The 104,541-nt window shown below is 42.8% G+C and overlaps 1 protein-coding gene across 5 annotated transcripts; it reads right to left on the bottom strand.

Annotated features, from left to right (window-relative positions):
- Window positions 1–24,648: 24,648 nt before the first annotated feature.
- SLC30A9 (solute carrier family 30 member 9) lies at window positions 24,649–101,412 on the bottom strand. 5 transcript variants are annotated; one of them, XM_090035848.1, is made up of 20 exons: window positions 101,392–101,412; window positions 98,576–98,868; window positions 96,792–96,895; window positions 96,448–96,624; window positions 86,750–86,812; window positions 76,171–76,270; window positions 73,133–73,225; window positions 72,588–72,670; window positions 67,676–67,734; window positions 65,520–65,587; window positions 59,034–59,136; window positions 55,470–55,525; window positions 53,117–53,252; window positions 52,561–52,600; window positions 51,685–51,756; window positions 51,166–51,273; window positions 49,097–49,262; window positions 38,538–38,667; window positions 36,679–36,792; window positions 24,649–28,953 (listed from the first exon to the last, which is right to left on the bottom strand). In XM_090035848.1, exons 3-20 carry the CDS (start codon window positions 96,868–96,870, stop codon window positions 28,909–28,911), a joined length of 1,692 nt encoding a protein of 563 aa, XP_089891974.1. In that variant the 5' UTR covers window positions 96,871–96,895; window positions 98,576–98,868; window positions 101,392–101,412; the 3' UTR covers window positions 24,649–28,908. The 5 variants fall into 5 exon arrangements, with proteins under 5 accessions (XP_089891974.1, XP_089891972.1, XP_089891973.1 ...); XM_090035846.1 differs by lacking the exon at window positions 101,392–101,412 and adding an exon at window positions 101,087–101,225; XM_090035847.1 differs by lacking the exon at window positions 101,392–101,412 and adding an exon at window positions 101,087–101,225 and having other exon boundaries at window positions 98,733–98,868.
- Between the last annotated feature and the right edge of the window lie 3,129 nt (window positions 101,413–104,541).

Below are 104,541 nucleotides of genomic sequence, written 5' to 3'. Positions count from 1 at the left end.
CTGGATGCAAACTCATTCTCAAATTAAGTCTGGGATTTTCACAGGGAAGATGGACTTAAATTCAGAGGCAGCAGTTGGGTGTCTCACTCCCTTAAATTTCTTTGAAGATACCAACCAAGTTACTTTACTATCAGTGGGGGAGGGGAGGGGAGTATGGCTGCTACATGGACAAACAATCATGCCTCCAAAAACTTTTATCTTGAGTTTGGGGCCAGAATAGACTTATCCCTCTTCATATGCAGGGCTGGTAAAGGTCAGCCAACACTTCCATTGTAAACTTTTTTTTTAATTAGATTGCTTGTGAGCTTGCCAAATTTAATGGTCTGTGAAATCTGTGGGTGTCAGTATGATATTGTAAGAAGGAATTTGATTTTTCAGTTTGCTTAACTAAAAAAGGAAGTTACGTACACACAAACTGTACATTTAAAAAAAAGTCATAAAGTTGCACGTTCAAACCCTCAGAAAAGCTAAAAAATTCCAGATACAAGGGTGTCTATGCAATAGTAATTCAGCTTCCTTCCTACATGCATTATGATATAGCCTGTTATATGGGTGCTTACTATTGCCCCCCCACCAACATTAGTCATCTTAATCAGCACATAAGATTACCCGCTCCAAGATGAATGGGGAAGTGTAGCAAAGGACACACTTTTTAATAGGACTTCTGCTTTGTTGTGCAATCTGAAGATGTGCAATAAACGAGAGAGGTGGTTGCAGTAGAGAAAGGCCAGTCTCATGGTTAAGGTAAATGAAGGCTGCCTTAGAGAATTGGGTTGCATGCCTTTCACTGTCCTACATTAATGCTGGGGCAGTCACTTCAGCTAAACCTTTCCCAGATGGTCACCACATGTTCTCACTTTTTGAGTGCCTGATTTGAGTCCTTTGGTATGATCTGCAGAAGTCTGAGCACTCATAGCTGCAAACCAAGTCAATGAGAGCTGTGCTTTTAATATGTTAAGTGCTTTACAGTGCTAAGTGAACTGAAAAAAAATGGATGCCAAGCCTGAAAATTAGTGGATCATTTTTTATCTTAATTTTTTGGTGAAAGGATTGTGCAAAAGAGGAGGTGTGAGAGGACCTAGCTCTCCTCACCCATGGAGCACATGTAAAGATGTTTTGTTGGCAGGCCAGCCCAGAGCCTCAGATTCTGTTCCATTTGCCTAAATCTAAAAATCTGGGTTCTTTTCTCAAAAGGGAAAATATAGTCTAAATTATAATATTGTTTGCATATGGATATTATTAGCTCTATTTTCATAGCATCTGATGCCCCACTACCCAAATATTGCTCTAAGACCAATTACCGTGTCAAAGAACCTATAGTTCAGAGAGGAGCACAACACAAAAGTGAGTAAAAATAAGAAGTGTAGAAAGAAGCATGGAACAGTACAGGGAAGATTAAGTATGCTGATCATGAACCTCTATCACCTAGCCACTCCCAAACTAGAAATTTAGCCTGTTTTATTTTACTTCTGAGAACCTTAAAAATGCCCATGTCAAAAACTTGAAAGAAACAGGCAAATGACTGTGAGCACTAGAGGACATTCCACTCTGGAACTTGAAGTGCAACAAAAAATCCTGTTCATTTCTTAGGTATCAGCAAGTTTATGTAAATTCCACTGGTAAAATATATATTTCATCCCCTGCTATTGCTAGTCATATGGAGGATAGCAGCTTGTAACTGCCATTAGTAACTCCATTAGCTCAAGTGCCAGAGATGAAAAAACCCATGGGCAACTGGTGCCACCTTAGTCGGGGGGCATGTGCCCCCCCCCCCACAGCGACCAGTCAGTGACTGGGATGAGGTGTCCCCTATGGCCAGTCTCACTGATGATTGGCTGTAGGGCCCTCCCCCCATCTCACTGACAGGGGGAGGGGTTCCCATGCAGCCGATCCTGTCAACTGGGTGGCCAATCACAAGACAGCTGATTGCTGCAGCTGATCACTGTGACCACTTCCAGAAGTGGCTGCAGCTGCTTCTGGGAGTGCCAAGGCACTCCACTCCCTGGCCAGCACTTGCAGGGGGGCACCAGCACTCCTACGTGCCCTCCCACCCATCACCTAAGCAGCAAGCGCCACTGGTGAGGAGGTGCACCGGCACTCTCACGGGGTGAACATGCACCCCTCTGCACCTTTTACGTGTCGCCACTGAAAAAAACTACCAAAAAGTGAAAGTAAAAAAGACTAATTCACAAAATAGGAGCTTCTTCATGGCCCACAGACCTGATCAACAGAAGCCCGGAAGCTCCCAGGCATCTTCTATCTGGGGGTCAAGCTGCCCATCAACTGTCTCCTGAGAATATCAAATGCTCAAAACTATACACCACATGTGCTGATTAGTACTCCAAGAACACCCCTCTCCTGTCATTCTGTTCATTCTACAAACTTACCAAATTCCATTTTGAAGACATTCTGGTTCCTTGCCCCTGCTACTTTCGTCAGAAGTACTAACCCAAAACTTCCAAACATTTTCCAAACTTTGCAAACATTTCAAAAATTTAACTCATCTTGTGGACAGACACCTTCTTCTAATTTTGAATCTAAGTGTGTTTGTGGTTGGTTTGGATCTATTTGATCCTGTCCAAATATTGTTCTAAGGCAAAGAGCTCTGCTCCCTCCCTGTATTCACCCCACATATTTATTTATAAATGAGTAATCACATCCCCATCTCAACCTTTCCTTAGTCAAGGTAAACAAGCCAAGCTCTTTTAATAATTTTTCATAAGCAGTTCTCCATTTCTCCTAACCATTCACTGCCCCTTCTCCATACCTGTTCCAATTAATTTTCTCTTGACCATAGGTGATCTGAACCTTACCAGTGTCCATGTGATACTAATGCCTCTCTCTATTAAAAATACATCACATAACATGCCCTGGAATTAGCCATTTCATGGCCTCATCACACCTGCAGCTCATGAACACTGTGATTGATCAGTACTGCTGTATCCTTCTCTTTCTGCATTTCCTCTAGACTGAGTCCCTATCTTAGAGCAAAATTTATTGACATTAATTCCCATATGCATGAGTTCTGTGCTGTACTATTAACCTTTCCGTTGCTCCACACCACAATATTACCTGTCCTTCCAGTAAAATAATCCTTCTCCATATTGACATTACCCCAACCAAGTTGTACACCATCTGCCAGTTCCATAAACTTATATGTTAGACCCCAACTCCATGCGGCGTCTAACAAGTAGGGAGGCAATGATCCAATTGCTCAGGGAGCAAACACCAGCACACATTGCTAGGATCAGCTTTATTCAAAATGGAGACAGCTTCCGGCAAAGGTCCAACAAACCAGGGACCTACAGTGAACATTAGTTTTTTTCCATATTTATACATCTTGGTTTATGCTCACTGACATTTACCCTTTTCCCTCCTTTGTTCCACCCATAATCCATCCCATTTTAAGCTCCGCCCCTGTTTACTGTTTGTTTCAATAGCATGGAATTACCTATGTATTTAACTTATTTATATGTCTTTTTGCTGTGAGTGCATGTCTGAGACCTTGACTCCACTTCTTCAGTCACTGGGCGGACTTCGACCAAAACCTGGAAGCTTTTGGAGGCCTCTTCACCAATCACTGTTCACTTTTTTGCATATGTTTATCTCAGATTCTGTTACCAGTTAAGTGATGTCTTTCACATTCCAGTCTGTTTTTCGGTCTTAAGTTGTACCATCTTTACATTCCTATGACTTCACCTCATTCGCAGCACACAGACTTACACTGACTCACTTGAAAATGATTGATACAGTTAAGATGGTTATTTATCATAAGCAAATGGCTGGCTTAGCATAAGCAGTCATAAGCAAAATCTGCTTTATTTTCTAAATATCGCCGGTGGTTTGCATCCTGTTTCTTTTACACAATGAGCTATATATCTTACAGCAATACTATATGGTTAGAAAAAATACTTGCCTAAGCATCTTGCAGTATTACTTTTAACATATCATTCTGCCTTATGGTTAGCAGCTTTTGCTAGGCCACAGGTTATATAGCCTTTTCTTCAGTTGCAAATCCAATGCTGCCCAATATCCAAATACTGTCACCCTAACTATCTAGTTCTTGCATCAAAATGAATGAGAATGTTAAACAGAATGGGCTCCAAGGATGATCCCAGTGAAACATGCCTAGAAACTGTTTTCCAATCTAACTCACTCCCCTTTCCACATAACCCAGCATACACTTTAGCCACCTTGTGATTATAGTATTAATCCCCATTTTTTTCAGTTTAGCTAATAATTTGCTTGGAGGCAGTGACCGATGCTTTTCTTAAATCTAGCTAGATTAGGTTTACTGCTTTGCCTTTATCTAAGGAGTCAGTTATCCTGCCATAGAATGATATTAAAATCACTCTGACACAAATCACCCTTGGATAAACCCACATCACTTTTTGTCACATTGTCTGTTTAGCTTCATATCCTTCATTCTTCTTCCCTTCACTATCTGTTCTGTGACCTAGCAAAATAATGAAGTAAAGGGTCACTCCCCCAACCTTTTTTTTAAACCAAACTATAGACACTGCATGTGCTTTTCTCAAGCCATAGGTGAGTACTCTTAAATTGACAGATTTGTTGAAGATCCACTATACATTTTATATGCCAGTTCATTAAGCTGGGATAGAGATTTTCTGGGTTCCCACAGTAGGCAATCCAAGTTTTGCCTCCACTTCAGACTTGGTAATGTTGATGGTCATATCCTCATTTGCATTCATTGCCCTTTCACTATCCTTCTTTACATTTCCATCCTCATTTAAGTCACAGGCAAATAATGTATTCATTCAGTGTTTGGACCATACCTAGATATCCTACCACATCTTCAGAGTGCAACTGCTCCAGTTCTTCCCTCGACAATCTCTTTAAAATTTTAAAATTCTTTGCAAAGACCAATTCAGCTAGACCTTTGGCCATTCACACTGTTCCCACACACTTACTTCTGGAAACTCTCTCTTCTAACTGATTGTCTTTTTTTCAATTCCTTGGAGGTGTTATGCCCATTCTTAGTATCTTATTTAAGGTGCTTGTTCATCCAAGTACAGTGAAATCTGATTAATTAGCAAATGGGATGACTCAATGCTACGATCTTATTAGTGAGTGAATCCCTGCCAGAGTCAACACACTTTGACTAATTAGTCATCTGTTAAAGCATAATTAGTAATTCCCAAATGTATATGCATACTAAATCACAATTAAATTTGCTACTCATAATTAGTCAGCTTAAAAGGTGCCCTCCATAGTACTCTTGAGTCAGCCAATGCTCACAAAGCATCGGATACTCTACCTTTTCACATCTTATCAAGATGTAGGTAATTTTGCAAAATGGAATAGTTAATTATCTTCTGTTTCAGCAATGAGTGCATGTAAGAGTGCAAAGCAAAACTCCGACTAATTATTTTATTTCATAATTCTCATATAGTGAGCTGTCTGAAGCTTTGTAGCATGAAATTTTACAGTAAGCATTTTTCTGTTAATCTTATATTTCTCACACAGCAAGCCAGAATATGTCCAATTAGCACCCAGAAATTTTGTAATATATTTTTGTAATAATTTTTCTTCTTCCGTATAAACGTCAAAAATCATTCTTTACTGCATCTCAATATAATGTTCAAATTGCATTTGACTAAGCTGAAAATGGTTCACTACTATCAGTCACTCTTGTTTAGTTAGTCATCATGAACTATCCCCCTGGAGAGACAAATTAACCAGGTCTGTAACTCCCTAGAATCATTTTCCCCTTGTTTGAGATGAAAGTTTCAGACAGCATTTTGCAGGTAATGGGCCTATTATGGATGTGTGTGGGGGGGATACTCAACAGTAAAGGTATTCTTGTTAAAAGACTAGGAAAGCAAGAAAAATATTCTGAGAAAGGGAGGGCCATGCACATAGTATGAAAGGGTCCCTAAAGTATTTGAACATCAAATAAACAAAGCAAAGCCAAGCAAAATAAAAACCCTACAATCCAGCAAAGCCTGTTCACTTTATACAAGTTCCTTAACCAAGGTGTGAAGGAGCAAGCCCTATATATATCTTATTTAATCATTATCATGGTAAGGAAGGGTAAGCAAAAGAGGCCTTTTAAATAATGATTTTGCAAAGTTAGTTCAAAAAGAACATTAAAGAATTCTAAGAGAACTTGTATTTCCGTCTATCATTCCAGAAATGCTGCATGGGATTGAAATTAGTCTCCTCTTTTCTCCTGTCTTTAACAGGAGTATCTGAGTTCAGGTTGAAAAAGAAATAGAAAAAAAAACAAATCTTGACTCCATTTATCAGCACTTAAAGCAGGAGCAGGCAATTATTTTGGGCGGAGGGCCGCTTACTGGGTTTTGGCAAACCATTGACAGCTGCATGACAGGCAGCCCAGGGCAGATCAATATTAATTTTCTAAATTTTTTAGGGGCTCCATGATAGATAGAATGGCCTGGCAGTCCGCATCTGGCCCATGGGCCACATTTTGCCCACCCCTGACTTAAAGTGTTCTAGGTTATTTGGAAAGAATGAGGAAGATGCAAGCCCTTCATAAGAAAGTGAACTTACAACTTCAAGACAGAAAAACAGTTGTATACATAGAACCACAACCCCCTATCCTCCCTCACATCCCCCAAACTCCACACACATACCCTGCCCCACAAGCCCCCACATAATACACTACTCCCCAAGTTAGGATTGAAAGGGACCTCAGGAAGTCCGGCTCCAAAGTGCAGGGCTTCCCTCCTGTGCCGGGAGAATGCAGGGGCTGCATGTGAGTGGTAGGGAGCGCCGGCAATACAGACGGCCCGGCAGAGGACGTGCCCCTCACTGTGATGTGCCGTGCTGACCAGTTGCGCCCCGCATGCTGCTGCTGCGCCATGGGGGGGGCGGTGAGAGGTCCCCACAACCCCTCATCCTCCCTCAGATCCCCAAAACCCCACACACCTACACCCTGCCCCCACAATTCACCACATAATACACAGCTCCCCAACATACCCTATACCCTCCACACAATCACATCCCCTCACAAACCCCCCTACACACCCTCACACCCCACCACACACACAATATACAAGACTACGAATATATTTTTGAATTATAATACAATCACCTCCGTATATACAACACAAACTATGACAAAAATATTCTTTATAATAAAATTAAAATATGTTATTGTAGTGTTTGACTTTTAGTGTATGATTTGGGTTTTTTCTTGTTCTGAGATGGCAAATCCTCCCCCCACCCCCCACAAAGGAGTATTTCCAGGCAGCAAGGGGCAGGACTTCTGGTGGCAAAGCTCAGAGGTTAGGGGGTGGGGCTTCCAGTTCCAAGATGCTAATGAAGGAACAGGACAACTGTGAGGGGAAGGGTCTACCCACGCAGCCCTCAAGAGCTCATCAAAACTCATTAAGAAGCCCTCCACCCGAAATAATTTCCCACCTCTGGAATAATCACTTCCCTTGACCTACTGGCCACACTCCTGCCAAAGTAGCCCAGTACGCCGTTAGCTTTCTTTGCAACAAGGACACACCACTGGCTCATATTCAGCTTATTGTCCACTGTAACCCCCAGATCCTTTTCTGCAGAGCTGTTGCCCAGCCAGTCAGCCCCCAGCCTGTACTGGTCCATGGGATTATTTCATCCAAAGTGCAGGACTTTGGACTTGTCCTCATTGAACCTCATGAAATTACTTTTGGTCCAATTCTCTAATTTGTCAAGGCCGCCGTGACTCCTAGCCCTACCCTCCAGCCTACCTACAACTCCCCCCCAGCCTGGCATCAGCTGCAAACTTGCTGAGTGTGTATTCTATGCCATCTTCCATGTTGCTGAGGAAGACACTGGGCAAAACTGGTCCCAGGACCGACCCCTGGGGCACTCCACTTGATACCAGCTGCCAAATAGACATTGAGCCATTGGTTACTACTCTCTGAGCCCAATGCTCCAGGCCATTTTCTATCCACCTTAGTCCATTCAGCCAGTCTGTACTTCCACAGCTCACCTGTGAGAATGTTGTGGAAAATCATATCAAAAGCCTTGCTAAGGTGCACTACATTCACTGGTCACCCCACATCCACAGAGCCAGTCACTTCATCCTAGAAGGCAACCAGGTTTGTCAGGCATGACTTGCCCTTGGTGAATCCATGCTGACTGTTTCTAATTGCCCTCTTCTCCAAGTGCTTAGAAATGGATCCCTTCAGGATCTGGTACATTTTTCCAGGGACTGAGGTGAGTGAAGCTGAGTTGGTCTGTAATTCCCTGGATCCTCTTTTTTCCCTTTCTTAAATATGGGCACTGTTCCTGCCCTTTTCCAATCACCTGGGACCTCTCCTGATCACCATGAGTTTTCAAAGACGATGGCCAGTGGCTCTGCAATCATATCAGCCAACTCCTTCAGCACCCTCAGTTGCATCCCATCTGGCGCCATGGATTTGTATATATCCAGCTTTTCTAAATAGTCCATAACCTGTTCTTTCAACGAGGGCCCCCCACCTCCTCCCCAAACTGTGCTGCCCAATGCAGTAGTCTGGGACCTGACCTTGCCTATGAAGAATGAGGTGAAGAAGGCATTGAGCACTTCAGTCATTTCTGCATCCTCTGTCACAAGGTTGCCTCACCTATTCAGTAAGGGACCCACACTTTCCCTGATCCTCCTCATACCACCAACATACTTGTAGAAACCCTTCTTGTTACTCTTCACATCCTTGCTAGCTGCAACTCCAATTGCTCTTTGGCCTTCCTGACTTTATCCCTCCATGCCCGAGCAATGCTCTTGTATTCTTCCGTAGTTATTTGTCCAAGTTTCCATTTCTTATAAGCTTCCTTTCTGTGATTTAGTTTATTGAAGAGCTCCCTGCTAAGCCAAGCTGGTCTGCTGCCATATTTGCTAGTCTTCCTGTGCATCAGGATGGTTTGTTCCTGCACTCAGTAAAGCTTTTTAAAGTACAGCCAGCTCTCCTGGACTCCTTTCCCCCCTAGTGTGGCTTCCCAAGGGATCCTGCCCATGACTTCCCTTTGCGAGTTCGTCTGCTTTTCTGAAGCCAGGGTCCTTATTCTGCTGCTCTCCATCCTTCCTTTTCTCAGGATCCTGAACTCAATCATCTCATGGTCACTGCTGCCTAAGTTCCCATCCACTATACATTCCCCACCGATTCATCTGTTTGCAAGCAGCAGGTCAAGAAAAGCATAGCCCCTAGTTGGCCACTCCAGCACTTGCACCAGGAAGTTGTCCCCAACACTCTCCAAAAACCTCCAGGGGCAGGCAATTATTTTGGGCAGAGGGCCACTTACTGAGTTTTGGCAAGGCATTGAGGGCCACATAACAGGCAGCCCAGGGCAGATGAATATTAATTTTCTAAATTTTTTAAGGGCCCTGCAGGCTAGAATGGCCTGGTGGCATTTTGCCCACCCCATCCTAGACTGTCTGCGCACTCCTGTATTGGCCTCCCAGTCAATGTCAGCATGATTGAAGTCGCCAGTGAGAACCAGTGCCTGCGAGGGGGAAAGTTGCATTAGCTGTTTGAAGAAAGCCCATCCACCACATCCTCCTGGTCTGGTTCTCTATAGCAGATCCTCACCATGACATCATGTATTTGTGTGCATAGAAAAATACAATAGAATAAATGTATCTCAATACTTTTGGCTAGGTACAGACATTAAAAAACAGAGGCAGAATCTATTTTATGTTATGTGGTTTTCTGTAAGTGGCATAGTTTAGATCAGTAGTGAATCAAACACATATTCGCCCTATTTGGGGGGTGGAGGGGCAAATCTTAGACCATGTTCCATCATTTTTTAAATCAGTCAGTCTGTGCACCAAACTTCTGTTCTGTTATGGTTATAGACCAGTTTTGTGTACTGAACTTCTATACCATTACAGGTATAGCCTGGCTTCCAATCACTTAAAAGTGTAATATTTGTACCTGGCATTAGAATGCTTTGTTTTAAATATAAATTCTTACCCATGTCTGAGGAACTAAGGGGTGGGGTGAGGGGGGTGTTTCTATACATTTCCCTAAAACTTATTTGAGTCACTAAATGATGACTAACAATAGTTAACTTTCAAAAATGGGAGTTTTAGACTATGTTCTTCCCTCACCAGGTTTTCAACCCAAGAAATTATTTTTATTGACAATCTGCAAACTTTTTACTGACAATTTCACTTTTTCTTGTTAACTGTTATTTATACTTGTGTTATTTAAAACACATGCAATTCATTTGCCCTGGACATGTGCTAGCTTTAAATTTAGGGGTTTAACACTAACTATAGTAAGAAAGTTTGGTTGTCAGTAAATAGCTTGCAGATCAGGTAAAAATAAATAAATAAATAAAAAACTCGGATTGGCACTATCCTCAACTGCAGCAAGTTTTACACTGTGCTGTCCCTATTCCAGACATTTCCCTACTCACCTCACACACTGATATGACCTTATCTGCACTATGTACTATACTGCTCCCCCCCTCACCCCAGCCTTATCCCCACCATCTCTGGTTCTGCATCTCAGCAAAGACCTCCATCCACCACTTCTCCCTTAGGTCTCTTTTGGCCACATCACCACTCCCCCTGTATCTTTGAGGCAAACAGGTGCTGGAGGAAGGGGATGGCTAAAGGCAGGCAGGCAGGCGGCAGCAGAACGTGGCTGAGAAGGGAAGGCACTACCCACTATGAGCCACAAAGCCCTGGCAGGTTCTCCCCTTCAAAATGCAGTGCCCCCATTCAGACACCAGGTGGCACTTTGCTACTGCATCTGTCCAGCAAGCTCTCTGTTCTTTTTTTTTTTTTAAAGTTCTTAAAAAGAAGACATTACAGAGGAGCATTCTGTTTGTCCTTTTATGGGCTGTGTGTAAATTTGCAGTTCCTCACCTCACCCCAGCTCTAGTAAAAGCCTTGATGGAAGTGTAATAGGAACCTGGCCTGGCACCACACATAGTGAGGTGACAACTGCCAGGGTGCTCTGGAATCCACAGGGTCCCAGATCATCCTGGTGGCAGACAACAAGCCGGCAGCATGCTCCCTTCCCCCCCAGGCAGAGCAGGGAAGCAGCAGGTGATGTACTTCCCACATGCCCATCCCTGGGCATGGCTGGGAGCAAGCAGCTGGCTTGCTTGGTGCCACCTAGAGCCTGAAGACCACAGCTGCAGGTAATGATGATCCCCACAGGGTCTTGGTACCTGGTGGCAGCTGCAGGGCATGCAGGGATCTGGGCTGCCCGAGGTGAACCCAGAAATTCCCTTAGAGCAGCGCCAACACCAGCCCCAGGAATGGCAAGTCCCTAGTATAGGTAGTGGAATGTGTCACTTCCCTCTATCAGAGCAGAAGACATCCCACCAGAGACTAGCCCTACCCTGGCTCCCATGACAGGAACCTGACCATGCTGTGGATGCTGGAGGCCAGGTACCTGCAGAGGCCTCACAGGGATTCTTAGTACCTGTGGCCCCAAGTTATCCACAGGAGATAGCCAGATACAGGCCAGCCCTGTGAATCAGACTCATGACTAGTGAGGCAAACCCTCAAGAGCCTTAGCTTTCTGAGAAGGTGGACATACACTCCAAGCCCAAAGCCAAAGCTAGGCCCATGAATAAACAATGGACACAATTTATGTTATATTGCTTTATTAATGCCTATGCAATATGGACATCATTGGTGGTGGATCTTGCCAGAGTAAAAAGGGCTCAGCCAGCTCATGTTGGTCCTCGATCATTGTTTTTCTTCCTGTCTTCCTTCACATGAAGGCAGGCACCTAGAGGACCAAGCATACATTGATCCCATATCGGAATAGCACCAATATTAGGAAAATTGAGCATAGACAGCAATAGGCTTCTTTGTCTAATGTGGCCGATGTGGCCAATAAATGCTGCGTGCATGTGCACAGCCGGCCAGGAGCACAGCCAGTTCTAGTTGGTAAATCTGTTAAGGGAAGGGGAGGGGGGAGGAAAAGTGTATGGAGGGGCAGATAGAAGCATCCATGGTGAGGGAAGAGGTGGGGCAGGTGCCACCCAGCTCAGGTGGGGCATGTGCCCCCAGATCTGCACAGAGTGGGATGGGCTATGCCAGGCTTTTCCTAGCATAGGAGGGCTAGGCCAGGGCTGTGCTTGGGATGGGCCTCAGCCACACTAGGAGGGGAGATTTTGGGAGGGCTGCAGCCACCTCAAAAATTCACTGTAGCCCACCTCCCAGTGCTGCTGCTGTTGCCTGCCCCGAGAACAGCCCAGCCCATCCAGGAAGAGCCTGGTGCAGCTCCAGCCCCAGCCCACCCCACACAGATCCGGAGCACATGACCCCCCCCTTCCCCTCCCTGGGTGTCTGCAGCAGTGGGAGTCACCACCGCCCTCCCCCCCCCCCGGATGAGTTGCAGCTCTGTTCCGTGCTCCACCCCACCCAGGCAGCACCTACTCCAGCCCCACTCCCTCCCTCACCACAGGGGCCTCAATCTCCTCCCCCCCATGCCCCTTCCCCCACAGACTTACCAGCTGGATGTCACACTTCATGCTGTGGGGCTGCATATTGTAATTGGACCAGTATCAGCCAATATGGATCATTAGAAGTCAGCCATTGGTATCTGCCCACAAATTCTCTATTGGTGCACCCCTACCGGGCTCCTACCCTGACACCATCACAGAAACACCAGAGTCAAAAAGGGTGAGGTGTAGGGGAGGCAGAGCCCCACAGAAGATGCCAGGACACTGAGACCTGTGCACATCTCAATGTATTCCACTCCAGTCAGGTACCACCTCCTGATATCATTTTCATTAACAAGTTGTGGCAGGCAGAACATAGATAAAAGGGGACTAAACAGCCATTGAGAATGTGGCACCTGGGCCCCATCCCAGGTGTGACCCTTTGCCCCGGGTCGCACTATAAGAAGATTCTAGGAAACAGGAACCTGCGAGCCACCAGTAAATCTGAGGGAATGTAATTACAAATAGTTTATTACAACTGTTAAGTAAGTATAACTTGATAGGGGCCAGGTTGGCCTGGCTTGTGACAGAACAATACCACCTTTCTAATATAGTTTTCATGAAGTTAAAGTAGAGAAGAAAAAGAGTTTATTTGGATCTTTTGCTAAAATCCCTTATATAGTATTAGGGAAATAGGGCAATAACTGATCCCTGAAAACCATTAGGGAAGAGGAAACAAATCAGCAAGCCCTAAGAAGTAGAGAAAGTACACATCTGTGATATCTCTGACTTCACATGGGACCAGACTATTTTATGAAATCCCATATTTATTCAAACATTAACATGACCCTGAATATAAGACAACCTCACCCTCCATAATTAGATACTATACATGAAAAGTTGTAAGTGTTAGAATTTTCCAGTTGTAGAATCTAATTATTGGAAGGCTGTCTTGAATCCCACCCATCCCCACTGCTACAGCAGGGAACACACCATTACATGCACCTCAGCAGGTAGACAGCATAGTAAGTATAACATGGACAAATCATATAGCAGAGCTTTGAAGCTGTGACAATCTACATGTTAAAACTGAACTATTATCAAACATCCATTAAATGAGTTGTGTTCATACATCAGAAAAGCATGCAATGTATCATCAAAATTATGACCTATATAATCATTACAGGCCTCTGGACTACCTTAAAATCACTTGACTAGCATTTGTTGCATGAGGATGAGAAAGTTGAGAGGCATATGCTTTCTTATGTCTTACATGAGCAAATGCCATAATTCAGTCACGTCTGTGAAAGTTCTGGTCTCCAGCATTCACAAACCTCTCTCTTCTTCAAAAGCTTTATTGCTCAAGCAGAATGTAAACACACAGCCTACAGACAGTTCTGAATATTAGAACAGAGACCGAGTGAGTGCAATTGAGTGACAAACCAGAGCCAAGCACCAAGGCAGTGCTCACTAGGTCTGTGAGAGTAGGCAGCTATTCAATCCAGCTGCTTCGGATGCCAGCAATCCGATCTGGAGCTCTGAACCAGGTTCCCGCTTCCATCTGGCCAAAGTGGCTCTGAAGTGTCACCCATGTCACACACCCGCTCCCATGGATGGGGGGGCCCCAGAACCCCCCTGCACCTCCCTTCTCAACAGCTGGCAGGCTTTGTGGCTGCAGCTTTCACCCTGCTGCAACTTAACACAGTGTAACCCATGTCATGACTTTAGCTTGATTACAGCTTGAGGTGCAGTTTCCCCCAAACCCCTGCACCCATCTCCTTGAAACTTGGCAGGCTTCGTGGCCTCAGCAGGGGCCACTACCCCTGCAGTTTTCACCTACCTGTAGTGTAACACGTACACGTGCCATGAGTTTTGCTTTCACGGATTTGGGGTGCAGTTCCCCCTGAACCCCTGCACCAACCTTCTCGAAACTTAGCAGGCTTCACGCTCTCAGCAGAGGCTACCTCCCCTGCAAGTTTCATCCAAATCAGACAAAAGAACAAAGTTATAGATATTTCACCGATTTCCTATTATACCCTATGACCGGATCTCCGAGGTGGCTCCAAAGCACTTCGGAAAACTTAAAGAAGCCAGCGCTTCGATCCGGACTTGCTGCTTCAGACACTGAAGCATCCAAAGCTTCTCCAGAGATGCTAAGCCTCACACAGCCCTAGTGCTCACAGTGACATAGGCTGCTAAGCATATCCTGCACCATGGAACTTTATCACAATTTTTTGCTTCAATCCTAAGAAAGACTTGCAATAGCTTTGAGGCAAGGATTCTTGTGCATGATATCTTTTATTGGATTATCTGCATAATAACCACAATTAATGGTTATAAATGCATGAATCACCACGCTGAAGAGTAAGTTTGATAGGATGGTGACATTTCAGGTGCTGCTGTAGATGTAGGTAGCCATCTCTTGCCACCATGGAATGAAGCATTTCCTTCAGTAATTTTTTCCCCTCTTGCTTTCTACTACAGAAAACTTATATTTATCAAGCTATTACTCTTACAGGTTGAGATCTAACAAAGATCAAGTATTACAGTTTTTAAATACTGGACATTTTCAGACATTACTATGAGAAACTTACCTAGATGGGCAATAGCAGATTTGTACATCAGTGAGCACGTCTACAGAAGTTGGTACTGCACATTTATTTAGTACTTGTATTTGCAAGTACTAAATAAATGCGCAGTAACCTGAGTAACTGCACAATAGCACTGGAAAACATCTTTTAGGCAATGCTTCTGTGCAGTAGCTTATTAGTACTGTCCATGCTGTAATGTGCTACTGCACAGCATTTTTCGGCTACTGCGCAGTCAGTGTCTTGTGTTGATGTGCCCAGTATGCACTAAAAACTGCACAAATACACCAAATCAGAACTTAATTCCATGAAGGTATCGGGTATCCGACTAATTAATGAAAATATTTTATTTAACAAAAGGTAACTGCAATCCCCTCATCAGAAGCAAACCACAGAGCAAGAAAATGCAGCTATCCACAGCTATCAACATGACTACACAGACATTGGTGATATGCCAATTACCAAGCATCTTTTCTTTAAGATAAATGTTATGGCAGGGTGGGAAGAAACATTGTTTAAAATATTATGTAATTGTGCCTTACACATAGGAAAACAAAAGCTGTTTGATTAAGTAACAACATTTAAATATATTTAATTAAAATAAGAAGTTAGGTCTCTTCTCTGTAGTTCTGACCTGTGAGTTTAAAGACCTCCATCTTGATTGCTATACCTTGTGAAGCCAAACAGGGCACTGCCATGCAGGTGTAAAATCAAATGATTTTGCAGTTGCTTAGCCTGATGTGATAATGCAAGGTGCACAGCACCAGGAATCAGGCAAAAAGACCCAACTACAAATCATTCCCTCTCCATCAGTTGGATGAAACAAGGATTTTAGACTGTCTCCTCAAGACTAGGAAACCAACAGGCTAAGTACAAGACAACACATTCAGGAGGTTAAATTGGGTTAAAAATGGCCACCCCCATTTAAACTTCACTCGTCCTGATGCCAACCTTACACTTGCAGACCCGGTCTCAGTGAATGGCAAATCAGCCTAACCCTGTAACTGTACAGAAGTTCCATGCACATAAGCCTGTCTAGAATTGCAGAACCTGGTTTAAGATGCTACATAGATCCAAGTTTATCAGACTCGTTCAATTTAGGTCAAACTGGTGCACAGAACTTCTGTCCACTTCCCCTGGATGGCCCTGGAGCTGGGAAAATGAGACACCGGCCCTAGCTCCAGGGCTGCTCTTTTCACTCCCCCCTTTCATCGGGCTTTATTTTGCCCCTCACCTCTGGCCCCTTGCTCTCCTCCTCCTCCAGTCAGCACGCTCAATCCCCATCCCACAAGCTGCTCTGGGGGCAGCCACTCTTCTAAGTGCTCACTGCTGCCGGAGCCAAGCAAGTCCTGGTAGGGGGGGAGGTGGGAAGGATGGGGGTGTAGGTAGACCCACCTCACCCGGGGGGGGTCATACCTGCCCCACCCCATTCCACCCACAGGTTGTTCCTGACCCCCACCATCCCCCTGTAGACCCCCAATCCTTTCCAGTCTGCTGGACCTCCAAGCCCTCAGCTAGCTACCTCCCCATCCATCCTAACTTACCTGGTACCAAGCGGCCATTTTAAGCTGATTAAACCTCCCCTTAACACTTACAAATGTCTGTACTTAGCCCCAATTATGAGAATGCTATAGCTTAACACCATACCCATTCTAGCGCTTTCTTGTACTTTTGTCACTTGGCATCTGTGAAAAGCAACTATGAACATGTCACCAAAATGAAAGCTATTCATGGTGTTAAAAGAGGCTAGAAGATAAAGATTCTGGTTGTCCTTTGGTGCTAGTCAAACACCTCAACGTGCTGCCTAAAAACAAAAAAAAAAAAAAATCAAAGATGAAATCTGTCTGCTGGTGCAATCTCAGGGAGACTAACTGTATGCAGGGCCATCCCTGGGCGGGGGTGGGGTGGGGAAGGAGTGAATCAGGGCAACCTCGGGACCTGTGCTTTGGGGACCCAGTGCCGTACAGGCCCCACCACACGCCGCCAAGCACTGCTGGTTCTGGCCAGCAGTGGAAGGAGGGGACTAATGGGGCTCAGCTCCCCTGAAACAGAGGGCAGCAGCAGACATAGCTTCAGGCTGTGTGCAGGCTGCTGCAGCAGGGGGGAGGGGTGGGCACACTGAGCTACCCTGCACTCACAGCCCGCACCGCAGCTGGCCCAGCCACACACAGGCAGGTAGGTTTTTTTTAAATCTTATCACCCTGGGCTAGGGGAGCTGGGGAGGCACAGATCAAGACCACCTCCTCCCCCCCCCCCCCCCGCCACACACACACACACACACACAGAGTGCAGCAGAGAGTGGGGTAGGGAAAGGGCGAATCATCCACCCCTGCCCCCTCCCTGCTACACAATGGGGATTGTCCCATGACCCAGCCTGGCTGGGGCCCGATTCCCCATTACTGGGGCCCCATCCAGACCAGGTCATGGGAGCTGGAGCCTGGTGGCTCCTCTAGGGGTGTGGGCAAGCAGCTCCTGCTGCTGTGCACTCTGCAGGAAACCGGGCGGGGGGGGGGGGGGGGAGTTCTACCCCCCTCCCGGCTGCCCATGCCACACCTTTGAACAAACCAACGGGCTCCGATTGTCCCACAGCTGGCCCGGCCAGGGCCCCAGACATGGGGAAATCAGGCTTCGGCCAGGTCAGGTCGTAAGACAACCAGGGCCCGGTAGCCCCTTCAGAGGTGTGGCGCCGGACAGCCAAGGGGGTGGGGGCAGGAGACAAACCTTTGCATGGGAGATGATCTTTGTACAGGGCAAGCGGTACTCTACTCCTTGCCTCTGCACAGTGTTACCACTCCTTTGAAAGCAGTGTTAGAAATGCGCAGCTTGCATCTTGCACCTGATAAGAAAGAAATACTGCCCAAGGCTCCTTTCTCCCCCGGTCCCGCCTCAGTCTCTCTCATGCTGATTACAGAAGCTGGAATTCAACTATTCATGGCCTTGAGGGGTGAACTTTTGGCGAACTGTTGTAGTTTTGAGCATGCTTAATGAACTGTTGCATAGTCACCTCTCCGCCCCGCATACTTAAGTAGCTAATTATACTATACATGCGATGTATGTAATGATGTAACTACATGTATGCTTGTATGAAACAGAAGTAGCTGTAAGAGTTCCAGTGTCTGCACACGTGCTCAGGAGAGAGAAGATAAATTCCGCTTGCAAACACAATTAGTTTGTCAGAAGCTGATTTGGGCATCAATGCCCCACTCTGACCTTGTTTGCAAACAAATACATCCTTTTGTGCCAGTTTGATGTCTGTGATCTCTGCGCGCCTCCAAGGAAACGAACCGCATTTGTGTATCAGCAGCACGGCATCGCATCATGTGCCTTGCTGCCCAGCAGCAGGATACACATAGTGGCACCTGCTGCTTTTGAAGCAGCAGCAGGGAGGCACTGAGGCAAGCAGCCCTCTGGCCTGGTGGTGCAGCTGAGGCTGGCTCTGCTCTGGCCCCTGGCTCTGGGCCCCCATAGGCAGTACGCAGCTGGGGCTGGGAGGCAGCCAGGGCCAGAAGCCAACTGTTCCCCTCCATGGCGCTTTCCCTCCCCCTGCAGACTTTCCCATGGGGGTGCATATGTGCACATGCACATTCCCCTCCCCGCCATTTTTTTTCCCCTTCTACCTATGCTGCTTGTCACCCCTCCCCTGGGCCCCACACAGGCTGATATGCCCCAGGCCCCGCACACCCCTAGGGATGGCTCTGATTGTCCCAAGACCCAGCCTAGCTGGGGCCCAATTCCCCATGTATAACCTAGTTCTTTGCTATCTCTACATTCTGCAATTCATTTTCAAGTCAAGACTTCTCTTGCCATTAGCACCTATAATTTTCTGCTTTGTCAACTGTTAGCAGTCCTGTCCCTACAGACATTTTAAAATCAACATTTAAAGGATCTTTGGTGTTTAGTTCTATAAAAAACTGCACAAATACAAGTTCAACATCAGATAACATTTTTCACTAAGCACTTGATAGATTTAGTACATATCCTTGCTACCAGACTTGTGATTCAAGGCAAAAGTTCTTTCAGAAGTAAGATGGAAAATATTCATTCTCCTCCTGCTTGAGGCCACTCAGTTCTTTAGATTTTGCTTCCACTCCAAATGATGCTATATCTGTACCTTCAGGCCAAACAGCTATCTGGTGCTGTGCCCATGTTCACCTTCTTCTGGAAAGTGAGGTGTGTGTTAGTTTGAGCCATGCCTTGGATTGCCTTTAAACTGTACACAGTGACCTAACTTTTTTCCTGTTCTACTATTTGTTTTAATTTCCTTTGCAGCTTACAACTCAGCCAGATTTTTGGCAGTCCTTGTGTGGGTTTACCAAGAATGAGACAAGCAGGACTTAAAAATAGAAATGGTTTAGTAGAGCTCAGGTCTTATGTGCATGCATCCTGTGCTCTAGCTGTTGTGTATGGTTTCTCATGACTGACCTGGCCAGGCCAGTTCTCTCAGCAAATCTTGTCAAAGAACTCCTAAATAAACAGGACATAGTAACTGTAAGAAGCATCTCCCCATACTACTTGATGTCTAAGAGAGCTTTCTTTATCACAATCACCCTCTTCTACCACATATCAGGTCTTGTAAGCTCTGTGCTCCCTCCTACTATTCTGAGGTGGATATTCATCCAGTTCAATGAATCCCCTTCCACAGAAAGTTTTCTACTTGTTTAAAAAACAAGCTGCAGATAGTTCTAACATCTTTGACAAAGAAATTCCAGGTCTCCTCTACAAACAGCTCCCAGAAGTGGCTTCTCTATGTAGTTCCTTTATGTTATCCAATATACGATATACAAAAGGTTGCCTTTTGAATATCAGGAAACCTAGCTACAAAGTTGACTTTCTTTATTTTTCCATTTAAATTTTAAAAACTAGAATTAAATTAACTAGTTCTTATTCACTCAATGATTATTTCCTACTAGCAGCTGCATTATGATGCCTTTATTATTTTAGGCCAGATTTTGGTAAACAAGATCCCTTACTCATTCTACAACTGTTTTGCAAACAAAATCTGTTCCCATCACATTCAAGGATAACTAGGCCTACCATTTTTCTCTACTCTGTATCTGTGAAGTTAAAGCTTCTCATAATAGAAATATTATAAGTATTATTTCTCTCTAGCAACATTACAGAGAATGTGATAAGGACAGAGATGACCACTATCAATTTCTGGGGATTATAGCAGAATCCCAGCATTACTCCATCACTTCCTAGCTATTTAAACTCAAAATATATTGGTTGTAACCATGCTGTCATATTTCTTTAGCCCATTCCATCATGAATTTACAAAACTACCTCAATCCTGTTTCTCTCTCATTTGAACAACATATATCCTTCAGTACTTGTGTTTCAGCCACAATTGCTATTCCATCATTTTTATTTTCTCTAGGAAAGAGGTTCCACATTCTGTGTCAATTGTTAAAGTTCTCTGATTTTGTTCCCAAGCCCTTGCTGTAGCCTACAAACATTTTAGTTATTTCTTTACTGATTACACCCAATTACTCTATTGAATCACCTATCTGAATACTGATCTCATCAATGTAAATAGAGAAAGGACCACTATGATGAACAGGTACGTTAACCCTTGATTAACATGCAAATGAAAATTACTTTGTTTTTTCTTCAAGTCTTGGCATAGCTGTGCTGGGAATTATAGCATTTTGTGCCACACGTTAAGATTATGGCCTGGAAACAACTGGACCTAATCTTTGGAAACAACCTTGTACATTTGTTTGTATACTCCAATGCAAACCATTTTCAGGGACCTGTCTTTGAACTGGGATAAGTTCATATTTTGAACTAGGAGTTTGTTAAGGAGGAAGCCACAATGTAGTCAGCATTTACTGATACTTTGATGGTTCTACACTGTGGGAAGAATCTTATTATAACAGGGGAAGGGACAAGGATCAGTGGAGTTCTTGGCATTGAAAAATATCCATTCCATCCACTAAGGATAGCAAAAAGGTATTGTGACCCTCTAGCCACAGGTCTAGAGCAAACCACTTCTCAGATGATGTAATACATTTAACAGACTGGATAATCTGATGGTAAAGTACCTGGGTCTGTGTTTAGCCAATCAAATTCTGAATTCCCAAATTACCATAACATGCAGAAGACTATTTTGTATTCAAAACGGCTGATAGAACTGCCACTCAAAATATTTGCTTCAGGCAACATTCAAAACTGTTTTACTGTTAAAAAGTAAAATGTAAAAGTGCTCAGCTCAAATTAAATCAGAACACTAGAGTCTGTCACCTGCAATTTAATTTTTTTTTACCGAAGAATAAATGACAATTTCCAGACATTTTGCAAGCTACAATATGTACCAGTATTAAATAATTGGAAATATATATCTGTGCATATACATTTTATTTAAGTCTGTCTCTTAATTAGCATGATCCCTCAGTTGAGCAAATGAATAAAGTGAAAAGCAGAGATACACTGGGGATATGCATTTGTTGAACAAACTGTCATGGTTGCATAAAGAAATGGAATTCCAACTGCAGGATACCCTATAGAAAATTCTCTTCATGACAAGTGAAAAAAGTTCCAGCCATGGCTTTCAGATCTCTTGTAGTTTATGAAAATATATTTTTGTTTAATTCTTGCTAATCTATATAGCACTAGAATTTCTTGTATACAACTCCTGGAATAATATAACTATACTTTGAAACAGTAAGAGTATACTTTCCTTCTGCTTTACGTTGAAGTTAAAATCATCGACGGTTTTTAAACTATTTTTTTTTAAAGGAAAAAATCCACTTTAAATCTGGATTCAGGGGTAGGGGTAGATATCAACCTTCTTGCAGATTAGGCTGAGGAACTATATTGCAATTATTTTAATCAAACCCACTCATAACAAAACTGCTTACACTTACAATACAGGAATTTGTGGAGATCTCATCACTACATAACTTAACTTGTAGAATGATGCAAGAACCTACACATCTGAAACAACTGTTTTAAACCGCAAGAAAAAAAAATACCTGCAAATTTTTAGAGTATAGGCTGCAAAAATAAAAGTTGCTCTTCTTGCTAGACACCCCATTTTTATCTCTATATGGTATTTGTAAGTAAACCACAGTAGCAGAAATTTAGGTTGGAGATTAGGAGAAACTTTCTAAACTACAAGTACTGGAACAGACTATGGGATTTCCATCCCTAGAAAATTTTCAAGAGTGGGTTATACAGAAACTTGGCTGGGATGCTTTATTCAGTAATAACCCTACCTTGAGTATGGTGCTGAATTAAGATGATCTTGTGAGATCCCTTCCAGGCCTACCTTCCTATGATCCTAAGTAATTGTGCAGTCTTTTTAATAGGACACTTGTGCAGATTATAACTTTGAGCAGGATCTACAAAGTTGTGTACCCAAATACTTCTAGATAAATACAGTTTGAAAAGTTAAGGACTAATTGTGAAAGTTAAGGACTAGTTAAGGTTTATATTTTCAAAGTTGCTGGTATACTTTTCTCAAACCTTTGGAAACAAAATTATTCTACTTGAAAATAGACAGTCATCTCTTGACTACAGTGAAGCGATTCATTTTCCCCTCCACCTTTTTAAGTACAGGACAACTCAGAGATTTAAATATTTACTTGCCTCACCAAACAGTAGTCATTCAACCCTCCTGGAAAATCTGGCTACATGCTTCAACTGCCTATTTACTAAGCCTGTGCAACGTGGCAAGTATCTGCTTCGGATCCGGATGATTTGGAGGATGGTGATTCAATTCAGAGATTCAAATCACTGTCCCAATTCAATTCGGTTGAGTCAGCTCCAAAAGATTTTGTGCCACTTCAGAGATTCGGCTGTAGACTAAAACAGGCAGTTGACACAGCTGCCTCCAGCTGGTAAGTCTGTTGGGGTTGGGTGACGGGGGAGAGATTGGGGCTGTGGCTGGGACAAGCTGCCCAGCTGGGGCGGGGGGGACACATTACTCAGGGAGGAGTGCAGGAGAGTGCACAATGCGCAGTAGGGTGGGGATGGGGGGGGCGGGGGGGGCACAATGCAGGCACAGCTCACTCTGTGCAGAATGGGGCAAGTGGCAGCAGGGCATAGGCCCTGCTCTCAGCGCTCCCACGCCAGCTGGAAAGTGGAAGTAAGGCAAAGTCCTCACTCTCAGCATTGCAGGTACGGCAGCACTGTTAGCAAGGGTTATGCCCTGCGGCTGCTTGCCCCCTTCTGCCCAGAGTGAGCTGCGCCCACATCACTCCCCCTTCCCTTCCCCCACCCCACCCCACTGTGCCCACATCAGTGCTGGGAATGAGGACTCTGCACTACCACAGTTAGACAGCCAGTGTGTTGGGGGGGGGGGTAGGGGGATCCCCACCAGGGGCAGGCAGTGCCGCTGGTTGCCAGCTGGTGCAAGTACAGGATGCGGGCATGGCAGCGCCGGGAGCAGGGGCTATGCCCTACTGCTGCTTGCCTCCTTCTGCCTGGATCACGCCATGCCCACATCCTGCCCCCCTCCCCCCCCAAGCAAGCGGCAGTAGGGCAGAGTCCCTGCTCCAAGCACTGCCACACCTACATCCTGTGCCCCCATTCCCAAGTCTTGTGCCCTCCAGCCCAACTAGGTAGCTTGTCCCAGCCCCAATCCCTCTCTCCCCCACACCCCTTCCTTCCCCCTAGCCCAACCCCAACAGATTTTCCAGCTGGAAGGAGCTGTGTCAGCTGCCTGTTTAGTCTATGGCTGAATTGCCAAATCTTTTCCAAAACAATTTGGAGCTTTTAATTGGTCTCCTGATTCAATCTGGATTCCAAGATTCAGTCCCTGAATCAGACTGAATCTCCTCCTATTCCAACTGGCTACCGAAGCTTCACACAGCTCTACCATTTACCTTGATTTTATCACTCCAATCTGCTTCTCAGTTAAAATGATGCTGATCACTTGTACTCTGGTGCTATGTATTAAAAAAAGAAAACAAAACAAAGACAGCACAAAAATTACAGAAGGACATTTTCATTTTAAACTCAACCTAATGTAAACTTGGGTAAGCTCACGTGGCCCAAAGGAAAGTTTTTGGTTTAATTACAGAGGTCAATACTTTCCAAAACAAATTATTCTTTCAGCCAGTCCTGTTTTTCAAAAGAATTAATCACCAACCTGTGTGTCATGTGACAAGACTAGTGAGGGAGCAAAGTGGCAGGTATAGTAGGGAGCACAGGGAAAGAAACAAAGTAGAGCAATAGATCAGGCAGAGAACACAGGGCAGGGAGCAGAAAGCAGAATGGCAGCTGAAGCAGGGAAAGAGGATCACAGTGACACGGAGAGGGTGCAAGAATTACCTTATGGCATACCTGAGAAAAGAGGTTGGCCACCACTGATTTGTGGGGTTTGCATGGATATGCTGCAGCCTTAGTGTCTAGGCACACTTCGAACAGCATTCATCATGTATTTTCCCCTTAGTAACCAGAACAAAAATTAGCTAGTAAAATAAAATATCAAAATTACATTAGTTAGTATAAGACTTTGACAAAAGATGCACTCCTAAAATAATCTAGTTTTTGGGTACATGCAAGTAAGCTCAGGTAGACCACTGAGATTGTGTTTTGTGATGTACATGGTGCCAAACAGACTACTGAAGAGCCTATGCTAAACATGTTGAAGTTTCAGCTAATTGAGGTTTTCACTATTCAGGACTTTATAGACACCAACTAGCACATTGAATGTAATTCAGTCATGAACTGGTAGTTACTACAAAATCCGGAGTACATCTATAATATACTTTGGAAATTATCAGTACAGATGGCCATGGCAAGTCTCTCCTATGTAGGGGATAAAGGCAAAATCTTGGTGTTCAGCTTTAACTGTTCAAATATTAAGGCAATTTTCATAAAAATGAAATGAGACCGTAGGACTGATGGAGTGTGAATATAGTTGCTACAGACTTTTACTATATCTTTAACATGCATCTTACTGTCAACTGATGATAGTACCTTAGCTTGATCAGAATCAGCCATGCTTAAACTTCTTTTAATCAAGGTCCCTACCTGTAGCAGACTGGGGGAAGGTCAATAACACCTTACCAATACTTAGTCAATTAGAAGATTTATTAGTATCACATGGTTGATACACAAGTGGACAAAATAAAGCATTAACAGCAAATGTTTTTTCAAATGGTTATTTCCAGTTGCAGTCTCTGATGTACATATATCAAATAGCTTTGGGGAGAGGAAAGAAAAAAATAGCTTTAAGTGCTGGCCTTCAAACTACACAAGGAGACCTAATGATTTACCCTGGTAAAAATTTAATGCATGTAATAGAGAATATTTTATATAAATTCAACAATTTGAATGATAACAGGGAAAAAAAAAAAGTGCCAAGTAGGGGAAGATTTATTACTATCCTCCAATCAACTCAACATTAAAAGAAAATCAAAGTGCAGCAGTCTACCAGTTTTTGTTCCAGTATAAATTCAAAGGATTATGAAATACTATGTATGCAGTAAGTGATGTGTCACCTACAAAGCAAAGCGAGTATAGCAGTCTGAATCCAATTCTGCAAGACAAACTCTGTGAGGAAACACTATATATAAAAATAAATATCTTCTGTGGCTTTAGGAAATGCAAAGACTGACTTGAAAAATAATCCAAGAATAAATGTTTTCATTATAGCCAACGAGTTTCTCCTTTGAGTTTTACCCTTTTTCAAACCACAGATCACATTCAAGAAAAATCTTAAGTAGTCTACCGTAAATACATCTGAAGAACAGAGTCAGTTCCTTTTGTTTCTGCTTTTAAAGTATATACTATATTAAATAGGTAGCATCCCTGCAACCTCCAGCAAACAGTATGGTTGCACAGTCATAACTGGAGATTTAATTTAATTTGCAGAATCCCTACCACTGCTGAAAGACTCAATTCAGGTTTCTTGGGACTTTCCTAGGGCTTGCATAAGATTGGAGTGTTGTAGCTGCAGTGACCCAGGAAAGGGATGCTTTGTGTTAACATCTCCTTTTGATATACAGTTTTTCCAAAAAAAGATATTGCCAACTCCCCTCCCCTTCCCCCTGCCCCACCCCAAACAAAAGCCCCCGAAAACAAACAAACCTTGCCTTTAGGGTTTGGGGGTTTTTTAATTTGTTTTAATTTTAAAATGGGTCTTGCAACCTAACATATACAAACAGGTATATCGTCTGTTCTGTATAAATCCGGCCTAATTTCAAGTGTGTTTTGTCCAACATGCTAAACCATGATGAACTCCAAGAATCATATCCAAAAAGGGAGAGACCCCATGCATCAGCATCATCGTCAGTGAAAGGGATTCTGCATATTCAGTTAGGTCATCCAGTTACGACAGTACAACCAAACTGCTTCTTGGACACTTGCAGGGATGCTACCGATTTAATTTAGTATATCCTTTCATAACAGAAGCAAAGGAAGCCAACTCTTCTTCACAGATGCATTGGCTTTATTGTGCTAACATGAATAAAAAGCAGCAAAAAACTCTTCCTAAAATTAGCAGATAACCACATTTCATACCACCAGGAGGTCTGATAAGAAAGCACCATTTTTACACAGACTCAAGTAGCATATATATTTTAAGAGGAACTTAACATAACTTAACATAAGGAACCATTTCCATACTTTCAAAAAGTTTACTAGTTTTGTGGTATTTCAGGAAGACTTGGTCCTCTACATGATGGTCCAGTATACATGTTAATTTGTGAAGTCACATCCACTACTAAAAAGAGAGACAGACAGAAAACGTTTCAATTCTTGCCTGTCCCTTTCCAGGTTTCTAATATTTTTGGAAGGATTCTCAATATTTCTGTAGAGCAACATAGTTTTCAATATTAAAATTTTATCTGCATTATTTGAGTGGGGAGAAGATGTGGAGGGAGAATAAAAGTAAGACTTTATCATCATAGGTTTCAGTGCTTTTCAAGGAGTATGTCATCAGCAAAATGCAGAAAAGCTGACAGCAGGTGAGGGACACAAAATGTAAATTATTTAGAATGTGCTAAAATGTCCCTTAGTTATTCAGAACATTGAGCATATTATATTTGCAGATTACCTACGAAATAATACTTTTCTTAAACACATCTCTAATGATCAAGCTTATGCTAATATTACAGACCTAACTAAGACTTAGTACAAGGACATGAGATAAGTATTACCATTAATATACTATATTATATCCCATAAAACAACTGCTGAGAAAGGCATAGGATTAGGAATTATGAATAAAGGTGAGAAGCCAACCATTCACTCTCAGCCATGTAAAAAATTAATCCATTAAACAGAGTACATGAAGCCTCTTCTCTAAAAATTAAAAGTGTGGAATGTCATTTTATTTAAAATGCACAATGTGCTTCGCAGTTGTCAAACGGCACGCTATTTTTTAATCATCATAACTGATTGGTAAGTGACATTTTACTTCTTAAAAATACTATTACAAAGCATTTAATCAAATCCTGACATTTTGGTCTCCACTATTATTACTATTTGCTGCAATGCATATGGTTTAATCTTAAATTGATTTTGAGAACTTGCATAACATATTAACATTTTTGTTCTTAGCAAGTCAGTCACTAGATTATTCAGCAACTGAATCACTAGGATGCTTTTACTACCAGCCTCTCTTCCACGACCATTTCCCATGTTGCCAAAACATTTTAAAGTGCATAAAAGATTTTGCTTGTAGACAGATTTATCTGTAGATATTCCATTAATACTTCAATTACAAGATCTGCATGATTTGTACTCACTTAAGCCTTTGGATCACAATGTTTCTTAAAGGCTCTGCTATAACCTGAATGCCTATGCTGAAAGCTTTATTCTAGAAACCCGTTTTACAGAATGCAATAAGCTAACACTTCAAATACATAAACTCTATGTACTTCATTTGGGGATTATTTTCCAAGTTATTACACATATTCAAAACATCTGGTTTGTTTCCCCAGGCAGAGAGTTTATTCTAAAAGACAAAAAAAAGTAAATGAGTAATCTAGAATCAGGATTTATACAAGTAATGCTTGTGTGCAAATAAATAAAAATATATAGTCTTCAATTCTTTTTAATTATAAATATTTTAGTACCTTTCAAAGTATGTTAAAACTTCTATGCACATACATTGCTTCTAGAAAAGACTACTTGTGGTACGTGGTCTCTTAGAAGCATATAAAGCAAAATAAAGAACAGAGGAACTAACAACTACTATTGTACACAGTTCCCATGTTACACCACCAATATTAGCAAATTAAAACAAAAGCATGAAGATGGGCAAAGGAAAAAACAACGGTAGTAAGAGCAAGTTCGCTGAAATTTCTACATCCTTCACAGTAATACAACATACTCTGGAGTAAACCCATAAAACTGATTGCACTGAAAAGTGTAATCTGATCTTCTGAGGTTGTCATGAATTGCAATGCTGGCAGAATCAAGTTTTCAGGTCACAAAACTTGAGTAATGACCAGTTCCTGTTGGCAAAAAAAACGGTGTCTGAGGGAAGAGAGGCTGAAAAGATCATGTAGTTGGGATATAACAATTTAATTCAATACAGGCAGGTTCCAGGGGAATAAAACCTGTTCTAGTATTAACATTTGTGTCTTACAAGAACCTCTCTTGGCTTCTAGTAAGAAGCAATTAAATAAATGCAAACTGATGTACAAGTCGACACAAAATTGAAACAAGGGACCTGAATATATAATTTTCTATTTTCAGGCATTAACATTTGCCTTACTAGATGATCCATGTCCTGGATCCCAAAGGAATTCACCTCCAATAGCTTCTCTTGTAGAAGTTATGCCAAGTAGCTTTTGGGGGGGGGGGGAAATCAGTTCAACACAAATTGCTGCCTTTGAATCTAATCCTTTCCCAGAAACTGAATCTGTTCTAACAGTCCAGGAACCTACAGCATGAAGTGAGGTAAAGTAAAGTACTTAGATGGCTGCAGGTTCAATAGCTGTTCCACCATTTACAATATTCTTTCCAAAAGGGAAAATTTAAAGGACTTCTGTTAAGTCTATAATATTTCCAAATCCACATGACGAACATCAGGATTACGTTGCTGAAAAAGAAAAAGAGAGGAACTCAGTTTATTAATTAGTGCATACAATCACCTGTACAACATGGACAGAAATGTCTAGACATGGTAGTATAGCAACAGTTTTAAAATTTAAAAAACTGCACTTAATCAATATTTTAGGCAGTTCACAATGCCAAGTCATCTTTGTCTCTTAAGAAACATTTTTCAACACCCAAACAAAATTAGTTTGAATGCTTTAAAAAAGTATGAAGGGGCTCTCAGTTTAAACCCAACCCCCCCCCTCCACTCCCCCCCAAAAAACAGGAATCATAGGCAAGGAAAATTTTTAAAGAGAACTTAAATATACAAGCATCACTTTTACAAATACCAGAGGTGCCTGGTACCAACTGACGTATATGCTACTAAAATGAATTTAAAAACTTTTAACAAGGAAATACACATCTCCAGATTTTGTGAAAATACAATAAAGGATATTATGCAGATTCCATGATCCATATATGATCTAAAGCGACTTGTTTCAAAGTCATTCTGCATATGAATTTAACTAGTGTCTTCAGTAATAAAGCAATCATTAAAATGCAAAAACATACGTGTAAAATAGAATTCATTTTTTGAAAAACACTTATTCTTGAGCCTGTTGCTCAAAAGCCATGAAGAGCTGAATCTGCAGATCATAGTCAAGAGTAATTTTCAACTACACAACTCTGGGGAGAGAAAACTAAACTAACTTAAAATGTTTCTCAAAAATCTTACACGTGCTAGGCAAGGATATGCTCTTAAACAGTGCCCTTCTGATCAAGAGAAAAAAGCAGGCACAGAAGCACAAGTGCATGCTTATGCTGATGGCTCAAAGATTTCTTTGGAAAAAAATACTGTTGCCAGCAAAAAATATTACCCAAATGTCTTTCTTGCATCTCCAGAAAGAAGGAAATGCTTATCCATATTCTCCTTTCCTTCCCAGGTCCTGTAACTTAACACCACTAGGGGCCAGTCACGCACTGTAGTCCAGCTCTCCATTGTGCTGTCTTGCAATCAAGTATATAGTGCCTGGATATGTTTTTGTTACCATTCTGCTACGTTATCTCGCCACTTTTTGCCACCTTCTACCAAGCCAAAAACCACGGTCTTTAGCAGGCAGTCATTCTTCATCCAGCACAGACATTTAAAGCAGCTGAAACTTCCTCTACACTGCTGCAGCAACAGCAGTCTTTCATGCCAAATGTTTTTTCTGATTATTTTGTTTCAGATATGGATTCACCAGCTCACCACAAGCAGCTATCTACATTTCAATAGGACAGGAATCTGAGTTCAACCATTTGAAGTACCATGTCTCTACTGCATAGAGTACAACTGTATATTAAGCACTGAATTTTAGGATTATGAGGAGATTCTTCTCTCTCTATATCAGCTTCAGGTCACCTAATGCCACTTGCACCTGTCACATACTCCTCAATTTCCTTGGAGAAATCCATTTCCCATGTAAAAAGGCTTCCCCGGTAGATCAACCTGTCCATGTTGTTGTCCATCTTACTGTCACCCACTTCAATGTATGCATTGTTCTCTCTATTCACACTTACAGGCAGCCAGAATCATTCAGCAGCCTACAAAAAAGACATCTATTTGGCTCTGAAAGCCCATATTCTCAGTACCCAGCAGATCAAGGTTGCCAGGAAAATTCAGGTTGTTCACCTACTTTGCTGTCACCTTTACCAGAGGCCTTTGGCTATCATGACTATCCATCACTATCTCAATACAGATCAGGACTTACTAGGAGCTATATCAGGTCACCCCGTACCTGCTGCTGATTATCATCAAGTCAGTCACTTAGCTGACTTGATTAGGATCACTAACCTCACCTGTCTAAAAGTTTTTAGAAAGCTAGCAGCCTCTTGCCCATGCTATACATCCTCAAAACATCCCATACAGTATGCTGCAATACCAGGTCATGTGTCTTTTTGAAACAGACAAAACAGTTGAGGACTTTCATATCAAACTTCTGATTTCTCTAAAAATCAGTGGATTTCTTGCACCACCCTTCTATTTTTATAGAATCCAGCTGTTTCTCTCATGGGCAATTCTCTATCTGTACTTTGCGTTGTTCAAAGAGCACCACAAGGAGAACTCTACTCTAATGGCAAGGAGAGAAATCATCCTGAATTTCATCCCATTTTGAAGGTCACCTTTGTTGACCCTGGTTACGTTTATCTACTCTTCTTCGCTCTTCAGAATCTTTTCCTTCGTACCCCAAAACTGTTGCATAGCACATAAAATTACTTCCTGTTACAGTCAAGTCTGCTGGTATGTCATAAATTCTGATGTCTGGGCAGAAATTTTTTTTTTGGGGGGGGGGGGGAGGGGGAGAACAGGACACGAGACATTTTGCAATAGTCAGTCACCAAGGGCACAATGGAAATGCTGTTATTAAAAAAAAAAAAGTCTCTCTGGCAGGTTTTCCTGAATTTTATATATAATCATGTTTTCCTTGTGTATAATTCATGAACACCAGTATTAGTTATTTGTATATATTATTCCTCCTATTGGTCAGCCATAAGAGAGCATGAACAAGGTGCACCCTTTATCTTTTCAACAGAGTAGACAAGTTGCTTCTTCCAGTCCCCACTTTTCTCAATTTTTCATCTGACAGACCATAAAACAAGAAAGCCACATGCAAAACTATAATTATTAAGTCTGCTACATCCTTGAGCATTAAAATCCAAATCCATATGTATTTTTACAAATTCCCAGCCTCTACTTACTAAGAATTATATATTGAATCCATGGGGGAGCTGATGTCCCCCTACCTCCCGGCCTGCGGGGGATCCCCAGCAGGGCCGGGGGGGGCAGAGATTGGGAGCCCCCACACCTGTCCGGCAGGTGCCCGGCTTAGGGCTCTGGAGGCACAGGTGAGAGAGCTCCGGGAGGAGGTTAGCAGGCTGAGGGGGATCAGGGAGGCGGAGGAGGAAATTGACAGTTATTTCCTTTCCCTGCAGGACCAGGCACCCAAGGAAGAAGCAGCCCAGGGAAGGACCTCCACAGCAGAGTGGCAGACGGTCACAGCCAGGACCGGAGCGGCTCGCAGCGAGCAGGTACAAGCTTCTCCAGTCCGACTGGAGAACAGGTACGAGGCCTTGGCGACTCTGCAGGAGATGGAAAGGGAGGAGGAAACCCTTGGGCAGGAAGAAATGCCACATTCTTCACACTCCAAACAGATCAAGAGATCTGAGAGGACCCAGAAGAGGAGGAGACGCGTGCTCGTCATAGGCAATTCCATCCTGAGAGGTACGGAAGGGCCCATTTGTCGCCAGGACCCTTCAGCACGAGAGGTCTACTGCCTGCCTGGAGCTAAGATTCAGGATGTGACGGAGGTAATCCAGGCCAGGATCAAGCCCACCGATTACTACCCCATGGTCCTTGTCCATGTGGGTACTAATGATGCGGCCAGGAGAACCCCCGATCACCTGATGGCGGACTACCAGGCTCTGGGCGGCGTGCTGAGGGAATTTGGTGCACAGGTGGTATTCTCTTCCATCCTACCAGTGAACGGACGCGGAAGACGGCATAAGAACTGCATCCGAGAGACCAACTGGCGGCTTCGGAATTGGTGTCTCGAGGCAGGCTTCGGCTTCCTGGACAATGACCCACACATTACAACGAGGGACATGCTCAGCTGGGATGGGCTTCACCTGTCCCCCAAAGGTAAGCATGTGTTTTCTTCCAGGTTGGCGGATCTCCTCCGGCGGGCTTTAAACTAGGCTCGTCGGGGGGAGGGGAAGATGAGGGTGGGGGAGGCTGTGGACCACCAAACCAGGTGGCACCCACAAGGACAGCCCAGCCTGAAGAAAGAGAGCTTTGGGAACGTGAAAGACAGGGGGTGGACAGCAATACGGCACAGGTAAGGAACGGGAAGGTTAGAGACAAAAAGCCCTTTAGGGCTTGGAGCGAGGGGGTAGCAAAAGCACCAGTCACAGGGCTCAAGTGCCTATATACTAATGCTAGGAGCATGGGGAACAAGCAGGATGAACTAGCGCTCCTGGTTGCACTAAATGACTACGACTTAGTGGGGCTGACGGAAACCTGGTGGGATCCATCCCACGACTGGGCGGTACATATTGAGGGCTATAGATTGTACAGAAAGGACAGAGTGGGGAAAAGGGGGGGAGGGGTTGCGCTCTATGTTAAGGAGCAATATACATCAACCCTCATCAAGACAGAATCAAAGGATGAGGAAGTAGAAGGACTGTGGGTTAGGCTACATGGGGGGCAAGGAGAAAAGGATTTGGTGGTAGGGGTCTGCTACAGACCCCCACATCAAGGGGAAGAAATAGATTTGGGGCTCCTGAGGCAACTCTCAGAGACCATAAAAGCTAAAGAGGCGGTGGTCATGGGGGACCTAAACTACCCGGACATCTGCTGGGAGACACAGACAGCAAAGTCCCACCGCTCACGCAGGTTTCTAACCTGCGTACAGGACCTCCACCTGACGCAGGAGGTACATGGTCCCACTAGGGGGAATGCCTTACTGGATCTGGTATTGGCAACGGGGGATGACATAGTAGGGGACCTACAGATCGGTAGCCATCTGGGGGACAGCGATCACCTAAAAGTACAGTTCAACATAAGGCGTCGAGTGGGTAAGGTAACCAGTAGGGTGAACGTGCTGGACTTTAGGAAAGCTGATTTCAGCGAACTCAGGCGATTAGTGAAGGATGCACTGCAGAGTAGTAGTTTTGAAATGATGGGAGCCCAAGAAGGGTGGCTGTGCCTTAAGGAAGCTATCCTTCGAGCACAAAGCGAGACGATCCCCGTGCGAGGTAAAAGAGGGAAAAAGGGGCCAGGAGGCTTCCCTGGCTGACCAGAGAAATCCAGGGCAGACTAAGGGCCAAAAGGGGAGCACATAAAAAGTGGAAACAGGGAGAGATCACCAAAGAGGAATATACCTCTTCTGCTCGTGCTTGTAGGGAGGCAGTTAGACAGGCCAAAGCTACCATGGAGCTGAGGATGGCAACCCAAGTAAAAGACAATAAGAAATTGTTTTTTAGCTATATAGGGAGTAAAAGGAAGGCCCAGGGAGGAATAGGACCCCTGCTAAATGGGCAGAAACAATTGGTGACGGACAGAGGGGACAAGGCTGAACTCCTCAACGAGTTCTTCGCCTCAGTGTTCCTAAGCGAGAGGCATGACAAGTCTCTCACTGGGAGTGTAGGGAGGCAGCAGCAAGGCACCAGACTTCCATGCGTGGACCCTGAGGTGGTGCAGGGTCACTTGGAAGAACTGGATGCCTTTAAGTCGGCAGGCCCGGATGAGCTCCATCCGAGGGTACTGAAGGCACTGGCCGACATCATTGCAGAGCCACTGGCGGGAATATTTGAACGCTCGTGGCGCACGGGTCAAGTCCCGGAGGACTGGAAAAGGGCCAATGTGGTTCCCATTTTCAAGAAGGGGAGGAAGGAGGACCCGGGTAACTATAGGCCAGTCAGTCTCACCTCCATCCTTGGCAAAATCTTTGAGAAAATCATCAAGGCTCACATTTGTGAGAGCCCGGCAGGACAAATTATGCTGAGGGGAAACCAGCACGGGTTCGTGGCAGGTAGATCGTGCCTGACCAATCTAGTCTCTTTTTATGACCAGGTTACAAAACGCCTCGACGCAGGAGGAGGGGTGGATGTCGTATACTTGGACTTCAGGAAGGCCTTTGATACGGTATCCCACCCCATACTGGTGAACAAGTTAAGGAGCTGTGACTTGGATTACTGCACAGTCCGGTGGGTGGAGAATTGGCTGGAGGGTCGCACCCAGAGAGTTGTGGTGGATGGGTCGGTTTCGACCTGGAAGAGTGTGGGCAGTGGGGTCCCGCAGGGCTCGGTGCTTGGACCGATACTCTTTAATGTCTTCATCAGCGACTTGGACGAGGGGGTGAAATGTACTCTGTCCAAGTTTGCAGATGACACTAAGCTATGGGGCGAAGTGGACACGCCGGAGGGCAGGGAGCAGCTGCAAGCAGACCTGGACAGGTTAGACAAGTGGGCAGAAAACAACAGAATGCAGTTCAACAAGGAGAAATGCAAAGTCCTGCATCTAGGGAGGAAAAATGTCCAGCACACCTACAGCCTAGGAAATGACCTGCTGGGTGGCACGGAAGTGGAAAGGGATCTTGGAGTCCTAGTGGACTCCAAGATGAACATGAGTCGGCAGTGTGACGAAACCATCAGAAAAGCCAATGGCACTTTATCGTGCATCAGCAGATGCATGACAAATAGGTCCAAGGAGGTGATACTTCCCCTCTATCGGGCGCTGGTCAGACCGCAGCTGGAGTACTGCGTACAATTCTGGGCGCCGCACTTCAAGAAGGATGCGGATAACCTGGAGAGGGTCCAGAGAAGGGCCACTCGTATGGTTAAGGGCCTGCAGGCCAGGCCCTACGAGGAGAGATTAGAGAAACTGGACCTTTTCAGCCTCCGCAAGAGAAGGTTGAGAGGCGACCTGGTGGCTGCCTATAAGTTCGTCAGGGGGGCACAGAAGGGAATTGGTGAGTATTTATTCACCAAGGCGCCCCCGGGGGTTACAAGAAATAATGGCCACAAGCTAGAGGAGAGCAGATTTAGATTGGATATTAGGAGGAACTTCTTCACAGTTCGAGTGGCCAAGGTCTGGAACGGGCTCCCAAGGGAGGTGGTGCTCTCCCCTACCCTGGGGGTATTCAAGAGAAGGTTGGATGTGTATCTAGCTGGGGTAATGTAGGCCCAGCACTCTTTCCTGCTTATGCAGGGGGTCGGACTCGATGATCTATTGAGGTCCCTTCCGACCCTAGCATCTATGAATCTATGAATCTATGAATTTTCTTTCATCTGTGCACACTATACATACATCCATACACGTGTTATATAACAATTCATATACTAACGTACAAGCTACATACCAGAACGGGACTTAAAATCCCACACAGGAGTGACAATACCAACTGTTATCTCTGCCTAGCTCATTAACCTCACTCTAGAATTCACAAAAATCACAAAGATCAACAGAAATATTTACCTGAAAGACCCCTATAAGACTATGCAAAACCAAATATTTCTGCTTTGTGTCATCCATTATATATACTATGCCAAGTGAAAATGAAAGCATGCCAACATGCCTACCCCACAATGTCACAGGTAAAGAGTTTAATAACCACCTAACCTTCCTTCACTGTTTCAAATCAAAACATTTAAATCCTGACATGAACAACAACATTCTTGTTTAGCAACTATGAGGGAACTAAGAAATATTAAAGCAATAGTGGAAATTAAATGTTCTACTGTTTGCCAAGAGCAGAAGTCTAATAATTAGAGTTCTCATATACAACCAATTAGTTTTGACACAACAGTAAGTGTAGAATTAAAAAACATTTAAAAACTTCCCTTTCATTATAACCAAAGTAGAATTATAAGTTACTTGATGCTGAGACCACTGTGCAAATTTTCAGTGAATGCAAACAGGTAATAAATATTTCATAAAAAATAACTATTAAATAGTAATAATCTTGAAGCAGCAAGCAGTATGAAGAGATAAAACTAAAGAAATCTAAACTTGTCAAACAGGTGAAAAGGATGATAAATGTTTGCTCTGCAAGTCAGATTTGTTTAATGAAACTTTTTTTAAAGTGCCTTTGATTTTATTTAAAAGTCTATTACACAGGGAAGAGCAGTCAGACTGAACATTTCTGCACAGCAGTTCCTAAAAAAAGAAGGCCCACTAGTTGAATCTTACCTTTAGCTCCTTCTCAAGCCGATCTACTTCTGCTCCCAGGGTGTCAATAATATTCTCTCCATGCTTCAGCATAAAAGCTTCTAGTTCCTCAAGTGTCTTCACCTGCTGAATTTCCTAACAAAGAATGAAAGTTGAGAGAATGGAGGAAAAATTGAAAAAGAAACACTGCATTTACATAACTAAATCTGAACATATTTCCATGTTTCTTAATTGGCAGCGTTTTGTCGAGGAAAAGTAGGGCTCATTTTGTATCACAACCACATGTAGTCTGACTTTTCAAGCAGTGAGAATGATCAAAATGGATAAATTTAAAATAAGCAAAGAACATTTTGGCCACAGCAAATCTACACCATGTACAATTATTTCCTTTTATTTCTCAATGATTTTCCTTTGTTCCTCAAAGAAGGCTTACACAGTTGCAGTTTATTTTGCCAAAATTCACATCTACAAAGAGCTACCAAATAATTAATAAATAGTAATAGTCTCAAAGCAAAGCACTTGCTCCCATCCTGCCCTTTTCTCACCCTGTATCTTTTTGCCACTCTACCCACCCCTCCTGCATACTGTGGGCAACATACACTGCAAAGTAAATGTATTTACTTATATACAAAAGTATATACAATTCACAAAATTAACTGCTATGTACAGGACACTGCCGCTCCACCAAAAAAAAAAAAACCCAACAAAAAGAACATAAGGCAAGTAAACTCAGACTGCAGGAAGCCAGTGGTACACCCAATCTAAAAAACAAGATTAACTAAGCAGGGTGGAATGCTTTATGAGTACAAGGCAGATATCCACTGTCAATTTTTCACCAAAGTCCAAGCAAACTGACTGAATATGGACTATGTTATATAGTGCAGCACTAACATGAGTTTTCCTCACATTCAAGTATAACAATATCTGTAGCACTCTCTTAGTCACAGGCAATGTGGCTACAGTATATTTAAGATAAATATGACATCTCTATTATTAGGATTCAAAGTTACCCTGATAAACTGGAATAAGTTAGAAACTTAATAAATGACATTCAATAAGGATAAAGAATGCTCACGTGCAAAAAAATACAAACTGAAAAATGATTTCCTAGGCTGTAGTACTGCAAAGAAGAGGACCTGAGTGTTATTAACTGAATATAAGCAAACAGTATATTCTTGTTGCAAGAAAGGCCAATAGCATACTAGGTTGTATTAACAGGACTGTCATTTCAAGTCAAGGGAAGTGATTCTTCCTCCGTATATACGTAGCACTGAGGCCTTACCTGAACTACTGCATCCAGGTTTGGGCACCATGCTTAAAGAAAGACATGGGCAAGTTAAAACTAACTCCAATGGGTAGCAACAAAAGTGATTAGAGGTCTGAGAACCGTGATTTATGAGGAAAGATTGGAATAACTGTGATTATTTAAATATGGAGAAGACAAGACCAAGGATACTTTTGATAGATGTTCAAATACTGGAAGCATAGTTATAAAGAGAATGGCAAGAGGCTATTCTAATCCTGTCCCCCATAGCCAGGGAGGAGTAACCATCTGGATTTGTCAAATCTGCCAATTTTCAAACAAAAACTTTACTCTAAAAATTCCTGGCTTGCTCAACTGCCACAGACTAAAAATACATACATGTTACACTCCTGCCCATAGATGGTTTTATTTCAGTAGTGGTTTGTCTGATCTTAGGTGTATACTTTACCCGTTTAGTATATAAATCCCTCTGGAATTCTTCAAAAGTGCAAAATAATACAACCCATCTACTTGCAAATTTGGCTTTCAACATATTTGACAATGGGAAGCTCTTAACATATTTGACAAGAACCCCAGGCCCATGCTGGAAACAATACAACTTTATTAAAAAACATACTTGTAGCAGCTGTTCAATGTCTTGTTTTTCCAGGTAAGAACTAGTAACAACCCGTCCATCAAAGTCTACTTCTGCCTTGAATCTCACTTTGCTCATTCCCATGTCTGTGGCTTTAACATCATGAATTCCCCTGAAATACATAATTTTTTTTTTGGAGGGGGGGAAACATGGAATGGTGTAAAACAGTTCTACTATTTTGAATTCTTTGGTTCACAACATTGTCACAGTACAGATTTTGCAAGTACAAAAAAGTTCCCCCTTTAAAAAGTCACAAATATTTTCAGAACTGAGGTTCACTTCTTCAATCCCTTTTCCCACTTATGCTTTAAGCTATTTAAAATGGACCAAATTTCACAAATAATACTGTTGACCTGGCAGCATGGATCATATCATTTGCAAGGGAAAATGGGATAATTGAGTATTTGCAGGAGTATGGCAGATCAGTACTGAGACCCAACTTGCTGACAAATTTATTATTTTGGCTTGAAAAATGTTGCCATCTGTAAATATTATCTGTTAAGATGAAGGAGTTGATTGCCTCTCTAGGCTACCCTCAAATTTAAAGTCTGAGTTATTTGTTATAGCAAGCAAAGGCTGTGCTTGCATCTACCCTAATCACAGTGACGCACTAACTAGTTCCTTTAGAGAAAATTAGAACCTCAAATGATCAGGTATTTTAAAATCATGACAAAATACCCTAACATCCATCTGCTGGTAGGGATCTGTTACAAACTGCATCTCTAGTATGTAACTTCCTTTTCATTGACAACAACCATTTGAAACATCATCTTCAACATGGAAACTAGGGACTTGATTCTCTACTGTGCCAAGCCGATTCGCTGCCAGGGAAGGGATCCCTGCATAACAGGGATCAACAACAGGATCCCCAAATCATCCCATCCTCAGCATAGTTGCTGTATATATATACAAAAGATGACTATGATCACAGAAAACCACATGCCATCTGAAACTTACTGGAGAGCACTGTGCTCGCCACCTAGACAGCCTACATGCTGGATCTGATTGGGAGTTAGTATAAGACCACATTCCAGAGACTTCACAGCAGTTGAGATTTCCCAACTAGATGGGTTTAGTCATTATAAATGCACCAAAACTGAGATGGTCTAAAATTCCAAGGTAGTGCGGATCCAAATATTTAAACGATGTCATTGGATGGTATGCATGACCAAACAAAGACACTGGTAGCCAAATCCGTAAAAGTTGCCTACGTTTGACTTGAGGAAAGTTAAAAACAAGCTTAGTCAGTTCTTACCCACTTCCCTGTTAAGATCATGACACCTAGCTGTGTCACCTAGCTTTTTAGAAACATGGACCGTATCGGGGAAAGCCAGTAGAGGACATAACTGGGGCGGGGAGGAGAGTATACAAAACCTAACATTGCCATGATTTATTCTGTGATGAGATTTCAGAATGGTGAAACTCACATGATACCACAAGATTTGGAAACCACTTTCAGCTGTATTTGCAGTTGTTAATAACTGTTTTAGTCTGCATACCTTGCGACAGTTTCCATGTCTTATTTTAGACTTCTGGAGATATTCTACTTTACTATCAAATTAATTTGCTATAATTTGCTAGACAAATTAAAAACAAGTGACCGTTGCCAATAAAGAAAAAGATTCCTTATCACTTTATTTCTAAAGAAATCATCTCTGAAATAAAGGTTTCAGACATGCTGCTCGATTTCACCATCTTTCTGAAGGAGAACTTTCAGGCACATTTTCTGATTACAGCACCACAAAGTTATTTACTAATTTTAGAGCTGAGTGAAATTTGGATTTCTATCCCATGGGAAATGTCAACAATAAACTTGTCATCTTAAAAACAAGATGATTAGAATTTCAAGATTTTACAGAGTTAAACTTCTAAAAAAAACTGTTACTGAAACATTTCATTTTAATATTTTCATTAAAAAACACTGATATTCCTAAAGCGAAAATGTTTTGGTTTGTTGAAATGACCTCAATGACCGCATATCTCATCTCAACTGTATTTCTTTGTAGGATTGAATTTTCAGGACAAATTCTCCTATAATGTATCATGCATCTCCAACAAGCAAAAGGAAAAGAAAAAAAATCATCTTTCACATTGGGTCAAACTCATTAGAATTAAATCTCTCATTTTGTTTGGTCAAAGCCATTCCAATATAAAATGGTTTTCCACTAAATTTTAAATTTCTCTCAGTTAAGTCACCAAATCCAAATACTCTGAAACTGCAGAAGTCCTACTAACCTAAGTGCTGCTGTTTAAGAAAAATGTAACTGTAGAAGCAGGGAGGGTGGGTTCTTGACTTTATGATGTTACTGGCTGTAAGAAATGCCTATTGTATTGAACAGCAAGATAAGGAGGCCTGTTTAATAGCAAACTGTAGTAGGAAGTTAATAAAATAGGTTCAGATCAAACAACTCATAAGTTGGGTCAGTAACCAAGTTAGAAAAACATGTTCATGTCATGGGGTTTGAAGATAAACCTAGGGTGCATCCAAAGTTACAGGTTAGTTTTATTAAGGCTGGAAACAGATGAAAAGGATATCTACTGAAGCAGCCAGAAACTAGATAAAGCAAGAGGAACTGGATATGCTCACTGATGAGGCAAAATTCATTTCTGAAACCTGATGGGATAACTCACACAACTGGAATGTTAAAATAAAGGGTAAAGCCAAATGTAATCCCTTGCTAAATGGAGACAGTGAAGGGGTTAATAAAATACAAAAAAAAAAAGGCAGTGATATTCAAATTTTTTCTGTTCCACAAAGAGCAAAGGAAAAATATACTAAAATGAAGTACTTCCCAGTGTTGCAATAGCCAAAGAGGCTCCCACCACTGCATGTACTCCTGGGCAAGCATGGTGGGAATATGTGCCCTCTGGATCTCTGTGTGGGACATGGGCAGGCTGCCAAACTTCCTTGCCATGGCACAGTGTGCATACTGCACAGCTGCGCTCATTTGGATATGGACAAAGAGTCCTAATGGTTGGTGAGTTCCACATACTGATCTTAATTTTTATGAAATCTTGTCACACTGGGGAAATTCCACTATTCCATATTGGAAGGAGACTACATTCATAACAGTATTCAAAAACAGACAACTAGGATTATCTGGGAAACCAAAGGCCAGTTACCTTACTTGGCCAGCCCTAATCAGAATCACAGAAAAGCTGATATACCAGAGAGTGGGCAATTATTTGGCCCACACAAGGAGTTCTGCTAAGCTGTTGCAGGCTGTGTCAGCACCCCTCACACAACAGCTCACCAACTCTATGTGGGATGGGGCCATGGGTGTGCGGGCAGTCGTGTTCAGGAGCAGGATGTGCAGGCAAGGCTCGAATCACAGGGCAGTAGACACAATGTGAGGCCAGGGCCTAGGGCACAGCTGCAATCCACTGCCCATACACCCCTGCAAGGGGCACAGGTTCTGTGGGCAGGGGCATGGAAGAAGTGGATCATGGCTGTCCCGGGCCTGGATGCAGCTCCTGGCAAGTCTATGCAGACCCCGAGATCATTGGTCAATAAAAGCCCTGCCAGAAGGAGTGCCAAGCCAGAGCCGGGCAGAGCCATGATGTACTCCCCATATGGCAGAGCCCGAGTTCTGCGGGCTAAGCCCCAGCCCCAGCCACAGCCCTGTGCTGTCAGTGACGTGCAATCCCGGGGTCACTATAGAGACTGGATGGAAGCCACGTGTGGAGTGCACAGACAGGCAAGGAGCTGTGTCTGGAGCTAGGTCCAGGCTTTTGGGGAGTTGACAGGGTGGGGCTAAGGTCAGGGCAGAGATGTCATCCACTCCCTGCATGCCCCTGCCCATGTAACAGGCAACCATGGCAGGGATGTACGGGCAATGGATCACAGCTCTGCCCTGGCCCTGGCTGTCATCACCCCAAGATCCCAGGATCTCTCTGACCCCATCCACCCATCTTGCTCCCAAACACTGCTCCCCATTGGCCCATAGCCCCATCCCAGCTGCCTGGCTGAATGCCCTGCCCACGTGGGTCCTGCCCTCAGTGATGGAAGCAGGGCCAGGTCCAGCAGCTGTCAAAGAGCCACTGCCACTAGTGCTGCTGAGAAATAGAGTTTGGCTTCCAGACCGCCCCAACCCTGCTGCATGCCCAGGGCAGTGGGACCAGCTACACACGCCATGGCCCAGGCTGCCTCTTGAGCCTGGGCTAGGCAGGACCAAGACCTCACCATAAGCCGGACAAAAATATGGCCTGCAGGCTGCCAAGGGATTTTTCTACCCCTGTAATACAAGATTCAATTGACTGAAAATGTGGGGGAATAAAATTAATACAAGTCAGCATGGTATTATGGATTTGGGGTCTTGTCAAACAAACACTGATTTCTTTCTTCAAAGAAATACATTTGTGTGAAAAAGATAATTGAAAACTTTTGTAGGATGTTTGATTTATTACCACACAACACTGATTAGCAGGCTGCATTGCGCAAGGTAGTTCAAATACATACCAAATGAATCAGTAAATGGGTTCTTAATCCACGTAAAAAACAGCTGTCAAGTGGGAATCAATGAAAACATGATACTTCTAGTGGGGGTGCCCAAGGATTGGCGTTAGGCCTGATGATACTCAACATTTCATCAGCAATCAGCAGCAATGTAAAATTACTGCCCTTTAGTCAAAATCAAGAGAAAGGTAAGTAAACAGGACAGACAAATAAGATGGAACAATCCCGACCGACTGAATGGAGCCGTGTGTTTTACATCTGTGAAAAGCAAAATTAGGCATCTATGAACATAGAGTTCAGTTCCATGAAGGGCATGACAAAGTGAATGGGTAACTATTATTCACCAAATCATGGAGCACTACCATTAGGGGGCACCCACATAAATTAGCAGGAGACAGGTTTAAAACTAACAAGAGTCAGTATTTTTCTTTACACAACATGTAAACTGTGGAATTCATTGCCACAGGAGGTGGTAGAAACGGACAGCACAGCCATATTCAAAAACAGGACTAGACAAATGCATGGATGATAGATTACCAATAGCTGCTGAACAGAAGCGTTAGAGATGTTCCCTCTGGCATCTCTAAATGAATAGTAGATGTCAATGAGGATAATAAATAAAGGATAGATCACTCTAAATCAGTGGTGCTCACAGAGTTGGTCTCACTGGTCAGATAAATGCCATGGGGCCAGTCTGCAGCCCAGATCAGGCCCCATGCCATTCTTGCCATCTCAGCACACCAGGATTGGGCTCCACACTGCCTCTGGCCAAGCAGGGGCAGCACAGGATTGCAAAGTCTGACCCCAGCACTTGGGGGGTGAGCAGGGTGGGCATGGGGCCCCAGATTCTGATCCCAGTTGGGTGGAAGAGGTAATACAGGGTCTCGTACCATCTCCACACAGCCTCTGCACCACCCTGTATGCCCAGTGCAGCACACAGGGCCAGTGCCAGCAGGGCTCCTCAAAGGATCTGTGGGGAACAATTACAGAGTTGCAGTTGGGATTAGCTCAGACCAAGAGCTGAGAACCCCTGCTCTACACATGTCCAGTTCAGTGCTATGCCTCTAAAGCAGGGGTGGACAAAATACAGCCCTCAGGCCAGACAGAATGGCCTGGTATGCTGTATCTGGTCTACGGGGCACCTCCAAAAGACAATTATTACCAGCCCGAGGCTGCCACTCTGAAAGCAGGCCAGAGGCACGGGCTTTCAGAGGTGACAGGCAGGCAGTCCGAGCCAGCTCTGTGCCTTCACCTCCATGGGACTCTCAGCATTCCAGGTGGGGGCCACATGTGGAGGCACAGAGCCTCCTTGGCCCAGCCTGAGGGCACACAGCTCTGCCTGCAGTACTGGGAGCCTCACATGCTGGCATGGAGATAGCTTGGTCTGGTTCAAAGGCAGTGGGCCAGCTCTGGGCCACCACGTGCAGCTCCTGGGACTCAGCTAAAACTGCATGGGGCTGCCTGCACCTGCTCCAGACAGCCCCGTGTGGGCTGCAAGCAGCTGCAGTGCAGGGTACCAGACACATGGCAGGCGAGGCGGCACTTTTCCCTGGGCTCCTTCCTTGCCCGGGGTCCCCCACCCGCCCTCCCCCTCCTTTCCCATTACCTGCGGTTCCGACAGGGGGCAGCCACGCAGTCTCAGGCCAGAAGCCCTTGCTGGGCCTTCTACTTAGGGGGTGGGGCCAGGCTGGCCCTGCTGTTGTGGGAGCCCGCCAGGCTTCCCCTGGGCCCTACTGCTCTTGGTTCCTGTCATTTGACAAGAACCAAAGGGCAGATTTAATATTAAATTGTTAATTTTTTACAGGCCCCACAGGCCAGATAGAATGGCCTCATGGGCTGAATGGCCTCGCAGGCTGTATTTTCATAGATTTCATAGACATCAGGGCTGGAAGGGACCTTGGAAGATCATCGAGTCCAACCCCCCCGCCCAAAGAGCAGGAAGCCAGCTGGGGTCATAGGATACCAGCAAGATAAGCAACCAATTTGCTCTTGAAGGTATTCAATGTAGGTGCTTGAACCACCTGCAATGGCAGGCTGTTCCAGAACTTGGGGGCTCGGACAGTAAAGAAATTCTTCCTTATGTCCAGCCTGAATCCGACTTGCAGGAGTTTGTGACCGTTCGACCTCGTCATCCCTTGGGGAGCTCTGGTGAACAAACGTTCCCCCAGACCCTGGTGGTTACCCCGATAAACTTAGAGGTGGCCATCAGATAACCCCTGAGCTTGCGCTTTTCCAGGCTAAAGAGTCCCATGTCTCTCAGCCTATCATCATAAGATCTGTTTTCCTGACCTCTGATCATGCGCGTGGCTCTCCTCTGGACTCTCTCAAGCTTCTCCACATCCTTTTTGAATTGTGGAGCCCAAAACTGAAGGCAGTACTCCAGCTGCGGCCTCACCAAGGCCGAGTACAAGGGGAGAATGACGTCCCGGGATTTGCTCGAGAAGCATCTGTGGATGCAAGCCAGCGTTTTGGTTGCTTTATTAGCCGCAGCATCACATTGCAGGCTCATGTTCATCTTGTGGTCAACGATGACTCACAAGTCTCTTTCTTCCATAGTGCGAGCCAGCGTAGCACTGCCAAGCCTGTAAGGATGCTGCAGGTTTTTTTCCCCCTAGGTGAACCTTGCATTTTTCAGTGTTAAACACCATCAGGTTCTCGTCCTCCCATTTGCTGAGCCTGTCCAGGTCAGCCTGGATCACCTGCCTGTCTTCTGGCGTGGATGCTTTGCCCCAAAGTTTGGTGTCATCGGCCAACTTGGCCAGTCCGCTCCCGACTCCAATGTCCACATCATTAATGAAGAAGATGTTGAACAATATGGGTCTAAGGACAGAGCCTTGGGGGATCCCACTGGTCACAGGACACCATGATGAGTGACTGCCATCAATTACTACCCTCTGGGTCCGACCATGGAGCCAATTTTCCAGCCAGTGGATCATGGTGAAACTGGCCAATTGTGGCCTGGGTCCACCAAGAGGTGATCATGGGATACTAGATGGAAGGCTTTTTTGAAGTCAAGATATGTGACATCAGTCTCTTCTCCCTTGTCCAGGTGATAGGTCACCTGGTCATAGAAGGAAATGAGATTGGTCAAGCAAGACCTACCCGCAACAAGTCCATTAAGGATGGCCTCTTCAATAAACTTTTCTAAGATCTTCCCGGGGATAGAGGTCAGGCTGATGAGCCTATAGTTAGCCGGATCCACTTTCCTCCCTTTCTTGAAGATAGGCACCACAATGGCCTTCTTCCAGTCTTCGGGCACTACACCAGAGCGTGAGGAGTTTTCAAAGATCCATGCCAGGGGCTGGGCTATGATGCTCACCAGCTCTCTGAGTACCCTGGGGTGTAGATTGTCAGAGCCGGCTGACCTGAAGGTATCCAACTTCTCAAAAGGTGTTCCTTCACAAGGTCAGCATTAATGGAGGGCAGGGGATCTCCCTCACCCAGACCTCCCCATCCCATAGCGGCCACGGGCGTCTCATGGGACTGATGAAAGTCCGATGCAAAAGTACCCATTTAATAGGTTGGCTTTTTCCTGGGCGACCGTTGTCCCATCTGGTTCAGCAGGGGCCCAATGTTGCCCTTGCTTTTCCTCCAGCTCCCCACATATCTGAAAAAGGACTTTATTGTCCTTGATGCTCAAAGCTAGTTGGAGTTCAACTGCAGCCTTGGCTTTCCTTGTTTGCTCCCTGCAGGAGCAGACCAGTGCAGAATAATCCTCCTTGGAGGTGAATCCCATCCTCCATGCTTTGTAGGCTTTTTTTAAGCCTCAGGAGGTCTGCTAGGTCCCTGGAGAGCCAGGGGGGCTGCTGTGCCTTCTTGCTGCCTTTCCTCCGGGATGGAATAGACTTAGCTTGTGCACTGAGGATCACTCCCTTGAGGAACAACCACTCTTCTTGAACTCCACTCTCCCTGGGGTCATGGTCCCTTAGGGCCTGACTGACAAGCCTTCTGAGCTTGTCAAAGTCGGCTTTCCTGAAGTCAAGGACTTCCATGTTGCTGACTGACTTGCCAGCTTTACAGCAGATGGTGAAGGTGATCAGCTCATGGTCACTGTCACCCAGCTTTTGCCCACCCCTGTCTCAGACCCTTGCAAAGGAGTAAGGCTTTCTTCTTTACTTTTATTAAAAAAAAAAATCTACTTTAAATTTCCTGCAAATAAAAGTATTGTTTCCAAATCATGAGCCTCATCTAGATACTACCAACAGTTCCCTCCCTGCATTGGGTATAAGATACAGTGCTCAAACCAACTATTGTTATGAGGGTTACTACAGGGCTCTGGCCCCACAAGCAACCATCATCTTGGAAGCTGCACACCATGCAGCTATTCCAGGAGTGCGCCTTTCCCAGTAAAGCAAACAGCTTCCCTGCTTAAAATACGGCAGGCTGATTTTCAGAGGGAAAAGGTGGGTATATGTGGAAAAAAAAAAAAAATACAATACTACATTAAAGCTGAGCAGGATTCATAGGTCTCCAGGGCCACGGCAAAAATTACTTAATTCACAACATACTGCTCAGATATGTTATTTGCAGTCTGAATGATGCAACATTTTGCTAACATAGAAGTATTTTAAAATGAACTCAATGCATCTGCTTTCACTGTCCAAAACAGTAATGCACGGAAAAGTAAAGTACTTAAAAACTTATCCGGCATGGATCCAGAGCTGCTGCTGCATGGCTGGGCAGGGGCCAGAGTGGCCATGTGCTCTGTGCCCAAGCAGGTCTGGAGCTCGAGCTGTGGAAAAATTGGCAACAGCAGCAGGAAAGAGAAAAGAGGGATGACAGGCAGCAAGAAAAAGGAGGGAGGGGGCAGTGGCTGCGGCTGCGGCTGCAATCTCGGGTTGGTGTCAGTGTCAAAGCAGCTGCTTGCTCCTCACCCACCACTTGTACTAAAATATAAAACTATGAGCTTCTACCAGCCCCATTTTAAATGCGGGGAGGGGCACCTCATCTTGGATTTAAATACATATGGTATTCCAGCTATGACTCATCACAGACTAAGAAAATACAGGCATGACTAAGGGCTTTTAGAAGCAAAGGCCAGCTTGCTTTAATATTAATGAAGTTAAAGGACCAGGAACAGCAGCCTCAAGCTTCAGCAGGGGAAATTTAGGTTACAGATCAGGAATACCTTTCTGACTATGAAAGCATTGGAACAGGCTCCCTAGAGAAACAATGGACTCTCCATCCTTGGAAGTTTTCAAGAGCTGGTTAAGCAGACACTTGACTGAACAGTCTTGTCAGGAATGATTCTGCCTTGAACAGGGGGCTGGAATGGATGATTTTGTGAGGTCCTGTCTAGCCCTACGTTCCTATGATCCTCAAGCATTCTAAACAATAAAAAAAATAGAAGTATGGTTTTGTAAAATTTTTCATGACATCACTTTAAATATCCTGCCTGATTTCTTTGGAATCTGTAAATGGTTACCCCTTAATCTAGGTTAATTCTACAAGTAGGTAGTAACATTGCTGCAGAATCAATGCTGTTATAGGATTTTTCTTCTTGTGGCAATTGGCATCAAAGTGTAATAGTACTCCAGGGGCAACAAACAGAGTAATAAGGACAGTGTTTATATATTTTAAATGCTAATATTAAAAACTCTAAAAGCAGCAATGGAAGCTCACTTCTATAACACGCTAATTTCTTTATAGATTTAGCAAGTAAATGGTTGCTTTAAATTACATTAAATTGTAGATAAAACGGACATATTGTTCAAGTTATTTCAGGATGTCCCTTTCCCTCATAAGTCTGATGCCAACTGCCATTGTTAATAGCCTAATACAAGACAAAATTAATTTGAAAGTTTTATGTTAGCCAGGCCTGAATACTCATGTTTATAAATTCAGTCATCAACATTTTCAGGGTGTGAACAGAAAAAAAAAAAAAAAATAATAAGTGCAGGTTAAAAGTCCTGATCCCAATATATTCCATGTTCAGGACCAATGAAAGATAGGAATCTCTGATTTACTGTTTACTATTATTCCAACTCTCAGGTTTGAATGGCCTTGAACTACTCATCTCAAACACTAGTTTCCCGCTTTATCTGCTCAATAGACAGATTTTATACGGTCAAAATCCTCATCTTACCTTACAACAGGGTCACTTTCCAGTAACTCAGTTAGTCGCTGTACATGCTCAGGTTGGATGGACCGTCCCAAAAGGGCTTCTGTGTTCGTGTAGATGAGAAATGCTGAAACGGCTCCTAACAAAGATCCTATCCCTAGAGACCCCATGCTGTCATAGTAAGAATTGCCTAAACAAGACATACCCACAGTCAGACTTATCAAATATTTCTAAAAGAGGCAAAAACATAAATCCTAAATACTGAAAGGTATCTAGCATTATTACTACTATTTCTCAGAGCACATGTTGGTAACCCTGCCCTTTATTTCTGACAGACAAGATAAATGGAAACAATGCTCCAATGGACACAGAACAAGCCTTACATGCCTCACCTTTCCCTACCATACAATTTACAAATTCATAGCCCATTTCACTGGGCACTCAGATTCCAGGGCATGGACATGACAAAAAAAAGTGCATCAGCACCAATCAAAACAACAAGTCACTTGCTATGCCATTTAGAAGGTAAAGTTACTTTACTCATTAAAAGGACAGATACAAATTAATTAAATCAATCAGTTTGAAATGGGAGAAAAAATTAAGTGAACTTTTATTTATTTATTTTTTTAAATCTTATTTTCCTTTAAAAATATGCAAGCAATAAATCTATCTTCAGCCTGAAACAGTAATGCATTCTGGATTTTTAAATGCCCATTTTAATGGGCATTTTAAAAAATTAAAACAAAAATTGTATATATTTTAATTTTATATTTTGTATGAGGAGCACTATATAGTAAACTATTTCATGCATGAGTCAAAGACAAAAGAAAAAAGTTTCGAATAACTGAGTACACAGCCAGCTCTAGAAAACTGTGTCCACTTGCAGGCAAAAGACACTGTCCCCTTTTTTTCCAAGTTACAAAGTCTGACATAGGAACCACAGCATAGTACTCTGAACATAACTAGCCCATTACATAGCTTATCTCTACAATTCTTGTGCAGAACAATTTTTAGGGTCACTGAATATGTCACTGTACACAGAATACTTATCTCCTGAATTTGAAGACTATTTGAGCAGCTGAATATCTTTGGCACTAATTAAATGTCTGCCCTGATTCTCCAAAGCTGCTCCACTTTCTGGATGAAGGGAAAAGAATCTCATCCTTAAATCCTATCCTTACGTACAGTAGAGCAGCTAACGGTCCAACAATGAGGCTGTGGGTACCATCCCAGTATGGAATCATACTTTCACACTAAAGTGGACAATTTACATATACAAGTGATAGAAGCCTTTATCTTTTTTTAAGATATATTTTTTCAAGAAAGAGCATCTATTAGAACTTGTCTAATTTAAGCTAGGTAAAATGGTAGCAATACCTATCCTATAAAACATGCATTTTTGCAATGCTATAGCTCCACCAGTAACAGGTTCTGTGGAGAAAAGGAAAGACTGTTCAACTATTTCCTAGTTGCACGTATCTTAAACTGATTAGATCTAAAATCAGATTACTGATTAGTATAAACTCTGGAAACTTGCCACAATGAAGTCTCTCCAAAGAGGCAGAGACAGATTTTCATTAAATATACAGTTAAAAATTCAGATTCATCAGTTTTGACTGACACAGATTTTAATACGAACTTTTTTACTGTAATATGAAATGTAACTGAACGATACCTGAGAAACAGTATTATTGAAGGAACTGGCTAAGAAGCAGAAATACGTATAATCTTGGTGGCAGTGCTTTGCATAAAAACAAGTAGCATGGTATTTGTTGGCCATAAATCATACATTTTATAAGTAATGAATAGATTATTTTAAAAATTGAAAAATGTCTGCTGTCAAATCTGGGGGGGGGGGGGGAGTTCTTTTTTCACCAACAGACTCTTCCTTTTCTTTTTTTCCTTTTTCTTTTCTTAAGAGGTCAGAACATAGTGAGAAATCCAATAACCCAAACGAGACAGATTCTTGCAGCAATCAAGACATATACATTTAGTACAATAAAAATAAGACAAATAGGTTTACTGATCTCATGTATGCAAAACATGAATGTTATCTCATATACAAATCAGCCTCAGGTTAAGATAGCATTTACCTGTAAAAGAAGTCAGACCCATGCAAGTAGCAGCTATCGCTACACCCAAAACTGCGGCAGCATCCTCCATTAACACTACGTTTGTACTGGGATCGCAACTCTGTATGACTGAACATGTAATAAAAATGACATTGATGTTGACATTTTAGCTTGCCCCATCATTTATCCAAGTGTAGACACAGACAAATGTAAAGGCTTCTACAGTCATATTTTACAACCCCTTTCATAAAAACAAAAAATATGCCCTATACCTATTACGGAAACTTCCCCAAAAGATCTTAATGGGAGATTTATCCTTAAACCCAACTATTTTGCTACTCAGGTATTTAAGTATCATCAAATAAGCCAATAAGATTTTATCCAAATTTGTGAAACAAACTTGTTATTATACAACATATCATCGTGAGACATGTGAAGCAAGAGAAAATAGTTAGCTACATATTCACATTGTTGTGGAAATACCACTAATAAATCCTATTTTAAATATGGCGCATACTTTACTGAGATAAGGACACGTACCATATTGATAAAATGAGAGACCTTTGGCTCGGGCACTTCTTCGAATTTCATTTATAGCAACAAGAAGAGTAGCTGAAACAAAAGTAATATAGTCACTGGAAATGGTTAGAGGCAAAATGACATTTATGGTTATGATCTAGAGAGGGGGAAGAGAGGCTAAAACTCTTGCTCAAAAGTCACAGCAAAAATAATTATAGCTCTTCTGCTGACTATACAAGCAAAAATTCTTTTAGCAGATTATGCACATAAAAGGGTAAACATGTTAAACAAATGCAGTAGCTTTTATCCAAAAGAGAGCAAGTTAAAGTTAAAATATTAAAACGAGATCTGAAGAATTTAAAAATTAAGTGTTATATTTCAAGTGTGTCAAAATACAAAATATTTAGGAATTTTAATTCTGTATCTATATGCCACAAAATATTTTTTTTAAATCTAACAAATATCCATACACTTGCATGCAATAGGTCACCAATAAAGCATATGGCAATCAGTATTTTGAATGGTGGTAAAGTAATATCTTTATGTACTAGTCTCTCCGAACACAACAACATACTGTTGAAATTTCACAGTACCAAAAAGCTCACTGTGCATTTTTCTCAGATTAGTTCCAGACATTCTATATGTATTCTCCAGTATACACAATTAATATAACCCAAGAAAACAGAAAATGATAATACTTTTTTTCCTTTTGAAGGACAATAAAGCAAAAAACCCTACTAATTAGCACACAAGTAAACTGAACTCAGCAAGTCTTCCTGAATATCTAGCAATGCCACTATTAGCAACATAGCTCAAAATTGTTCAGTTCTGGAATTAAAAGTTGAACTGACTCCCAACCCTGCATTATCAGTTTAAAAATTCCATGACACTGCATACCTCCTTCAGACACCAGCGATCCTGCTAAGATGCAATAAGCCTATAAAAGTGCGGGGGAAGAAGGGGAAAAAAGACACTTTAATGAAGTACTAAACTCACAGGTGCATGAATACTTTAAATTTCAAAATATCCACAATCATCTCATGTACAAGAATGATTTTACCCACGACAACAATGCATCCACCTCTAGCTGCAGGACAGCAGCTGACAAAGAGCCAAGTTACAATATACTGAACAATACAAGAAGAGTGGAAAGAAGTGCTATCTGAGGACCGACATCAGGACAGCCCCAAATGCTCATAAAGCAGATTAAACTGTTATCAGTGTTAAAGCAAAGCAGACAGAAACTTGGCTTTTCTGTTTCATCCTGAACAGCCTCCCAAGGAAACCGTAAATTCTACAGAACGTACTACCTCAGATGGTTGGATTAACCCTGCTGAAATTTAAAACTGACTTTGGGATTCAGGAAGCCTAGATATTTCAGATTGTAGGGTTATATTACATTAAGCCATACTTGCCACGCAAGGTTATAAATATTAAAACGAGATCAACTTACCCAAAGAAGAGATTCTATGGGCTGAGGATGAAGTAAACCTATAATTCCATGATACCAGGAAAGTCCTGCACCCATCATGAAAATGCCGACTCCGCTAATTAGGGAAGCAATATAACGCATGTTGGTGAAGCCATATCTAGGCAGGAACAAAAAAATAGTTTAGAAAACAAGATACCTGCAACTTTACAATTATATTCAAACAAATCTGACAAGAAAGGAGAAAAGTAGGTGTCTTGATGACTGGCTGCAATAGAGCTGAATATCTAAATTAAAGCACAGTCACTAAAATAAAAATCTAACCAAAGAATACAGCAACCTTATACATTGTTTCTTAAATATATGTGCCAAGTTGCTTGAATACCATTTAAGTTTAGGGTTTGTTTGTTTTTTAATCCTCTTCCCTACATAAGCTAGTCACATTTAGTTGCATTCATTCAGTATTATGTACCTCAGCTACTAATTAAATTATGTTTTTCAAAATGCATTCAAGTATTTAATGAACAGGACAGCATTTACACTGCCTTGCAGTGTTGCTTTTAATTGGAATATTTAGCCTTTATGTGAAGCTGGTCTCCACATTTCATTTCCTTTAAAATTAATACAAAAAAAAAAAAAAAAAAAAAAACAACTTACTAATGTTATTTTAATAGTTCAGCTGACTGTGAACCTCCAACAATTTTCAGTTTGAAGCATTTTTGCCAATAATTAAAATGGCATTTTAATACACCACTGTACTATATACCACTCCCACTGTAAATATGACTACCAGCACTGCAAAAATGATAATAGTGTAGACTATAGGAACCATCAGGGAAATGGAGAGGAGTGGCAGAAAGGAAAAAGAAATGAAGGTTAAAGTCTGGCAAGTGTAAGCTTAAATAAGACAACTAAGCTGATGCTATACCAAATTCTTGATTGAAGACCATCTTGTTCAATTTGGTGAACAAATGTTAGATTGACAGATATTTTAACAATTTGGAAGGAAATGGATTATCTTCATTGACTGGTTGATAGACACATTTTTATAGCATCAACCTAAACCTATATCAGAAAAGTTACAGCTTCAAACTTTCACTAGGCTATAAAAATTGACATTTATATTAGTAAAAGGGTAATTAAAATGAAGACTAATGTGTTTAAGCCAAGAACCTCTTGTTACATCACATCTGAAATGGAGCATTTCCTTGCTGAAAACTCTGTTTTCAAGGTGAAAAAGTAGTATTTTATTACTTTTGGCTAAATCCTGCTGTTCATGCAGGAAAGCAAGAATGTAGTACTATATATCTATTGGTATACATCTACTACTACATATAGTGGAGGGGTGGGGGGGAAGAACAGAACCCATAAAACTCTCCTTAAAATAAAAGGACACTGAAGTAATGAAAATAAAAAATACACACTTTGTACTCTGTAAAATTATAAGCTAATATGTCAAAGTGAAATTCCCTAAAAGCCATAAGATTTTATAATTCTTGACTTTGGCAGAAATCCCTTTCTTTTTATTCTTATTTTATAGTAAATGTAGAAACCATTCGTTTCAGATTAGAAAAATGAAAATTTTAGTTTTCCTTCAGTAACGTTTTATCTAAATATATTCAAATTCTGCTGATTAATAGAGTGGAACAAAACCAGAAACAAAACGGGCGTGTCTATATGTTCATTAATGCACAGTGGTTACTGTGCATTTAATTTAGTACTTGTCTAAAAGTACTAAATTAAGTGCACAGTAACCAAAGTTACTGCACAGTAGCACCAAATGCCTTTTTAGTGACACTACTGCACAGAAGCCCAATAATACTACGCAGTACCATATTAGCACTGTTCATAATGTAATGTGCTACTGCACAGGGTTATTAGAATACTACACAGTTAGCATCTTATATAGAGGTGCCCAGTGCAATTTATCTCATTTTATTTAAATTTGTGATTCTCAACCAGTGTGCCAAAACACACTGGGGTGCCTTGATGTCCTTTTGAGGGTGCTGCAGTGTCACACAATGTTAGTACTTTTTGGTGTGCAAACATTTTTCACAAGAGATTTCCAACAGGAATCCAGTGTTAAACACACTGCCTTGCTGTGGTCTTTCTGAGTTCTTTGCAACAGAAAAAATTGCTGGTGTCTTCCATAATCAAAAAAGGAATGTAAACTTAGGCGCTAGCATTTTCTGAAGGATCTCAAGTCTAACAGAGTATTCCTAAAATCTAATGAAGGCTGCCTTGAGCCTAAAAAGTTTGATAACCAATAATTTAAATACTCTATTTCTCAAACATATTTGTTGTACACAAGTAATAGGAAGTGATTTTAAGCCTGAATATGATATTTGAAACTTAATTATTTACTCCAGAAGCTTACGGATGACTAGAGTCTGGTGTCCTTGCAGACTGACTGATGCCCAGTGCTAGTAAAGCCTGTATAAAGAAAAAGGGAGGGGAAAAAGTCAGTAGAAAAAAATATTACTGAGTCTCTGGAGTTCTAGCTTAAAAGGAGATTCAAGCTTGTTGTTTTGTTCAAGAAACAAAACAACATTAGCTCAAAACAGTAATTGCACACGAAATACCCACTCTCAGACAGGACAATGTCACCCAAAAAGAATTCACCTAAATCATTTTAGTTCTAGCTGTAAGAAGTTTAAAGCAATTTAAACAGAAGTTAAAGGTTTATTTAATATAACAACGAATATTTTTAAAATCTCTCCACTTCAATTTAAAAATCAGGGAATAGAGGATATACAAGTTAAATATATCTGCTATAAACAGAAATTATGCATGAACGATACACAAATACAGTAATTGCCATTACATTTAATGTAATCTGAAGTGAAAATATCCTGTATTTCCACTTCAACTTCTTAACTGTACATTTAGCATTAAGGATTGTCCAACCTAGAAAATATATGTTAGTATTTCCTACATCTTGAAAATCTGATTGTATAAAAGAATTGATACATTGTAATACCATTAGACACGTATTAAATTCCAGTAATGCAATCCTTTATAAATCCAGGCCCTTATCCTCCAAGGATTAAGCATGTACTTTAAAAAACACATCAACCTAAACATGTTAAGAAGCTTATGTATGTGCTTAAGTCCCTGCAGTGTGCTTTATCAATATATACAAGCTCACTTAGAAATATTTGAGAAGACGCCTGTTATTATATACAAGTTTCCCCTTACTTTATGCTGTACATGCGTTCCTGGAAAACAGCACATAACTCAAATTCACGTAAAGGGAATCCACTTTACAATGTAACAAATAGGGATATGTTCCAAGACCTTGACTGTAGTGACCCCAGACCCATTTCTACCACTTTTACAAGGTAATTTTGGTACTCAAAAACAGCAGACGGTACACACAAACCCAGGGTGGTGGTGAATGTTACCATAATAGGGATGGCAACTAAAGAAACATGTATCGCAGACAATGAGCGAGGAGCACAGATCCATACAGGAGTCTATATTTTTGTGTGAGTCACTCCTACAATGCAGCTGACTGCAGGCTTCCACCACACTGATCACACAAGTAAGTTTACCTCACATATAATTAATTTTTGGTATAAAAAGGGTCATCACATAAGCGCGAATTTGCACATACAAAACCCAAATAAAGCAAGGTTACTTTTCTTTATCATTTCTGAACTGAAGTCAGAAGTGACCTGTTGCATGTACATTGGATAATAATACATAAAAGTCACACTGTCAAATGTGATTACCCTATTACTTGACCTCCTCTGATGAACTTATCAGTAAGACCTCATTTATAAGACAGTTTCCACATGTTTATTAAATATCTTTAAGCTGGTAGTATCAGTCCCCTCACTGTTCAGTTGGAACAAGTAAACAACTATGCAAGGTTCTGTCTGGAAGAACAGGAAACAGAACACTGACGGTACATACTATGCTGCCCCTTTCCAGAGAGATGCAGCACATGTTGCAAAGCTTGAGAAGATGAATATAACATTTTTTTTTTTTTTAAATCTCCCCAACCACAAAGTTGCTTTAGTTCATGAAAACCTCACTTTAGAGGTAGCCCATGAACTCCGTTGACCAGAACTGTTAGTGTTCCAGCCACTCCCATTAGGTATGCCTTCCTATCTCCAAGTTCTTGTCCCCTTTGCTGCAGCCCCAGGTTTAAGGCAGAGCTTCACACACTAGTGCTATACTACCTCTGCCTTGGGAGAATGTTACGATAAATAGCGGTGTGTGGCATCACTCTGTAGCAGCTAATGCATGTACAGGGTAATAGCTATAGTGGTAGAAGTTTGTACTGTTTATCTAAAGCTTTTCTTGGATTCAAAACTTGTTAATGACCCAGATAGAAACAAAGCATGGGATCTAACATTATGAAACAGAACTTATGCAACTGCTTTTGAAACAGAAGAACATAAAACTTATGCAATTCTTCAAATGTTATTTGTTAAAGGTGTTGATGTGGGAAAGTCAAACCACCACAAGTTTGGAAATGCCAGATCTCTAGTTACCCAGGAGAACTTAATTTCTCCCACCTAACGTGCATTATGATGCAGTCTTTAACTGGACAATTGCATATTATTTGTTCTACATGACCACACCATTGGCAATGAATGAAGCATAAAGGTGCAACAGAATGGAGGATGCTCTTGTATCTGGTACATCAGATACCTGGCTTCCTTTACCGTTTCAAACACCAACTTCCTAGGTAGATACGCAAAATCATTACAATATGTTTGCATAAAGTAGGCATATTCAGTTGCATAGGCAACCTGAATTCTGTGCACTTGACTAACAGCTTTATTTAACATCTTTGTATATTATTTTACTTGGCAACTTGAGTTAAAACACAACAAAAACAAGTGTTTATTTCATAAAGCATGGTTGACACTATGGGGCATTCATAATTTAAAAAGGAAAAATAACTAAAAGGTATTAAAATATTCAGGATTGCCTTAATATCTTAAATGTATGTAAACAAAAACTACAACAGCACGAACTTCAACTAAGCCAAACTTTACTAGTTAAAAACAAACAGGGTTACAAAATTTCCAGCTGCAACCAGTTCAAAAATTTTAGGCTAGAGTGTTAATAAGAATTCAACAATTCTGTTATTAAAGTGGTCTGTCAAATAAATGATATTGATACAGAAAACGAAAATAAAAGATCAGAATTACTAGAGCAGTGGGGACCAACCTTTTTGGCAGGTGTGCCACAAACTAACCCATACTGTCCCATACAATCCCCTCCCCCTGCCTGTTCTGCTGCTTTGCTTTCTGCAGTATCTGCTGCAGTGCTGCCTCGTAAAATTTATTTACTAATGAAGTAACTGAAGCATGAAAACACACCCTACATTTCCCAGGTGTGAAAACAGTCCAAGTTCCTTTGACTGACAAGGGCTGGCAAAGTTGGAATGGCTCCTGAATGTAAAAAACCTAAGCTGTTCTTAAGTGTTAGCTGCTACTATACTTACTAAGAAAAAGCATGCAAAGCTTAGAAATTAATAAAAAGTGTCTCCTGAAGCTTGAAGAAGCAAAAATAATTGCAATATGAAATGGATTAGATCCTGTGAACCAGCCATTCAAAACAGAGATTCTATTTACAGTCTAAACTGAAAACTAAAGATATTTTAAAAGCTTCAAATTCTGGTCTCCAGCCTCACACCAATGTTAGTGTTATATTATAAAAATGCCCTTAAACAAAGCACTCTGCCACCTGACCCAGGTCTCAAAATGATAACAAACAAAAGGCTACTTCACTTTGCTGATTCCCAAGGCTACTTGTAAGGAACCCTATCATTTTTTTTGCTTAACTAGTTACCGCCAGGATTCAGCCAACCTTCTCTGAGTAGAGAGCATCATCTATTAATACAACTGCAGAAAAACTGTTTTCTCAATGATTTTAGTTAGTTTTCAAAAAGCTAAATCATGGCAACAAAATAACTACTCACCTGGTTGCAAGTGTCTGCTAAAGAATGTATAGCTTCCGAAAACATGCTTGCAGAACCAGTATAAACCCAAGCAAGTAGTTTGAAGAAGAAATTCAACCCATTTCTAGGAGGGAAGAGAAGAAAAGCAGGAGTTTGTAACATTATAATAAAATTAACATTTGTTGTTTAAAATACTATGAAACTTATTTTTGTATAACCTTGTGTTATCCATCAGAAAGAAAGAAATTCAACTAGAAGCCAGTTTGATGATTAGTACTTGTAGTCAAGGTACCTACATTTTTAAAATATTTTCTGCATTGAAATATTTTCAATTGAATAAAAAGGTATAAAAAGATTCAATTAGTTTGAGCAACATATATTTTCTTTAAATAATTCTAGCTCATAAAATATACTTGTAACTTCAGAACAGATTTGTCTGAGGGGCAAGGATATTTGTTATATCTTTTAATGGACCAACTGCATAGTTGGAAGAGCTACTGAACAAGCTTTTAGGCTTCATAAGTCCTTCCTCAGGTTTAACACCAACCTCAAGAGAGTTTCCATCAAAATCCTTGCCACTCAGATGTTTCCTGGACCATTACAGCTACAAAACTCCAATTCCTCTATCTTCACTTTCAAGACACTGCCCAATGCTTTTGCAGTTTATAAATATTTCAGGGGGATTTTTGCCCCCTCAGCAGAGCAGCATAAGCTTCAAAACTGGTTCTCCCATTTTATTCTGCGTTTTCTATACGGTCCCACTCAATTCTAGCATAGCATCCTCTGATCCCCAAGTCCAATTCAAATCCATGCAAACAAAGAAGTACAGAAAAGGGGGAGGTCATTAAATTAGAAAGAAGATACAATCTCCATTGATTTTTCTTTTGGCTGTCCTTTCTTTAATCTGTTTCCAAATTACAATCTCACAGAGCAGGCCAAAAGTACATATCTGTGTCTTGTACAGACCAGGAAACTGCCTGAGTTTCTTAAACTTGATTATAAGACTAGACAAGCATCTTTCTGAAAGACATTCTCTAATTCAACCACTAGCTGCCCAAGTTACTGAATTAAATTTTACATGTGACACAGGAAATCAGACTAGAGCAGGAGTGTCCAACTCACCCAGGCCCCCAAGCCAGTTCCAGACCATAGGGTTCCTCAATGAGCCATATGTGGTACACAAGGAGCCTAAATGGGCTGTATGCAAGCCATGCAGCTGTAGCAGAACAAGCAGCACGGTAAGCCGGGCAGAGCAGGGCAATGCAGCCATCACTTGCATTCCTTCCCCTCTCCCTTCCTCCCAAACAAGATCCAGCTCTGTAAGCAGGGAATTCAGCAGCAGGCCACTCATTCCACCCCTAAATTCCCAGCTCTTCTAACAGTCCTGAAGCTGGCTGGCTCCTGGGCTATATCTTTGGTTTTGCCCCAAACTGGAGTATCATCATTGTCTCTCTAACCTTAAGTAGGTCCTGCCTAGAATAAAGACTGCTCAATATTAGACCTCTGTTAGTCTGGTGGGGTTTTATTTAAAAAACACATTAATGAAATGTTATAGTTGTGATTTAATAAATAGCCAAAAAGCTGAAAAATAAAAATCCTTATGCAGACACAAATTTGTTTCTTATTTAGGAATGCATTTATTACTGAATAAGTTATTAATCTTAAGGCTGTCCCTCAGGATCATAAAAGGTTCACATCACTATTATTTAAGCCCCAATTTGCAATCTTTTCTATAACGCTTTCTATCCACGGATCTCAATGTGCTTTACAAACTTTATTTTAGCCTCGTAACATCCCTTGAGATACTTCCCTTGGGAAGTATTATATATATTTCCCAAACAAGAAAATACACACAGGTTAGTGAACAGCTCAGAGTCACTGTAGCAAAACTAAACAAAATCTCAGTCCTCTGGCTTTAATTACAAAACTGCTCTTCTCATCCAAAGTACAGTGTGGCTTTAGCACAGATGAATAATACAAAAATTGCTGTGGAACTCAAGATGACATTTTCCTGACTCAGATTTTAAGTATCAAGTCACAAGAGTATACTCCCATGTTGATTTAAAAGGAGCTTAAACAAGTCATCCAGCTATGCTGTTTCTGACATCCTACAGTGTCACAGAGGGTATATGTAGCTGAGTGGCATTTGACTTCAACCCCCATTCCAAGTTTGTGTTTACTGTGAGAAAAAAAACTTCTGTAATCAAATTGAACAGTGCTGAAGTTAAGGTGCAAGGGCCAAACAACTTACAATGCCCAAGGGGAAAAAAATGGAGAAACTCAAAGAGCTACACAACAAAGGGCTGAATAAAACTCTGGGAGAATACAGATCTGTCAAGCTGTTTCTTTGGATGGCAAATTTAGATACTCGTACACTTGGCAGAAAATAGGTAGCTAATAAAATCATTTTTAAACTACCTGTTTTCTATCAAGTGTACGAGTATCTAAATTTGCTCCTGGAATTGTATTCAGTTCTTTGTTGTGTAGCTCTGAGGACAGATTTTTAAAAAGTGCATCTTTTTAAAAATAAATTTATTCAAGAATAAGTCTCCAACTGTGACAAGCTATGTTAAGACCTAAACTTACAATAGTCTTTTAAATTAATAAGAGATATATAAATATTCAGACCACAGTACAGGCAGCCCCTGCTTAACGCTGTTTTGCTTAGTGCTGTTTCACTATTTAAAATTGATACCCAATTCCACTTAGCACTCAGCAAGTTTTGTTATAACGTTCACAGTCGCCATCTTGGGTCAAAGACTTTCAGTTTTGCTTAAACACTCGGTTTTTCAGAAACCAATTAAGAGCACTAAGTGGGGTTGCCTGTACATTTTAACTGCTTTAAAAAAAATCCAGTGAAGTGAGGGAAGCGACCAATTAAATATGTGCAGCCAGAATACACTGAAGTGATAAATCTAGGTTTTGGACAACTGTAGCCCCTTCTGCAAGTGCAGCAGAAATATTTTCTTTAGCTCAATTTATTGTTTAATTTAGTTCAATAACTAGCTCATTCAAAGTTGAGCAACGAAACAAACTGAAACACGAAAGCTTAAATAAAGTGTACAAAAAGCTAAAATTTACTAGTTTTAACGTCCTGAAAATAATAACCAGAGACAAAAAACAGTTCAAACCATTAACTTCAGAGACTACTTCCCGTTTAAATTAAAAAGTTGCCTTTGAATTTAAAATGTTTTGAGAAACATTTTTCTTACGCATCTAACCAATGAGTATTTTTAATGCTGATGTTCTAGTTTCCATCCAAATGATACATGTACAAAAAAAGAAACAAACAAACACACACACACCCTAATCAAGCAGCAAATACAAAGAAAAGTAAATTAGTATTTTCTAACAGTAAAACTTGGAAGTTAAGTATCTGAATAAATGCATGCTTAAAATTACAGATGGTGCATCTTTCCAGCGGGCAAAACCAAAAATACTATCAAATTTAGTGTATTGGTTACCTGTGGTTCAAGTCAACATTTTTCATTAGTTACCACTCATTATTATTATTTTAGAATAACTAAAAAATACAAATTCAATGCAAGATTAAATAATTTAAAACAAAGTTTATTGCTTGTTGATTTAACTTATTTATGTTAACTGTGATAAATCAATTGCCTCAATAGAAAGGCACACATTTTAAGAAAAATAAGGGACTGCAACATTGGTTTTCACTTTATAAACTTCTCTCAACAATTTAAACCCCCACAGAAAACTATAAAAAGTACACAATATGACTGAAGTCAAGCTCACATAGATTAATAATGCATTTGAACATTATTAAAAGAACTGCATATTTCTGTGCTACATCTGAAAATGACTGATCACATTTCTTTTGATCTTTCTTATATTCACTTTTAGAAAAAGAAGACACATGATAAATTTCATCTGGATTGGTAAATTTTTGGAAAAAAGTTATCATGCAAACCCCTACAAATTTATCTTTGAGACATGCCATCTCAAACATAACAATGTTAGCATGACAATATAATAATCTTTATGAAGCATGACCATGAAAAATGTATATCCTTAATATCTATTCTTCTTTATTTGGGAAATATTGGTTTTCTTCCTGTATTTTTTAAAATGAAGCTTTAAACAAAAGCCATATTCCTGTGTTTTAGAAGTAAAACAATTTAGGAACCAGCTACATTTAACAGAGTCCTGTACCCCTGGACTGGAAGCTCTAGGCTGATATGCAAGCCCATGATAAAAAAAAATAAAATAAAATAAAAAATATCTACCAGGAGCCCAGAAGGAAAAGTATTTGTGAAAAAACCAACCATATCTTTTTCAGGGGTGTGCAACAGTTGGCTTTTCTGTAAAAAAATCACAATCTACATCTATCTATGTATAGCTTGCCCCCAAATACTTTAGATACAGTGGGCACATCTACACATGCGCCCGACTGTGCAATAACCACCGGTACAGTGCAGTCCCAGCACCGCATGGGTCATTTCTGATGTTACAGCACAGTAGCAATGAGCTAGTACCCTTGTTGCTACTGTGCAGTAGCGGCAGCATCATCATTTGTGCTAGCCAATGCTACAATCGCCATAGCAACGAGCTACATTACCATAGCTCGCCACCACAGCAACATAACGTCTCATGTAGATATGCCCACAGAGATCTAGGCTAATCCCATGCAGAAGGCTATACCTCTGCATGGCTGAAGAGGAGAATTATCTCCACAACGACCACCAAGCTGCCAGGAATCTCTCTCTAGTATGGAGCTCTAATCTGCAAAGGAGTACACAGAGTCAGGAATTCAGCAGATAACAAAACATTTGTGGTTATGCTCACTTCTAAGTTAGAAAGTCAGGATCTCTGCATGGATCTCCAATATGGAAAAGCAGGAAGGAAGCAATACTAGGTAAACCATTTTTCTAGCCATTCTAGAGCAGTGGTCTCCAGAGTGGGGTGCGCAAGACAATCCACTGGGGTGCAGGAAGAAAATATTAGAACTTCTATTTATATTTATATAAATATACATGTATTGGGGGGTGCATGCTCAAAAATTTTTTTACTGATAGGGGTGAACGATCAAGACAGTTTGGAGATCACTGTTCTAAAGCACACACTCACGGAGTGGTTACCGTATAGTGAACAAGAAACTTTAGACAGAGTGGGTAACTATATAATCCATTAAGAGACAGGGAATGGTCATTCACAAATTAAATGACTTACTGCCCTTTTCCCCCCAAACATATGAAGAGAAGGGCTATAAGAAAACTCCATGAGCTATTTCCCCTGAAATTAGGCTCTCTCTGTAGGTCTGGTATGTTGTGCTCTTTCATAGTATCTATGAAAATTTATATTTTTTGGAAATAAATTCATTTTTTCTTCAAATAAGATTCACTTGGTATTACCAAAGCATATCTTCTGGCATTCCTCCTCTAGAAGGGCTCTTCTGCAAGTCTTTTATGTTACAAGCCTCCTTGCTTTTTCAACTGGATACTAGTAATAGTTTTCAGACAAGTTTTCCAGTGAAATTTAACTCAATTTTTTATAAAACATTGGGGTGGGGTGGAAGAAATGGACGAGACGCGCAACAAAGCCTTCCTTATGAAAAATTCAACACTTCCATATTACCCGATAGGGTCTTTGAGAAACCCACCAAGTGTGCAGAAGCATTTTTTCTGCCAACTTAAAATTCTCGCACACAAGTAACAATGTGTTTCTAAACACAAAAAGAACCTCATGTATGGTACAGAATATATGAAAGAGAACAAGCTAGATGTGTCCAACTTTGCAGTCCCTCTTCAAAAATTTTGGTTGCTATTTCAAGTATTACTTCTGTGGCTGACCAACTTCAAAAAGACTAGCCATTCTTTGATCAAGGATGGAACAAATCTCTCTGATCTCCACATAAAAAGAGAAGGCACTTGTAAAAAAGAAAGTAACCTGCTTACCAATACATTGCAACTATATTTGTACATTCCAATTGATATCCGATTTAGCACACGAGATTAGCCTATTCAAACTCCTATTTCATTACATGATTTCTTTAGTAGAATTTTGCTAAAACTAGGAAAAATCATTAGAGATTACATGAAATGAAAAACACGTTTTAACATGAGGATACACTACCATGAAATGTATCACTTATTTTGAATACGTTTATGATATTCAACAGAATAACAGAAATGTACTGACGCACATCTGCTAAAGTAAATCTTAAGAGATGTTATTGCAGTACTTCATTGTTTTACAGAAAAAGGAGAATAAAGAAATGCACTTCAGTTCCCAAGAGGGACCCTAAACCTGAAAGGAAGCTATTAGTTTTAGTACTTTTGAAAGTCAAGCCATTTAAGGCACATACGTTTAATACTCTGGCCTCTTAGAAAAAGCTTACTTTCTACAGCGCAATTCTGCTGCAGTTACATAACCACAGAATTGCAAAGAATGTAAGGAACTATAACTTAAATGTGTAGACTACTTCCATTCTTAAGATATACTGTTTTTATACTTGCTATACAAAAACTTTTACTTTTTCACACTTACATGCATATAGCCACCATCACCACCTTCCCTGGTCCCTTGAACATCATAGCTGCTGTGCTGGTGCGTGGCTACACAAAGAAATAAGGGATGCTTAAAACAGACTGTTACACTGAATCAATAAAGCAGAAAAAATAGCTAAATACTGACTGTATGAAACGTCTTCAGTACAACTCGTATAGTTAGAATACCACAATTCTTAAAGGAGTTGAAAGTTACTCCTGAATAATATACCATATTTACTCAATTAGACAAGGTTTTCCACCCCCCATACCCATTTAACATGAGGGGAAAAAGCACCTTACCTTGCAACCAAACACGAGGCAACCTGGGGCAGGCAGCTGCTGTGGCTCCAGCCACAACTCAGGGTTGGGGCTGATACTGGAACCAAAGCAATGACTGCTCCCTGCCCCTCTCCACTGCCTCTGCATGTCATGTCACTCCTCCTGTGCAGCCCCTAGTCCCCACCCCCTCCCATCCCACCCCCACATTCTCCACACTGCACCTTATCCCCTCTGCCACACTCTTTCTTACCTTTGCCCTGCACCAACAAGCTCCACATCTGCTGCAGCCTGGGGCACAGAGCATGGCTCCAGCCCAGCCTAGTAACAGTGGCACATTACCAGCCCTGCTGTTCTAGCCTAGCCCTGTAGCAGCAGCACTGTTTCTACCAAGTCAGGCTAAAGCCATGCTCCATGCCCCAGGCTGCAGCAGGGGTGGAGCTGCCGGTGTGGAGCAAAGGTTAAGGGGGAGGAGATGGGGCAGAGACCTGAGACTGTGCGTGGCAAAAGCAAAGGGGGGGGGGGGGAACGACAGGAGAAAGAGGAAGTCAGGGCAACCTGAGGCTGCAGGCAGGGAAGGGGAAAGGCAGCATGGGGCAAGCTATCTGCCCCCCTCACTGCCTGTCCCATGACCTCTACACTGCCACCCATATGTGCCCCCCCACTACCTGCCCTACCACATGCCCCCCACCTGTCCCCTCATCACCTCTCCCCAACCACATACAGTAGTAGGGGGAGACTAATTTAAGACAATCCTCCAATAATTGGATTCGATACATGGAAAATTATAATACGTTTATAAAATTTTCTGTAGTTAGTTACCATAAACAACTCACTAGATGTGCCATTTGGGGCCCTAACAGATGTTCACTTAAATGTACCATATGATAGGATCCCCAATCCCAACAGGCGTGCCACATGTACATGGCAGGAGGCATGATTTTGAGATCAGATCTCAATGATGCTGTACTTGCCAGTTCATAAGCCCATGCTCTCCCTAAACCAGTAAACTGAAAGCAAGGTGGCCACAGGTCCAGGACTGGGTTCAATAATCAGCTTTCAGCCCAGCAGGGACAGCATGGGAGCTGGTTCCAGACCCCCAGTGCAGTCCCCACCATGGGCCAACAATCAGCCGATTGTCAGCCCAGTCAAAGTTGTTCTATATGTGGAACAATATTACTGCTAGTTTGCCATTTTAAGGCATCTTAAATTGGTACATATAAGCACACTTGTTATTTATTCCACAATTAACATAGGTCTTGGTGTTATGCATAGCCAAGAACACATGCCATTAGAAAGAACTGTAATGAAGAATAAGCAAGCACAGCAGCTTCTACCACAGGCCCATTTAACCAGAAACAGAAACAAGAGACCCACAGAATAAGGAATCTCTCTGCATGAAAGGAGCCATAAAAGTTGTTTAGAGCAAGGAGAGAGGAAAGTGAGCTTGGCAACAAGCGTTGAGAAAAATTAAAAACAAACAGACAAAGAGGAAATGAAATAAAAATAAAAGTTCAATTTGATTTTTTTTTAAACAGTGAATTCTGCATTGTACATATTCAGAGTCCAAAAGGTAGAATCACAGTTGGGAATGCAACTGTACAAAGCTCTCATCTAGTGGCCATTAAATGGGCTTTAAAACCATCATTGAAGTAGTGCTAAAAAGTTTAATGCTTCATTACAAGCAGATATAAAATGATACATTTAGGCATATCTAGGTATTTACATATATGCCCAACTGTGCAGTAACCTCTGGCATTTACACTTTCCTGCAAAATCTACCAAATTCTGCTATTGTTGCAAACTTTTTCTTAGAAATATGCTGTAACACCATACAAGTCAGGGAATTTTAATTAAAGGAATTAAACTAATTCTTACCTTAGTGTCTCCAAAGAAGTCTTTGTATTCCTTCAGTAACTTCTGATTTTTAAACAAATCTATGATAATACAACAACTGTAGTTAAATATAGCACTTATATTTGAAAACCTGAAAAATCATTTCCATGGTTACTTCTCATAGACAACTCAGATAAATTTGTTATGATATATCAATATATTTATATTAAACAGTGAAGTCTTGTCAAGCTAACACATATTAAAAAGAGATCTTTCTTTTCTTAATGGAATCCAGGAATAAGGTAAAAATGGCAGTGACATTGAAAATGTACTTACCTACTTAATCAAACACTGGCAAATTTACTCATAGCATAAATTACAAAGCTTGACAACTAATTTTAAGTCTCAGGAATGAGATTCTGTGCTTAAGAGGTACAGTACTAAATTCACAGTCCAACAGAAAGAGGGGCTTTCAACCACCTTTATATACAACAGATTCTGGGCTTTTTCATAGTACTTATTATAATAGACAATGTATCTGCCTGTCCCAGCACTGACCAGAGACCTCTAGAGATCTGTGCATTATGCCTATGCCTCAGTAGAACCCTCTTGCATTCTTGACATGACCCATATACCAGGGTTTGAGATTGGAAATTTATTATAAATTTCCTAGGTTCCCAAGTTGCCACACCAAGAGAATTTTTTGATCAGTGAATCTAGAGTTTTTAAAGCTGTTTTGCTATGCTCACTTCTTTTCACCTGGCATAGGGGAGAGGAGCTTGCATCAGATTCTTTCTTTCTTCAGCGCTCAACAATAAAAACCCTTCTCTCTTCCATTCTCCTGTGAATGTGTAACAAATGAAAAACTTATACTGCTCTCTATGAGATCCAAACTCCCAAAGTCCTATACAGTGTTGTACAAATGTAGACTGTTCAAGATGGCCCCTGCCCCCAAAACCTTGAAACTGAGGATGAAAAAGAGAGAATGCAAGCAAACATGACAAGTTTAGGCTACATGAAAAGCAGTCACCATTTCAAATACAAAGTGTTTCAACGCAGTCAATTTGTATCAACCCAGCAACATCCTACCACCATTTTTTTAAATGGAATCTGCTTTGCTTCAGAATAAAATCTAGAAACCTTTTGCCAACAGTTAGGCTTTTCAGGCTACAAGTCTGAAATCACCTGCCCAAATCTTTAAACATTTTCAATCCTTAGAGCCTGTACATAATGTATAGGAATAAGTTACTTTGCTGTGTGTAATTCCAAAGAGACAAACTATACAAGTATAGAAATATCTAAAAGATCAGGCCCTTTTATGCTTTCAGCTTAAATCAGTACTAAAATTACTTCCAAGAACTACAACAGGCCTCTAATTTTAAGTTGCACAACTGAAAAAGTTACATTAGCTGGCCAGTCCTTCCAAAGAGACAGAAGGAAAAATGGAAGCCCGTACAAGCTTTCCCTTACAGCATAAATATAGAACTAAAATTTTGTTTTAAAGCAAACAGTGGATGAATAAATAAGTTAAAAACTTTTAAACTAAAATTGCCAAAGATATACTTATTTCAGTGTTACACATATTTGCATAGCTTTTTTCCTGGTAAATAATGCATATGAGTAAAGTAAGGTAATAGGCAAAACAGGTAAAATGTAAACAATAAATAAGACTCAACAAAGGAAGTCATTCCTGATTGGACTATTGGACTGAAGTTTGCTCCATTTTTTTAATTGTCCTTTAACAGCTAACAAATGAATGAAAAATTATAGCTACTGCTTTTCAGTCACATCTCATACCCCATTCAACCCTCACACTTGAGCACGTGTCCGCAAATAAAAACAAGAAAATTCCAAAAGTAACAAATCAGTAGGGCTGGCAAAATTTCACCATCAGTTTTCTTTCGATGCTGTTTCGACTCGTTTCAAAGTCGAAACAGCAAAACCCAAATGAAACAGATATTGCTGAAACAACCTCGAAACAAAACGAGGCAAGTCAAAACATTTTGCTGTTTCAACGCGTTTCAAAGTTTCGCCCGTAGAGTATAATGGGAAAGGATGAAACAGCCTATAACTTTGGCATTTCTGGCCTGACTTGAATGAAGCTTACAGAAATGGTAGCCCCTTCTAAGGGCACAATGCCTGCCAAGTTTCAAGGAAATAGGTGTACGGAGTTCGGGGAAACTTCAATACTTTGGGGTGCAGGCAAAATTCCCTTGTATGCGTTAAGCCACAGCGGGATCAAGACGGCAGGCATACTAGCTCCTGCTGAGGCCACAAAGCCTGCCAAGTTTCAAGGAGGTAGGTGCAGCAGTTTGGGGGAAACTGTACCTCAGCTGAGAACAAGCAAAACTCGTGACATGGGTGACACTGTGTATGTTAAGGCACAGCAGGGTGAAAGCTACAGGTTTGCTAGCCCCTACTGAGGCCATGAAGCCTGCCAGCTATTAAGAAGATAGATGCAGGGGCGTTCCAGGGCCCTGCACCTATAGCTGCTGACAGGCAAGACTCATGACATGGGTGCTTGTGCAACTGACTGTGTCTGTCTTGGGGCAGAGGGGGGTGAAAACTGCAGGCCTGCTAGGCCGTGCTGCAGCCACGATGTTGGCTACAAAGGACCAACTTGCAGGATCATCATAAAATTCTAGTTTATTACAGATACAAAAAAAAGTCAGATCATAAGCCTTGGGGCTGATCCCCTCAAACACACACACACACACACACACACACACACACACACACACACACACACACACACAGAGTAGCTAGCTATGAATACTAATAACACTGGTGTCAAGATACACCTATCCCCAAGCACTGGAGTCTGCCATCGATGGCCAGTCGAGGCTTCTTTCAGTGCGATGTTGCTTCAGAAGGCGGTCGTTAGCTGATCCTTCTGGCTGGACAGGCAGGGTGCTCATCTTAAGGAGGGCACCACTGGGGGTCATTCTTCGCTGCCTTTTATCCTTCTCTGGCAGACTTTGGTGACTCCCCAGTTCTCAAGCTTGTCCAATCCAGGAGTCACCAACTTTGTAGGACGTCCCCCTTGGTGGCTGCTGGATGGCAGCTGTCAATGCCAGGGGTCATGTCTGCCAGTACATGCAGTCATGTGAGTCCATTGATAAATTTTGATTAATTCACTGCCATAATGAATAGGGCTCTGAGAATGGTTGATCAGGGGGTATTCAGTCCCAAGAGTCGGTCTCCAGCATTCACTAGTTCAAACCAGGGCTTTTGTACCTTTAACAGTGATGTTTCAAGGAGTTCCCAGCTCTGTACTGATTCTTTATTCTCCTTAGTCTGTAGTTTCCTAGGTGTTAATCCTTGCTCATTAACTCATTATTGTAGCTAGCTACTGTGTTATGCAACCAATCACGTTTCACCCAGGGACCAGCTCAAAACAGGGAGATGGCAGTTCAATTACCACGTTTGTCAACATTGTAATATGGTACAACTTTCTTTTAAACAAAGTACATTAGTTACAAAGTTAAAAAGCATAAAATATAAAAAGGGTAAAATGCCACACCACATACAACAAATAGACTAAACACAAATGAGGGGGAGACAGAGTGATGCAGAATACTATTTTACACCCATAAAAGCACCTACAAGATACATTTATTACAAGCACACCTTAACTTTGTAACACATGTACTTTGTTTAAAAGTAAGTTGTACCATATAACAACGTTAGCACCAGTGCTTAGTATTCATAGTTTGTGTGTGTGGCGTATGGCGGGATCAACCCCAAAGTTTATGATCTGACTTTTGCATCCATCTAATAAGCTAGAATTTTATGATGATCCTGCAAGTTGGTCCTTTGTAGCAAACATCATGGCCACAGCAGGGTCTAAAAGGGCTGCAGTTTTCACACCCCTCTGTCCCAAGACAGACACGACACAGTCAGATGCACAAGCACCCATGTCATGTCGTGAGTTTTGCCTGTCAGCAGCTAGAGGTGCAGGGTCCCAGAACCCCCCTGCACCTATCTCCTCGAAACTTGGCAGGCTTCATGCCCTCACAAGGGGCTACCATTCCTAAAGTTTCATCCACACCAAGCCAGAAATGACAAGGTTATAGCCTGTTTTGACCTTCCTCATTATATCCTATGGGTGAAATGTCAAAACAGCAAAACTGTTTTGATGGAACGGAACAGCTGTTTCGAATCAAAACAAAATTCCAAACAGAACACTGTTCTGACAAAACACTGAAACACTGCTCGAAACGGAACGCTGCCATTTCGCACAGCCCTACAAATCAGTTCTCCTTCCCTTAGGCCATTTGTTGAGCAGCATTCCTAATATATAAATTATTATTGTTTAGATTTGTATCTCACCCTTTCCAGGTTGCCCCCGAAAAGTGAGATGTGCTTATCCATTTAAAACAAATTAAAAGCAAAGTGCATCACCTCCAAATTACAGAAACAATGTGATAAATTGTATGTTGCAAGTGGAAACTTTTTTCTGTACGAGTCTTCACACTATTTCTTGACCTTTTTCTAGTTCTGACTTATGCAATAAGCCGTTATATGCTAAAAGTTAATAATCAAAATAAACAGATAATACGTAGCCAAACAAGTGCTATAAACACAAAACAGATAAAGCAAAGATTTAACACTGGGTTGGGGAGTTTGAATTTGTGAAAGTTCCCCATACAGGAGGCAAAGCATTCTTCAAAACCAATTAAGATGTTTATCATCTATCCACAAAAAAGCAAGAAAGTTTCCATTAAGAATAACCTGAAGGTTGTATGTATGCAACGCAGTCAGTATGCATTATATTCAGAGAAGAATGTGTAGTATTTCTTATGCTAGCACTCTGGAGTGAGATCTCTACCTCAAACAAACATGTCTGTTAACACATCACCCTCACATCAATGCACATCTTCCTAAAAAAAATTATAAGACTGGAGTTCAGTAACCTATAAAGCATTTGTAGATACCTGAAAATTGCACTTACTTTCTCTGTATTCTATCTCTGCTTCTTTACGTCGTTTTCTCTCTCTAGCAAGAGCTTCTGGGCTACCCCAAACTTCTAAAGACCTGCACAAAATACAAGTGAATAATTTGGGAATTCTTTTGATTTACACAAACAAATCTTCGTGTAACAATGTATGGGGAAGTTCTCTATACGGTTTTTGATTGGACAAGGCTTATCCAACAGGGAAGCATAATGGCTAACATTTGCTCCAAAAGTTAGCCTCATGGATAAAAACCTTTCAGACAAAGAAACATTAGAGCTCTTTTTAAAAACCATACAATGTAGTCTTCTATTCTGTTCATGACTCCTAGCTACAACAATAGGGGTGACAAAATGGTTTAGAGATGCAGAAAAAAAAAAACCAAAAAAAAAAACACTACTGTCCCTTTCATAAGAAGGGTTATCAAAAATTATATAGTATTTATCATCTTCTTAAATAATCTAAATTAAATAAACCAAATTATTCCATTTAAAAAAAACAAAAACAAAAAAAACACAACATACACATACAACCAGATTCTTACTTTGTCTCTACATCTGATCGTAAAAACACAGTGAAAGCTTCAGTGTCATCATGGGGGCTTCGTCGTCTAATTTTTCTCAGCTGTTCCAGATCACTAAGGAAAGATGGGCATGGATTACTGCTAGTAAGAGTTAAGTTCCTATTATACATAAGACATATAATGTAATAGTTCAAATATATTTACTCTTACTTAAAAATAGGATACATTTTGTAACTAAAATGGTATACAGTAAAAGTTCTGTTAACCAGCATCTTACAAGCTGGCGTGCTCTGTTAACCAGCATGCCAGCTTGTAAGATAAAGTGAAACCAGAAGCCTCCACCATGGCACTTCCAGTTTCTCTGAGCCCCCACAGCCTGGGGCAAAGCAGCCTGCACTGCCGAGCCCCCACAGTCCAGGGACATGACAGGCTGTGCAGGGCTCTGTGAGGCCCGCCTTCCTGTGCCGTGGGGCCCACAGGAGGGTCCGCAATGTAGCAAGAGGGGTGGTGGGAGAAACGGCAGCCCAGGCCACTCAATTAATGAGCACATTCCTGGGGGATGCTGCATAACAGCTTTTACTGTACTACCTTTTTCTTCAGTTTTGTATGTTTAAAGACGTAGGCAAGCTGTTTAAGAAAATTATGCTGGCACACATCCACGAGGGGCCAGCAGGGGACGGCATGCTTAGGGGCAACCAACACGGGTTCATCAGTGGCAGGTCCTGTCAGACCAACCTGGTGGTCTTTTATGATCAGATCACTAAATCATTAGATGCAGGGGTAGCAGTGGACATAGTCTTCCTGGACTTTCGGAAGGCTTTCAACACTGTCTCTCACCCTGTTCCCATTAAGAAACTGGGGGACTGTAGTGTCGACACCCACACAGTCAAATGGGTCGCCAACTGGCTGGAGGGCCGCACCCAGAGAGTGGTGGTGGATGGGTCATTCTCAGCCTGGAAGGACGTGGGCAGTGGGGTTCCGCAGGGCTCGGTCCTCGGGCCCTCACTGTTCAACATCTTCATCAGTGACTTGGACGAGGGGGTAAAAAGCACCCTGTTCAAATTTGCTGATGACACTAAGATGTGGGGGGACGTGAGCACTCTAGAAGGAAGCAACAGGCTGCAATCGGACCTAGACAGGTTACAAGGGTGGGCGGATGAGAATAGGATGGGATTCAACACAGACAAGTGCGAAGCGATGCACCTGGGGAGGAACAACCAGCACCATACCTACAGGTTGGGGAATTACCCTCGTCAGCAGAGGCAGAAAAGGAACTTGGAGTCATCACTGACTCCAAGATGAACATGGGCCGGCAGTGTGGGGACGCGGTCAGGAAGGCCAACCGTACCTTGTCATGCATCCACAGATGCATCTCGAGCAGGTTCAAAGAGGTGATCCTCCCCCTCTATGCAACACTGGTCAAGCCACAGCTGGAGTACTGCATCCAGTTCTGGGCACCGCACTTCAAGAGGGATGTGGACAGTGGAGAGGGTCCAGAGGAGGGCCACTCGCATGACCAGGGGACAGCAGGGCAGGCCCTATGAGGAGAGGCTACGGACCTGAATCTGTTCAGCCTCCAAAAGAGAAGGCTGAGGGGGGATCTAGTGGCCTGTTATAAGCTAGTCAGGGGGGATCAGCAGGCATTGGGGGAGTCACTGTTCCCACAAGCACTGCCAGGAGTGACCAGGAATAACGGTCACAAGCTGGTAGAGGGTAGATTTAGGCTAGATATCAGGAGGCACTACTTCACAGTCAGGGCGGCTAGGATCTGGAACCAACTTCCAAGAGAAGTGGTGTAGGCTTCTACCCTGGGGGTCTAAGAGGAGGTTAGATGAACACCTTGCTGGGGTCATTTGACCCCAGTACTCTTTCCTGCCATGGCAGGGGGTCAGACTAGATGATCTACTCAGGTCCCTTCTGACCCTAGAAAATAAGAAACTATGAAACTATGACATAAAACTTAAATTTAAGGGTTTTGTGAGTTTTTTACTTAAAAGTTCAATAGCAATAAAAATTGTAACAAGCAATATTTAAAAGTTACTTTTGTTGGTCAAATACAAATGCAAGTCACTCTTCAGACAATAAATTAAGAAACATTCCCTCTTTATCCTCTTTGGTGGCTACCTGTTTGGAAATTAAAGTTCACATGACACTAGAAAAAGCTAAAGAGATTAGCTCCAGTACCCAGGTGACATACTATTATTGAAAAAATGGGTGTGTTTCAGGCTGCATTAATACTGTTGCTGTGGTGTTTAGCTACCAATTTCTTGCTTTAACAGATATGATTGGTGCAGCCCCATAGGAGACAAATGATGGGGTACAGTTACGCTAGCTCCAAACTGAAGGCAACATAACTGCATTTGCATAGTGCTTCTTAGAATGGATTTTTTATATATTATATATATATATATATATATATAAAACCCAACACCTCCAGCTAGGGTTTACCCCAGACTTCCAAATCAGTCCATAAGCAGGAAGATGGGTCACAGAAAGCACCATGTTAAGACAGGACATGCCCACTTCACACACTGACTCCCATCGCATTATTGCAGCATGATGAACGGACTAATCCGTTCTAAGAAGCACTATGCAAACGCAGTTATATTGCCTTCAGTTGGGAGCTAGCGTAACTGTACCCCATCATTTGTCTCCTATGGGGCTGCACCAATCATATATCTGTTAAAGTTGGGTAAAATCACTTTACTCTACGCTATATATATGGGAGAAGGAGAGAGTAAAGTGATTTTACCCAACACCTCCAGCTAGGGTTTACCCCAAACACACACACACACACACACACACACACACACAAAGTGGTTTTACACACACTCTCTCTCTAGGAAAGAGAAAGTATCAACCTAATCAAATCAGTCAGCATGATATAATTAACTTGAAACTTAGCCACCTTTCAGAAGATATGCCAATCTAGACTACAATGTCATACATACATTACAACAGTGCTATGCCATTCATATGCACCAGATATCATTTTTGAAAAATATCTTCACAAATCAAAAACATCTAAACAACTATAATTTCAACTCAAACTACTGTACCTGGATTTAAGACAAAATTCATTTATCGCTCTCACTCCAGTGATGAAATTATTCTGTGTATATTTTGGTCCATACTCTCTCTTTTTAAGGACTGCTTTAACTTTAAAAACAGAAAAAGAAAAAAAACAAGAGAAAAAGTCATAGTATTATTACGTGCAACTGAAAGTCATTTATGGAAACCACTATAGCAGAAAGAATTTAGGGGCAATTTAGTCCAACCTGAAATATGGGGTCCCCCCACCATCAGCTGAAAACAAACTTTCAAATTGTTGTTCCTGCCACTAATTTTGAGGTACAGAAACAAAATGACAGAATTCATGGAAAATGGTATACTGCCATGCACAGTAAACAAGGAAAATTATAAATTTGCTCAAACTGGAAATAAATATTCCTTAAGAATAGAAAGTAATTAATTTTGTCCTTGAATACAATGAAATATTTTTCACAACAAATATATTAAAAATCTACAGTCTAGCAGGTCACTGAAGGCTTGGGATGTTAGAAAAATAAATTTGTTAATTTCAGTGAATGCTGTACTTACTCGTCTATAAAACTAGGTTCCCCACCGAGTCAACATGGGGGAGGGTTAGACTAAATACTCGACCAGTGGCAGAGGGTTAGACTAAATTCAAAAAGAGGTTGGAAAAACACCTGTCTGGGGTCGTGTGATCCCAGCATGTGCTCTGGCCGGTGGCGGGGGGGTTAGACTAGATGATCTGGGGTCAGGTCCCTTCTGACCCCAAACTACTATGAAACTATGAAAGAGTGAAGAGAAAGCTCCTCCATCTTATATTTACATACAAGGAAACCTCACTAAGTATATCACCTATCATTAAGCTGCTGCCAAAAGCAGCACATACTCAGCAATGAAAACCAACTATGAAGTTAATTAAATGCAGCCAACACTGAGCATGACTATAAAACACATGGTTGATATAAGACAAACATACCAATGGGAACTACCAAGTTGGGAACCACTGTACTAACCCATCTCTTTTTAGACTGCAGACAAGCATACTGCAGACCCACAGCCATCCCTTTTTTTATACTCAATATAAAAATAAAAACAAAAAAGAGTTAGCTGCCAGTTCACGTATGCCAGTCACTTCCAGACTTCTGATCTGGCAACTAACACTTCATGGCCTACTACCAGGCTGTAGCCCAAGAGTTGTTTTGTTTTTTGTTTTTTTTTGCACCAGTCCTGGAAGCACTGCAATACCAGGTCAATGCATGGAGTGGACAGAGCACGGGCCGGTTCCACCAACCAATACCAAAAAGAATTTGCTCGACATGAGCGCGGAAGGAGCTCGCCTACGTGGTCACGCTGCTTCCCCTGTAGCCCAAGAATTGTGGACCTCTGGGTTAGTATAACCCCCCTGAATAACACATGTAATAGCACCCATAGCATGCAGTTCCCCATAGCACTGACTCTTTTTCCACTCATGGTGAGCCACTACACCGAATACCTTTCAACTTCCTCTTCACTCCCACAGCTGAGCAGAACCTTCCTGTTTTTAAACCAGCCTTAAATGTCTGGCAAATATTACTGAACAGGACCCTATACAGCTTACCCAGAATCCTCCTCTCATCCCCCCTCAGCTACCACATACGATTAGTGTGGTCCCACCCTCCATGAGATGGAACAAGACCAGACTCATCTGCACAAAAGTCTTTGGAGTACCCCAGGACTCATGACAAGAACACCCAATGCCAGTCATGAGTGGGGGGGCTAACTGGCACATGGGTCCTTTGTGGGGGGAGGAGGGGGGATCTAGACCAAGCACACATACTAAACAGTGCTGAGCTATGGGGCTGAAATGCTATTAACTTTGCTGTGGCCTAGCCCAATGAACTACATGGAAATCACTGAGCCTTTTGGCTTTGGATTAACGCCATGCATAGTTTGTACTATATACCAGTAGGTACAGAAGTGCTGCTTAAGAGTGGGTTATGGAGTACCTGTACTAAAGCTTGCAGCAGGTTTAAAAAAAGAGTAAACTGCATCTGTTCTGGATAAACCTAGTCTATGGGTACCTGTAGTTGCTTCCTATATGCAAGTTACTACAAGCATGTTTATTTTTAGGTTAGTCTTTTCAAATTTGTTCCTCACTTCCATGTGCTCAGAGAGCAGAATCTGAATGTAAGGAAAAAGGGAAGAGGCTGCTAGGGAAAGAAGCTGGGGTGAAGGGCATAGGCTGAGGGCAAGAGGGTGACCTGATCCCTCATATTTATTTTCCTTCCTGTAGCAGTGGGAAGGGGACAAATTCATGGCAAACCTCCAATAATTAGAGGAGGAAATAATTATTATACCTGGAAAAAATAAATACATAGGTTGTCCATATATAGAATCTAATTATTGTAAGGTCATTTTATAATCTGGATCATTTGATATTCAAGTAAATACAGCAATTCCTCATTTAACATTGTTACAGAACAGACCTTTTCATCTTTTTAAAAATAAACGAGAATAAAACAAGCTGTATTTTTGCGCTTTACCTACTATTTTCCAGAAGTTCTCTCTCCAAGTTGTATTTTGCTATGCAGATATGTAACACTTAAAATATATATTCATGTAGATGATAACAAGATGACACTAACCAGTTGTACATATTTTAAATGCAAATTCAGCCTTTATTGATTTATACCATTGCTGACTGCTCTTTGGTACATACATAAACTTCTTTAGACTTAGCTCACTAATAACCATAATATTATTTATGCCAAAAAGATATTACACACATAGCCATGAGATATCCATTACAATTACTGAAAAGCATTAGGGCAGAAGGTAGCACTGGCCTGTGCCTTAGAGACTAATCAGTTTAGAGAAGCATGAGTTTCCATAGGTAGCAACCTTCTTCATCAGATGCTACAAATGTAACTTAAGTATTAAAGAAAAACACTTCTCTGAAAACATACAAATAAGATTTCCAGTCTAGAAGAAACTATTGTAACAACCTGGCCTCATGCCTAATAGAATCTCACCCATTAATATCTGCAACTAGATACCTTTCTATAGACTTCAAATTACTAAGAATTGGCTACATTTCATAGTAAAATATTCAAAAGACTAAATTACACTAACTGTTAAAGATCCATCTTTTTTCTCCTCCAAATTCTGAAATTTTCAAAGCAAAAACGGAGTGGCTGATACTAAGCAACTCATAAGCAAAACAGATTTCAGCGTAGATTTACAAAAATAATCTGGCACATTTCTAGTATTCAATGTAGATTAAAAAAGAAATGGTGTTATTAAGTACTTCAAAAGCATTTTAGAATACATGAGGCATCACTCTTCAAACCCACAATGCATTCTGTTGTGAAAGTGACAAGGCAACAGCTCTAGTAGAAGAGAACCTCTCCGCTGGGTGGGTAGCAAATGAATACGGACATCTGTCAGCTAGGTTGTAGCTCCTGTGTTCTATTTCTTTTATTTTTGTTTTTAAACAAGTCCTTAACTTGTTTACTAACCTTGACATCTTGAAAAAATAAAAACAATTCTAGTTTATGTTTTTCCTCAAAAGAAATGCAGTTAATAGCAGCAAAAGGGTAACATGTTGACACAACCGTTCCAAAAAGCATCAGAGTATCAAAAACATATCTGAGTATGTTCACAAAGAATTACAAAACAAAAAGTGGTAGTACTGAGGTGATGTTGTAGCTAGGACAGTCCAGGAAAGGTGTGAAAAGCAAAGATTTTTGTGGGTGGTATCATTTATTGGACCAACTGGGCACATCTATATGTAACGTTACTGTGTCATACTGCCATAGCATAGCACTCTCAGGCAAAAACCGTGATGCTTTAGCTACATCACTGTAGCGATGTGCTCCTTCAGTACAGCATGTTGCTATGGTGACAGCAGCTAAAAATAACTGTGCACGTGCAGGCTGTTACTGTGCCATCATTTTGTATTTGTAAAAAGAAGTTCTAAATGATGGCGCAGTAACAAGAGCATTGTAGGGGCATGTGTAGATGCGCCCGCTGTACAGTTGGTAGAGACATGGAACCCAAAAGCTTGTCGAAGTATCCAAACCTGAAGAAGGTACCTGGAAAGCTGGTCTACGAAACAGAAAATAGACTTAAAAAAAAAAAAAAGGCACTTTTAAGTTGGCCTTGTCATTACACCACACTAGAAAAACTTTACACACTTAAATAAAACTATCCAAGATTATGAGGACTTTAAGGTTAGACTATCCCCTTAACAACACAGATTAACAAGTGCATTGTTACTTAGGCTATGGGCAAGTATCCATTTCTAGCGCTGCAAATTTCTGGGAAAATTTGCTGTGAAGTTTGCTGGGAAATATGCAGTAGTAGAAATCTTCCCTGAGAGAGGGGTAGAAGTCCAACTGCTGGGAACTCCCTCACCCCATGATCCCCTCCCCAAACCAAAGTCACCAGGGGGAGCTGCAGCTGGACTCCTCCCAATTTTATGAGGACTCCAGGTGCAGGGACACACAAGAGGATTCAGGAACAGAGAGCAGAGAAGGAAGCTGGACACATGTGTGGCCCCACACACAGGCGTGCCCCCTTACCTGACTGGAGGCAGATGCAGACGCAACAGTGGAGGCAGCAATGGGGACAGCAGCAGCTGATCCCTGTAAGGTTAAGTGGGGCAGAGGGAGCCGGCACAGCTGAGCTGGATCCCGAGAGGAAGCCCCCCAGATCCCTTTCAGTTGAGCCGGTAAGGAGTCACATGCAAACAGAGCACAAACAGGCATGTTCTGTAAGGGTGTGTCAGCATTTGGGCAGGCGGGCAAGCAGGAGAGGCCAGGAGGAGGAAGGCTATGGCAAAGGTAAGGCAAAGACACCGCACCAAAATAAATAAATAAATAAATAAATAAAATAAAATGGTGTGGATGCAGAGTGCAGCTAGGGCCCCTGCCATGGGCCGGTGCCCACCCAGGGCTTCTCTGAGGCCTCCACCCAGACAGAGCCCACAGGGCCCTGGTGTCACCCTGCCCCCTGGCCTGCGGGGGATGCCAGGTGGGGCCGGGGATGGGAGCCCCTACACCTATCCCGCAGGTGCCCATCTTAGGGCCTCCGAAAGGCAGGTGAGGGAGCTCCAGGAGGAGGTTAGCAGGCTGAGGGGGATCAGAGAAGCAGAGGATAAAATTGATTATTTCCTTTACCTGCAGAGCCAAGCACCAAAAGGAAGAACCCCAGAGGTGCCCTCCACATCAGAATGCCAAATGGTTCCCCTCCAGAGCCAGGGCTGCTCACAGCAATGCAGTACCAGTTCCCCCAGTCCAGCTGGGGAATAGGTATGAGACCCTGGCAGCATTGAAGGAAGAGGAAGGAGAGGAGGACACCTCTGGAGAGGGGGCCAGTCTACATGCAGAACAGGCTGAAGGAGGCAAGCTGACCCGGAAACAGAGACACCGGATGCTTATCATAGGCAGCTCCATCCTGAGAGGTACAGAGGGTTCTATCTGTCGCTAGGATCCCATGGCATGTGAGGTCTACTGTCTGCCTGAAGCGAGGATTCAGAATGTGACAGAGATGATCCCGGCCATTATCCAGCCCACCGATGGTCCTAATCCATGCGGGCACTAATGATGCATCCAGAACAACCCTGATCACTTGATGAAGGACTACCAAGCCCTGGGGAGCAAGATGAAGGAGATAGGGGGACAGGTAGTCTTCTCATCTGTCCTTCTACTGAGTGGATGCAGACGACGCCATGAGTTCTGCATCAGGGAGGTCAACCTGCAGCTTCGGAAATGGCATCTCAAGGCAGGCTTCAGCTTTTTGGACCACAACCCATACTTCAGGGCAAGAGACATGTTTGGGTGGGACAGGCTCCACTTCTCCCCTACACATAAGCGTGTGTTCTCTTCCAGGTTCGTCCATCTCCTCTGGCAGGTTTTAAACTAGGTTGGTCGGGGGAAGAGGAAGTTAAGGACAGAGGGAGCCATGGAACACCGAACAAAGAACCACCCACAAGAACAGCCCAGCTAAGGCAGGCAACAAGCACAAGAAATACCTAGGTAAGAGACAGGGGTCCAGACACTCCTGGGATTAGGGGGGGCAGTGCATGCACCTTCAGGAGGCCTTAAATGCCTCTACACTAATGCTCGTAGTATGCAGAACAAGCAGGAGGAATTTGCCCTCCTGCTAGCTAACACTGACCCAGACATAGTGGGGCTCACTGAAACTTGGTGGGATCCAACGCATGACTGGGCAGTAAACATCAGAGGCTACAGGCTGTACAGGAGGGATAGAACAGGGAGAAAAGGTGGGGGTGGGATGCTCTACGTCAAAGAGCAATACACATCCTCAGCAAACAGCACCGGGTCAGAGAAGGGGCAGACTGAGGTCCTCTGGGTCTGTATACAAGGGGATCGGGGAGGGAAAGGGACTTAATGGTAGGGGTTTACTACAGGCCACCCAACCAGGGGGAAGAGCTGGACCAGGAATTCTCAGGTCAGATTGCAGAGGCAGTTAAGTCAAGGGACAATGGTCATCATGGCTGACCTAAACCATCTGGACATCTGCTGGGAAGAGCAGTCAGCCAGGTCTGACCGCTCACGTAGGTTCCTAGTCCAGTTACAAGATCTCCATCTAACCCAGAAGGTACACAGTCCCACAAGGGGAAGTGCCTTGTTGGACCTGGTCCTGGCCACAGGCAATGACCTTGTGAGTAGACTGCGGGTTCTTGACCACCTGGACGATAGCAATCATTGCCTACTGGAATTCACCATCCAGCACAGGGTGTCAAAGGCGTGCAGCAAGGCAGCAGCCCTGAACTTCAGGAGGGCAGATTTCAATGAGGTAAGGAGACTAGTCAAGGACGCACTGAAGTCCTGGAGGGCAGGGGAGTTGGAAGTCCAAGAGAAGCAGTCATTCCTTAAGGAGACGATCCTCCAAGCCCAAAGGGTGACAATCCCAAAACGGATCAAAGAGGGCAGAAGTGCTCAAAAGCCCCCATGGCTCACCAAAAGCATCCCCAAACATCTCAAAGCTAAAAAGGAGGCATACACCCAATGGAAGGGAGGGGCCATCACCTAGGAGGATTATACCTCCATTGCCCAAGATTGTAGGGGGGCTGTTAGGAAGGTTAAGGCTGAGATGGAACTGGGACTAGCGACCTAGATCAAAGATAACAAGAAGTCCTTTTTTAAACACATGGGGGGTAAAAAGAAGGTACCAGGTAATGTAGGGCCTCTGCAGAATACACTAGAAAATCTGATGGTCACACCAGACAACAAAGCTAACCTCTTTAACAATTTCTTTGCCTCCATCTTTTTGAGCAGGGACTGGGACTGGGACATCCCCCCCGTCCCCCTACTGGGATCCCTGATGGCCCCAGGGGAGGTGCTGCCAGGCCCAGGGTTAGTGAGGACCTAGTCAGGGAACTTCTGGTGGGTCCAGATGTGTTCAAGTCAGCAGGTCCTGACAATTTCCACCCCAGAGTGCTGAGGGAATTAGCAGAGGTCATCGCTGGACCCCTGGCACAGCTTTACAAGCACTCATGGTGCTATGGCAAGGTGCCGGAGGACTGGAAAAGGGCCAATGCAGTCCCCATTTTCAAAAAAGGGAGGAAGGAGGACCCAGGAAACTACAGGCCCATTAGTCTTACCTCAGTCCTGGGGAAGCTGTTTGAGAAAATTATCCAGGAGCACATCTGCGAGGGACCAGCAGGGGAGATCACGCTTAGGGGCAACCAACACGGGTTCATTTGAGGCAGGTCCTGTCAAACCAACCTGGTGGCCTTCTACAACCAGATCACTAAATCCCTGGACGCAGGTGTCAAGGTAGATGTAGTCTTTCTGGAATTTAGGAAGGCCTTCGACACAGTCTCTCACCCCATTATCATTAAAAAATTAGGCGACTGTGGTGTCGATGCCTACACAGTCAGATGGGTCGCAAGTTGGCTGGAGGGCCGCACCCAGAGAGTGGTGGTAGATGGGTCTTTTTTGACCTGGAGGGATGTGGGCAGTGGGGTCCTCCAGGGCTCAGTCCTCAGGCCCGCACTGTTCGATATCTTTATCAGCGACTTGGACGAGGGGGTGAAAAGCACCATGTTCAAATTCGCGGATGACACCAAGATGTGCAGAGAAGTGGGCACAATGAAGGAGAGGGACAGGCTACAACTAGATCTAGATAGGTTACAGGGGTGGGCAGGTGAGAACAGGATGGGATTCAATACTGATAAGTGCAAGGTACTGCACCTGGGGAAGAATGAACCAGCAGCATACCTACAGGCTGGGGAACTCCCTTCTCATCAGCACAGAGGCAGAAAAGGATCTTGGTGTCATTATTGATTCCAAAATGAACATGGCCTGCCAATGCGGGGACACAGTCAGGAAGGCTAACTGCACCTTGTCATGCATCCACAGATGCATCGTAAGCACATTCAAGGAGGTGATCCTCCCCCTCTATGCGACACTGGTCAGGCCACAGTTGGAGTACCGAGTCCAGTTCTGGGTGCTACACTCCAGGAGGGATAGGGACAACACGGAGAGGGTCCAGAGGAGAGCCACTAGCATGATCGGGGGCAGCCGGGCAGGCCCTATGAGGAGAGGCTATGATATCTGAACCTGTTCAGCCTCCACAAGAGAAGGCTGAGAGAGGATCTGGTGGCCGTCTACAAACTGGCCAATGGGGACCAGCAGACTATGGGAGAGTCCCTGTTCCCCCAAGCACTGCCAGGAGTAATGAGGAATAATGGCCATAAGTTGACTGGGAATAGATTCAGGCTAGATACAGAAGGCACTACTTCACAGTCAGGGTGGCTAGGATCTGGAACCAACTTCCAAGGGAAGTGGTGCTCGCTCCTACCCTGGGGGGTCTTCAAAAGTTGGCTAGATGATCACCTAGCCGGGGTTGTTTGACCCCAGCATTCTTTCCTGCCCATAGCAGGGGGTCAGACTTGATGATCTGCTCGGGTCCCTTCCAACCCTACCCACTATGAAACTATAAAATTTTCCTGACTGAGGTCCATGGGCCAAAGGAGGGCACAGGGAATCTGTTATTCAATTCCTCCTACGCACAGAGAATCCTACTGCACAGATATCTGTTCTAGCAACAAACTCTCTTGCAGGGCAGATCTTTCAGGTGTCACACTGCAAGCTCTCAAAGATGTGGCATGTTTTCTACATGAGTAACTGAATATATGCCTGTATACTAGCAACTTTACTGGAAAAGTGTTTCTGCTGCAAGAATTGACATAATGCCCGTACATAGCCCTAGTAATATGCAGAGAAATGAATATTAGGTTATGACAGTGCTCAGCAGCCTATAGTCCTATTTTGCTAGATGCTGTATACACAAAGAGATCCCACACTTTGAAAAGATTTATAATCTAAATACTCAAAAGGTTAGGTCTTTTTTTTTTTTTTTTTTTAAACCCTTTTACATTTAAAAACACAGCTAGTCATCTGTCTAGCTGTAATCCAAAGCCTGGACTTCAAAGATGTGACAAAAAGGTTTGGTGGGCTAAGTTCTAGTGGGCAGTTCTGGTGGGGACCTTTTTTTTTTTTTTTGGAGGGGATGGGAGAGGAGCAGTGGGAGCACACTTTGCTGTAAAATAGTGCCGGTAAATGGCTTTGTCAGCAAAGCACCTATATGTTCTTTTCACCCCAGAAGCAGATGGCAATCTGGGCCTGGCAGCAGGCTGCAAAAGCTACTCTTCAATTGGTTTCCAATAATGTTATTTTTACTTTTGCTGAGCACCTGTTAGGACCTATCTTGAGTACTATAATTTTTTAACAGTTTTGTTGCCAGTACAGCTATCTGTGCCAGAATGATATTCTGAAAGAGTTAGAGAGAGAAAAGCTGCCCCAAGCAATACACAGTAGAGAGAAAGGAGTAGTTTCAGGAAGGACAGAAGTCAAGGAAGGAACAAGGAAACTGCAGCATTGCCATAAAGACTGTTTGGAGCCAAGGTGTCTGCTGGGCTAGTTCTGACACCCCCTTTGAAGGGAGGAAAAAATCCCATTCCCAGGAGCTGACCTGAGGCAGGGGTTCTACAGATTGCCAGGGACAAAGAGAAGTCAGGGTCTTGAGCCAGAGGCTTGAGAAGCCACACCAGGGCCAGCTTCAGGGGGTCTTCAAGAAAGGGAGACCACATAAGTCTGATTCTTGGGCAATCCCAAGACAGAGCTTCCTCGAAAGGGGCATGATCTATGACAGGAAGCACTGCAGGAAAGGTGAAACTTAAAAAGGATTTAAAGGAAAATATAGTATTCAGATTTATTAGAGTTTTGCCTCTCATGGAGAACAGAGAGGAAAGTTTTAAAGGAAGAAGTTGACTTACAGAAGTAACACTTACTAGTATGTTCAAGGTGTAATGAATAAATCAGCATTTTCTGGTAATATCTTTTTATAAAGATACCAAGCTATAACTTTATATTGAAGTGTTTTTTTCACAAATGTCATGCTGTTTACAGATGTATAGATTTTGTTCACACATTTAGAGTATAAAAGCCTAAAACTACTGTATACATTTAATAATTGAACATCAGAAGATCAGCTATTAAAAATTCATTTCGTCTTCTAAAACATGCAGATATCTTATAAAAGAAACATAAAAATACAATGGTAAAGTTGCAAAACAATAATGTACAGTTTTACCTTTTACTTGGATTGAGTTTTGTGAGAAAGGTGTCTTTTGGCCTATGCTAGTGGTATCCCGTGCTGTAAAAAAAAGAAAAATAACCCTTACTTCAGAGAACTCTATCATTGTTAGAAAGATCAACAGATAATTGCACAAAGTTTTATTAGTATCATATAAATTTAAAAAATGGCAACTTTTAGTGGGTTTTGCTACATTTAGGGATATCCTCAGAAAGTGTTCTGTGTACTGCATAGTGCAAGGGTGATCAACCCCTGGCCCACAGGGCTCCTCGTGTCCAGAAATATGACACCCAGGGAGCAACAGCACCACTCTCTGGATACCAAATTTCCAGACTTGTGGGGAGCCCCAGTCCCTCCGCACCATACCGCGCACCCAATCCCAGCATACAGGGCTGGAAAGAGGCAGCATTGGGCCCCCAGGGCCCAATCTCAGCAGGCAGGGCAAGAAGGGGGCAGTGCCAGGCCTCAGGGTCCAGTTCTGGCACATGGGGCTTGATCCGGCCCACACACTGGACCCATTCCACTCACCTGGCCCATGGGCCCAAAAGGTTATGCACCGCTGATATAGTATAGCAACAACAAAAACAAATGAAAGTTACAATATGATACTCAAAGCCATTAGGAACCTAAGCTTGCACTATAAGAAAATGTCCATTAATCAAAAAAAAGTTTCTCAACTGCATTTTTACAGCTCTGGGAAAACTTCATGTTGAATTGTACCACAGGGTATATAGAGCAGGATGAGGATAAAATCTGCTACTGTACTTTGTCAGCAGAAAAATATCATAAATGTACTAGTTCACAGATGAAATGGCATCTGAAGGACTAAGAAATACTTTAAACAAAAACAAGTATTATAAAGAACACAGTACATGTTAATACTTACATTTCTTCCTATTTAAGTCACATTTTTGTTGCAACTGAACAGGAGCATTAACTGCATTTGGAATTTGAGAATATACTTATTTCTTATCAAAATATACCCACTCAAAATAGAGTAAGATCTAGAAGGGCAAAATGGAATGCTATGAATTTCCAGATATTAAGTCTCATTGCAAAACTATCAGCTTATGCTATTTAAGTGAGTTTTCTAATCACAAATCAGATGTGCTATCAGACAGTTCAGACATGTCTGAATACTTATTCTACACATCACCATCTTAACTCACTATATCATCAGACTAAAATCCTTAGGGTTTCAATAAATAGAACAAACATTTTGTTTTATGTTCTAGCACTGGATGTTTGCCATACATCTGCAGTCATCAGCAAAATTTAAATTAATTTAATTGAAACTCAAGTCACTTTAAAGGACTCAGAAAAAACTTAAGGATTTTTCAAGTAGGTCTATACTGCTTAATGAGACGCTCCTGATTTGACACATGATTTGAATTATTCAAAAATTCAAAGACTCCCAAGGCTTCAGCTACACAACTGGTCTTTTAAATCAAGCAATTAGTTCTGGATATGACAGGAAGCAAGAAGCAGGTCTACTATGATCCAAATCCTAGAAAATTAGGGTTGGGAAGGACCTCAGGCAGTCATCTAGTCCAACTCCTTGCTCAAAGGAGGACCATCCCCACCTAGATCTTCCCAGCAAGGCTTTGTCTAGCTGGGTCTTAAAAACCTCCAAGGATAGAGATCCTACCACCTCTCTAGGTAACCTCTTCCAGGGTTTTACTACCCTGCAAGTGTAAAAACTCTTCTTACTATCCAACCTAAACATCCCTTGCTGAAACCTGAGACCACTGCTCCTTGTTCTGTCATATGCCACCGCTGAGAAAAAGTCTAGCTCCATCCTCTTTCAAACCCCACTTCAGGTAGTTGAAGGCTGCTATTAAATCCCCTCTATCTTCTCTAGACTAAATAACCCCAGTTCCCTCAGCCTCTCTTCACAAGCCATTTGCCCCAGCTCCCTCACCATTTGTGTTGCCCTCTGCTGGAGTCTCTCCAATGTGCCCACATATGTATTTTTGTGCAGAGAAATAACAGTAAGAAAGTCATGCACACATTTGCCTCTGTTACCTTACAATCCTAATTTCACATTTCCCAGTGAGTAAGACTAGAAAGGGTGGTGCCCATTTCCCTCCCCACCAGGAACCTATTGGCTAGGGAACTTACCCAAAAACAGAAGACCTGAATTCCAGCATGAGGTGATTTGAGTACACATCTTCCACACTCCAGGGAAGTGCCCTACCACCAGTTTGTAAGTTAGACAACTGCATTTTCTACTCCTCTTGCCCGATTGGCTGCCCAATGCTCCAACTTCAAACAGAAGTAGTAGTAAAGTACTCTTACCCAGACTGTCCTAAGCTGGTGGTTAGGACAATCTCCTGGGAAGCAAGGCATGCAGGGTCAAGTCCCACCAGACTAAGAATGTGTCAGACCTGGCACATCCAGGTCTCCAGCTTCCAGGTGCTTTAATCACTATGCTACTGCACAAAAAGGTTGGTGGCGGCACCACCACACCCTCTTCAGAAACCCATTAGACAGCTCACCTTAGACACAAGATCAGGCATTCTGCATCACAAGCAAATGGAGATTTCTAACGGATAGTTTAAGTGAAGAGACTAAAAGCTCCTGAGAAAAGCAAAATTTCAAATACACACCGGTCTTTAGCTTTTCCTACTGGCTACCTCCGTATGTCTCCAAGCTTTCCGAATTGCAACAAGAGAGGAGAGTGCTCACATCACAGCCTGGTCTACTGCAGTGCTTAGGTCCCTCAGAGTTAGAAAGACCTATAACCTAAGTCTCCTGCCAACAGGCTATTGGGCTGTTGTTCTAACCAACAAGCTAGTGGACAAGAGGCAAGCACTACCATAGGTGCCTACACATCAAGGTGGGGGTTTCAGTCTGCAAATCCCACTCTATCACAGATACCCAACTCAGAATAACCGGGAGATGCCTAAATGCTACCTAAACGTGCAAAATAGGGAGCGTTTCTGAAACCTCACCTTCTCTGCACTTCTCACTGGCTGGCTGAAGTATCCCCCAAACCTCAACTCAGCACACTTTGTGAATATTAGCAATTAGTCACCTCATTTAAAGGTTACTGTTAAATTCCACACACTTTAAAGTAAGGTTTGTGAGTTCCACCCCCAAAGCCAGACATGGAAAATGTAAGTTTTGGAGCACTTGGCATCCACACATTCAAATCCCTATTTGAATCTCTCAAAGGGTTTTCTTCAAGCTCAAAAGTATTACTTCCACTTTGGCCAGTCACACCGAGTACAATAATCAAGAACTTATTCACCGTTAGGGTAGTAAAGAGAGAGAAGTGGTGAGAAATAAATTAAAACATTTTTGCTGTTCATCTCATCATACTTAATACACCAAGCATTACTGACTTCAACAGGCACTGAGAAATAATTTTCTACATTGATAAGATGGTTTGGAAAAAATAAGGCAAAGATGCTTTTTAACTATTATTCAGATGCACATTTTAACACGAAAGTTTGTCTCAATGACATTATTTAATGAAAGGTTAAACCATAAACTCTCACAGGGGAAAAAAAAAATCAGCACACAAATGTCAAGATTTATACCAGAGTATTAAATATCCTTTTAAAATATACTACTTTGCCCTGAAGGCTGGACAAGAAACACAACGCATCAACAAAAAGAATGGAGTACGAGAATGCTGTTCTAAGCATTGTATTAATTTTACCAGTAAGAAAATGGAGGCCTAGAAAGGTTGTATCACTTGCCTAAAGGTACAAGTTTATGGAAGTACATATTCCCTGCAGCAAGCCTTGGAGGAAGCATCTTACTTTACATAATTCAAGGGAAGAATAATGTTTTGATTCACAAAAACTGGACACAGGCTAGTGAGTGCTAGTGGGGGTGATCTATGCTGTCCTGCCATAACATACACATGCACACAGCTTGTGAGCTGCTGATGCAAGACTCAAAAATTGTAAGTGGAGGTGAGCAGGTCTATTTTACCCAAACTCTTAACTTTAGACTTTGTACCCTAGCTTAAATTTCAAAGTTACATTTTTAAAAACGCTAGTAAATTTAAATTATTGGTGTCTTCACAGTCTAATAGGGTCTTAAAGGGCAATACTGTACCATCTTTTGCACTATCTTCCCTTGTAGCAGACAGTTTGATTCCAGGTTTTCAAAGAAAAGGGAGTACTTTCAATTAAAAAAAAAAAAAAAAAAAAAAAAGATTGTTTCCTCTCACTTTTCATCCCAGAGTCTTGCATATAAGCAATATTTTTCCAAAACAAGTCGTTTCCAGCACTTTAAAAAAAGCCCAACATACAAGAACTAACAGTCTTGGCCAATTAAAGTTGGCAAAAGTCAAAAGTGGCTCCAGAAATTCACAAGACACTACAGAACCAGCCTACCTGCCACTAAAAAAATTGAAAAGCTAGACACAAGGAAAATATAAATTTAGCTAAAAAGTAAACTTTCATTTGTGGGGGAAAAAAATTGCTAGTCCTTATAGATGTGAAGACAGATCCCCATTCAGATAGCTATGCCAGTGGTTCTCAAACAAAAGGGTTACAATCTTTATGAATGAAGTTTCAAGTCCTATAGCCAGATCTGTCTGGAATAGTCTAAGCCAATTAGAAGTTGGTCTGTGACCCATGGAACAGTCACAGACTATGCAGTGCCATCTCTGTAAAAAAAAAAAAAAAAAAAAAAAATGGGAGAAAGGATCCCAGCATCTCCGCTGCTGTTCGCAGCTTTTCCCAGCAGCCAGATATTTTTACTTTACCCAGTGAAGTGAAAACAGTAAGACATGATTGAACTTTGCTACAACTACTGGTAACCCTTAAGGCTGATGGGCTAGATCACTTCAAACTAACTTTGCCTCTGTTCCATGATTTTCCATGCAAGTTGGTCTATTTATTGAGAGAATTCCCAAAGCAAAGACTCGAGAAGGGGTACAAGAGTAAAAACACAAGACACCCCCCCACCATCACCAACTTTCAGGGTCCAAATGATGGTACAGGAGTAGCAAAAAACAAACAAAAACACATTCATACAAGAAAATAGGGCAACACTGAAGTCATCGTATACCTAACTGGCTTAAGACTGATAAGAAAATTCAAGCAGATGAAGGGGACAACAGTCTGGTAAAAATTCATACAGCAAAAATTGCCTATGAATTATCCTGTCACGTTACATTATTTTACATTACTGGTTTAACATCTCTAAAGGGTGAAACGGTATATATGCGTGAACCAAAGACTGCGGAGCTGGTGTCATCGGGAAGGCTTTGGCTTCCATGACCACAGCCCGCGCTTTGGCGAGAGGCAGCGAGCTGCTGGGAAGAGATGGCCTCCACCTCTCCCCCCTGGGGAGAAGGCTCTTCTCAGCCAGGCTAGCTAACCTGCTCCACCAGGCTTTAAACTAAGCCCACTGGGGGATGGGGGGACTGCTGCCACTGCTGGCCCGCTGAGCAACCCTTGCAAAGCCAGCAGACCAAGGCACTTAAGGGAGCCCACCCCTGCCCCAGCCCTGGCACAATCTGTGGGCAAGGCAAGAGCCCCCAAGGGGACACTTGCCTGCCTGTACACTAATGCCAGGAGCCTGGGCAACAAGCAGGAGGAGCTCATCCTCCTGCTCAGTGCAAAGAATTATGACGTCATTGGGATAACGGAGACCTGGTGGGACTCCACCCATGACTGGACCACGGGTATAGAGGGCTATACCCTGTACAGGAGGGATAGTGTTGACAAAAGGGGCGGGGGTGTAGCTCTCTATGTGAAGGAAAGCTACATGTCCCTGCAAGCTGATGTTGGTGACCGGCATAGACAGCTAGAGACCCTCTGGGTAAAAATTCGTGGGGAATACGGCACAGGGGACACAACGGTGGGAGTCGACTACAGACCTCCCACTCAAAGTCCTGAGCTTGACCAGGAGTTCGCCCGGGAACTGACTGAGGCCGCTTGCTCCACGACCTTGGTTGTCATGGGTGACTTCAATTACCCGGACATCTCCTGGGAAGATCACTCAGCAAAATCCGAGCAGTCGCAAAGCTTTCTCTCGTGCGTGAATGACCTCTCCCTGACTCAAGAAGTCTATGGGCCAACAAGAGGCAAAGCGCTGCTCAACCTGGTACTGGCTACGGGGGACGACCTAATTGGCGACCTAGTGATCGATGGGAAGCTGGGTGACAGCGACCACGAGCTGATCACCTTCACCATCCGCCGTAAAGCTGGCAAGTCAGTCAGCAACACAGAAGTCCTTGACTTCAGAAAAGATGACTTTGACAAGCTCAAGAGGCTTGTCAGTCAGGCCCTTAGGGACCATGACCCCAGGGAGATGGGAGTTCAAGAAGAGTGGCTGTTTCTCAAGGAAGCGATCCTCAATGCACAAGCCAAATCTATTCCAACACGGAGGAAAGGCAGCAAGAAGGCACAGCAGCCCTCCTGGCTCTCCAGGGACCTAGCGGACCTTCTGCGGCTAAAAAGGAAAGCCTACAAAGGATGGAGGACGGGATTCACCTCCAAGGAGGATTATTTTGTGCTGGTCCGGTCCTGCAGGGAGCAAACCAGGAAAGCCAAGGCTGCAACTGAACTCCAACTAGCTTCAAGCATCAAGGACAACAAAAAGTCCTTTTTCAGATATGTGGGGAGCCAGAGGAAAAGCAAGGGCAACGTTGGACCCCTGCTAAACCAGATGGGGCAACTGGCAACTGACGCCCAGGAAAAGCCAACCTATTAAATAGGTACTTTGCATCAGTCTTTCATCAGTCCCATGGGACGCCCATGCCTGATATGGGACAGGGAGATCCGGGTGTTGGGGATCCCCTCCCCTCCATAAAATGCTGACCTCGTGAAGGAACATCTTGAGAAGCTGGATACCTTCAAGTCAGCCGGCTCTGACAATCTGCACTCCAGGGTACTCAAGGAGCTGGCGAGCGTCATAGCCCAGTCCCTGGCACGGATCTTTGAAAACTCCTGGTGCTCTGGTGTAGTGCCCAAAGACTGGAAGAAGGCCAATGTGGTGCCGATCTTCAAGAAAGGGAGGAGAGTGGATCCGGCTAACTACAGGCCCATTAGCCTGACTTCTATCCTGGGGCAGATCTTAGAAAAGTTTATTAAGGAGGCCATCCTTGATGGACTGGCCCAGGCTAACATCCTAAGGGATAGCCAGCACGGGTTTGTTGTGGGTAGGTCTTGTTTGACCAATCTCATTTCCTTCTATGACCAGGTGACCTATCACCTGGACGAGGGAGAAGAGATTGATGTCATATATCTTGACTTCAAAAAAGCTTTTGATCTGGTATCCCATGATCACCTCTTGGCCAAACTGGCCAGTTGTAGCCTTGGCTCCACCACGATCCGCTGGCTGGGAAATTGGCTCCGTGGTCGGACCCAGAGGGTTGTAATCGATGGCAGTCACTCATCGTGGTGCCCTGTGACCAGTGACGTCCCTCAAGGCTCTGTCCTTGGACCCATACTGTTCAACATCTTCATTAATGATGTGGACATTGGAGTCAGGAGTGGACTGGCCAAGTTCGCCGATGACACCAAACTTTGGGGCAAAGCATCCATGCCAGAAGATAGGCGGGTGATCCAGGCTGACCTGAACAAGCTCAGCAAATGGGCAGACGAGAACCTCATGGTGTTTAACACCAAAAAATGCAAGTTTCTCCACCTTGGGAGGAAAAACCTGCAGCATCCTTATAGGCTTGGCAGTGCTAAGTTGGATAGCACTACAGAAGAAAGAGACTTGGGGGTCATCATTGACCACAAGATGAACATGAGCCTGCAATGCGATGCTGCGGCTAATAAAGCGACCAAAACGCTGGCTTGCATCCATAGATGCTTCTCAAGCAAATCCCAGGACATCATTCTCCCCTTGTACTCGGCCTTGGTGAGGCCGCAGCTGGAGTACTGCGTCCAGTTTTAGGCTCCACAATTCAAAAAGGATGTGGAGAAGCTTGAGAGAGTCCAGAGGAGAGCCATGCGCATGATCAGAGGTCAGGAAAACAGATCTTATGATGATAGGCTGAGAGACATGGGACTCTTTAGCCTGGAAAAGCGCAGGCTCAGGGGTGATCTGATGGCCACCTATAAGTTTATCAGGGGTGACCACCAGGATCTGGAGGAACGTTTGTTCACTGGAGCGCCCCAAGGGATGACGAGGTCGAACGGTCACAAACTCCTGCAAGACCGCTTCAGGCTGGACATAAGGAAGAATTTCTTTACTGTCCGAGCCCCCAAGGTCTGGAACAGTCTGCCAGCGGAGGTGGTTCAAGCACCTACATTGAACACCTTCAAGAGTAAATTGGATGCTTATCTTGCTGGGATCCTATGACCCCAGCTGACTTCCTGCCCTTTGGGCAGGGGGCTGGACTCGATGATCTCTCGAGGTCCCTTCCAGCCCTGATGTCTATGAAATCTATGGTAAGGAGAAGGTAAGGAGACTTGAAATATATATACATACACATACATATTTCAGGCCTCCTTACCATCTGGCCTCTAGCCCAGGGGTGAGCAAAATCCTGCCCTCAGACTGGATTGGGACTGAAGTTGGTTCCAGATCCTTGCCGCTCTGACTGTGAAGAAGTGCCTCCTGATATCTAGCCTGAATCTACTCTTGGTCAACTTATGGCCGTTATTCCTTATTACTCCTGGTACTCCTTGGGGGAACAGGGACTCTCACATAGTCTGCTGGTCCCCGTTAGCCAGTTTGTAGACAGCCACCAGATCCCCTCTCAGCCTTCTCTTGTGAAGACTGAACAGGTTCAGGTCTCATAGCCTCCACTCACAGGGCCTGCCTTGCTGCCCCCAATCATGCGAGTGGCCCCTCTGGACCCTCTCTGTGATGTCCATATCCCTCCTGAAGTGCGGCACCCAGAACTGGATGCAGTACTCCAACTGTGGCCTGACCAGTGATGCATAGAGGGGGAGGATCACCTCCTTGAATGTGCACATGATGCATCTGTGGATGCATGACAAGGTGCAGTTAGCCTTCCTGACCGCGTCCCCACATTGGCAGGCCATGTTCATTTTGGAATCAATAATGACACCAAGATCCTTTTCTGCCTCTGTGCTGATGAGAAGGGAGTTCCCCAGCCTGTAGGTATGCTGCTGGTTCATCCCCCCCAGGTGCAATACCTTGCACTTATCAGTGTTGAATCCCATCCTGTTCTCACCTGCCCACCCCTGTAACCTATCTAGATCTAGTTGCAGCCTGTCCCTCTCCTCCAGAGTGCCCAATTCTCCCCACACTTCAGTGTCATCTGCAAATTTGAACAAGGTGCCTTTCACCCCCTCGTCCAAGTCACTGATGAAGATGTCGAACAGTGCAGGCCTGAGGACCGAGCCCTGGGGAACCCACTGCCCACATCCCTCCAGGTCAAAAAAGACCCATCCACCACCACTCTTCAAACACCCATCCATCTCCTATCCTTCAAACACTCCTCCAACAATAGTTGTCTTATTTACACTTAATTAATAAAGAAAAAAATAAGTACATGCATCCAAGTCTTTGCCCATGTTCACTCACTGGAGGTATGGATAAAGATGGAAGGAGATACAACCATTTCCAAATTCTGTAGCTATAGTATAACAAATGGTTCTGATCAGTTCTCAATTGCACAAAGTAAACTAACAGAATTGTTTATTGCATAAATGCTCTTATATTCATTCTTTTAAAAAAAAAAAAAAACTAAATAAAATAAAAAAACAGAGGTAAGAACAGTACTAAAATGAAAACAAATAAAAGACCTGTTCCAGTTTTGGGCATAGCTGTTTCTGAGGTGGATTCATTCGTATTCTGTGATCCAGGGCTTTTTTTCTGACCATTGGAAGCATATGCTCTCACTTGGCTTAGTGACTGGACTGACAGACGGTTGCACAGGAGCACGTGACAGATGCTTCCACAGTTCACTGAAGTTTGCCATCCTGAGAGAAGAAAGAAAAAAAAAAAAAGGCGTAAGCGACACATAAGTGCTGACAATGGGGGAGCACAACTCCATACCACCACCACTCCCACTGCTGGCAGGCATCGAGTCTGGCTCGGCTGCAGCCCTGTACCCCAGTTGGTGCAGAAATCATGCCATCACTGTCACCCCAACTCCTGCCAGGTCCTGACTTCAGCCATGCTGCAGCCCTGTGCCCCACTGTCAGTGCAGAAGTCTTGGGAGGCATGTGCCTATTCCTGCCAATGTGTCACCTATGAAAAAAGATTCTCTTTTCAGTGGTGTGTACAACAGGAGTACATATGTCCATAAGAGTTGTTGATATTTACGGAAAAAAATTTTAGAAAATATTTTTGCCTAGTATACCCATATATCCAAATCTCAGAAGCTTTGCACAAGTAAAGCAAAAACTAATGAAAATTAATCCATCCACCAATTTCCCAGGCACCTCCCGTCTCCCTTCAAGCATTCATTTTTAAGCACACAAATATCCTGTTATATTTTGTTAAGTTTCTCATTTAATTATATGTGCAGTGTTTCAAAGATCTAGATTATCTTTGACCCTTTGCCACAGGAGACTACTCTAACATTTCTAGATTAATCCCTCTATTACCACTCTGCTCCCAAATCTCATCATAGCAAGCAAGATACCCAGCAGTCAGAACAGGAATAAAAGAATAAGGACAACGGTGGACCACTAGAAAACCAATTTTACCTCACTTCACGATGCTTGTCCAAACAATATACTAAACTGAACATGCAAAATATTCAGTGGTCTTAATTCAAATGTAATATCTCAACCTACTGTAGAATTAAGCCACAATTAAAGCAAGTTACACATGCAGTATCATTCATCTAAAAGAATCATAATATTACACACATGCAAACATGTAGCATATGAAAAAAAAAAATCAGTCTTTTAAGACAGGCGCAGAATAGCAACAGATATATTTGTTTATTTCATAGACATTAGGGCTAAAAGGGACCTTGTAAGATCATCTGGTCCAGCCCGCTGCTCAAAGAACAGGAAGTCAGCTGGGGTCAGATGACAAGACAATCAATCATCCAAACATAACTTGAATGTATCCAGAGTAGGAGCTTGCACCACTTCTGGGGGAAATCTATTCTAGACTCTGAAGACTTGGACAGTAAAGTTCTTCCTTATGTCCAGTCTAAAACAGCCTTCCAGCAGTTAGTGACCACTGGACTTTGTTTTCCCCTGGGGTGCCCTGGTGAACCGACACTCTCCCAGATCTTGATGCACACCCCTTATGTATTTATAGGCTGCCACCAAGTTCCTCCTGAGCCTATGCTCTTCCAAGCTGAGGAGTCCCGTAACTCTCAGGCTCTCCTTATAAGACCTGGTCTCTTGACCTCTGATCATGCACATGGTTCTCCATTAGACTCTCTTGAGCTTCTTCATGTCTTTTTTAAACTGTAGAGCCCAGAATTGGATACAGTATTCCAGCTGCAGCCTCACCACAGCCAAATAAAGCAGGACAATGACAACTTGGGTCTTGTTTGAGATGCATCGGTATAGATGCAAGCCAGGGTTTTATTTGCTTTGCCAGCAGTGGCATTGCACTGGTATTTCATGATTGACCCCAAAATGAATATGACCCCCAAGTCTCTTTAATGCTAGTCTACCTTGATTAACAGCCAAAATCTGCTAAACGAATCTTGCTGATACTTAAGACAGACTATTTAACAGTTGTCCTCTGATGAAATAACTTTATCCACCACTGAAATGCAACAGCTTATTAAAAAACAAGGGTGCTGGCTTTGAGAAATAAACACGCATAAAATCAAGAACATCTAATTTATTTATACTGCATGTAATCCAACATTAAATGTATGATTACATTAGACAAGTCATCTCTCAACAGTGATAAGAATATGCTTGACAAAATTATGGACTCCGTAAAACAACTTACAGTCTTTTCCATTTATTTTGACACACTGCAGCAAGAATTGGTCAAAACAGCCAAAGGTCTCCCCAGTTCTAGCAGCCCATGGGATGACCATATCTAAGGAACCCCCGTTCTGTAGCCAACAGCATAAAGTGGAGTGATGAGGCATCACGTGTCCCACCTGCTTTCGAATCCTCAGCCAAAATGATCGAAAACTTATTTACAAGTGGGCAACTTTGGGAGTCCACAACTCCTGTCTCTGGAGCAGGATGCCCGAGTACTCTGCCACCAGACCCCCAAGTTAGAAACAGGCATATCTGCAGGAATAAAAAAAAAAAGAAAAAAAAAAAAAACACACTACTTCATACCAAATACAACTGAGCTATCAAAATGATCCAGAGATCAAAAAAACCCCTTCTGAATGAGTAGCTCTGCAATTAGAGAATGCACAAGTGTTCCTAAATGCTTGTCTAATAAAATAAAAATTACAGAAATACATTTGTTCCTGATCAAATACATGCTTTGAGGACCAACTGTATTTAGGATGTTTCCATTCTACAGGGGAAGAGGTGGAGAAAGGCATTTATTTAGTTTAGAAAGAGCTGCTTCATTCCCAGTTTAGTTTATCAGCATCTTTACTGAACAGATGATCATTAATGGCAATTTTCTTAAGATGGTTGTTCATTTGTAATATTTTAATAGAAGCTTATCACAAGAACTCACTTTCATTGCAAGCACATTAAAAAGCAAATACATCTATCTTTCATATTAAAAAAAAAAAAGACACAGGGAATTTGCTAGTTATTTTAAAAACAAAACTATTGTTCAGCTTTCCTGTTCCCGAGCATAAAGCAACCCAAGACTCCTCCTGCAATCAGTTCCATACAAACTGACACCTGCATTCATGCAGAGCCATTTGCAGGAGCAACCCTAAGCTTACATATTCAGAGAACTTTGACCTGTATACATTGGGCTAAAATTGAGACATTAAGTAGTCACTATACCTCATTTTATACTATACTATAATATACTGATGTTGGGCAGCTGTGTGTGTGTATAACTATCAGTGAAACATTTGTTTTAGGGGATGGGGGGGGAAAAAAAAAGACAAACAGCAATACAGAACCAGGTAAACATAAAAATAGCTGTGTCCTGCACCCAACTGGTCCCCAACCCACCATTAATTCCTTTAGTATGTGTAATTGAGGTATGTATCCCATTCTACACAGAAAGCATTAACCTGAAAAAAAAAAATCTCTCTTCACTCCTTTTGTGCATCACATCCTTACATTTTACAGTAGTATTTGAATGTATAAATACTTAATGCACAGTGCAAAAATATTTATGATTTGTGTTTCCTGAAGGTGAGAGCTTTAAACAAGGCCAAATAAAGTATGGAAAATAGATTATCAACTGTCCTGAAAAAGTGCTTGAGTTCATTAAGAGTAGCATTCAAATACTGAAGAAGTTTATGCCAGGACATGCACTAAGGCTATGAACAGATGGAGCATTTATCCCTCAGTGAGTTGTGCCCATGCGAGTCCCGGAACAGAGAAATGCTGAGACCAGCATGTACACACTGTCCTTCCAACTATGGTCTGGTAAGTGGCTGAAGGCACTGCCACCGATTCAATCCCAGAACAACTGTTCAGATGCACTGTATGATAGCCCAGGACAAACTGTGAGCTTTTCTTACCCTAGGAGCCTTTTTAGCATTTGTCCCAAGATAACACAAACAGAGACGTGAATAATTGCACTCTGTCCTGGAATAAAATGTCTGTCCCCAAAGAAACCATGACACTCATCTGCAGCCTCCGATTAGAACTGAAGTAGCTGCAGCCACACCCAGAACATGACTGTCAAATAGTGCTACCACCTTCATTCCCACAATGTGGCCAGAGCCCCCAAGTAACTCAACCAGAGCATAACTGAAGCCAAGCAGAAAGCCAATCTGTTCACTTCAAAGCAGACCTTCCAACAAGTAACTAGCCCCTTCCAGAAAGCACATTGGCAGACTACATATAGCAGCAATCCCCAAAAGGCATACCGTGATGCTTCTGCCATGCTTGCAGCATGCTAATGTGTGCCACAAAAACCGGGCTGAGTCAGGCCCCGGCCACACCCGATCCAGCTGGCAGGTGTGCGCTGACAATTTTAATCCAGAAATTAAGCTTGTCCCAGGTATCAAAAGCTGGGCAGACACTGACACCGAGCATGTGCCGCAGGGTGAGGGCAGGGGCATAACGATGCCCCCGAGGTGGGGCCGCCCCAGCTGCCCCCTCAGCTCCACAGCAGGTTCAACTGCCAGGAAGCGCAGAGCAGACCTGACACAGGGAAGGACTGGGCAGACACCCCCGCAAACCGCCCTTGCGCCCCCACCACAGGGCCCAGGCGGCCCTAGCAGCCGCACGCCGGTCGAGACGGGCCAGGAGGGCTGCGGCCTCCCATCCCCCGAGCCCGGTCGCAGCAGGCCGAGGCTGAGGCGCGGGAGAGCCGGCGCACGACGCCCGCGGGCGCTCCCGGGCCCGCACTCACCGCGGCAGGCACGGCCCCGCAGACAGAGCCGGTAGAGGCCGCCCCAGCGCGGCCCGCACCCGGCCAGAGCCGGCATCATCCTCCTCCACCTTCGCACGCAGGGCCAGGCGCCGGCAGCAGGAGGACGGGAAGGGACTGGACTAGCCTGGGCGGGGCGCCCCGCGCCGGCCGCAAACCCCCTCACCCCACACAGGGCGGGCGGGACCCGGATGTTAAAGAGCGCCGGCTCCGTCCACTCGTCCCTACTGCGCATGCGCGCGGCCCCCACAGGTAAATTGCCAGGACTGAAGAATGTGCGGCGTCACCTGACGGCCTAGGCAGTGCCTGCTCGCTCCCGCCCCGGGTCGGGGGTGCACCTCGCAGACTCACTCAGCGCCTGGAGCGCAGGCCCCACCCACCCGCCAGTCCTCGTACGGAAGTAGCGGCGGCTACCCGGTGCCGCGGGGTAGCTCCAGCCGCGTCCTTCCGCTCCCCGAGGAACAGCCTGAGCTTTCCCGGGGCAGCGCCGTGTCCCGGCACCCGCGAGGGAAGCGCTGCCGGCCTCTGAGGGGCGCCCTTTTAGGCAGAGAGGCGGGTGTAGGGTCTCCTCTCCGTGGAGGGGCCAGCCCGCAGTATCCCTGCCCGGGACTCATGCCCCACAGCAGAGACAAGCAACACGATTTATTATAAAAACAAATCAAGCGCAGGAAACCAGCTCCTGAGCCATAGGCACAGCTCGAGAAAGCACCAGAGCACCGACCTGGTCTGATCCCGCAGCGTCAGTCCGAAGCCGCAGTCCAGGGCCAGCTTCAGGGCTCCAAATGCAGCCTCTGAGCCTGCACATGAGAACCTCCTTCACCCCGAGCTCGCTTTTCCAGCCTCCCTGGCTGGGGGACCCAGCCCCTCCTTCACTCTTTGTGCCCAGGTACAAATTAGGCCTCTGCATTTTTACCCACCTGTATTTTTCATAGCAGCTTCTGTTCCATCCAGGAGAACACAAAACACCAGACTCCCCCCCTGCTTGCAAAGAACATTTTTTCACAACTATTGAGTGGGTTTAATGAACACTATCCCATTTACCTAAAGAATCTTGTCTGCCCAGGTACAAGTCATACACTCAAGGCAGGCTTGAGTGCCTTTGCCAGGCAGGCTAGCATAGTGTAAAAGTGATGCAAGCATGCTGGTCCAAAACCATCAGAGGCAAGGATTTCTTAAGGCAATCTTTTTTACTGGGCTAACTATAGAGCTGGGCTAAAGTTAGACAAGCTTTTGCATGCAAGACATTCTTCCTCCTGTCTGGTTCTTAACATGCTTCATTCATCATGTCCAGGAGGGGCATAGATACCTAGACTTTTTTAATGCAATAGGCACTGCAGTCTCTGCTGTTTGAGTTTGAGCAACTAGGTGCTAGGCTTCTTTTAAAATGCAAGTATATCATTGCCTCTTGGCAGTTGCATAGAGGACCAGTACACAAGCTAAGTCACATGCTAATTCTCAACCTTTATGGAGATTGTAGCTGTGTTGTTCTTAGGCAGGAACAGGCAATTATTTTGGGCAGAGGGCCACTTACTGAGTTTCATCAAGCCATCAAGGGCCACATGACAGGCAGCCAGAGGCAGATAAATATTTATTTTCTAAAATTTTAGGGGCTCCACGGGCCGGATAGAATGGCCTAGCGGGCTGCATTTTGCCCACCCCTGTTCTAAGGACATAAACAGATAAGGTTCTTTGGGTAAATCCGATATCTTTTATCAGACCAAATAAAATAGTTGGAAAAATTCTTCTTTGCAAGCTTTTGAATACAAAACACCCTTCTTCAGGCTGAGGAAGAATCAACCTTTGACTCTAAGTGTGAACAGTTGGGGGGCTGTTCAAGTTAATCACTCCCGCCTTACTAACACAACCTTAGCTGAACTATAAAGATACATCAACATTACAGTTAATATCAAATACCATAACAAACAGGCACAAGAACCATACAATTGAACACAGCTTCACACTAGCTGCAATTAGAAACCAAAACACCCCAAGAGTAAGCTTAGTTTGGGTGAATGGATATCTATGCATGTCACACAGGGAAACGACAAAAGAAACTTTGTCTTGGGGAGAACCTGTGACAGAAATAAAATGATCTTTCTGACTGCATAAATACTCTTTGCATTGACTGTATAATTTTGTTGTCCTCATCTGTGTCATGCTGATTATGCTGCCTTGTTTTTCTCCCCCTTAACTTAGGCTCTGCTCCTGTGGACATACATGTGCTTAATTTAAGTTTATGAAAAGTCCCTCGGAAGTCAGCTTATACATATTCATGCAAAGCATTCTGACAGCTTTGAAGGCGTTTCATAATGTCTTCAAAGTTACCTTACAAAAATACACCAAATATTGCTTCCCCTCTCTGTTCAGCATCATTGTGGCAAACTTGGATCCAATCAGAAGACAAACGTGCCAGGGTACTTGAAAAATTGATGCAGGTGATTATCTTAAGTGTGCAACTGTGTTGTGGATTACTATTGTGCTGCCTATTCTTAGTATACCCAGTTTGATTTTGAACAAGGTTATCTTTCTGGTTAGCATTATCCACTGAAGTATTCCTGCGTGCATGATGGAGATAAGTTGAAATAAAATATGAAATAATGCTATTACAGTGGAGTGGCATCTTACGCAGGGGTAAGATTCTAGAGTCAGCAAGTAAGGTGAAAACTACATATAGTCAAAATTACCCTTGGAAAAAAAAATCAGCTGGCTTGCACCAAACTCCTGCCCAGCCAGTGTGCACAGCTTCCCAGCAGGGATGCTCCCAATAGAGCTGCATGGCTCAGTGCACAGCGCTGTGGGGGGCAGCTGCAGGCTGCACACATGCTAGGTCCCAGGAGCTGGCTGGGGGTGAAGGGGAGCCAGGGGGCTTGCCTAGTGGTACAGTCCACTCCCTCCCCTATCCAGCTGCTCCTGCTCAGGGCAGCCTGCACGCGCAGCTTCTCAGCAGGGCTGCTAACCCTGTGCACAGCACTGCAGGGGGCAGCTGCAGCCTGAATCTAAACAACTGGCACTCCAGGGCATACGCATATGATGAATTCGCGTAAGTTAAATGCACAAATGATGCGACTCCACTGTACTTGTATTACTTATCTCCCCAATAGGCCAATTGCTGCTATACCAGGTGAATTACTGTAACAGATGCTGTGTCATTAAGTACCAGCTGTACCAACTTGGAGTTAAATACTAAATTAGATGCAGGAAAAAAGATGTTTTAGATGTGAAAAAAGCTGAAAGATTGTGAGAAACCAGCAGTTTTTCTAAAATTTGTAACCTCAGAAGAGATGGAAGCTATAGCAAGAAGTTTTTAAAATGCTGATAAGCTATTCCCTGCAGTGCAGTTTTTACTGCTGGACAGTCCCATTCCTTTTTCCCCACAAATTCTACTACTTCTGCTTTTGGTATCATGACTTTGGAGTATGTAGGAAAAAAAAAAAAAA

The sequence above is a fragment of the Crocodylus siamensis genome, chromosome 2 (genome assembly GCF_052110815.1).
Source record: "Crocodylus siamensis isolate JL-2025a chromosome 2, ASM5211081v1, whole genome shotgun sequence".
Taxonomy (NCBI): domain Eukaryota; kingdom Metazoa; phylum Chordata; order Crocodylia; family Crocodylidae; genus Crocodylus; species Crocodylus siamensis.
Note: the sequence above shows the minus strand (reverse complement) of the source record. Positions and strands in the feature narration are given on the sequence as shown.

Bases quoted from the DNA above. Each gene is read 5' to 3' on its own strand.
- SLC30A9 (XM_090035845.1), bottom strand. From the start codon at position 101,339: ATGCGCAGTAGGGACGAGTGGACGGAGCCGGCGCTCTTTAACATCCGG. The intron at 96,625-101,086 runs GTGAGTGCGGGC...TTCTTCTCTCAG, and splicing joins GCGGGGCCGTGCCTGCCGCG to GATGGCAAACTTCAGTGAAC. The intron at 86,813-96,447 runs GTCTTTTATTTG...TTTTTTTTACAG, and splicing joins TATGCCCAAAACTGGAACAG to CACGGGATACCACTAGCATA.